We start from the raw sequence: 144179 nt of genomic DNA, 5'->3' as shown, positions 1-144179 counted from the left end.
CTCTAAGTTATCCATTTGCCAGCAGCACATCTACAGGCAAAATTGTGCATTACACTGTGCCCATTTCTATTATTAGACTGCCTTTCTACTTCATAACTACAGCTGAACATATTTACCGTAATCCTTCGTTTGTAGATTTGGTAGGAATCGCCCATTTATTAGACAGCAAATTGAATCTAAATCTTATCTGAATCACTTTGGATGATTCTCTTATGTGGTGGTTACTTAATACTGTAATTCATCCCAGAGCTTATAGAGAGAGGGGGGCAGGCAGGGGGAAAATAATAAAAATTCATAAAGAGTTAATTAATATTCTCTGTTTCAGAGGACTAGAGGGGGTTATATACCAATTTCCAGGACAAAGGGAGCAATATAGGTTCAGACTGAATAGATTTGGACCAAATCAAATCTTTTGGAAAATTTGTTGAAGCTTTAGCAGGGAAACCCACCTTTCTGTATGACCTAAAATATAGCTAAAGGTAATTTGTTCTTTCTGTAAATGCTCAAGTATTTCTATTTTATTGCCACCTGTCAAGAATTAGAAGGTAATACAACAGCTCAGGATATGTCAGTATATTTTTGACATGAGGGTTGACAGCTACTGAGCTGCAAACTACAGTATAACACCAAGTTATAAAGAAATGAAACTTTCAAGACTTTGTTATGGTCTGTGATTATGGGCTGATCACACTGTGTGAGAAGGCGTTGGATTTTTTCTAAGTAGTCCATTAGCTCTCTTACTCTAGGGCTTTTCAAGGGAAATGATGCAAATTAAAGTGTCCTAAATAACCTGCTTGTTTCTTCAGGGGAATTCATGTTTTACATATTTTTTATCGCCAAAATGATAACTTTGGAAAAGTGCCACAGGCACTCAGGCTGACGGAGCCCAAACGTCTCTCGGTTTCCCAGGACTTTAAAGGGAACCTGTCACCGCTGTTTAAAAAAATTCAATTGCGGGCAGGTGCCCATAGAGCCCTTATAGCATAAAGGAAACCTTTCTTCACCTAATAAAATCTCTGCTCAGAAAAGGAAAAAATGAACATTGATCCTCTGCCTACGGCTGCCATGTGTGATAGCAAAGCTAAGCAGTAACGCTGTGCATGGACGCTCAGGACGCATGGCAGCCGTAGCCATTTGAGTGATAATTCAGCCGACAGCCAGATGACTTAGGGAAGGGAGGGGTGAGCAAGTCGCCAGACTCGCACATTTATACATGACAACCTCGCCCAAAGGTTGCCATTATGCTATAAGGGCTCTATGGGAACCTGCCCGTAACGTATTTTTTTTTTTTAAACAGCGGTGACAGATTCCCTTTAATTTATGGTTGCCCCCCACACTGCAAGCCTCCTCCTGCCGGGGAACTAGGAGAGAGTACAGCCCCGCTCTCTCCATACCCTCTGACGTCAGTGGTTGGATCTTAGTTCCCTGGCCGGGAGCAGAAGGGGGCTTGCAGCAGGGGACGTGCCTCCGGTACTTTTATAAAGTCATTTTTTTTGGCAATAAAAAAGACAAATTTTTTGTAAAACACACACCCCCTTCCCCCAGAAATAACAAGCAACCAGATTACTGGTGGTAGATGTCCTTTAAGTGAACACTTGCATTCTCCTACCATCCTTGTTTTTGTACATAATTATAGATATGTTTTATAGAATCCATTCCACCCGTTGTTTTATTTGCATCTTTGCATTTGTTCAGCTAACATTCATACTGTATACCCCAGAGCACCTAATGTACAGCCCAGACTTGAACCGTAGATAGTGAACGTCGATTCTGTGATCTGCTCCTTCAAGTAGTAATTATGTAAGTCATACAATTCTCAAGATATTTTAAGGAAATTATGTAAACAGCTGTTGAAAGAATGACACACCACATGTAAAATAATGGTAAAATAAATTATCTATTTACATACAGCAATACAACATAACATTTCCGGTCATTAGCGACATTCCCTTCAATGATAAAACATACACAGTGCTCAACTTTAAATCTGTCAACATAACAGTTATTTACTTAGTAATTCCACATCTAAAAAAAATACCCTTGCCTTGTGTCTCTTTAGCTTATATTATTTTGCAGCACACCATACAGCATACTCGGGTAGCATGGTGCTGGGGGCCTATTCTCATTACAAGGATAGGGATATGATGATATGATACCTCCCGCCTTAGCGACTGTTCCATCCAGATTTTTAGTGGTGACATCACTGTTCTTAATTGCTTGGGGCACCAGAGATGGTTGGGACACTGACATCCTCAAAACTCAGTTCAGTTCAGTGTAAAGCAATAGATGTGTTGATTTGGCCTTCACAGAGGAACTATCCATTAGGGTACCCCAGGAGTACCAAATGAGGGTTTATTATTTCACCTCTACCCTGGCATCTATAGGATTAGAGTAAGTTGTAAAGTTGACTTCAAAATGCAAATATTATTAGCATTAGGGGGATAAAAAGAGATTCTAAATACAACCCAACACAGTGAAAATTAAGAAACATTGGGGCACATTTATTAAACTGACTGTGCCAGTTTTCTTTCGTACTTTGCACATAAATACTTGTGCTTACTGCCTGCACCTAATGGAGCGTGCTGGTGCCAATTCACACTGTGCGCCCGATTTATGTCGAAAGTCCAACAGAAATGTGGCACATGCCCCTTAAACTGAACGCACCAAAAAAACTGGGGCACCAAGTTCAAGTACAACTGGTTCAGAGTGTGTCAAATTATTAAAGACCATGCGCCGGTCTACAATAATCTGGCGCATTCTGTACATTAGTGAGACAAACTGCAGGTAGTGTAGTTTGCCCCAATAATAATAAATCTGGGTGATTTTATTAAATTACTGAATATATGGAATTACTGAAGCTGAGTTATTTGATTCATACCTGTAGATATTTATTATCTAGAGCAGAATTTCTCTACAAAATAAAGAGTATATCCTGACAGGACTCCTAGAAGATATAGTAGAGGTCCTGTACACAATCTAATGTGTCAATTAGACTGGTTGGGTGGGTTGTCGAGGCTCCCATTGGACTCTTATGAAGATTTTCCCTGAATTCATTCTACAACTCTTACTAACCTATACTCACATGGCTCAGCTTCTTCCCCGCTATCATGCCGTTAGACAAGGAAGCAAAGATCACCTTGCACATTCATTTTACAAATCTTAAACTTCTGTATATGGCACATTTCAGTGTCTATGAGCACAGTCCATAGCCCAGCATAGTTAAATATAACTGATATCCATTAAAACATGGAAACTGTGAAGAAATCTCTAGGATATAATAACTTTTAGATATTATTATTGCACATCTTCCATCTGAAGGTGTAATGAAGATTGAAACAAAAAATAACTGGAACATAGTTACTAACAGTGTCTAAATGTCAGACAGTGTATAGTTAGACAGCCTTAAACTGTGACAATGTTAAGTGTCAGAGGATGAATACCGAGCAAATTTTACTTGATGAAGTAACTGCCCCTTTCCATTTTGTTTTACAAGTTGTAAAAGTATCTAGAAACTGTCTAAAACACTTGCTACAGGGCACTTTAGACTTTATCTGAAATAAATTACTACCAATTAGTAGATATTTTGTATTGTGTTGTGATACCAGTAGTTTCCCCCTATACAAGGGTATGCAATAGGTATAGGCTTTCTTCATTCTTCATTGTAAAATTATCAATTAACCTAAAGTTTTTGGGAATTGTTAATTTTGTATCATAACTTGTAAAGGCCAAAGAATGTTTTTGTTTCCTCAAAGCCTACTAGACTGGCATTGGAAACATTAACATACACTACATCGTAACTAGTAAGGTTAAATACAGCTCCAAGGTAACTGTGTCTTCCCCATCTCTTTGTGATACAATTGTGGTCCTCTTTATTTTCCATGAGTTTGATGTCTCCAGGATACCTTGCAGACTTCTTGTAGACAGTATGCGTCAATTCTACAGTCTTAAAACAGTTGTCCCCCCTGAAGTGGATGGAGGAATACAGAAAGTGCAGGCCTGTTTTATTCACTACTAGGCCTCTGTTTTTGTACTGAATTCCTGCTGTAAATGCAGGCCCGAGTTCATCTTCCCAAGTAAGTGGCAAACCTATACTTTTTTTCCCTGTAAAATGAAAATATTAAGGTGAATTAGAAAAGTTTGAATGACACATTGGCATGCAGATTTTTACTCATACATTTAAAGGGTTGGCCATTACTTATCTGTAATAACATGCCAGATATGACCTCATTAATGTCAATTATTGTTCAGTGATGTTGTGACCATACGTAATTCCATTCAAAGAAGTATAACACTGATGGTCAACCACTCTCCACCCAACACAAGGTACCAACCATTAAACTTTTTCACTCCATGTTAATGCAGTCAATAATAAGAAAGTTCTGCATTTTAAATACGACTAGAGTACTAGAATAGGATTTTTTTTTACATGTTTTCTTAAGCCAGATACTTAGCACATTGTAGTAACTTAAAGGGAACCTGTCATCAGCAATTGACCCAATAAACAGTTACGTGTATGTTGTCAAGCTCATTAACAACTTTCAGATTGTATTCCTTTCATGCCCCAGTGTAGTGGTATCATCCAGAAAATCTTGAAAACATTTTCAAGTGACATGTAAAGTGGTTGTATAAATTGCAATATGAAGGTTCAATTTTTTTTTCATTCTTATGTTCCATGTAATGTTTTGGGAAACTATAAAACAATAGTTTGTGGAATAGGGTAAAAGAATTGTAGGATGATTTGGTAACCGGCATATTTACTAAATGTTACCATAATGGCCCTAACAATCTGCACCCGGCAGTCTTGTAGTTGGGGGCCATTTCTTATGAGGAGTTAAATGTTAACTCTGCTTTCTATCTGTGGAAGTCAACTGTGTTAGTTCAGCTCACACCATATATCCCACATTCCTGATACATGCAGAGCAGATGTTAAATTCTAAATTCTCTATTGTGGAGATGTTACTCCCCTACAATGCTCCCATCCTACCCCTCTAGTTCAAGGGAGAAAATGGATCTTACCTGTGACATGTGCTGCTAACATGCTTCCTTTCTTCTCTGAGAGGTTTTCCATCCCTGCAAAATACAATGAAAAAAAATGAACCCACCTAAATTCTCAGCCCATGTCTAGCGCAGGTTCTCATAGACTGATATGCAAATATGTAGTCAATACTGTTATTTACCCATTAGCTTTGCTGATGAAGGAGACTTTAATGCATCACTGGAATACTGCAAGGAAAGCGACATCAAATAAATCCAAAGGAATATATACAAACGTTTATCAGCATACAGATTTTTTATTATTTTCATTTTTTTTTCATTATTATAGTTATTATGCCTTCTTCTGGTGGAGACGGCACATAAATCTCTCTCTCCCCATCAGTTTCTTGCTTTCTCCAACCCACATGCCACTTTGGGATTGCCAGGACGGGGCAAGGGTGTGAATGTCCGGCCCACCAGATTTACTATAGTATCTGCAGGAAAACCTCTGGCGTCTATAGTGGAAAACTCCACCAGATCAGAACTGGTCCAAAGGTCTGAACTGGTGGAGTTTACAGCTTACTAAATTTTAATACTGGCGTTATAATCACCAGTCTTAATAATTTCCCCTCAATATATCTGTCATAAGCCAGAATGACCCAACGCACGTGCTATCACCCTGCTCGAAAAAGCTGTCTAATGTGGGATAATTGATGTAAAGTAAGACTGTCTTAAATTTAGCTACATTTATCATTCAGCATTAGACATTTTGATAATGTTGTACAGTATAACAATAGCAACATATTTCCAGTAGACGGTCCAGCTCACATGGTGATCCTAGCACTGGCTTGCCGATAGCACGTGCAAACAGAGCAAAACTTACACAAATGTGGTGGACTTAATGTTTCAGTTTTGCACTGTGTAACACTGTCTAGTCTAATAATAAGTCACTTAAATAGGTTGCCTCCATTATTGTAAGAAAGTAAAAATAAGTTCCTTTCAGAAATCTAGTTCCCCTAGATGATTTCCAGGAATTATCAGCAGAATGAAGACACTATTAGCAGCCTGGATAATGCACATGGGGCATTGGATTCTATTGCCAGTATCGCAGTGGCACTCTGCTTTCACCAACACAACATGATGGGGGGCATTTATGAAATTGGGGGCGCAGTTGGATTTAATTTTGTGGTGCAAAGGATTAATGATTTGGCGCACAAGGAAAAAGGTTAAGAACTGTATCCACATTCATGAAGGTGAAATATAACTCTGTAGATTGTAAGTGTGCGCCACAAAACGAGTCGAAAATTAGAAGCGCCGAGAAAGTGTCGGATTCATACTTATTCCGATTTATGAATTGCTGACACTTCATAAATAAGGTGCAACAAGGGGAAAAATTTTCAGCCAGTTTTCCATTTGAAATTACCCCCCCCCCCCAAAAAAAAGCCTGCTTTTCCCATGACACTGAATATATGAATAACCAGAGTTTCCTGCAGATGCATAAAACTTCTCATTATGAAAATGAAAGTTTACTTGCACATACTAAATGTTTGCAAGTAAACTTTGATGTTTCTTGACAGAAAGCAAGATTAAATTAAGTTGATTCATTACGAAATGGTGAGAGAAATATTGCTTAAGTCTCCAGTCTTTGCATATTTAGGGCACTAATTCACTCAATCCATGAGGATCTGCTGGGGGTTTAGTGTCCCTCTGGGCCTTGAGATATGAACAATGTAAACAGGCAGTTCTAATGGCCATATGTAATCTTGACTAAGATGAAACATGACAAAGACTACTAGTTTTAATGTTGTTATTACAATATAATTTTTATGGTATCTTTATCTGAGCTTTATGGGTTTTAAAGCCCAGTTCACAACTTCAGACTTCCGCTATTACCTCCTGTCACAAAAATGATGATAACTAAGGACTAAAGGATATTAATATGTCTATGGATGTCAATGGACTTTTAATGGTTTCCATTTGCACCACTTCCTTTACACTTATGTTATTTCAGACAGAAAATAATAGTTTCCCCCTAATGTAATGGAAGCTAAACAGAAGTGGTGCAAACAGAACAGGTAGTCCCCGACTTACGACGTTGATCTGTTCTTACGCGGCGTCGTAAACCGAATTTCGACGTATGTTGGATCATGCGTTCATACAGTACTGTACCATAATAACATGTACATGTACCATAATTATCCTTGATAATCGTAGCAACAGTTGAACGACTAAGTCCTAATGACCTGCCAATTTCTGTTGCTGTTTCCCCCTTCTCTGATTGCCTTATGATACCTACTTTCACCTCCATGGTGATGGCCTTCCTTTTCTTTGATGCACTGGTATCAGATGAGTCTACCTTTCATTTGGGAGCCATAATGAAGGGTGTTATGGCGTGCAGGAGACTCGTTTTTCTCATGTACAGTAACCGGGTACAGTGTGCAGTACTATATGAATTCCGGCGCACGTACAGTTTGACTTACGAAACTACGTAACCCGAGACCGTCGTAAACCGAGGACTACCTGAAATGGAAACCATTAAAAGCCCATTGAAATCAATGGACATTTTTTCTGATCTGTTATTCTTCCATTATTGTCATTTTTGTGATGGAAGTTATTAAATTATGTCTGAACTGCACCTAAAACACAACCTTTAAAGGGGTCTTCTGGTCTCCATGGCCACCTTTTATACTGATGAAGTCATAGTTGTCAGACTAGTGGGGTCCGACACCCAGACTCCTCATCAACCGGAAATGATTATTGGAGGTGGAACAAGTGAACCGAAGCAGAGTACCGGGCACCACTGCCATACAGTAGATGGAGCATCCTGCTTCTGTGTCCATACTCCAGGTAGGTTGCATTATAGGATGCAGCTTCTTCATGCAGTATCTGGTTGTCCCACCTCCAATAATCTGATACTGAAGACCACTAATGATTAGGTCATCAGTCTTCAGATGACAAGATATTTAGAGATGTCTATTCTATATGTGTGGATGGCCAGTGTCTACAATGTTAGAATTTGTATTGATTTGGTTTTATTAAGGATGGACACATTCATAGATATTCACTTTCATGACAATTTTGTAATAAAATATTAATACTGGATTTTCAAAGTTAGAGAACACTTAACTAGCATTTCAGTTCCATGTAATTGCCTAAGATCAAGATTTAGGACTTAGTATATCTTTACAGTGATCTGTGCTCTCCTTTTCTGTAACAGAGCTTCTTGAATTAAATAAGAACATCTGGATCTAGTGTCCGTGCCAAGTATGTGTCACATGCTACCCTTTTGTGTCCGGGTATTCTTCACGTCACACAAATTTCCGGTGCTCAGTCAGACCGTGCACCACATTTAACATGCAAAGTCTGACAGAAGTGTGTCACATGCCCCATGTTAGAGGTGCACCAAAAAATATTTGGTGCACTCTGTTGGGGCAGTGCAGGGGTCGCCAGATTCATGCAGAACCTGCGCCACAAATCCTGACAACTCTGCACACTACACAGCCAAAGTACTTGCTTCTGCTCCCAATATACCAGCGAATTGGGGGAAGTGCGGGGAGATAAAATCCTACCAATCTTTGTATTCCATAAATAGAGAAATGTTATTGTTCTAAGGGATGTAGTTGAATATACACTTTTTCTATTCTTTGTCTCATATGCATTATTCTAACAAATCTACAAGGTAATGTAAAAAAAACCTGAACTCTGTAATTAGAATTAGCATTTAAAGGCCAACTCTCCGGGCGTATGGAGGCATTAAGGCCATGCATGCTCCATTGGGGATTCTAACTCTCCGGGCGTATGGAGGCATAACGGCCATGCATGCTCCATTGGGGATTCTAACTCTCCGGGCGTATGGGGGCATAACGGCCATGCATGCTCCATTGGGGATTCTGGGAAGTGAATTAATTTTAAAGGGTGGTATAAGGAAAACTTTTCCTCCAAGCTACCTTGCAAGGCAGGTGTCTTTACATTATGAATGACCCAATGACATGATGTGGGATAATAGCCAAACCAGTATAGATTGGAGGAAAGGGTTTTCTTATCCTACCTTGGGAATTATTTGCTTCCCAGATTTGCAGGGAGCCAGAAAGTGATCTGCTATTTCCTATAGTCTTGTATATATACAAGAATCCCTCTGGTAGCTGTACAAAATTTGCACCAATTTTTGAGACAAATGAGATAACTATGTTACCGATATAACTCCTCACCTTCATTAAACACAGAAATGACAATAAAATGTACATTTTTTTTACCTCTTTGATTCCACCCAGTTCTTTCTGTAGTTCTAGTATCTTATAAGTACCCATTCCAACTCCTGCCAGTGCCAAAATAACCAGAAGAAAAATAATCACAAGGAATGTACACGTTCCATCTTTGCGTCGCTTTTTCCTGAAATCTGGGAAATTGAGTGGTGGTGGTGCATGTTGCATTGGTGGATGCGTCAGAATTATTGGTCTTTCATGCTGGTTCATCCAAAACACCGGCTGCTGGGCAAATCTCATGTTCTCCCGCTGCATGTTGGGCATAAATATGTTCCTGTCCTTAAATAGACTGATAGTCGGCTGATTGTGTCTTCTTATGCTATGAGAGTTAGCTGGAGGAAGAAGTGGTTTTATTCTCACTTCAACACTTGACAACCTTTATAGGACTTATATAGAAACTCACGCCTTCTCACACCTTCTTTTTGTTCCATTCCCCCTCCTTTATTTGTTTGCAACCAAGAGAATTACTACATCCACCGCAAGCAAGTTCAACGTGACCTACTTTAACCTTTTAAATGCTGTATTAAATAATCAAATTTCTAAATGGAGAATAGGAAGTTGTTAAAATTATTAATGATATCTACAGTATTTTTCCAGCGTATTTGCAGCAGATGCGAATTTAAGCCTCACCTAAACAGTTACATTGATGTAGGTTTAAAGCCCATATCAACACACCTTACAAATGTTGATGCTAATGAAATGAACATACTGCAAATGAACCTGTCACTACATTTTCACAAATACAGCTAGTGACAGGTTCCCATAGAGTTCCCACACGAACAGCCGGAGGAGCAGGAGCAGGAACCGGGATAGGTAAGGGGAGCGGACACTTGTGGGCAGCGAGGGGCACGGATCAGCCCGCAACCCGAGATATGGGTCACGGGAACACTTGTGACAATTGTTCCCCTTACATTCCCATAAATCAACTTTATTTTCTATTACCTTGCATCAGAGTATGCGTGTCCTGCTTGTCCGACATCTCCCATTTACTCATGTCCCATGCCTTTTCTCAGCATGTCGTGTGGCCAGGGGGATGTCATCTAAGGTCCTTTATACAGTTACATTTGCAACATTTATTACATAGATGTATCTGATCACATGAAATCACAGCACGCCTCCATGGACTTCTACTCCTCCCCATCCTCCATGGAGGCTGCTGTGATTTCATGAGGTCAGATGCATACATGAGGTCAACGTTGCAAATGTAACTGGGTAAAGGACCTTAGACAACATCACCCTGGCCACACGACATGGCCTGCTCAATGATGTAACAGAACTCTCTATCAATGTTCCACACCGCAGCATGTCCGAGCAGTGAGGCCTGTCAGTCAGTATTTATTTTTTATAAATGCTTGAAGATGCATAAACATTGCAATTGCAATGTGGTTTTCACTGATCCTTTGCCATAGGAAAGATAGACCACAGTAATCAATCTTTTTTGACGTGTATTCTATGTCCATTTTATATTTTCATAAAACTGCTTAAATCTTCCAGTTATCTGGAAATTTTTCTGCGTCAAAAACCATTCAGGACAGTTTCCAGAAAGCTACGTAATTGTTATAGTGACCTATTTTGTATAATGAGAGAGGGAAATGTTTGCTCATACTACTGGTCTACTTATCTCAAAGTCTACTGCCACTCTGTGTTTTTGCTATAGCTTGTTGTACCTAATATTTCCTTTGTGTAAAACTGTACATTGAGGGTTCAAGCAAAAAGACCCACAATCTAGAACTGATGCATTTTCGAAAGTTATACAAGGTATTTGTGGCCAATAAGCGGGAAGGTCTTCTATTAACCCAAATAAGCAAACCTTAAAGGAGTTATCTTCTTATTCACCATTTACAGAGGCTGGCAGTGCTGCCTTGACCACTGCCATGGACCTGCTACAGTTTAAGATTTAAAGAGCACTTTATGTTACTGGATGTTATTCTGGCTTCATTGAAGCTGGTATTCAAGATGGAGCTGCTCAAAGGCAAACTGAAGAGACAGGAAATGTGTATGAGAATAGAGATGTCTCCTTCAAGTCACTACATTGTTATATTGTGATTATTAAGGAGGGCTGAAGAGAACCAGTATCTACCACAATATGGTCACTGTAGTGGGTTGGGGCCCACTTGGGTGAGGGTTGCCCCCCTATGCCTAACCCCTAGCTACCTCTAATTCCAGGAATATCTCTCCAACTAGTGTGCATTCTCCTTGGAACAATGGGGCACATTTACATTTACAACGGTCCAGTCGCGATCCAGCGGCGGGTTCTCCGACGCTGATTCGGGTTTTGCCGGGATTCACTAAGGTCCGTGCGCCGATATCCACCAGGTGTTGCTGCTGCGCCGAGGTCCGCCGAAGTTCACCTGCTTTTTTCTGGTATATGTGAGTGCTTGATCTTGCGACACAAATGGCTTTTTAAATTCTGCGGTTTTTCCGAATCCTTCGGGTTGTCCGGTGGCCACGCCCCCCCCATTTCTGTCGCGCGAAAGTTGGCGTGATTGCACCAAAAATCGATCGCGTGCGCCACAATCCCATGAAATACAGCGCAAAGCAGAAATATTCGGGAAAAGCCCGACGGATTCACGGCTGCGGACCCTTAGTAAATGTGCCCCAATATGTCTCACAAATTAAGCAAATGCTCCTAAGACAATTCGTACCATTGTACACCTCTGGTCCTTCATTCACTATGTAGATGTGGTAATTGTGTATTCCTATGTATATATATCCTAAAATTAGTAAAATAGCAGTACTTCAATATTATTTCATAAATTGTATATCTTCTGTAGCACAGAAAAAAAATCTAAATGAGATACATGTGAAAGGCTGTGTATACGTGTGGCATGTAACGCCCATGGGGGTTTGCCTTTAGTTTCTAAGTGCAAGGAAAATCCCCATGGTTAGTGTCCAGCCCGATCACATTTGGGTTTCTAGAGAAATGCATACAATTGGTAACCAGCACCCGGAGCTTGTTAAAGAGCGCATATTCCTACTGACTTTGACTGATGGGCCATTCCAAAGTAACTTTGGTTGTCCAGATGAAAGTCAGAGAAGTGACACTATCAGCCATAGCAAGAGAAGTTGGTTGTTCCAAGTCTGTGATTTCTAGAATGTTGCATCTTTACAACATCAGAAACGTATTTAAATCCCCCAAGAAGGCAGGTCCTCTTGAATGAGAACTGCAAGAGAGGACAGGATAATCCTGAGAATGTCTATGAGTAATCGTTTTAACACTGCAGATGGATTTGCTCCCCACTTCAGGAATGAACAGGGTAAGGATCTGTCAATGTTTAAGAGCAATTGAACTGAAAGCCCACTCTGCAGTGACCAAAGCTCTAATTAGCAGAAAGAATCAAAAGGCTAAACTCACTTTTGCTGAGTAGCATGTTGTGTGGACAAAGTGGTCCACAGTTTACTTTAGTGAAGAAAGCAAGTTTAATTTATTTGGATCTCATGGGAAACATGTTCATCAAGAAACTGGGGAAACACTGAACACAAAGGGGGTCATTTACTAAGGGCCCGATTCACGTTTTCCCGACGTGTTACCCGAATATTTCTGATTTGCGCCGATTTTCCCTGTATTGCCCCGGGATTTTGGCGCACGCGATCGGATTGTGTCGCATCGGCGCTGGCATGCACGCGACGGAAATCGGGGGCGTGGCCAAACGAAAACCTGAGGGATTCGGAAAAACCGCCGCATTTAAAACAATAAAAGTGTCGCTTGGGACGCGCTTACCTTTACTTGGTCCAGCTCGGTGAAGTTGAGTGCGTTCAGATGCTTTTCAGCGGAGGAACTACCTTGATGAATCCCGGTCGGACCCGAATCCACCGCAGAGAACGCGCCGCTGGATCGCGAACGGACCGGGTAAGTAAATCTGCCCCATTATGTGTAAAGAAATTGGTGAAAGGTGGCCGAGGAAGTGTCATGGTTTGGGAAATGTTTTCTGCAGCAGGAGTTGGACCTTATATTCAGCTGTATGTCAGAGTGTGAATGTAGAACTTTCTTCAACATCACGTTGTTTCATGCCTTGTGTTCTTCACTCAAACGGACCAGCAAATTTCAAGCAGGAAAATTTTCAGACAGCAAAACGGGTAAGCAGATCCTTGAAATGGAAAATTTTTTGCAGAGTCCTGAGGGGTGGCTATACCACATTAATTTTATTAACCTTTATTAACTTTATTTTTTGTCGGGAATGCAAAAATGTATATATTCTGATACCATGATATTTATGTTATAAGGGTCAGTACAATTACGGCGATATCCCATTTATATAGCTTTTTTATGACTAATTTTGCTGAATAAAACTTATTTGGAGAGAAAAATCACATCTTCTAAGTGGCGACGGGAAATACCCCCCAATCTGGACGTGCGTTTACAGCCAGGGTCATTAAGGGGTTAAAACACTGTTATAGTGGCATGATGTAACCCTTACAAAAAAAAATCCATCAAATCTTGATCAATGGGTTGTTTCTGATAAAATCAAGTGATCATACATTGTTCTCTAATTCTGATCTCCAGTGCAGTCATACAGCAGCAAGGAAGTGGTTAACATCTGCCTGAGCGGACATCTGACTTTGAGCTCATTCTGGGACTGTGATAGATTTATGGCTCACGACTATACGGGATATACATTTGTCACAGCTACCTGGACTTGTAATGTGTGCTTTGTCTAACGTGTGACTTGTGAGATGATGCGCTGCCTCGTGTTTTTTTGCTGTGTTTTTGACGCATTCCAAAGGATTCAGCCCTGATCACATACTAAGGATACATTGCTTTTCCACTGACATTCCACTAAAACGCAATGTCACCACTGCATGGGATCACGATTCAAGCCTTTGGAATGGCAGCAAAAACCATGACGCAGCGCATGGTGTGAATGTGGCCTGAACTTCATCACTGTGGTGCAGCATCTAATCAGCCTGATGTACTGGACATCTGCCTCTACATCTGACAGTTCTCTCTGTGACTGTGAACTAACAATCTTGAGGATCCAAAACTAACTGCTCCTTTCTGCTGCCCTGCGAGTTGCAATTCAATCTTACCTAAAATTCATTGTCTATTGTGTGGGAAGTGATGTGTATTACACTAACATATGGTTCAGGATTTAAAGGGATTTCTTATTTCCGCAAATAAATGTTATTTTTGTATAATGAGTTTACTCATGGTTTTCTAGATCTCTGCTTGCTGTCATTTGTAGAAAGCTTAAGGCTGGCGTCACACGTGGCGTTTTTGGACCGTTTTTAAGCAGTCTGTTAAAAAAACGCGTGCGTTTTTTGAAAACACATCCATTTTTGACCAGTTTTACCAATTATCTTAATTAACCCCTAGGGGACTCAGCCTATTTTGGCCTAAAGGACGCGGCCCCATTTTTCAAATCTGGCCTGTGTCACTATAAGTGGTTATAGCGTGGGAACGCTATGAGATATCCAGGGGATTTTGAGATTGTTTTCTCGTGACACATTGTACTTCAAATTAGTTTAAAAATTTGGATGAAATCTTTTGCGTTTAGTTATGAAAAAAAACAAAATTTGGCAAAAATTTTGAAAAATTCTTTATTTTCAACGTTCTAAATTCTCTACTTTTGATGAAGATAGTCAAAGCACCCAAATAAATTCATAACTTACATTTCCCAAATGTCTGCTTTATGTTGGCATGGTTTTTTTAAGATTCCACATATTTTACTAGAATGTTATGAGGCTCAGAATTTGGGTGCCATTTTTCACATTTTTTGTAAAATCGCCAAAACCCGTACTTAGATGGACCTGCTCAACTTCTAATTGACACTGAGAGGCCTAAATAATAGCTAGACTCATAAATTACCCCATTGTGGAAACTATACCCCTCAACTACTTTTAATAAGTTTGTTAACCCTTTACGTGTTTTATAGGGGTTAAAACAAAACGGAGGTGGAGTCTGCAAATTGTAATATTTTTTCACAATACACTCATTTTGGGTGGAAAATTAAACATTTAAAATGGATTAAATGAAAAAAGGCTCCACAAAGTTTGATACCCAATTTCTCCCGAGTACACGGATACCCCATATGTGCTGGTAACCATATAAGGGAAGGAGGCGCCATCCAGATCAGATTTGCTATGTCACATTGTACAGGCTATAATTTTTTTCTTTTTTTTAATGGGTACCTATAGGGGCTTATTTCTTTTGCCACATGAGATGCACTTTTCTAATACATAATTTTGGAGCCTCTATAGCTAATTGGTGAGATTTAATTAACTCTTTGTTGGTGGAGGAAATGAAAATCATCAATTTTTAGGAAAATTTTTATGTGTTTTTTTTTTTGGCCGTTAACCATACCATGAAAATAGTATATTATTTTTATTCTATGGGTCGCCACGATTATGAAAATACTTCATTTATATATTTTTAATTTTTTACCATTTGTACTGAATAAAAAGTAATTTGGCAAAATTGTTGTTAATTTTAGCATCACCGTCTTTCATATGTATAACTTTTTTATTTTTCACCTCACAAATCTGTTTAAGGGCTTATTTTATGCGAGAATGATTGCTCTTTTTAGTGGTCTTATTTCAGCTTGCGTAACTTTTTTAAATCACTTTTTTAGAGCATTTTTAAAGGGCATTAATAAAAAATCATCTTTTTCAGAGAGAGTTTTTTTAGGTTGTTTTTTACGGGGTTCACTTTGCGGATCTAATAACGATTCTGTTTTATTATACAGATTGTTACGGACGCAGGGATACCAAATATGTGGGGGTTTTGCGTATTTTATTCAATTGTACTGAATAAAAACTAATTTGGAGAAAATCTTATTCATTTTAGCATCACCATCTTTTTATATGCATAACTTTTTTATTTTTTGGCTGACAAATCTTGTTAGGGGCTTATTTTTTGCGAGAACAGTTGTTCTTTTTAGTGGGCTTATTTTAGAGTGCATAAAATTTTTTAAATCACTTTTTAGAGCATTTTTTATAGGGTATTAATTAAAAATTATCTTTTTTCGGAACGTTTTTTGCGTTTTTTTCCTCCGGCGTTTACCATGCGGGTCCAGTAACAATTCTGTTTTATTATGCAGATTGTTACGGACGCGGCAATACCAAATATGCAGGGTTTTTTTGTGTTTTTATGTTTTTTATACTTTATTAAGTTTTTTTATGGGAAAGTGACATTTTAGGGGCTTATATTTTATGTATTTATTTTTTATTTATTATAATGTGTAGTGTTAAGTGTTTTTGCATTTTTTTACTTATACATACTTGAACTTAAACCAGTGATGCTCTGATCACTGGTTTAAGTTCAATACACTGCTCTACAATACTATTTTATTGTAGAGCAGTGTAAACTGTCTGAGCAAGCTTGCGCATGCTCAGACAGTTTGCAGTCAGACCCGGAAGGGATCTGGCTGCCATGGAGACCGGGCAGCTCCGGGGCACATGCCAGTCCTCGGAGCTGCCCGGAAGAGGATCGGATCCCCCGGTAAGCGGCACGGGGGATCCGATCCACAGCAGGAACACCCTTACACGCCGCGGTCATGCTTGACCGCGGCGTGTAAGGGGTTAACACCCGTGATCGGAGCCGGCTCCGATCGCGGGTGTTAGCGCAGGCTGTCAGCTGTACTAGACAGCTGACAGCCGCTGCTTCTGGTACCGGCTCCGTTCGTGAGCCGGTCCCAGAAGCTGGACGTTATACTACGTCCCGGTGCGCTAAGTATCTAGCCCTGGGGACGTAGTATAACGTCGTGGTGCGCCTAGGGGTTAAAACCGGTCAAAAACACATGTGTTTTTTAACGGACTTCTTAGTTTTTAGTTGTGCGTTTTCAGATCGGAAATAAAAGCATGCGTTGTTCACCAGTTTGAATTAAGATAATTGGTCATACCTGTCAAAAACGCATGCATTTTCAAAAAACGCATGTGTTTTTTAAAAACGCATGCATTTTTCAACACATGCGTCTTTTACGATGCCACACTTGGCGTTTTGAAACCGTTTTTGTCCGTTTTTAATTGCGCAAATTTGGAAAACCTGTCAAAAAGGGATGCATTTTCAAAAAACGCATGCGTTTTTTAACGCATGCGCTTTTTAACGGATTGCTTAAAAACTGACCAAAAAGGGTTTAAAAACGCCATGTGTGGCATCACCCTTATTGTTTAGTTCCAGCGGACAGAAATCTGACCATGGTCACACAGATGCAAGGCACGCTATATCACACAGCTCTGATTACTTACAAGCCGTGCACCTGTGTGACCATGGTCAGATTCTGTCCACTGGAAGTAAACATAGAAGCTTCCTATAGAATGACAGCAAGCAGTGCTATTTAGGGATTTAACATTCATTGCTGTTATGAATGAATTGCTGATTTAATGCTCTGTAAACCTTTGAAGGTGAATGGAGTTTATCTCCTTGCTGGACTGTGTTATTCATCTATTGAGTGTGTATTCATGCTAATCACTGTGAGAACTAAAGGGGAACTATTATTCTACAAAGTTGCATAGACCTATTGGCTCGTGCGCCAGCGTATGATCGCCCCGCCGCTGCAAATTCGCAACCGGAATGTATCGGGCTGCCTGCAGCGCAGCGTTTATCCTACGCCAGGCAGGCCCTGGCGTAGAAAAAAACCCAGCCGGCGAATTTTCACGTATGAAAAGTCGCCGGCAGCAGCGAGTGTGCAGGCGCGGGGATAGTAACGCCCCGCGCCGGCCCACTCCCATCTGGCCACGCCCCCCCCCTTCACGCCCCTTCACGCCCCTTCACGCCCCTTCACGCCCCACTGGCGTGAAGGTGGCGGATTGGGGAAAATAATGGCAAAAGCTAGCAATAAGCTAGCATTTGCGATTATTTCAGGGCCTCTGCGCCACTGGCGGTGCGCAGAGGTCCTGATAAATATGCCCCATTGACTTACTAAGTTTGTTAACACACTACATGCTCTGTGGATGAAAGATACACTGGGGCACATTTACTGAAGGTCAGCGGACCGCATTTCCATTGGGTTTCCCAACAATTTCTGATGCATTTAACAGGGGATTTTGGCGCAATCACATAGCGCTTTCATGCGACACAAATCGAGGCCGTGGCCGCCAGACGATCCGACTGATTCGGACAAACCGCGGGATTTAACATTTAAATTATGTCACCAGCCCAAGCACTTACATGCACCAAGAAGAAGAAGGTGAACTCCGGCGGACCTGATTGGGGAAGCGACACATACAGTATATGGGGCGCACGCTGTAAGTGAATCGTGGCAGCTGTTCATCCTCATCGGACAACGCACGTCGGGGATCGCGCAGGGACGGGTAAGCAAATGTGCCCCACTGGGTTAACTACTTGCACTCTCTGTGTGTTTAACTATTTCAATCCCTTATCTTGCGTATATTTCATACCTCCCAAACTTTGAAGAGGTGAAAGAGGTACAAAACTTGTGGCGCTTGTAGTGTGCTGCTGAAATTTTTTCCCTATGGCACATCTTTTGCTCTGCCCCTTACTTCCCCCCACACAGTATAGTTCTCGTTTGTGGCCCCCAATCTTCCCCTCACAATATGTTCCCCCAACTCCCTGTGATGTTGTGGCTCCCTCATATTCAGGCCCCCTCATGTTCCCCCCAGAAGGTGTCCTTCATATATTGTGTCCCACCTAGCAGCTCCCCTCCATACTGTGCCCCCCTGCAGCCCTCCAACAGCCTCCCCAGCAGCTCCTTCCATACTATGCCCCCCCTTAGCACATTTCTCTAATACTATGCCCCTCAACAGCATCCCAGCGACCTCCCCTCTATACTATGCCCCCTGCAGCTGCCCTGTCAACGTAGCCACCGGAGAACACAGCTATTCGTAGAGGAGGGGCTTACATGTGAATGGGGGAGGTGCTGGATCACCCCATCTCCTGGTTTCACTGAGCAGGACTCGGGGCAGGACAATTCCGGTTAGTGCAGGACACCAAGGTCATATATGGAACAATCTTCCAACCACCCAGGATGACGGGATGGAGATGTAAAAACCAGGATCCATCTGGGGCAGTTGGGTGCTATATATTATTCTTGGCAAAGCAGTTTCTAGCTAATTTATACAGCAGGCATATAGACAACTGCCCCAATTAATTTTAACATTAAACTGTGGACCCAAATTGGTTAGATCATGCATTGTACTCCCAATTGAGTCATAGACAATTGAGCATCACCTAAGTTAGTATAAACAGAGCTTTAAATAATTTTAGTATATACAGTGACAGCTCCTTTCTTTTAAGAACGTCCAGTGCCCACCAAACTAAACCGAACGGGTTTGTGAACCTGTAGGATGAACGCCGTAAAAAAAACCTGTACAAACCCGCTAAAAATTATGATTTTTACCTATTTAATCCCACAAAAAAATGCAATAAAAAGTGATCAACAAAACATATGTACTCCTGAATGATACTGGTGCAAAGAAAAACATGTTCCGCAAAAAACAAGCCATCACCCAGCTCCATAGCCAAAAAAGTAAAAATGTTATGCCACTTGGAAGACGTCGATGCAAAAATGATGATTTCCCCCCACATTTTATTTGGGTTTTATTTTGCAAATTTAATAAAACACAAGAAAAAATATTCATGTGTGGTATCCCCGTAATTGTATCGACCCATAGAATAAAGATACGGTGAACGGTGAACTACGGTGAAGATATGGGCTATACGGTGAACACGAAAAAAAAATAAGTAAAAAATCCAGTACAGAATTGATGCTTTTCTACTTGTGACCTCAAAAAAATGTTCCTAAACTTTCAACAATAGGGGATACCAACCCCAAAATGGTAACAATGGGAAAAGCATCTCGGCCCACAAAAAAAATACCGTCACATGGCCCCAGTAACGAAAAAGCAAAAATGTTATAACCTACAAAAGGGGCCAATGAGGAAACTAAAATCCTGACAGATGCAGGGCGCTCCTTCCTTTCTGCGCCTCGCCACGCGCCCATAAAACAAGTAACGGCCACATGTGCAGAGTCTCTGTACTTGGGAGAAATTTCATAACAAATTGTATGGTGGGTTTTCTCTTTTTATCTTTTGGAAATGTGTAAATTTTAGGGCTAAATGAACGTATAACTGACACAATTTGACCATTCTAAATTTAACCATTTTGATATAATTACTATGAAGATCTGAAGGGGTTAACAATCTTCCTAAAAGCTGTTTCTGATAGCTTGAGGGGTGCAGAATTAAAATGGGTTGGTTATATAGGGGGGTTTTAATGCTAAATAAGTAAAATTTCATTTAAAACTGTATTTATCCCCAAAATAGTAAATTCTGAAAATACGGAAAATCGCTAATCTATTTGTTAGCCGCGTGACATCAAAATAAATTATCCAGACATTTCAAAAGTTATGAAAATGTTAAATAGACATATAGGTGGAAAATCTATCTGCCTGAAAATTCGCAAATTTTTCAAAAAATTCATCATTTTTTCTTTTTTTTTGTAAATAAACGCAAAACTTATCAGCCAAAATTTACCACTAAAATGAAGTACAACATGTGGGGAAAAAACTATCTCAGAGTCGTGTAGATAAGTAACAGTGTTCAAAAGTTATAACCATATAAAGCGACGCAGGTCAGAATCCAAAAAATGGGACTGAGCCTTAAGCTGTAAAATGGCTGCGTTCTTAACCCCTTATCACCGACACTAGTTTTCAGCTCAATTATCAGACTCGATTTTTCAAATCTGACATGTCTCACGATAATTGGTTATAACTTCGGAACGCTGTAATATATCCAGGTGATTTTGAGAATGTTTTCTTGTGACACATTGTACTTCATGTTAGTTATAAAATTTAAGTGATAAGTTTTGCGTTTTGTTCTGAAAAAAAGTGAAAATTTGGCAAAAGTTTGTAAAAATTCTTCATTTTTCAAGTTTGAAATGTTCTGGTTTCCAGACAAGATGTAAAACTACCCAAAAAGTTTGATAATTAACATTTACAGAATATCTGCTTTATGTTGGGATGATATTTTATGCTTCCGATCATTTTTCTAGGATGTTATGAGGTGTAGAACTTTAGGTGCGATTTTTCTTATTTTCATGAAAATTGCCAAAACTCACATTTTGAGGGACAACTCAGCTTTCAAGTGACTTTGAGAGGCCTAAATAATAGTAAAACCCCATAAATTACCCCACTATAGAAAGTTCACCCCTCAACATATGTAAAACAACTTCTATTAAGTCTATTAACCCTTTAAGTGTTTCACATGGGTTAAAAAATATGGACTTGCGATTTAGAAACTATAGAATTTTTTTGGAAAATACATTCATTTAGGCCAAAACTGACATTTTCAGAATAAATTAAATGATGAAACGCACTGCAACGCTTGATGCCCAATTCCTCCCGAGTTTACTGATACCCCATATGTGGTGGTAACCTGCTGTATGGGCGCACGGCCGAGTATAGAATGAACGGAGGCTCCATTCACAGCAGATTTGTGATGTCACATTGTACAACCTATATATTTTTATTTTTTTGGTAATGCGAACATATGAGGGCTTATTTTTTATGGGATGAGATACAATGTATAGATAATTCATTTTGGGAGTCTAAAGCTTATTCATGAGATTTTATTAACTATTTCAAGGGGGACACAAACAAAATCATCAATTTTTATTTTGGATTGTTAGCATTTTTTTCCCCCCGCTCACCGTAATGTAAAAATAATATTTTATCTTTATTCTCTGGTTCACTACGATTGCGGTGTTACCTCATTTATATAGTTTTTCTTATCTTTGCTCAATTTTCCTGAGCAAAACCAATATTGGAAAAAATCGCATTGTTTTTACTATTGACAACTTTTCAGGGCCATAACTTCTGTATTTTTCTGTTGTCAGATCTGGTTGAGGGCTTATTTTTTGCGAAAACAGTTGTTCTTTTCAGTCGTATCATATTAGGGAACGTAACTTTTTTTGATCACTTTTTAGAACATTTTTTGTTATGGTGTTTGATGAAAAATTGTATATTATGGGAAGTTTTTCGAGTTTTTTTTTTTCCGTAGTTCACCGAGCGGGTTCAATATTGATTTAGATTTATTGTACAGATTAATACGGACGCGGTGATACCAAATATGTACGTGTTTTTGTGTTTTATTTACTGTATTTGCATTTTATGTGTTACTGGGGAGATTATGGGACTTTTCTTTTATTTATTTATTTAATTATATTATAAAAAGATTTAATTATTTTTTTTTACTTTTTTACATTTTATACTTCTTGGCTTGAATAAGCGATCATCCGATCGCTTATTCAAGCCTTTACACTGCAATACATTTGTATTGCAGTGTATAGTGTAAGGCAGAACCTGGCGGGGAGAGAAGCCGGCAGCCTCGGGTCACTCGTCGGGACCCGGGGCAGCGGCAGGAGGGATTGGATCCCCCGGTAAGCAAACCGGGGTGTTCGATCCACGCGGGACACACTTGCACGCCGCGGTCATGCTTGACTGCGGCGTGTAAAGGGGGTTAAACACCCGGGATCGGAGTTTTTCCGATCCCGGTTGTTAGTGCCGGGTCTGGGCTGTGATATCATAGCCCGAGACCGGCACTAGCGAGACCCGGTGTCCCGAAATCTTCTTCTGACGTGCCGCCGTAGAAAGGTGTACGCGTCAGAAGAAGTACCCTTAACCGGTTAAGGACCGGGCCCTTTCCTGTTTTTTCATGTCCATTTTTCACTCCCCACCTTCAAAAATCTATAACTTTTTTATTTTTACACGTAAAGAGCTGTGTGACGGCTTGTTTTCTGCGTAACAAATTGCACTTCATAATGATGGTATTAAATATTTCATGCCATGTACTCGGAAGCGGGAAAAAAATTCCAAATGCAATGAAAATGGTGAAAAAACGCATTTGCGACATTTTCTTGTGGGCTTGGATATTACGTCTTTCACTGAGAGCCCCAAATGAGATGTCTACTTTATTCTTTGGGTCGGTACGATTAAGGGGATACCAAATTTGTATAGGTTTTATAATGTTTTCATACATTTACAAAAATTAAAACCTCCTGTACAAAAATTTTTTTTTTGATTTTGCCAACTTCTGGCGCTAATAACTTTTTTATACTTTGGTGTACGGAGCTGTGCATGGTGTCATTTTTTGCGAAATTTGATAATATTTTCAATGATATCATTTTTAGGACTGTACGACCTTTTGATCACTTTTTATAGATTTTTTTAGATTTTTCAAAATGGCAAAAAAGTGCCATTTTCGACTTTGGGCGCTATTTTCCGTTACGGGGTTAAACGCATTGAAAAACCGTCATCATATTTTGATAGATCGGGCGTTTTCGGACGCGTCGATACCTGATGTGTTTATGATTTTTACTGTTTATTTATATTTATGTCAGTTCTAGGGAAAGGGGGGTGATTTGAAATTTTAGGTTTTTTTATTATAATTTTTTTTTTTTAAACTTTTTTTTTTTTTTATTTATACTATTTTTCAGACTCCCTAGGGTACTTTAACCCTAGGTTGTCAGATCGATCCTATCATATACTGCCATACTACAGTATGGCAGTATATGGGGATTTTCTTCCTCATTCATTACAATGTGCTATCAGCACATTGTAATGAAGGGGTTAAAACGAAATAGCCTCGGGTCTTCGGAAGACCCGAGGCTACCATGGAGACGGATCGCCGCCCCCCGATGACGTCACGGGGAGCGGCGATCCCAGGTAAGATGGCGGCGCCCATGCGCCGCTATCTGTTTGAGGCTGCCGGCAGCTTTGCCGGCAGCCCACGCTGTAAAAACACCCGCGATCGGTGCTAGCACCGATCGCGGATGTTACCGGTAAGCCTTTGCTGCAATATGCAGCAAAGACTTACCGGCTATGGAGAGGGCTCAGCCCGTGAGCCCTCTCCATGCAGCGCGACGCGACCGCCGCCGTGAATACACGGCGGGCGGTCGCGAACCGGTTAATGACCGCCGTAAAAAGACGATACGGCGGTCATTAAGGGGTTAAGGGCTTAATACCAAAGAATGTGTGATTGCAATCATTTTCTAGAAGAAAACGAGTATTATCTGACAGAATTGCAGGGGTGCTAATACTTTTGAAGATTGGGGCACGGTCTTCATAAATTTGGTGCAGCCAAGGATGTGTCACTTTGAAATAGCACTGAGCATGGCATGTTCTTTACCACCTCAGACTGCAGAAGGAGGCCTCAAGTCCTGCCTGGTGAACTCTGTGACAGCCCGGGTGCCAACAGAAAGGACTCAGAGTGCCACCTCTGCCACTGGTGCCATAGGTTCCCCACCACTGCTCTGTACCTTTTATATTCTCACTCTTGTGCTCCGTTTAATGCTCCTAACCAAACCCATGGTGGGTGGATGTATATACACTCGTAATCATACTGAAATTCTCAACAGGTAATGTGGTTATAGATCAAGATGAACCTCTGAGACCTACAATGAAGCTGAAATGCTCGGGTCATGATACAGAATAGCACTTGTATGATAATTGGTTGGAATATATTATACAAGAGGTTGTTGGTTGAGGTTACACGTCAAGTGCAAAGCAGGTCACAGCAATGTATACTCGAGAGCTCCTCAACAGGCTGCTGTCTGCGGTGGTCTTAGCAGAAGATGTACTTCTATATTTAAAGGGCAGCAGCATTTCTCAGAATCGCCCACTGTTTCCTAAAGAAGCACCGAAGCAAAACTAATGACAACCTGTACAGCTAATGACAACCTGCACAACTAATGACAACCTGCACAACTAATGACAACCTGTACAAGCAATGACTGCCTGCACAACTAATGACAACCTGCACAACTAATGACAACCTGCACAACTAATGACAACCTGCACAACTAATGACAACCTGTACAAGCAATGACAACCTGCACAACTAATGACAACCTGCACAACTAATGACAACCTGAACAACTAATGACAACCTGTACAACTAATGACAACCTGCACAACTAATGACAACCTGCACAACTAATGACAACCTGTACAACTAATGACAACCTGTACAAGCAATGACAACCTGCACAACTAATGACAACCTGCACAACTAATGACAACCTGTACAACTAATGACAACCTGCACAACTAATGACAACCTGAACAACTAATGACAACCTGCACAACTAATGACAACCTGTACAACTAATGACAACCTGCACAACTAATGACAACCTGTACAACTAATGACAACCTGCACAACTAGTGACAACCTGCACAAGCAATGACAACCTGTACAACTAATGACAACCTGCACAACTAGTGACAACCTGCACAAGCAATGACAACCTGTACAACTAATGACAACCTGCACAACTAATGACAACCTGTACAACTAATGACAACCTGCACAACTAGTGACAACCTGCACAAGCAATGACAACCTGTACAACTAATGACAACCTGCACAACTAGTGACAACCTGCACAACTAATGACAACCTGCACAACTAATGACAACCTGCACAAGCAATGACAACCTGCACAACTAATGACAACCTGCACAAGCAATGACAACCTGCACAACTAATGACAACCTGTACAACTAATGACAACCTGCACAACTAATGACAACCTGTACAACTAATGACAACCTGCACAACTAATGACAACCTGCACAACTAGTGACAACCTGCACAAGCAATGACAACCTGTACAAGCAATGACAACCTGTACAACTAATGACAACCTGCACAACTAATGACAACCTGCACAACTAGTGACAACCTGCACAAGCAATGACAACCTGTACAACTAATGACAACCTGCACAACTAATGACAACCTGTACAACTAATGACAACCTGCACAACTAATGACAACCTGCACAACTAGTGACAACCTGCACAAGCAATGACAACCTGTACAAGCAATGACAACCTGTACAACTAATGACAACCTGCACAACTAATGACAACCTGCACAACTAGTGACAACCTGCACAAGCAATGACAACCTGTACAACTAATGACAACCTGCACAACTAGTGACAACCTGCACAAGCAATGACAACCTGCACAACTAATGACAACCTGCACAACTAATGACAACCTGCACAAGCAATGACAACCTGTACAACTAATGACAACCTGCACAACTAGTGACAACCTGCACAAGCAATGACAACCTGTACAAGCAATGACAACCTGCACAACTAATGACAACCTGCACAACTAATGACAACCTGCACAAGCAATGACAACCTGTACAAGCAATGACAACCTGTACAACTAATGACAACCTGCACAACTAATGACAACCTGCACAACTAGTGACAACCTGCACAAGCAATGACAACCTGTACAACTAATGACAACCTGCACAACTAATGACAACCTGCACAACTAATGACAACCTGCACAAGCAATGACAACCTGTACGACTAATGACAACCTGCACAACTAGTGACAACCTGCACAAGCAATGACAACCTGTACAAGCAATGACAACCTGCACAACTAGTGACAACCTGTACAACTAATGACAACCTGTACAACTAATGACAACCTGTACAAGCAATGACAACCTGCACAACTAATGACAACCTGCACAAGCAATGACAACCTGTACAACTAATGACAACCTGCACAACTAATGACAACCTGCACAAGCAATGACAACCTGTACAACTAATGACAACCTGTACAACTAATGACAACCTGCACAACTAGTGACAACCTGTACAAGCAATGACAACCTGTACAACTAATGACAACCTGCACAACTAGTGACAACCTGCACAAGCAATGACAACCTGCACAACTAATGACAACCTGCACAACTAATGACAACCTGCACAAGCAATGACAACCTGTACAACTAGTGACAACCTGCACAAGCAATGGCAACCTGTACAAGCAATGACAACCTGCACAACTAATGACAACCTGCACAACTAATGACAACCTGCACAAGCAATGACAACCTGCACAACTAATGACAACCTGTACAACTAATGACAACCTGCACAACTAATGACAACCTGTACAAGCAATGACTGCCTGCACAACTAATGACAACCTGTACAAGCAATGACTGCCTGCACAACTAATGACAACCTGTGCAAGCAATGACTGCCTGCAGGCTTATACCGGCACCATGTGAAGTTTTAGGAGTATATGAGGGGAAAATGATAGGTTGCACACAATGAGCGGGGAAATAAGAGGGGGCCACAATAAGAGGGGGTCCCACAAGATGAAGAGGAGATGAGAAGGGACCACAATATGAGTGAGAAATGATTGAGGCAAAATATAAGGGGGTCCTACAAGATGAAAGGGAGATGAGAAGGGACCACAACATGAGGGGTTCCATCACATCATCAGGGACATACTTCTATCCACTGGAAGTAAACAATAAAGCTTCCCATAGAAGGACAGCAAGCAGAGATGTAGAAAACTAAGGAATTGACACAGAAAGTATATTAGAAAATTCAATAACTTTCCATTATTCAAACCATATCAACTGTTTGTTGAAAGTGGACAACCCCTTTAAGGCCCCTTCCACACTAGCGTTTTTCACGCGCGAGTTCTGTGCGTGCTTTTGACGCACAGAACTTGCATTGCACTCTGTCCCATTGTTTCCAACGGGCCTTTCCTCATTTGCGTTGTTTTTCATGCGCGTGCTTGCGTTTGTTTTGATGGCGTCAAAATCGCAGCATGCTCTACTTTTGCGTTTCACGCGCGTTTTTCCCACCCCATTCAAGTCTGTGGAGACGCATCAAAAATGCATTGCACTCGCAAGCATTGCAAGTGCAATGCGTTTTAAATGGATGGGTTGCTAGGTGACATGAATAATTCCCCTGCTCGAGATCGAGCATTTAATTAAAAAAACACAGTGAAGAACAGAATAAAAACAGTGAAAAACATTTTATTCCCGAACCATGGTCCCTTTAAAAAAGTCCCATTGACTTAAAAAACGCGTGTGAAAAACGCACCGAAAACGCAAAAAAAACGCGAATAACGCACGCGTGAAAAACGCAAAAACGCTAATGACTCCAAGGAAAAATGGAACAAAAAAACGCAGCCAAAAACGTCAGTTTTCACACATTGCACCCTGACGTGAAATGCAACGCTAGTGTGGAAGGGGCCTAAGGCTCAGCCTCTTTTCTTGTAATCTGCCATGCATTGCTTTATATGGTTACAACTTTTGAACACTGTAACTTGCCAAAGTGGTTTTTCATGATAGGTTGTACTTGTCTGTGGTAGATTTTGGTTGATGCGTTTCGCTTTTTTTTTTTTAATGAAAAAATGAAAATTTGGAAATTTTTTTTTGAAACCATCATTTTCAAAATTCTACAGGATCACCTTTTCAGACAGATGGTTAGCAACTAATTTGGGTGGTAAAACTAACATTTCCAAATATCTGCTTTATGTTTTCATAATTTATATTTATAATATTTTTTTTTCACAACTTCAGACGCTTACAACCTGAACGTTGGTTGCTCGTATTTTCAAGATTTCAGATATGACTGAACATTTTTGTTTTAAATGATTTTTGAGATATATATTAGAAATCCCCTATACATATGGTCTCCTACTTAAAGGGGTATTCTCGTCTGGGCATTCACATTCAGTTTGATAAATCTGCCATGTATAAACATTTCTTCAATTAGATGTTATTAAAAAAAATGTTCCTGTGTGAAGATAATTTCTCATAAATGTACTGATAAGGTCCCTTAGAAACGAGATAGCTTCATCGGATTCGGCCACCTCTGCTGTAGTGGTTGCCCAAAGAAACAAAAGGTTTTTGTATATGAAATGTCCGGGATTTACTGTATGTCCCACAGCCGTCCTGTGGTAGTGATTGCTGAATCCAGGAGGTCAGACAGGACTCAATAGCTCATGTCTGGCCACCGCTGCCAGATTGTGACGTGGTCGTAACCGAGGAAGCTATCTCGTTTCAAAGGGACAGAATGACTACATTTATGAGAAATTATCTTCACACAGGAACATTTTTTTAAATAACATCCAATTGAAGAAATGTTTATAAATGGAAGATTAATGAAACTGAATATGACTACCCAGACGAGAATACCCCTTTAAGAACACGCAACTTACAGACAGTCCTTAGTTACAAAAGGACCACTGGATAATGTTAAATTACTGTATTTTAGCTCTGGGTACAATAACCAGCTATAAAAGTTATCAGAGGTGTCTACAGTTAAGTTTTATTGTTAATTCTGGTTCTCATGATAATCCAAAATTTTTAAAATCCAATTGTCACAGACACCAAAAAAATTTTTGGCTGGGGTTACAGTAATAAAATATACAGTTCCGAATTACATACAAATTCAACTTAAGAACAAACCTACAGAACCTATCTTGTACGTAACCCGGGGACTGCCTGTTTATCACTCCATTTTCAATATGCGCCTTTCAAACTATTAGAAACAGCTTCTACACTGCTTGTTTGAGAGCTTTATAGCAACTAAAATAAAATGGAGGTGAAATTTAGAATGGTCTAATTTTGTCAGTAATATGTTCACTAAGCCCTAAAATGTACAGATTCAAAAGAAAAATAAATAAAACACCCGATTTTAAAATATGTTGTTCAATTTCTCCCGAGTATGGAGATACCCCGCATATGGACGTTGGGTGCACAGCAAGGCGCAGAAGGGAAGGCCACTTTTGCCCTTTTTCGATGGAATGGCCTTTAATAATTTTTGTGGGATGAGATGTATTTTCCACTAATTTTCTTAACTTTTTGTGAGGGTGGTAGGAAAAACATCAATTTTATAATTGATTTTTGTCTTTCTTTTTTGGGGTTTACCTTTATAGGTCAGTACAATTATGGTCATATTTCTACATTGTTTCTTATGTTTTATACATTTTGCAGACTAAAATATGTTGGTAAAAATCTAGCATCACTGTCTGCCAAGAGGTACAACACTTTTTTTTTTGCCTGTTAAAGCAAGTATTATTCTGGTGTATGTACTTGTAAAAAAAAAATAGGTAAAAATCAACAATTTGATTTGATGTGTTTTTTTGTGTCCATTGTACGGTTTTAATAATTAAACAGCTTCATTGTACAAGACCGATACGTTATGTGTAATGTTTGTGTGGTGATTTTCACATTTAAACATAATCATCCGATTCCTTGTTCATTATAATATCCTGAAATACGGATGTATTAGTAGGGTATTATCACTGGCAGACTAGAAGACGCTGTGCCTGACAGATCCTGTCTGTTTGACAGGATCTCACAGGCTCTTACTATGGGCAGATCTGGGGTCCTCATCGGCTTACCACAAAAGTGGTGCTGGGGGAGGGGGTTGGGGGGAGTAATCCCCCAGGATGCACACCAAGGTTGTTACACTGGGGTGTCAGCTGTTAGGTTGATAACGAATCAGCATCAATGGATATATCCATCAATGTGAGTAATGGATTATAATCATCGCTGTGCATCAAGATGTCTCACCGAACACTAGATCCTAAGGCCACGTTTACAAGATGCGCTTGAATTGTGTTTTTAAATGAATTTCAAGGCCATCCAAATTAATTCTTCCCTGAACACAGATGTATTTAGACATAAATGTTTGCATCCAGTAAGTAGAAACAAGTGTTTTTTGTTTTTTTTTTGCCACTTACTAAATCCATGTGTGTTCAGTAAGTCAAGATGCAGATCACATCTTATGACCATGGCCTTAGATTCCATTCACACAGTGTATATTCATTGCACAAAATGCAAATCAAAAACACATCTACATTTTACCATTATTAATAATGATGTATTTCAAAACACAATGCAAATGCATCATATGAAAAACGCATAAAAATGTATATGTAATATTTGTACATAGCAGTAGGTGGGCCCCCAGAATCAGTTTCATTTCCAACAATGCCTTTGTGTATGTTGTTTGGAAAAGCAGAACTGTGAAAAATGGAATTTAATGGGATATACTGTAAATATATTTTCACAGTCCTTCTGCAACTAGCAGCATACATGATGGTGCGCTTCTACAGATCCACTGCTGGTCTCTTTAAATAACAGACAGCAAAGAGACAGAAAAGATAGGAGGCTCTGTAAACCCTATTTTTGGATGCAATTAATTAAAATTGATCATATTTTTTTTTCCAAAAACAAGAATCCATTAAGTCTTGTACATCAGAATTATTAAAGGGGTTTTCCCAGGAATCAAGTTACGCCCTTATTTGCTGATTGATGGGGATCTCAGTGACGAAAATCCCACAGATCACAAAAACATGTATAAAGCCGCGCATGACCGTTCTGCTCCATTCATCTCCATAGAGCTGACTGAAATTACCGAGCGCTGCGCTCACCGATCTCCTTCTGCTCCATTAATCACCGGGTGAGGTCCAATGAGAGGTCCAACTGCGGTACCTGGGACCCCATTGGACCCCTCGTTTTTGTGATCTGTGGAGGTCTTATCACCGAGACCACCTATCGATAAGCAAGTTCGACCCTATCCTATGGATAAGGCCCAACTTTGATTTAAACACAATATGATTTTGTGACTTGATTGACTCATTAACAGACAAATTGTAACATTCTGAAGTCTCTCATACCGTTCTCCAAGTGTATCAAATGCAAAAAAGTTACAAAAATTGTTGCAAAGAGAATTGGGTAATATTTTTCTACAAAACAAAAAAAAAAAAAAAAAAAGATTTGAAGACATCCTGAAGCTTTCTAAATGTGGTGCGAATGCAAAACAGACTTTAAAAAGTTTCCTTCACAATACCTTTTTTTTGGGATACAAGTAAATTACTTGTATATACTCAATTTTATGTGGGGTTCCATTTGTAGAAGGCTGTGTACATGTTTTCCAGTGTTCGCCATTCTTTATAACAACTGATGTGATGTCGTTTGGTTTCATTTGTGGTTTGAAGTCATTGATGTTCAGTTTCCAGACATGAAAGACTCGAGCATAGGCTTCACCACAGACATCAGATGAGAGCAGCAAGTGTTCCGAAATGGAACAAGCTCACAACTAACCTGTCCCTGGAACTAAGAGCTAAGCAAAACCATATACATGAATATGAGGCAGAGATTGGAGCATCTGTTTTACATGAGTCTTCACAGCTACGAGACATATAGCTGCGGGCTCCAAGATTATATAGAAACCTTCCGTTCTTTTACTTGGCGCTTGCCAATATCCATTAATGACACAATGGGAAACATCAAGTTTCGAGAACTCAGAATACGGTTAGACTAGTTCAGTCTAGTGGACACCGGTAGCAAGTCAATAACATTAGTTTGGAGGACATTGTCTGACTCCAACCATCAGGATGTAGAGGAGGTCTAGACCTCAGTCTCCGCTTGTGAACTTAATATAGTTGGTTGAAAAATTACATGTCCCATGAAGTGCATCTCAGGGTAAAGAAATTGCTGAAAAATGAACAAATGGCACAATATGAAATTTACATATTTATACATATGGTGGTCATAGAGCTGAATACTGATGGGTTCTCTTTACTTTGGTAAATTATACAATTGTGTGCCGACAGCCGTGTGTTACACGTAGATTGAGCCATAGGAAAGCATTTGTCTGTTACTCACACGGGACTGTGGTTTCCACTGCTACATTTATGAGCCGACTGCCCGAGCCACAAATTTTTAGAGCAGGTCCTATTCCTCTCCTGTTTTGGGCTTGGGAATTTTTTGACACCAGAGCGGACCTCACACAAAGACACATGGGCCACAAAGACTGGACTATGAAAAAGTGGTAATTTTGGAGCAAATAATTGTGGTTAAAAACTTGCAAATAAACTTCAGTCCCGATCATGCATAAGAAAAACTTAAGTTGCAGGAGAGTTTACAACTTTTGTTAATAAAGTCAAAAGCCCCCAAAGACTCCATGATCTATCAACCTCCAAGATAAACAAGTAGAAAAAACCTAAATAACCAAAGGGTAAATGGCCCCCACGCTGCCTGGTTCTGAGTAAGTGTTCCTGGGTTACTAGGCTCGATTTTGATTAAATCAAGTATTTAAAAAAAAAAAAAACAACAACACCCCTGACACCACATGAAAGGGATCCGCTGGGTGCACATGATGCCTCCACATCAAACGATCCAGGAGTGACGACTCATTTCAGCTGCAGTTACCGTAGCTCCCAAACAAAAATGTATCATTTGAATAAACAAACTGGTTTATGTATGCTAATTTTTTGAAGTACAGGCAGTCCCCGGGTTACATACAAGATAGGGTCTGTAGGTTTGTTCTCAAGTTGAATTTGTATGCAAGTCGGAACTGTATAATTTTATCATTGTAATCCCAGCCAGAACTTTTTTGGTCTCTGTGACTATTGGATTTTAAAAACGTTGGGTTGTCATAAGAATCAATATTAACACTAAAGCTTCATTACAGACGCCTGTGATAACTGTTACAGCTGATCATTGTAGCCTAGGACTAAAGTACAGGCAGTCCCCAGGTTACATGCAAACTCAACTTAAGAACAAACCTACAGACCCTATCTTGTATGTAAGTCGGAACCGTATGCTTTATTATTGTAACCCCAGTCAAAATATTGCAGATAACTGCAAAATGTGGTGCAAGAGGAAAAACCCCAACCTTCTGGTGGGTGGTACCAAGCCCAGTACTACACGAAAGGTTGATGCCAGAATATTCTTCCCAATTGAACTTGTACGTTGAATATTCATTTTATGAAACACGCAAAAAGACAAAGTGAAAGACAAGTGTTCATATTTATTTGGAAATTCACAGTTTCTAAATCGCGCTAAGGCTCTGGAGTTACTTTTGTTCACCATATATTTCTAAGCAAAAAATAAAATAGATATTTTATTCCTTTTTCCTGCTTCTTTCATAAAGACCAGATTAAAATTAGCTTTTACAATTTGCTTACAATTTTTTAGCTCCTGAACTTCATGGTGTTGCATTTTAACTTGTTTTCAGGAAATAAGAAAAACAGCAGCAGATATAATCGGGAGCACAGATCCCAAAACAGTTCTGCACAATGACCATATAATAGGGTGCCAGGGTTGTACAAGGGAAAAAATAAGGACACACACACGTTTTATGGAACAGCAAGGCATCGATTCATCAGTGGACCCTTTAAAAGTGTTATAAGGACACACAAAACACACAGTAAAACCTAGTCCGTACCTAGTCGTACAAGTTCAACTAAAATAGATCTACGTAACCTGCACTCATCCATGTTCTATGTGACAGGTCAGTAAACCCTCTTTGGTCTCGATATATCACATAAGAACACGTTCCAGGTACATCTGCTAAGATATTAGGAGCATAATTTATGGAAGCAAAAGCAGAAAAACTGCAGGATATTAAGCCTGGTTGTAGCCTGCACCTACCTGGCAAGAGACTGGATATCAATACTGTATACAATGTGGGCAGATGATGGGGGTAGATTGCAACCGCTAGAAGGTTCGAGACCAGTGGTATATAGAGATCCGCAGGCTACATGGACAACACAAGGAACATCCCATAGAAAATAAGTGCTACCGTGGGGGTCTCCAAACCAATGGAATTGGGCAAAATGAATCTATTCTCAAGGTCCAGAATAAATATATAAAACAATAAATTGGCAATAGACAATAAAAAGTACCAAACAAAGTGCAAAGACAGCGCTGAAAAGCAAGAATCTCCCTAGTTGTAGCAATAAGGGTGACATGGAGATCCCCCTGTCATACTATAGCCTAGAGGTCCTGTGACCAGTGGTGATGACAATGATGTGTCATAGAGAGTTTCCATACATCTCAACGTCGTCCTAATAAGGAGAGCGGTTTCTTTATTCCTCCATTCCTCCCAGAAATAAACATTTAAAATATTTTCCTTAAAGCTAAAGATGCATGTGGTTCCAGCCACAAATATCTCTAGAGAACTCATTTCTGCTTTTTAAGAAGTGAAAATACAACAGGGTGTTATATACATAGAGCAAAAATGAATTTCCAGATGCTACTACTATAAACCTGGATTATAGAGACTTTACTTATACAAGACATCAGAAGCCTAGGAGAAAACTGTGTATAGATGAAGCAACCGGTGTATAATTTCTTTGAGCGTCCAGAGGAAAAAGATCCACCTTTCTGCCTCCCAATATGCTGCAGGCACAAGGGTCGTCCCATAAAATATTTCAAAGGCTAAACATTCTTTTGTATTAAAAAAATCAGACTTGCATCTCCAGATTTTTCAGGAATAAGGATAGACTAGGGTCCAATTCAATTTTAATAGACAGTCTATTCTGTACCGCTTTCAGTACATGGCCTGAGGTGGACGCACATGCCCAGTCTTGCTTCTCCATATGCTTCTGGAGCTATAGTCTTGTCTGCTTGACAGAGGAGAAGCTGAGCAAATGCAGTAACGCTACGTCACGCTCTTGTCACTTGCTCACGTCTCCTCTGAAACACAGAGAAGATATAGCAGCTTGTGAGGCAGCCAGGTGAACCATGCAAGGGAACCCTCGTGATTTTTGTAGAATAAAAAAAAAAAAAAAAAAAAAAAAAAAAAAAAAAACTAATAATGTGCCAAGGTGACCACAGTCATGGTGGACAGGTGGCTGGAATAGCACCACTATTCCTAAAAGATCTTGGCTTTTATTTTTTTCGGAACAGGGTAAAAAAGTGAGTTAAACCATTGAATTGAAACCATTGAAAACATGAAAATATTGTCAAGTTATCTATGAGAAGTTAGAATAATCAAATTAAAATGAAATTAAAGGAGTGATTTAATATCCAGTTTGGGACAAACCCTTTCAGTTAACCCGATTTAGCCTAACCCACTGAATAAAAGTACTTCCAGGATTGAGTGGTACCTAGTCACCTGAAACTTCGTGCCAACAAGTGCGGTCACGCCATGAACCCACCGCACCGAGAGGTTACGAGAAGAAGCTACAGATTCAGAAATGTGAAGTGATACTATAGATACACTATGAGTTCACACAACTGATTTCCTCCCCTAAACTAGGTCATGGGAGTTCCATCATCAAGACACATCAGTAACTTCTACACCAAAAAAAGAAAGCTCTATACAACTCACTGACTAGAGGCAGAGGATGAGAAGTCCAGAAGTCACCCCACAACTCTGTGCTTAAAGGGAACATGCCAGATGATCTGCCCTGTCTGACAGCTCTGTGATATGTACAGGAGACTTGCATCAAGATTCCCTGACAGGACTAACATTCCCACAACCACTCACTGCATTGTGATGGACATCCTTCCCCGTATTAGTTCATGTAGACTAAACAGATACATGTGGGAGGAGCATCCAGGACTCTCACCATCTCTTCTAGGAGTCCGGGTCAAAAATCCTATAAGCCTGAAATTTCACAGAGCGCCACTGCTCTCCCTCTATAAAAATATAGCTCCTTACAGCAAGGGAAATCTATGACATCTCCAGTCCCCCACTAGTCTCTGGCTATCCTACACTTTACTACATTGAGTATACGCCAAAACAGTGAGCACCACAGGTGTAAATCCTTTATATAACCTTCTCTCAAAAACGAGAAATTGAATACAATATCCACCGAACAGAACCCTATATGGGCCAACAGCAGGCGTGCTACTACTCCAAGGCTCAGTTCACATCTGTACTAGAGGCAATACAGAATTATCGGTCAAATTTGCTGGAAAACATAGCAGCAATAAAATAAAGTTTTTAGCAATCTGACAGAAACCATGAGAAGAGAATAGAGCCGGTGAGGTGCCACTGCAGTCATGTGAATTCAGTCAGATGCAGCATATTAAAAAGACAATAAGCAGCTTTAACAAAAGAGATAAAAACACCCTAACATATAGTCTATACAAGTGGAACTTTGCAAACATGTTAAACCTATCCACTGAACATTCAGAAACTAACCTTGCTACAAAAACATATAGGGAAATACATGTGAGAAGTGCAGAACAAAGGGTTGTCCCGTTAAATTGTAAAGAGTAACCATCATTAAAGATTATTTCCTTTAGGTTGTGTGGGGGAGTGTCGTGAACAGTTTTCTTATACCGTATATTGTACCAAATAGTTCTGCTTAGTTTGTAAAGAAACAGTAACAGATTTACTTCTCCATTGTCAAGGCCTTTCTGTCTATCAGATTGAAGACTGAACTATTTCCATTTGTTTACACAGCTCTGATTAGTGAGAGTTAACCCTTTTAGCTCTCACTTGCTGCAGTATGGTATGAGCATTAATTTCCAAACATCAAGCTGAGAGCGAAGGGGTTAATCCTTCCTGCTCCCGGCTGTGTAAACAAAGGGGGTAAGCTCATAGCTCCACAGACACAGTACAAAGACTGCAATACACATCTGTACAGTATGGAGCTTTGCAACCCATTTCTTAAAAAAAAAAAATAAATAAATAAAGCTGAACTTCTTCATAAAGTATATAAAAAAAAATGCTCACAACCCCCCCCCCCCCCCCCAATATAAAAAAAATTAAAATTCTCTCAAATGATGCTTACGCTCTAATTTACTCGGAAATTATTTCCATTGGGGAATAGTAACAAAGAAAGCTCCTGTGTCCTGCTTACATACTAGTCATGGCTCCCCCTTCAGTCCTTTTAAACACATATCAGAGCACCCATCCAACATTGTTCTTTTTACAATTAAAAGAAGAAAAACCTCCACTGTACAGATACCTAATGGCTGAGCTGCACAATACTCTGGCGGTGTAGAGATGGGAGGTGACGACCACCAGCTTGTGCACATTAGGGGAACATTCTGAAATATGATGAAAATAACAGCAGGTGGCGCCAAAACGAGTAACAGCAATATTAAGGCACAGGAGCATTTTTAAAGAAGAAATTTAATTAAAAAGAGGGTAGTATTTTGGGTTAGAAGAAAGGGGTCTAACGTTTTATATGGAATTTGTTGTGTTGTTTGTTAATGCAACACAGACTGTAGTCAGCAGTCCACATAGGTGGGGTGGCTAGACCAGAACGTTGAGGTAACATCACAGTCTTGGTTTTTAATAATTGCAGAAACTAGTTAAAAAAAAAAAAAAAAAAAAAAAAAAGCACTGTTACTACAACATGTGAACTCTGCATACCCAATGCAGCTAATATCCTAATAATAATTTAAGTGCTAAAACAATAAATATAGAGAGATATCTATCGCTATCTCCTGATCCTCATCTAGTCTGTGGCCCCTTATCTAGAGTTCGGTCCAATGAACCTCAGACCAATCTCGGCTACTCATATTCAGCACATGTGGTTAGGCGGCCCTCGCCAAGAGTACCAGGAACTGTTAAAGGGATTGTACCAACCATTTAAGTTCTAACAAGCTGATCAGTGAGTCCAACAGCTCGGATCCCCCAGCATTCTGGAGAACGGTGGTCCCATTATCACTAAGGGATGGTCTAGCATGCATCCCATTTAATTTTAAAGGATTGTCGGAAATTAGTCAACTATTCACTGTATGTGGGTGGCGACACTACATTACTGTTGGATGGAGCAGCATAACGTGTGCTCAACCTCCGGATTGCTGCGGGTCCGGTTCTCATGATCAATGGGGGGGTTCCAGCAAATGGACCTCAATCAATTAGCATAGTATTCCTATACTGTGGTCAGGGGATAACTTAAGTAGATGGTACAATTGCATTAAGTATAAAAGAATTTTGGGGCTCAGACAAAAGGTTCATATAGAGCCAATGGGGACACTGAACTACTATTGCATATGCATCTGTGGGTGGTTTACCATCTAACATACCCCTAACAATGTTCCTTTTAAAGCTATCTGGTAGTGTGCAGCACAATGTACTTTCTTAAAGGAGATGTAGAGGATTGTAAAAACAAAAGGTCAATGGTGCAGAGCTGAAATACTAAATGCAGTTTGCTGCTGGTAAAGAAAAAAAAAAAAACACAAAAAACAACCCCCCCCCCATGGCAATTTCACAAACCCCTTTCAGAACTTACAGCATCTAACCATGATGGTATTCATATATCCTTGGCATCACTCCTTAAAGCAAGACATGGTCAGTAGTCTGTGTACCCTTGTTGAATTTAGTAATAGTTTTATGCTGAATATTTAATTTCATGTTCATCCCGTTTCCCCAACTAAATCATAAACAACACTTGTTTAAAACCTAAAGCAACGTCCTAAGTGTGCATGGTGGACAGATGGCACAACATTTACGTTTAACACTGGTCAAAAGCATAAAACTGGCTACAACACCATCATAAACAGATTCAATTTGGAGGTACCCGAGGCAGCGCAAGGCTTACCCATAACTACAACGTAACCGGGTAGTGATTACTGGGTCAGCATCGTAGACTTCGCTTATGGAATGGTTTGGCTGTAGGAAATCTGGTATTTGTTAGCGTTAGACTCCAAGAAGCGGCAAAAAGGAACAAAACAACTTGAAAATGTTTTCTCTAAAAACCTAAGTCACACATTCACACTTGGTGCTTTTTCCTCCAGTGGCATTATAAATAGACAGAAGGCACATAAATATGGAAAGGTGCAAGTACAGGAACAACATCGGGTTAGGACACAACAACTTGAGCTCAAGTTAAACCCAACAATCTGGGTATCAATGTTCTTTCCCGCAGTAATAAAACTGTGAAAAATCAAAACATTTCAAGAAAGAAGATGCTGCTCAATTTGCTCAGACATGTCCACGTATAGATGATCCAACATCTTCTAGACCAGGCCAATTCATGTTGTGCAAGTAACCATTGGATGGTCGGCTGAAGCTTTCTTTACCTAGTACCGGAGTCAGTAAGAAAATGATATAGATCAGGTATCCCCTGGTGATTAGAGACGACCCGAAATTGTAGTAACCCCAAATGTACCAACAGTCAAATCTTTATTAGTTTTGATGATGTCGTGCAGACTGGGCATGGACCCGGATTTAGTCTGTATTAATGTTTTGATGAACTTTCCTTGGTCCTGAAGTTTGGAGCGCCTGCGCTTGATGGCTCTTTTTTCGGTTTTAGTCTTTTGGGGTTGACCATTACAAAGGGCTGAACAGGCAGTGATGCCACAGAAGTAGGACTCCTCTGACTGAGAAGAAGTCTCTGAGCTGCCCTCGGAGGGTGGCCCCTTGTAGGAAGAGTGGTACACTTCCCCCATATTTGAGAAGTCTCTCTGGTTTGTGAATTCTTTCTTTGTTTTGATGTCCCCGTTTGGGAGGGCTTTTAATGGGTCCATCGGTTTTATAGTCTCAATCTTCTCTGTTTTGTACTTGCAGCGCTTTTTCTGGAGAAAGAAGAATAGGAACAATAGCAGTTTATAAGTACAATTCCACTACTTTGAGGGTGCGTTTACATGTGGCGTTAATCTGTGCATTTTAAAACGCATCACAACAGCTGAGGAGATTTGCCCAATTACATTGGTGTCAAAATCGTGTCGACGTGATGAAACACTCCAGGGGAGGTGTCACCATAGTAACCATAATAAAAATTTGGTCAGCGTTCTCCATAACATTCAGAAAAGTGCAAACATTGTGATTTAAAAGGACGTAATGTACTTACAACACATTAATAACAAAAAATACAGACACTTGGTACAGCCAGTAAGGACATAAAATTCCATCAGAATTAACTCGCAGTATACTGCGTAAGCCGTGTTATTCACTACATTCACAAAGTAAAGTGGGATAGAAGATACAAGATGGAACAAAATTACAAAAATACAGATTGATTATTTTGCTCATTCAAGCCCATATTCCCCAAGCATTGTACCTAATAATATATTTAGTTTCCCTACACAGCAAGGTAAGTGATCCCCTCCGGCTGGATCAAAAATCCACTTTTTCCAAACCTTCAAAATTGTAGCACATCAGGGTTACCATCATGGTATTCCCTGACATGAGCTACTGGGCAGCCTTCCCAGTGGGGAGAGAGTGAAAATGCTCTCCGATTCTAGTGAATAGACATCTGATCGTTTTGCCAATATGATATTTTCCACAGGGCAGATCACCACAGACCACGAAAGACTACAAAAGCAAAAGATTTAAAGATGTGACTCGGAATGTGGCTATTCTGCTGGCATTCTTGATAGAACCCTGAAAAAAAAGCAATGGAATATAGAACTGGAGCTGGGGAAGGAAGGTCCAAAAAGAGCACATCAGAGAGAGAAGGTTTTCCTACACTTTTGCATTTAGTCCACACGAAGGGGCTATTAGGACGGCAAAAACATACAAATTTGGAAGCTCTTAGGGGAGGAATCTCTGCTGGGGGACGCAGTAGAAACTTGGTACCTGGTGATAACTGGCAAAAAAAAAAAAAAAAAAAAAGAAGTGTCCGAGGGCAACTATAAATGTCATTTCGATTTTCAAGTTAAAACTTCAGAAATTGCAGAGTATTTGGATTAGGAGTTTTTTTTTTCACGGGGTCAGATCATTACCTGCAGGACCACTTCCGTGGTCTATGTGGTGATCTGCCCTGTGGAAAATATTACAGTATTTTTTTCGGACTATAAGGCGCACCATCAATAAATGCCTGCTAAAACGTCTAGGTTCATATATAAAGTGCACCTGATTGTAAGGATGAATGACCAGCAGGTGGCAGACCTGTGCACAGTTCAAGGCAGCTGTTGTCTGCAAGCACGGTTCAAAATATTGGAAAAATAATCAGATGTCCATTCACTAGAATCAGAGCATTTTCACTCTCCCCCCACTGGGAAGGCTGCCCCAGATTAATAGCTTATTTGAAGGTTTGGAAAAAGGAGTTTGATCCAGCTGGAGGGGACCCATCATTTACCCTGCTGCGTCAGGAGGCTAAACATTATCAGGTACGATGCTCTAGGGAGCATTTTGTATCCTCTAACCACCTTTATTTTGTTAAAGTATTGAACAACAAGGCTTACGCAGTATACTGCGAGTTAATTCCGATGGTGAAATTTTATGTCCTTACTGGCTGCAACTATGTGTCTGTATTTTTTGTTTTTCATTAATGTGTTGCAAGCATATTAAGTCCTTTTAAATCACATTGTTCACACTTTTCTGAAGGTTATGGAGGATGCAGACACATTTGTCTTATGGTTACTATGGCAACTCTTATCTGGAGGAACTTTTATCTGGCCCTCCAGGGTTGGTGACGTCGAGGCTTGAGAAAACGCATACCAAAGCGAAACGGCCCGTTGCCGGTCGGGTTATGGGAGTACTCCCCACACTACCGCATGGACTTTAAGAACATAGATTTTATCCTCATCGTGAGTGTCACCTCCTTTTCTTCTTCTTTGCATATAGAATGTAAGCTTTTGCGAGCAGAGCCCTCACTCCTAGTGTTCCATCTGTCTGTACTACGTATAATTATTATATTTTTATAATATCCCCTATGAATTTTATGGAATTTATTGGCGCTATATATTATTATTATCTCTTGTTATAATTCTGTCTGATGTAAATGCTTTGACCACAGATAGAAAACCCCTACAGAAAGCGCAAGTGTCAGTCTATTAGGTCTAGTGGATGGAGCGAAAATGGCAGGATATAGCACTCTACAAAGTGAGAAAAACTAATATTTTCTAGATATTTTTTATTTATTTATTTATTTATTTAACAGACTTAAAAGAGGCCATCTACTGGTGACACCTTCTCTTAAACACAGGATGAAATGATAAAGACAAAAATGAGACTAGATTAGTATAGTATTACTGCCATCTGTGGGGCAAACACTGAAAGATGCACCAGAAGCTAAAAACAAACGAGTGAGGTATATCTGCCATCTGGAGGATGGAACTGGAATGGTCAGGCTACAAATAATAATCAATAAACTAAAATGCATTACTTGACCAAAAAAAAAATAAAAGGAGAAGAAAAAAAAAAAAAAAAAATCACACATGAGACAAATGAAACTTACCTTTTTCTCTGGTGAGAATTTCAATGGCTCCACAATGTACAAATCATCTGGATCCACTAGAAGAAAAAAATAAATAAAAGCTATTAACAGGACAATATACAATGGGTATAGGAAGTATTGAGACCCCTTTAAATTTTTCGGTTTTGAGCTTTCAAATTGATGTTAGCAAAAGTGCTCATTAATGTACTCTTCTATTTTTTCTGTCAAGATGGGGAGCAAAGATAATGTAGTAATCAGACCCTTTGCCGTGACAGTCAAATTTAACGTTTCCTTCTAGCCCTCCTTGAGATGGTCCTACTCCTTCATTGGAGTGCAGTTGTTTAATTAAACTGATATGACTTTATTAGGAAAGGCACACACATTCCTATATAAGGCCTCACAGCTCACTGTGCATATCAGAGCACATGAGAATCATGAGGTCTAAGGAACTGCTGAAGGTGCTCAGACAGTGGCAAGGCACAGATTAGGCCAAGTGTACAAAAGAATTTCTGCAGCCCCAAGGTACCTAAGAGCACAGTGGCATCCTTAAACAGAAGTAGTTTGGGATAACTACAACTCATCCTCGGAAATCCAAAGAGTGAATATGGAGCAGCACCACGTATAAGAATAGCCCAGGTGCAGGTCTTCTTTAGGGGTCTGACACCGACCCCAAAGTCTGATAGCAATCAAATGATGAAGCAGCAATCCATATGGATCAGATGAAAAATCTTATTCCACCATAATGCGACGTTTCGCCAATTCAATCAAGACATTATCAAGCATCATGCTTTATAATGGAGGATGGATTTCCTTTAGCTCTACCAACTGATTTCACTGATGGTTTCTTGACTTGCGTATAAGCCACTTTTTTTGTGCTGAAAAACTCCGCTTATACTCAAGTATTCTCTCTCTCTCATATATATATATATATATATATATATATATATATATATATATATATATATATATATATATATATATATATATATATATATATATATATATATATATATATATATATATATATATATATAAAAATATATATATATATATATATATATATATATATATATATATATATATATCGACATATTCATACATCTATGTATATCCATACATACATTAAATGTTGTGTTGTATGTTCCATATGCAAGATGATTGAGGAATGCACATACCTTCTTTACTTGATAGGTGAAATGACTGAGAACGGATAAGAGGAAATGTGGTTCTTCGTTTAAGACTCATATCATCGTAAGAAGAAAAACACCTACAGAAAATAAATGTGGTTATACTACAGAGAAGATACAGAAAAGATATGGCACTAGAAATACAACACAAAATCCACATTCATCTACAAGTAGCATCATACGGGTAAACAAACCAAATACAGTTCCTAAACCAAAACTGGGTAAGGACAACTATACAGGCGGTCCCCTACTTAAGGACACCCGACTTACAGACAACCCATAGTTACAGACGGACCCCTCTGCCCCCTATGACCTCTGGTGAAGCTCTCTGGATGTTACTATAGTCCCAGACTGCAATGATCAGCTGTAAGGAGTCTGTAATGAAGCTTTATTGATAATCCTTGGTCCAATTACACCAAAAATTTTGAAACTCCAATTGTCACTGGGGCAAAAAAAAAAAAAAATGTCTAGAACTTCAATTATAAAATATACAGTTTCGACTTACATACAAATTCAACTTAAGAACAAACCCCCAGTCCCTATCTTGTACGTAACCCGGGGACTGCCTGTACTACACATAATGCCCAGAAGATGGATCTTTAGATTGGCAGGACTGGAAGTAAAAGTAGAATTCAGCCCCAAAACCACTAATGACCTAGACACATAACAGCACAATCCACTTTATATAGCAAGTCCATATGTAACCCCCATATACAAGCTGCCCCCCCCCCCATCTGACATTGAAGACTTGTATAGCAGCAAACTAAATGCTAAAGATCGATAAGACACCAACACAAAATTAATATAGTTACACAGATTTTTGACCAGTCAGACTGATATCTTGTAAGGACATAGCAATTTTGAATGTTCCAATATGCCCCATCCCTTTAAAAGGGAAATCACCACAAGGAGACACATTTTTAGCACTCCCCCAGTACCCACAGAGCATAGTGCCGAAGAGTTTTTGCATAAAAAAAAGTTTTACAGAGAAAAAAAAAAAAAAAAAAAGATATCTTATATAGTACCTTTCAAATGCCATGTGCTCTGTGAATAGGCATTTGTCACCTGGGAGTGGCTATAGAGGAGCCCTCCCCCACCCCCTCCACTCCTGGGAACTCTCTCCTCCTTGTGTCCTTTGCAAATATATGAAACCGCCCATCGCTCAGGGTGATGGCAATTATTTGTATATTTGAAAAGGGCACATGAAGGAGCGGTTTCCCAGGAGTGGAGGGGGGTGGAGGACTGCTCCTCTATAGCCACTCCCAGGTGACAAATGCCTAGTCACAGAGCACATGGCATTGAAAGGTACTATATAACAACATCTTTTTCTGCTAAATCTATTTATTATACAAAAACTCTTTAGCAGTGTGTGCATATGCTCTGTGGGAACTGCGGAGTGCTAAAATGGGTCTCCTGGGGACAGGTTCCCTTTAATGACTTAACTTCCGATTACAATCAATTATATTGGCAGACACATTTTGCAGCTCAAAAGGCCACTCACACATCAAAGCATCTTGCCATCAGTCTGAAATTGGTCAGATATCTGCACATGTTAAAACACCCTAGCACTTCATTTACTTACAGTGTTAGTGGGTGTAAGCTCCAAGTAATTAAAAATAAATAAATATAAGGCTCACAGCATTGTGTAACTACAGGGATGATAGTATGAAGATCATTACTCCAAGGCTAAATTCACACTGCCGTGAGCCCGCCGCACCGTAGTACGGCGGGCACATGGCAGCGTGGGGAGAGGAGGAGGAGGTGAGCGCAGCTCACCCCCGCCCCTCTCCATAGAAACTAATGGCGCACGGCGCCGTAATACGGGGAAAGATAGGACATGTCCTATCTTTCCCCGGGCTATGGAGCGGTACGGTGCCGCACGTGTGCTGCACCGTACCACTCCCGTACAGGGCCGTGAGCCCATAGGAGTGTATGGGGGACGTATATCGGCCGTATATACGTCGGCCGTATATACGTCCCCCATACTGTAGTGTGAATGTAGCCTAAGGCCCAATTCTTCGCACAGGCTGTGTGGAGACATGTATATGCCCCCCATGGACGCCTATTTATGCAATAGATCTCCCCCTCAAATGCATTGTTAGTGTGGTTGGTCCATGAATCACTAGGCATGTGGTTTCCTGGTTTTACAGCCCGACCACAGTGGTGGGAATGGATGCCGGACATCTAGTGATATGATACAGGGAGTCTTAACTTCCCAACAAAACTGCAGCACAGAATTTAAATTAGAAATACAATTGGGTGTGGCCAAGGGACTCCAGGCATAGATGATTATGTTACAAGGAGTTCCACCATCTGCACTGTGGTTGGTGCGTGAAAGAGGACACAGAGCAAACAATAGTCTGCAACTGCCCTCAGCCCCCCAAAATTAAATGTTCTGCATACAGACGAACCACTCACCTTTTAGGACTTGGGTAATTATTGCTTTTAGGGATTTTAGACAAGTCATCGTCATCACTGAACTGAGAGCAGTTTCTGCTGCGAAAGCAAATAAATAACGCCAGCCCGAGGCAGAAGATCAGAGAGATGACAAGGTAACTGTGCTGATCGGACACCTAAAATACAAAGACTTATTTTATTTTAATTAAAAATATACATCTTTAATGCAACTAAAGCAAAGAATGAAGCAAGTATTCTGAGCCCGTCTCCAGGGGTTATAGTCAGTAAAGCGCAGAGACATGTGTATGATGTACAGCACTACAGGTATTATAAAATTCTCAGTGTGCCATTCTAAGGAGGAATAGAATTAGATGAGCCCATATAACCTTCAGGCCCTCAGTGATGATGACAGTCATAATCTAAAGTTAAAGGACCCAAATAAAGAAACACATCTAATAGGTGTATCACCACCTCTGGAAAGACACCTTTCAACCCTGTCCCCCATTTTGTATTCCTTAGAGACCAGGTCTTGCTATACTTTGATCCTAATAGAGGTGGCCTTGGCCTGTGTTTCAAGCTGTTTATCTGCTACAAGTGTGTATTGTTCATGTATAGGTGCCTAGACTTGTTTGGCTTGATGTGTACGCCAGGTTTGCAAGAATAAACAACTAGATACACTGCCATTACACATTATTTATGAAGGATTACTACATAACCTCTGTCTATACTTTTGACTCATTGATGACCTCACTACTGCACTGTCACTTGGAGTGACCACATTTCTGAACAGTGAAACAAGATATGCCGTGGCAGAAGGTGTGGAATAAATGCTGGCAAACTCCTGTTAGGACAAGCTTAGGGTGAGGAGTTAAAGTGGTGTCCCCATTACTGCAAATGAATGTTATTGCTCGTATAATAAAAAGTTATACAATTTTCCAATATACTTTCTGTAACAATTCCTCATGGTTTTCTAGATCTCAGCTTGCTGTCATTCTATTGAAAGCATCTATTACTTTGAGTGGACAGGAATCTGACCGTGGTCACACAGGGGCACAGCTTGTTAGAGTAATCAGAGTTGTGTGTTATGACTAATGAGCTGTGCACCTGTGTGACAATTGTCAAATGATTCATGCCCACTATAAATAAGCAGAGAAGCTTTCTATAGAATGACAGGAAGCAGAGATGTTGAAAACCATGAGGACTTAAAGTATATTGAAAAATTTTATAACTTCGTATCATAAAAACAATAACAATTTGCTGAAATGGGAATACCCCTTTAACATTCTTTGTCTCACCTCTAATACAAGAGCTTCAGATAAAACAATTCACACAATATATACATTTACTTAGTGAATGGAGACTTCATTCTTACCTCCCGTCTTAGATCAGTGACAGTGGAGGACAGATTGGAGACAAGGTGGGTCATATTGATGAGCTGAGCCTGAAGCAGTTGAATGGATTCTGTCTGACGCTGATCCTGATAAAAATAAGCATTTCAGGTCATATACAGAATTTCTACTATATTCAGGAGACATTGTCATGTGTGTCATGAAGACCAACACTATAAATGGACATATATACACATATACATATATCCTTGAAAATGGAAGCAATGGAAGAAATTTTTTTTATTAAGTTACATGTTCCCCCAAATGGTTCCCATAAAATCTACACCAGAGAATGACAGTAATGCTGCTTCATCAATGGCATTAGAACAGGACTTCCACTAGTCAAATCATTTTAAAAATGTACAGCGGTGGCCAATAGTATTGGCACTCTTGTAATTCAGATAATACTCAATCAGTACTCAACACTACAAGCAGAAATTCTTTGGTATTATTATCTTCATTTAATTTGTCTTCAATGGAAAGCCACAAAAAGAATAGTCAGAAAACCAATTTGGATATAATTCCACACCAAACATAAAGGGGGTGGACAAAAGTATTGGCACCGTCTGAAAAAACATGTGATGCTTATCTAATTTGTGTAATTAATGGGACCTGTAACTTACTTGTGGCCGCTAACAGGTGGTGGCAATAACTAAATCACACTTGCAGCCAGTTGAAATTGATTAAAGTTGACTCAACCTCTGTGCTCAATGTGGTGCACACAAGGACACAGGACAGAGAAAAGAAAGACCAAAGAACTGTCTGAGGACTTGAGAATCACAACTGTGAGGAAACATGAGCATTCTCCAAAGACCTGAAGGTTCCAGTGTCTACCGTGCGCAATGTCATCAAGAAGTGTAAAGCCCCTGGCACTGTGGCACCTTCCTAGATGTGGACGGAAAATAAAAATTTCCGAGAGATTTCAACACAAGATTGTGCAGATGGTGGATAAAGAATCTCGAGTTACATCCAAACAAGATCAAGCTGCCCCGCAGTCCGAGCGTACAACAGTGTCAACCCGTACTATACGTCGGCGTCTGAATGAAAACGGACTGTAGCCACTTCTTACACAAACAAAAAAGCGAGGCTGGAGTTTGCCAAAACTTTCCTGAGAAAGCCTAAAACGTTTTGGGAGAATGTCCTCTGGTCAGATGAGACAAAAGTAGAGCTTTGTGGGAAAAGGCAACAGAGCTTCCAGAAAGAAGGAAAAAAAAAAAAAAAGGAAGAGGCTTTCAAAGTAAAGAACAGGGTCCCTACAGTCATACATGGCGGAGGTTCCCTGATGTTTTGGGGTTGCTTTGCTGCCTCTGGCACTGGACTGCTTGACCGTGTACCCATGTATCATGAAGCCTGAAGACTACCAACAAATTTTGCAGAATAAGGTAGGGCCCAGTGTGAGAAAGAAGGGTCTCCCTCAAAGGTCATGGTCTTCCAGCAGGACAGTGATCCAAAATACGATTCAAAAAGCACTAGAGAAAGCACTGGAGACTTGTATAGTGGCAGCAATGAGTGCAGACCCGAATCACATAGAACACCTGTGGACAGATCTCACAATGGCAGTTTGGAGAAGGCGCCTTCACATCTCGGAGACCTGGAGCAGTTTGCCAAAGAAGAATGGCCTAAAATTCCAGCAGGGGCATTGTAAGAAACTCATTGATGGTTACCGGAAGCCGTTGTTCGCATTTATTTTGTCTAAAGGCTGTGCTACCAAGTATTAGGCTGCGGGTGCCAATACTTTTGTTCGTCCCATTTTTGGAGTTTTTTGTGAAATGATCAATGATTTGACTTTTTTTTCCCATTCTCTTTTGTGTTTTTTCATTGCAAGCAAAATAAGATATTACCGTATTTTTCGGCCTATAAGGCGCACCAAAAATCCTTTAATTTTCTCAGAAATCAAAGGTACGCCTTATAGGCCGGTGCGCCTTATAATGAACTTAACATACAGAAATGTACTACAGACAAGATGTACTGTACATTTACCAGTGTTTAATAGCTCCATCCCCAGAAATTTCCTGCACCTTCCCACACAGTATACAGGGTCCCTGGCTCCTGAAGTGCCCTGGCACCACAACTAACATTGTGCCCATCCTGCCCTCCCCTAGCACGGAGAGACCGGAGCTGCCATAGTGCCGACCACGAGGCAATCATCATCATCAGTAAGAAATCCCCCATACCCAACAGCCCTGTAACAGGGGAAAGAGAAGGAGCCACAGGGAACCCCACAGGAATAACACCCTGGCTGAGGAGGGAATGAGAAAGGGCAGAGGGAGACCGCTTAACCCCTGCATTAACCCCCAGCAGCCCATACGTCTGAGATCGGAGCTCTGACACGCTGAAGACAAGTTTCCCAGGAAGTGTAGCTGGCTTGAACTGTGCACAGGTCTGCCACCTGCTGGTCATTTTTAGGTACTGCATTTGATCCTGCGCCTTATACATGAACCTAGATGTCTTAGCAGGCATTTGTTAGAGGTGCGCCTTATACTCCGGTGCGCCTTATAGGCCGAAAAATACGGTAATACCAAAGAATTTGTGATTACAATAATTTTCTGGAAGCAAACGATTATTATCTGACAGTATTACAGGGGTGCCAATACTTTTGGCCACCACTGTATCACAGCCATTTCAGCAGTAGGAACCCAACAACCCAAAAATAAAAAATTTCATACCACAAAGAAAAACCTAAAAATGTAAATTGTCTACAGACCATTATGTAGGATTTGCATACACCATTTATTACCTGCTCTTCTGCTATGCGGGAGGTATTCTGAAGTTTTAGTATGGTCTTGTTGAAAGCTCTTTGCATTTCTTCCATTTGTTTCCGATACCTTTTAAAATAATAAAACTTTTTTTTTAAAAAAAGCAGCTCTACACAATTAGGCCTCAGGCATACAACAATTTTTTTCCATGTATAAACGTCCACTGCAACTTTTTTTTTTACCTCCTAAAACATGCCCATTGACTTTAATAGGAAATACTGCAACATATATGATCATCATGTTTCTCATCGTACATGAAACAGCAACATAAATTACAGAACATGTACTATTTTTGGATGTTTTTACGACACGTTGTCTCCATAGAGGTCTATGTGACCTTAAAAAAAATATGGGATGTAAACTGTGGCATTCGGTTGTTGATTGTATACATGCTCTGCCCAGGAGACTCGCACTTGTGGGAGGAATTTTCTGGCAGAGGTTTTCAGAAGTTTCTGCACAGGTTAGTAGAAGGATGTAGATAAGCTCATTGCACTGGTAAAGCAAAAGCAAGTCAAAGCCAAAATCTACAGCAAGAAACATCAATGGAGTCTAACACACAAAAGGAAAATTTCTGGGCTAGTCAAGGGACAGAAATTTGGGTGGGTTAAGTTAGTGACATCATTTGCTAGCCCACTGGACATGAATGTATTCTCTGGTCACAAACAATAGACTGCTGATCTGTTTGCAGCCTGTGTACCGCTAGAAAAAAAGACTGCTTGCTCTATAATCTGTGGCCTACAGTTGGCTCACACAGAGGGACATGGAAACTACATGGGGACGTATGGATGAGAGAACTGAGCTTTATGTATTCAGTCATGAGAGAACTTATCACAAGATTGTCTGTTTAATCCAGGATGTCTTTGCATCTAACTACAGATGAATAGTGTGAGTGTTATACCAAATCCATCCGAGCAGGAGGTCTCATCTCTATTCTGTATAGTGTCCATTAGTAATAGCCGTGTCATTTTACTTACCGCTGACTGAGCTCTTCCAGATAGCGACTGCTTAGAGACATATTAACCTCAAGAGCTTTAATCCTGTTGTTGAGGCGCATGAAGACAGACTCCTTCTGGTTGGAGCCATGGACTTGATTTCCATTGGCATAACCCAGATCAGTAGCATTTTGTAGTTCAGCATAGAAATCAGTAGTACTCCTGTGCAAGCTCCCACCGATGCCAACATCTTCAGTAACGGGGTCTTCTTCCCTTCTCTCAGCGGCAGGTGGGCTGTCAACTATCTGCGTCATTACAGGCTTAGATGCTTCTTTAGTTTCCACTTCAGTCACCACAGTAGATGTACTTGTTTCCTGAATCTGAAGAGTCTCCGTAGGTTTAATAACTTTGGTGTAGTCTACCTGCTCTTCGTTGGGGCTCTCCCTTACACCAGTCAGGGTATTGTCCTCCAAGTTCACAGTTGGTTTCTCGGCATAAATGAGGGTTTCGCTAGTTTTTATCTCCTTTGTTTGCTCCTGTACAGAATCTGAAGAGCTTAGGACAGGAGTAGGTGTTGTCACTATTTTGTTGGCCTCGGAAGGAGACACATTTGAGGACACGCTCTCCTCATCTGCCACTGACTGGGAAATTGTCTGTGTGTGACTGGGCTCCAGTTGGATGGATTCTATGACCTTATTCACAGACCCGGTTTGAGAATGGTCTCCGGGATTTATCAAAATGAAGTCCGTTGAGGACTTATCTGCCATTACACTCTCAGAAGCTACAACCAGGGTCTCAACAGTAGTTGGAGCAGCTAAAGGCTGTTGAGTGGATTGAGAGTCACTTTTCTCCTTCCGTTTGTACTCTGGTATTTTGCTCCGTTGCCTATGAATGGCGACAAAGGCTGAGCACCACTTATAGATGTACTCCGAGAAGCTGGAGATGCAGCAGATGGTGGATAATTCCCCACAGTAAAACTGCGTCTCAAACTCAAACCAGGACACCTTCTCCTCCTCTTGTTCATCACTGCCCAAGAGAGTCACAGTTGAAGTGCTTGGCTGTTCTTCCTCTTCCTCCTGAACCAGCTGAACGATAGGAGTATTGTTAGGAGTATCTGGTTCCGGTACAGACACAGTTGGAGGGGCCACAGATTCTTCCTCTAACCTGGAGACATACAAACAAATATGATACTTTTCATTAAACACAAGATTCAACATGCTTTATAAATCAAAGTACTTAAAGGGGAGTTTCACACACTTATGTATATATGATACATCCTCATAATATGTTATAAATATCTGATAGGTGTGAGCACCATACTGAACTCGAAAACAGGGTCTCCTAACCCACAAAGGCAATGCAAGGAGAGATCTAACCAGCCAATAATGGGGGGAGCGGTGATTGGCATTAAAAGGGATTGTCCACCTACTTCAAAAATTTATATTGTTTCTATAATTAAAAATGAAACAATTTTCCAGAAGAAGAAGTCCCCGACTTACACACAACCCCTAGTTACAGACAGACCTCTCTGCCCACTGTGAAGCCAGGGACTAAAGTAAAGCATCCAGAAAGCTTCACCAGAGGTCAAAGATCAGTGGTTAGGTGTCTAATGTGGCTTTATTGATAATCCTTGTTTCCATGGCAGCACAAAAATTGAAATTCCAGTTGTCACAGGGATACAGAAAAAAAAAAAAATTGTTCCAACTTGCATACAAATTTAACTTAGGTTCTTTAGGTTTTTAATTATCTGGTTGGTAACCTGTGGACTGCCAATATACTTTCTGTATCAATTCCTTGAGCTCTACTTTCCGTCATTCTATAGGGAGCTGCATTGTGTACTTCCTGCAGATGAAAACCAATCCATGCTCATGTGATGTCACATAAGTGCATCGTTGATATCACAGAGTAATCAGCGCTGTGTGATATAACAAGATTTTCACCTCCGAGACCGTGGTTTGGTTTTCATCCACAGGAAGTAAAGAATGACGCTTTATATTGAATGACAGCATGCGGAGATCTAGTGAGGAATTGATACAGAAAGTATATTTTCTAAAATTGTACAACTTTTCATTATTCAAACATTTATTTGCTGAAAATGGACAGCACATTTATCAGTGACTGGTTGTGTGACCTCTGCTAGTGATCAGGAAGGTGCAGTGGAGACCATAGTCCTCTTGCCCTTGAGCTTGGCAAGTGAAAATCTCTCCGTGCACTGAAGAGATCGCCTGACCCAAACCCTTGAACCTCTGATCACTGGAATGAACTGAGAGCAATAGTGCACAGAGCAATTTTCACTGGCTGCACTCATGGGCAAGACGCCTAATAGTTAGTAAAATACTGGCGAGGCAGCATTGAGGTGTTCACCTCAAAACCACCATCTGATGTATACTCACGTTGCGGTAGGAGATGGTGTCTGCTCGGGTGTCATTGCTGTACTGGTGGCTGAAGATTCTGCAGTAATATTTTTTGGCTTACTCCCATTTAACACTATGAAGAAAAAAAAAAGAAACATTAAAAAAAAAATAATTCTATATTTATATCCATAAATTAAAAAACCCAACATAAATAGACATCAATTCAACCCGCTATGTTGTCATATAGGCAAGACTCCGTGCACATAAATGTGAGCTTTTTCTGCCACAAACAGAGAATCCGTGGCCTGTTTGCAGTCCATGTGCCATCTGTCTGTGAAGTCCACCATAATTATTGCCTGCAGTCAGCTCTCACACACTTTTATAGAACCCATACAAATTAATTTCTGTGCTATCCGTTATTACATAAACAGCTGTCCTGCAACATGAAGAGAATTGCTGCAACTTTCAGTGAGGTAGGTTTCACCTGAAATAAGTGAAACCGTATATTAAAAAAAAAATTGCATTTTTTACATTGAATTTTATTGCACCTTAAACCACCATTGTGTAAAGGCGCACTTAAGTGGAAAAGGGCAAGTAAATGATGCCAAGTGGTCAATGGTAGAATGGACCCGTAACCACTGCTCTGCACCCACTCCTTAGGTTTATAGACGCCCCTTTGTGCCAAAGGTCACTTTGAAGAATGTGTAAAGTCTACTGAAGCCAATGTGCACCGGCAGGAGACTGTATATGCGTCATCCCTAGGCTGTGCACTACATGCAGAACACTACACCTCAAAGTAAAAAGGTTATCAAATATTCACAAAGATTAAAGTTAATTTGTCACAAACTAATCCATACTAATTAAAGGGGTTATCCGGGTGTTAAAAATTACTTAGGGCTGGGATAGTTAAACATAAAACATCTACTTACCTCGTCCGGCGCTGCCAACGTCCCACGCCGCGGTCCTTCTTCTCTGTGCGCCGTTTGAATACAAGGGTGCATAGCGAGCTTCCTGTTGGCCGGAAGCTCCCATCCGACACCATCTCCCAGCACTTACAACGCTGAGAAATAGGGACGGATGGGATGCATATTCATGTACTTACTCTGTTTCATTCCCCATTTGTTTAACTGACAGGCTGCCTTTAATGCTTTGTGACACTACAGAATGGTGCATGCCTGAGGGCACAAAGTTTGGTGACATATTAAATGGGCGATACATTCACTGCACAATGCACCTCCCTGAATTTTAAATGCTGCACAAAGTGACTGCAGAAGGCGTAGGGCCATCCATGAAGACAAAGGATGGGGTGTGAAGCAGATATGGAGGAGAGCCTGGGCACTCACTATGATCAAGACCAAACACTTGGAACTTGCTGCCTCATTTGCATGTTTGATAAAACACAGTTTTTGGCTTTGAGTTTGCACCACACATCAATATGGGTGCTAGAAGCATTTGCTTTAACCATAGCCTTTGAGGCGGATATGGTTTTCAGGTTACAACTTGAAGAAGCTCGGCTATTTATTGCTTGATCTAATTTCACCAGAACACCCACAGTTAAAGCAATTCATATAGAACGTATACAATTATAGATTGCATATGATCAGGACAGAGTTGGTGGATTCCAGGAGCCGCATTGCTCAGTAGTTAGACTGCATTGGATCTCATGTGAGGTGGTTGTACATATAATGCAGACATCAACAAGGCTGCAGTGCAGGGCACATGCTTTTAGAAGCCCCGATATCTTCTACACTTATTTGCGGTGAGAAAAAAAAAAAAAAAAAAAAAAAAAAAAAAAAAAAAAATCGCCCATCACTTACCCGACATGGGCTAGACGCCAATGGTAATGATACATGAAGTACCTTCTAGTATGGAGAATTTCCCTTCATACTAAAGATATGGCAACACTGAAATACAAATATAAAGCAGCTACCTTTCCCTTCAGTGATTTCTTCCTCAGTATTCGCCCCCAGCATGTTAGCTGCAAGATTATTCACCATGCTAATAATGGCATCTGAAGAGAACGCAGGAACACAAGCAAACATTACTTCACAGCACTCATGAACATGCAGGCTGTATGGAGGCTATGCTCCAGGATATAAAACATAGGACAGGTCCAGCTGAACAATGTAGAGAACAGATATACCCATATGGTTATAATTAAGTTAATTAAGCTTGGATAATATTGTAGTTTTAGGTCTTCTGTCCTGGACTAGAAGAAAATAATTTATGATGAAAACTATTGTAAGAATAACTTATGTAACAATAGCTAAGGCTAGTCAACACACAGCTGGTCAAATATGATTCATGGAAAGATTTAGAGTTCTTAAAGGGGTTTGTAAACCAAATCAAGTTCTCTAGCCACAGGAGATATAACTTGCTGATCAGTGGTGGGATCCCCACAGATCACAAGAACGGGGGTCCATTGCACCATAAATGAACAAAGCAGTTTGTTGCACATGTGTGAGCACAGTATCTGCTACTTATGTCTGTGCCATATATAGTGAATGGAGCTGCACTGAGGATGTCCTAATCTGCCACTCATTTTGGGGGTTCAGTGGATCCCCAGTCTCTCGCAATGAAACCCTACCGTTCAAGCAAGTTAACCCTATTCTGTGTATAGGTAAATATTTGACAGGACCTACTGGTTCTTCTGACAGATCAGTTGTATTAAATACTCCTAATTTCAATGCAAGAATGAATAAAGCAGGTGACATCTGGGCAGTACTATTGCCCTCGTCTGTGGAGATAGCAGAAGGGCTTAGGCAGGGTTAGGTTTTGTGTAGGGCCACACTTCATGTGGAAATATCCCAGATACTAGTTATAGAAAGTTTTTTTTTTGTAAAGTTGTATTAACTCTTGATTATGCTCCATTAAACACAAAAAACTAGACCCCCCCATTTATATAAGCTTTATAAGGCACAGCCTGTGCACTAGTTGATAAAGGACACCGTACATGTATACAGATTTCAGTCATAGTGTAGAACAGCTCATAAGATGACAATCAGCAGCTAAGCTCAGAGCAACACTGAAACTGCTCAACAAGGAAGCACTTTGCTTTCTCACACATTATTATCCTGTAATGTAGACGCTGCTTTCCAGATGAGTTTTACATGCTGAACACTAATACACATCCCCAACACCGTATTCATGAAGCAGCTGGTGTGTACAGCAGCGTCAGGTCACATGCCGGGGCTGCTTGGCTCTTGAAGAGCAAAAAACAAACATTTTCCTATCCAATAATAATTTACTAATCACTAAAGAGCCAGTGAGTCCAGACAACGAGCAGCAGCCAAGGCAGGTGCCCGGAAGCCAATTTGGGATTGATGGTTTAGATGGTACATGGGGAGTTTTATCACAAGGGCCGAGCAACCTGGAGCAATTCATATACAAGAATACCTTTCATTTGCCAACGGCAAAATGAAAAGAGATGTATTCTAATTGCTTTTAATTAGCATCTTTACCAGATTCTTTTGTTCTCTTGATAAAGGTTAGTGCCAGAAGTATTTGCTATAATTTATTACCCATCAAGAACACATGGATGTGTTTGCCAACGGTGTATGGGTCAGAGTAAATAAATGTCACCACCAAAGCAAAATCCCCAATGTCCGGGCAGGAAGCACACAGCAAATAAATACCCCTTCTATTACATGGTGTGCAGATACAGCCATAATCCTGATCAGTAAGCAGCACTTACTGGTAGCGGAGCCAAGGAGATTTTTTGATGATTTTTCATCTCTTGTGTTGTAATCCATTGGATAATCTGGAAGTCAAAGTGAGATTTACACATAAATTATATTTAACTGCTTACTGCTCCACGGTAGCATACATCACTGTAATGAAAGTATCAGAAAATTTGCCCAAACCAAGCTGTAGACTGTTAGTTAACCACCTTGGGGATCCGCGTAACTGCCTGTGTGTTAGAAGAAGCAGGACTGTGAAAATGTATTTATAATCTAGGATTTAGCTTTGATTACTCTCTTCTGTTCTGGGTTACTGATCTTTAAGGCTTCTATTGGATAATAAAGAAGAGGGAAAGGCCTGTGGAACAGTTTGAATGTCAGATCTAGGAACAAAGCAATATGAGGGAACTCCCTCGATGCTCCAAGTCCAATGTATTTTTCACAGTCCTGCTGCTACTTACAAAAAAAAAAAAAAAAAAAAAAAAGGTATGGTTACAGAGATCTCCAGGATCAATGCCCAACACCGTGTGCAGCCTCAGGCTCCTTTCACATTACGTGCATGTGGCAGCACGGTGGAAAGGACTCCATAGTGATGTATGGCCGTAAGCATGTGCCATCTGTTCCCCTTTATATCTGGCCGCAAGATATAAGCCCCTACGCGTGCTGCCTGAAATCAGTCTTACATGATGGAAACATCTGGTAGACTGCCGCAAGTAAAATTATAATCAGCAATTTAAAATGCATCCCAAAATATTTTGTCCAAAATGCTCCTTTTACACCATTTCACATAAAAGTGGTTGCAGTCCTCAAAACGTTCAAAGTTAAAAAGGAAAAAGTCAGCTCATTTTGCAAACAATAACACCTCACACAGCTACGTACACCCAAGTATGTAGCCAGCCCTGCCCCCAGTAGTATACAGCCCTGCCCAGCATATATAAAACAAAAAAAACCCACCACCATATACTCACCCTCCGGTGGCCCGACGTGCAGCGCTGCTCCCCAGATGTCCGCGCAGGTCCTCTCGTGGCTTCCGCACCCGTCTTCTGTCTCCTCCAACTTCGTGCTGGGCGCCGCCATTGTTCTCTAACTTCGTGCTGGGCGCGTCATACTAAGCGCCGTCAGGGGGAGAACAATGGCGGCGCCCAGCACGAAGTTAGAGAAGACAAAAGACGGGCGCGGAAGCCACGAGAGGACCCGCGCGCACATCGGGGGAGCAGCGCTGCACGTCGGGGCCACCGGAGGGCGAGTATATAAGTTTATTATTTTTTAAATATTTTTTTTTATGACTGTATGACTCGTGTACAAGCCGAGGGGACGGTTTTCAGCACATTTTTTGAGCTGAAAAACTCTGCTTATACACGAGTATATACGGTATTTCTTTTTTTTCTACACATTGGTTTGTTTTAATTTTTGAAAATGTATAAAAACAAAAAACCCCTGTATAAAGTTTGGTACTATTTAGAGCTCACGGTGAAAGTTGTGAAAAAACTAAGCCCACAAGAAAGTGACGCAAATATGTATTTTTTTTTGCCAATTTTACCACATTTGGAATATTTTCCAAAGCTTCCCACTATAATAAATAACATCACTGAGAAGCAAAATGTGTTATGCAAAAAATAAGCCCTCACACAGCTCTATACAAGGAAAGTGAAAAAATTTTTGATTTTTGAAATTGGGAGCGAAAATGAACGAAAAATGCTGAGTCTTTAAGGGGTTAATCTATTTTCATTCATTTACATCACTTCATTCAAAAAATATGTCAAGTGGGCGGTCCTAAGAGTAATGGACAGCCTTTACAGTAGGGGTGTACACTGGGAAATAGCCATCAGTTAACAAATCTTAGGTTATACTAGAGGTAACCAAGTTATGTACTACTAAAGGAGGCCTATACTGTTCAGCATATGAGAACGGTTGGTATAAATTATTCTGTTATGTGAATGATCATGGCCTCAGGGATTTCCAGGCCAATAAAATAATGCATTTAATTTTTTATGGCAAGTCAAACTACCTTCATCTTCATCATAAATATCTGGGCGCTCTGAGTGATACTGGGAGTCCACCTCTTCATATTCCTCTACCATGCTGGTGCCAAAAACCCTGGGAGACAAAAGGGACCAAAATAAACCAAGCTGCAGGGGATAGAATCAAGGGACATAAAGGGGTTGTCAAGTGACATCAAGTTTTTTTTCTTTTTACTATTCATAGGACAGGGGATAACCTAATGAACAGTGGGGGTCTCAGTGGTAGGGCCCACATGGATCATGGGAACAGGGGTCTTTGTGCCCCAAATGAATGGAGTGACGGGTGAAGCATGCTTGCTTGCTGATCTGTTCACTTTCTATGGCACTGAGTAAAGTGGCCAAGTGTACTGCGCTCCGCTACCTGTCAGTGCCTTGAATCAAGATGGCAATGAATGGTGGTTCCAACACCAATCAGCAAGTTTGTTACTTTATGTGGCTGGACAACCCCTTTAATAAGAAAACGGTAAAATAAAAGTACATACATGTTTATGGGCCTCCCTAATCACCTCCTCTTCGCTAATGCAATTTAACGACATCTACCACCATTTACTCGGTGGAAGACTGTCCCATATGCCACCCTTGGTACCTTATGCGATGAAGCCTCTTTGCAGTTCCTCTGGGGTCCTCTTGGTATGGAGAAAATAACCTTTTATATGTATTCAAATGAGCTCAGAGTCTCCTCCGACTAGCGCCTCCTGGCTCCTCCGATTGTTAATTTATGCATGCCCCCCCCCATTAATAGGCACTGCTCCCAGCTACCCGCAGGGTCAGGCAGCCGGGGACGTTATCTGGCACTCTTGATTTCTTGCGCAGCCGCACAGACAGAAGATCTTGCGCCTCCAGGTCATTTGAATAAATATAAAAATTTATTTTCTCCATACCACGGGGGCCCTGGAGGAAGTGCAAAGAGGCTCCATCATGTAACGAGGGTGGCATATGGGACAGTCTACCACCGAGAAAATGGTGGTAAATGTCCTTTAACACTACTTCAGAACACAAACGCCACAAGTGTTACACATTACCTTATGAGACTTAATGGGCAAAAATGTTCTGATCCAAAATGTGATATAAGCTCCACCTAAACGATACAAAAAGTCAGTTCAAACCATGGGCTTATGAGAAACCACGACAAATTAGTGCAATTAATGAATGGTGCCTGGAAGCAAATGTGGGTAGGCTCTAGTGATGGGATATAGCACATCTAGCCATGCAGAAAACATTCAGAGGAGTTCGCTAACCTTTATGTACTTGATGAACATCTGAAGCAACAAGGAACGAGGAAAGAGAAAGAAAAACAAGTGTCAGTACAGAAACACAGTACATGCGACAAGCCATAACATCTAAGGAATCAGCTTATAAAATGGAGATCATTAAAGGAACCATAGAAAGAAAAGACAGACAAGTTGTTGTAGTATTATGAAGATCTGGCTCTACATACAATAACTTGGTTCAGAAATCAATATTGGTTCTTAAAAAGCTAAATAGAAGAAATTGTCTACTAATCAGGGCATGCACCACCTCCACATGTAAAGAGCTCTGATAAATAAATGCGGTCAGTCAAAAAAAGGGACTTCGTGGCTTGACATCATACAAGAGCCTACAGCTAAAAAGTGTAACTATTCCGTGTTAGGTGTTTAGTTGTGCATTTTCAGACATGGGGCTGTATTCATCCAGGGAGAGTTAATCATTCACTTATTAAATGTACACAAGGAACCGCACCTTTTTAACAGGATATGCATCCTATTCATTTTAAGGTCTAATTTCACTAATATATTTGCCTAATAACACTAGGTCCAGGAAGTGTTCACATGAGGAACAATGGGGCTCAGGATAAACTCTGGACAAAAACAACATGTCAAAGGTGTGTAATAGTCTATTCTGATAATCAACCTCATTTATCACTTTTCACCCAGCATAGAGCATTTTCTTTTGTTGTTATAATTGTTACATACACAACAGCATAAGAAAAAAAAATATAAAAAAATTATATTATACACACATATACACACACACACACACACATACACACACATACACACACACACACACACATACACACACACATACACACACACATACACACACATACACACACACATACATACACACAAGTTTACTACTATCTGCATTCATTTCTAAAATTTAGTTACACCATTAATGGGCGCTGAGCATTACTACATCTACTGGGTGGAAAACGAGAACACAAAGAGGTTACACTGTATCACAGGCATGTGTTTAAGTGTTCAGTTACAAATAAAATCTCTTCAATAAGGTGATAGAAGTATACTATTGCTAGTGTCAACATTACAATCTGTAGAAGTAGAACATTTCAGATATACTTTGAGAATTGCGATAAGTAGTATGTAATCAGATGCATGAAAAGCCAGAAGCAACACAAATACTACAACACAGCCTGGTAGACAGAAAAAAAAAACAATTTTTCACACATGCTTATGGAAAAGTTGATTTCTATCAGGCAGAGAATGATTCACTTTAATCTATGTGGAACTTTACATAGATCAAGGTGAAGTAGACAGAAAGCAAAAACAGGACGGTCACATATCTGCAGCCTCAATATGTGCATAAATAACACGTGACGGATTGTTGGCCTGTCTATGAGCTGGAAGAGAACTGTATGCAGCTGTACTCCGCCTCTGGGTAAACAGTGAAGGTATGCAACTCAATAGAGGTACAGAAGAATGTATTTACTCTGCAAGAAACTGGATTCTATTGTTGTGGAATGCAAACATTCACAAACTACAGAGTGCACAAACTTAAAGGGGTTGTCCACCTTATGCACATCACAGCAGATAATTAATATTGTTTGTGTAATGAAAAGTTATTATATTTTCCAATACACTTTCTGTATCAATTCCTCACGGCTTTACAGATCTTCAATTGCCGTCATGGAACAGGAAGCTTCTGTGTGTACTTACTGTACATAAAAACCCACATGACCGTTTTTTTTTTTTTAAGGAATTAAACTCTAAATCTTCCTGCTGCATGACTGCAAGCAGAGATCTTGGAAACCATAATGAATGGATACAGAAATTGTTTTGGAAAAAAAGTCCAACTTTTAATTACACAAAACAATATCAATTATTTGATGGAATGTGCTTGAAGTGGACAACCCTTTTAAAGGTAATAAATGTATGGAACTTGGAGGTCTGACTACTCAGATCATCATTGATGCAGAGTACTGACCTCCTTAATCTCATGATCTGATTGAGAGTAACACAACTCTTGCCATAGAACAGTAAAGGCATTGATCAGCTGTGTGCCAAAAGTTTCTGCCTAGAGAGCCAAGGGTTTTGGGGGAGTGATATTAGGGCTGAAAGAATATAAGTGAGGCTGCAGAGATGTAGGCCAGGTTTCAGAGGCAACAAGGGAGGAACAGAAGTAGCTTCAGCAGCTCCTCAGAGATACAGAAGACAGTTAACCAGAATACAGATCCCAAGAGACTGCGCTTAATAGTAGTAATCTTCAGGTTCTGTTCTAATCATGTCATGGTTTCAGTACAAGTTCATCTTTCTTTTTAATGATCAACACAACTGCACTCAGCGACTGAAGATTGTGAGACCTTTCTGACCTACATATTTCAACCTTCTTTATTGTGAGATGTATGTGACCAAGTATGAATCAGACATCACAATCTTTTTTTTTTTACAATGGAGACAGGAATTATTTTGATAGAAGAATATGTAAAGTTGCTTCATGGTTTATATATGCAATGAACTGGAGTGATAAAACACTAAAATTAGGAGTGTTAAAGATGAAGCCAACTAATAAGTTACAAAATAAGGCACATTACTTTTCCAATCAAACTGAAAACAAAAACAGAAGACTTAAAGGAAAAAAAATTACAGGGATTCTTACTTATTTCCAGCTTCCTTGTGGTCAGTAAGGGGTGAGCAGTCCATCACCAGCCTCCACTGAGCCCGGGGCACCAGAAGTGACAGTAGCTTATTTAATGTACAACAGACCCAGCCTCAGAGGTGCTTCAGTTTGCCTATATTACCCCTTTAAGTTGAATAAAAGGCCTTCCCTATAACAGCACGTTATGCATTGCAAGCAGAGGTGCTGTGAAGCATTTCTGCAGTGTAAGGGCACATGCCTACAAACGTATGCAGCCCGTGGCCCGATCTCACATGCTGCACACAGAGCAAGGGACAGGAGTCTCTGCCTTATATAGAAATATTATACAAGGGATTCCAGTCTGCCAGACGAACATGTGTTCCAGAAAGGTAGTAGTTGATACGGTTCCAATATGGCTGTTGGTTAGCACAAGGGACATACTTGCTGGTGCCACCACACGGTCTGGGGTTCCACGGCCTGCACACGTTTATGTGATTGAGCCCAAACACAGTATGTACACATATGGCGTATGTACACATTTTTGATCTGCTGCATACCAGTGGCATGTCACATACCATGGTGCGGAAATATACCTTTGCTGCACCCCCCTTCTGAAGCAAAGTATTGCAGCATTATAAGTACATTGCAGCTAGTTTCTGATTTTTGTAGAATGCTTGTGAGATTATAGCTAAAGTTAAATCCCACAGTCATTTGGCAACATGTGTAGTCACCCTTAAAGGGAACCTATCAGTTAAATTAACCCACACTAACTAAACATATCTTTGAAAACTTCTATTATACAACTTTAATTATGTTATTCTCTGTTCTTGAAAAGTTCCACAGTCCATTTGTAAAGTGGACTGACCAACTATGTATACATCCATGTTCTTGTAGTTCAGCTGTGCAACAGCAGATTGAAAGGTGCCTGCTGCTTTCTCCTTAGCCCAGTGAATTCTGCTCCGCTACATAATTCACATTCTGGCTGTGTGACAGCTCAAGAGAATTCCTGAGGGAAAAGTGAATGAGGGGGTTGAGAGAGACACTGGTCGTCTGGCTGAATAGAAATCAGCTCACTGCTTCCGCAAGAATTCTCTTCAGCAAAGGGATAGAAATGGCACAACCAAGCAGGAAGGACATAAATATGGCAGACACAGCTCAGAGGCAAGCTAATGATTAGCTTACATAATGACATATAGTCATTTGCATAGATGGGGAGTCAAATGCAAACAGACTATGGAACAAATGTTGGGATAGATCTAATGCTGTGTAGTAGCAGTTTTCAAAAGTTATGTTTAGTAAGTACGGCTTAGTTTAACTAACAAGTTCCTTTTAAGAGCCATTATAGTGTATTGGCAAGTCAGCCCCATTATATTTCTGTAGAAGGTTTATAGTGTTATATAGTGTCATTGAATAGCGCACCATACATTAGGACTAGCATTACCTTCACATATTTAGCGTACATCTGTTCATCTAAAGGAAAACTCTGGACAGTTCTTTCATCTCTTGCATGGAAAGTTCCCAATTTTACCCACTTATTTGTAGGATACCTAGGAGGAGCAAAAAAAAAAAAAAAAATTTAATAACCAACCACAGCAAAGCAAAACAAAATAAGGTAATAAAAGGCCAAAAGTGGTTTAACCCCTTAAGGACGCAGCCATTTTGTAGCTTAAGGCTCTGCCCCATTTTTTGGATTCTGACTTGCGTCTCTTTATATGGTTATAACTTTTGAACACTGTTACTTGTCAAAGCGATTCCGAGATTGTTTTTTCCCCACATGTTGTACTTCATTTTAGTGGTAAATTTTGGTTGATAAGTTTTGAGTTTATTTACAAAAAAAATAAAAAGTCAATTTTTTTTGAAAAAGTTGCCATTTTTGAAATTCGAAATCATTACATTTTCAGGCAGATAGATTTACCGCCTAAATAAGTTGCTGAATAACATTTCCCATATGTCTACTTTACATTTTCATAATTTTTGAAATGTCTGGATAATTTATTTTGAAGTCAGGCAGCTTACAAATCGATTTGGGGATAAATACCGTTTTGAATGAAATTTTACATATTTAGCATCAAAACCCCCTACATAAACAACTCATTTTCAAATCTTTGTAAAAAGGAGAGGAAAAAAAAAAAAAATTCGGGGGCACTATTGAGGAAATTCCTGTATCTTCGTGGCAATATGGGCTCTAATTCAGAGTCAGTAGAGAGTTCAAACCGTAAGACTTTGTTGAGGTTTTGGCGTGGTGCTCTAACTATAACAAATAGTCATATACAAGAATTTCATAGAAGGAAAGAAAAAGTTGGCACTCACCGCCTTTTGTAAAACTCTTTCTTTATTTGATCCATATTAAAACATGGCATACACAGCAGGGGAGGGTTGTGCAAAGGATGCGTTATTTCGTTCTGGGACGATTCGTTTCACGCACAGGTTAGCGCTTCATCTTGCAAGATGAAGCGCTAACCTGAACGAAATAACGCATCCTTTGCACAACCCTCCCCTGCTGTGTACGCCATGTTTTAATATGGATCAAATAAAGAAAGAGTTTTACAAAAGGCGGTGAGTGCCAACTTTTTCTTTCCTTCTATGAAATTCATTTTCAAATCTGCACCCCTCAAACTATCAGAAACAGCTTTTAGAAAGATTGTTAAGCCCTTGAGATCTTCATAGTAATTACAACAAAATGGAGGTGAAATTTAGAAAGGTCAAATTGTGCCAGTTATACCTTCATTTAGCCCTAAAATTTACACATTTCCAAAAGATAAGAGAAAACCCACCATACAATTTGTTCTACAATTTCTCCCGAGTGCAGAGACCTCCCACATGTGGTCGTTTCTTGTTTTATGGGTGCACAGCGGGGCGCAGAAAGGAAGGTGCGCCCTACAGCTGCCAGGATTTTAGTTTCCTCATTGGCCCCTTTTGCAGGCTATAAAATTTTAGCTTGTTCGTTATTGGGGCCATGTGATGGCATTTTTTAGCGGGATGAGATGCTTTTTCCAGTGATACCATTTTGGGGTTGTTATCCCTATTGTTGAAAATTTAGGAACTGTTTTTTGAGGGCAGGAGTAGAAAGGCACCAATTCTGTACTGGATTTTTTGCTCTCTTTTTTTGTGTTGTTCACTATATAGCCTAATAATCATGTTATCTTTATTCTATGGGTCGATACGATTACGGGAATACCATACATGAATATTTTTTCTTACGTTTTACTAAGTTTGCCATATAAAACCCTAATGTGGGGAAAAATATCATTTTTGCATCGCATTTTTTGTGGAATTAAGTAGGTAAAAATCATAATTTTGGCAGATTTTTTTTTTTTTACAGTGTTCAATAGTTATTTACTTTTATGCTACGGGTGGTTATGGATGCGGTGATACTATATATTTGTGGTTTGTGTTAGGATTTAGACTTTTTGTGCATTATAAGTCTATTCGTTTTGGGGCATTTTTATTATTAGTTAATTTTTTTTTTTTGTGTTTTTATTACTTCCACCATGGGAAATGAACAAGCAATCATCGTAGGGGAAAGACCCCAGGAAGGCGGGTTGATCACCCGCGAGCATTGTTCACTCCGACCGTGGGTGCTACAGCCGGCACCCAGTGCATCCCGATGCCGGTTCGGCTCAGATACAGAGCTAAGCCGGCATCAGAACCGGAGTGAAAATGGGAAGGGGTTAAAGACTGGGCCATAACAAAGTCTAAAAGTCAAACCCATCATGTAGCTATTTTCTAACTTCCTATGTGAAACTGGGTGTTGTGGTTAGCCAGTCTTTGCAGCTACGTATGACTGCTTCCGCATGACCTTTTAGTACTAAGAATTCTGCATTTTTCGTAAACCGTCCATGCTTAGAATATTGAAGAGTACAAAGGAATATATAGATGTGAGAGGTACCGGTCACTGATGGAAACCAGAAAATCCCTGGGAGTAGAAGAGAAGAGCTCATAGTTGGCGATGTCCAGCTGCTTTACTTGGATCGGCTCACACAGCTCGATAACAAACCTGGAAGGAATTATTCCAGAACACACGTGTCATGGCATTTTATCTCAATAACGTCACAATTATTTCATCAGAATTACACAATAGTACAAAGTTCAATATAAGCTGGGAGCAAGTTACTAGTGGGCAGAGTTACTACATGGATCCATTTTGCACACATATTACATACATGACACATGGATTGCATTTTACTTACCAGATTTTTGTGCTGCAGGGATTTAACATATACAGATCCATGTTTTCAACCAATATGGCTGATGTGCTCTAAAATAAAAGCAAAGTGTTATTAATACAGACAAAACACTGTCTCTACTGCTCTGTAACATTATATTTCTTATTATGGTCAAAGTCTGGATAGAGAACCCTCCAATATCTGCCATCTATGGACCAGTATGTTATTGGGTTCCTAAACTAAATTGTGCAATAGTGATTACACTGTCCCCCGGTAGTCAGATGGTACAGTCTCTAGAGGATCATGCTATTCTCTCAATGCATCATGGGCATTATAGAGAAAAATATCAGTCATGAAGGTGTCCATTGAGAGAAGACAGGAGGCTGCACTGCAGGGAAAAAGTCTCTTGCACCATGCACTTCTTATAGGTACAAAACAATAACTTTAAGCTCAATGTAGGATGACAAGAATATAGTATGGAAGATTAGAAATTAAACCAAATAGGGTAAGAGGAACCAGCCTAATATATTTTTAAATAAATGGAAAAGACATAGGAACTTTTGTATTGGCAGAAGAGTCCATGCTGTAAATGTTAACACAGTGCATCTCCTACACATTGATGTCTGACCCAAACATAAACCCCCCTTCAAATTGAGTAAGAACTTTTGTGAAATCTACCATCAACTCAAGCATGATAAAACCGGGACACCTACTCATAGATCCAGGCTCCGTGACTGTGGTAATCTACTTAGATTTGTTACTCATGTGCTAAAAACAAACTTTTTTAAATTATGCTAATGAGCCTAAGGGGCTCATAATTATAAAAGTTGATTTTAGAAAGAAGGAGGGCCGTGGATAACAAACATAAGAAGATTACCAAAGTCACTGTGCCCGTGTCCCTGTTTTATCATTTTGATGGTAGATTTCCTTTAAAGAATTGTGCAAGTGACACCTACTTTGGCCTCAGGATTAGCAGAAAGGATCTTTGCCCCACATTCTACAGATGCATAATTGTTCCTATTTTTTTGGACCTTTACAGTATGTTGCACCCCATTGACGGTGGGATGCATGGACTGGCCTGAAAAGTAGGGAAACAAATACAAAAGTTATACATATACTTAAATAGATAAATATGTTATCTGATCAACACACAATCTGATTTAGGTGAGGCCTCATGCACACAACGGTTTATGGGGCCATGAGCTATCTGCGCAAATTGCGGCCAACAGCGGCCCCCACAGAGGTCTATTGTGAACGGGAACAGTGAACACAATGTCTCACTGCACTGCGACTGAGCTGGTCCCATTCCTGCCCACGGCCAAAACCTACTAGTTTACTATAAAGTGACAACACAACAATTTAAGTCACAACTTATCTGCGTGCGTGTGTGTGCGTTTTCCAGGGTCTCTTGACAGGCAATAGAGAAGGTAGTACTGCAGGAAGAGACCTCAAGTCCTGTCAGCGATAGCAGCCAGTCTGCCGCCTTGGTCACCTGTGTTCACTACCAATGTCCTAGGTTCTCCAAACAGGGCATAACACAGAATGTGCAAACAAAGAGTGGCTTCCCCTGTTATATACAGGAACATCATGCACACAAACTAAATCATCTTATGATCTGCAGATTGCAGCAACAGATATAACACATACAACATTACTTATTTAATGTTTGCATGGCATAAATTGTAATGTAGTCCCAAAACAGAAACTCTACAAAACTGTCCAGGCACTATCCAGTGAGAACTCCATTAACGTCAATACTAAAAAAAAAACAAACAAAAAAAAAAAAAGGTCATTTGGGTCTTGAGTTTCAGCTAAAGAGGCTTAGCCACAGTCCTACACAAGACTATGGCTTTCCGTTTTACATTTAAAGTTTCCCAGAAAACAATGCAGTTAGTAGTTTCCTATAAGATACAGGTGCATTTGTGGAAATGTGCCAAGCACAGCGTAAACTTTGTAGAATCACAGGTCACATTTAGGAATGGGACACAGTTTGACGACCAGCAGAAGTGTGAGTGCTGCTCTGAACTAGAAGATGAGATATATATATATATATATATCTTGATTATGTATTTATGTCTAAGGGGTCTAGTAAAAAATTTCAGCAAAAAAACTTGCAATGGCAGACGAGTCTGCATATTACAGTAACATGTTTTTGCATCTTTTGACAAACTTTAATCTTGCCTGAATGATAGTCCCTTCCACATCGCAGTAGAAAACCAGGTGCACAGAAGAGACGTTGACAAGGCCCATCCACACGCTAAAACCCATAGCATCTCAATTACCACCACTGATTTTACCTATGGCATTCATACTTTACAATGGAAAGATCTGCAAAAACCACTTGATTTTCCAGAGCCAATGTTACGTGACAACCTATTCGTGGCGACACAAGAGTTTACTGCAGGACAGATTCCCGCTTCAGGAGCGATGCATACAGCTCATATGACTGTCACCCAACTCCACAAATGTCTTTTGTTATTAATATCTGACCTAAAGATGTGGAGTAACAGTTGCTTGTATAGGACACGGAGAGCGGCTTTCACCAATGCCCAATTTACTGTAACATGCAACAAGTGACATGGAAAGAAAAGGAAGACTATATACCAGGTTATACTGACCCTCCAGCCTCACCAATAGCCTGCCAAGGTTGGTTACATCAGTCAATGCTGGGTTTTAGGAAGAGGTAATAGAAAATATATATGATTGACAATAACCAGAAAGACACCTCCCCTTACAGACAATCATGTGACAGTCTTCTGGTCTGTAGCAAGCGAATACTTGGTCTCCTCTGCACCGACTTAAGAATAACTAAGAAACACTGCAAAACGGGAGGAAGGAAAATAAAATTTGGATTGCAAAGTTAAAAAAAAAAAAAAAAAAAAAAAAAAAAACCCTTCAAAACAGTTATGGTATAGAGCACAGGTAAACCTAAAGCTATTTTTTTTTTCGTATTTCTGCAATGAATAGAGAAGGGGATAATTGTAAACTTGGTAATATACTGCAAAGCAGCTTTCAGTCCTGTATCCACAACAGCTAAAATGTAAAGGAATCTGATGACAGAGCAGCTTCTCTGTACAGTCATTGGACACTTTACTTAATAGTAAACTTTGTAATATACTGCATTTAACAAATTGCTTTCTGCTCCTTCTTTCTCTGAAGCCCCACAAACTGCATAGAGATAAAGAAGCTCTGCACAGAGTTTTCAGTCATCAAACATTTTATCAGGCAGCTTTATCTTTCAGATGTCAGCGGATACGGGACAGAATTGCCACAACCTGCTTAAATAAGGAAAGAAGGCAGAGGATTTTCCTATAATAAATTATACCATCATTTGCACTATTCATTTATAACAATTTGTTAAAAGTTTAGTTATACTAACATTCTCCCTTTCCAAAGTGGTGTAGAATTCTCTATTTTATTAGTTGCACATTACAAGGGACCGGTGAGGTTACAGGTCCTCTTTAATGAAAGATAAAATTTGGGTAAACAATCTAGTAACAGGAAGTGCCTATGGCTGAGATGCTGTCACACGCCTCATTGTGTAAATAGAGTAAAAACTGCAGTCTGAGCAGGGGCAGACTTATTTTTGTTGTTCACATTAATCAAGAAAAACATAGGCAAAACCTGAACTTTTCATGGAGATTTAAACTGTAAATTGTGTCAGACATCCCCATATACTACAGTGTTAAAAATCATTCTATCCCTCCAAGCTAAAATGAAAGAAGAAGAAAAAAAAAAAAAGTCTTTATATTCATGGGACACGTTCCTCATCTGCTCTCCACATGGCAACGTCAGAGATTAAAGTACAAAAGGAGACTATAGCAAACGCTGATCCCAGGCCCCCGGCCTTTCCATTCTCACATAGATAAACTTTGTATATTTCATGTTTGCATTTCTTAGTAATAGTCTGGTTTTGGGAACTGACTTCAAAATCTATGTATTGGAAAAGTGAAATTTAGGCATTACATACCTAGTAAATGAAATCTATTTTTTTTGTACCATTTACCTAAGTACCCTATATAGTTTCAAGGGGGAACTCGTGTATAAGGCAGGTGTCCGCAAATGAAGATACAGTAACCAAGGGAACATCTCAAGATCAGATGAAGTTCTGCAGGTTTAAAGAGGTTGGCCGCGAATTAGAAGTTCACCAGGATATGCAGGTTGTTATAGAGGATACTTTGTACATTGCCTTTAAGAGCAAAAACATCATATACCATAATACTATGATACTATTATGAAGTACAGAACCCTTGTAAGGATGGAAAAGATCCCAATAGCATCACCCATATTGTACTTGGCCTGGTATTATTCCTCTTTTGTCCGCGGGAGCTGCAGGTCACGTCACATTTGAGTAGCAGTTAGAGGATGTATTCCAATGGTTTTTAATTTTTTTAGATATTTTTGGCCTATCCATTATACAGGTCATCAATATATTCCGAAAATAAGCCAGAAGACCAGCCAGCCACGACACGAAGTGCGAATGTTGGACCCCCACGGATTGAAGCCAACAGACCTATGCTATACTGAGTATACGTATAATCAGAACCCAAGACAGAAAATCTCTATGGGCGATCCTATCCATTTCAATCTTAAAGGGAACCTGTTACCAGCCAAAAGGCTGTTGTTCCCATGTGTTCCCTTTGAAGGAAAGTTGCGCAAAAATAGTTAAAGGTAGTCTGTTCTCAAAGTTTGACATGGGCAAGTTTTCTGCAGTTTCACCAAGTTATCATCCAATAGCAGATGTGTAAGCTGCAACTATTTTAAAAAGTTTCAATTTTGGCGCAATCTCATACCTGCTTTTGGCAGACATAAGGAGACCATTTTTTAAATTGAATTTGCTCTTTTTTTTTTTTAATAAAAATCAGTTTGTAACCTTATATGCAGCTCACCTGATGCGAATCATTCACACCAATTGAGTCATGCATATTAAAATTTACATGCACTCTCCTGCCGCCTTGTCCTTAATTGACAGGTCTAAGTGTTATGGTATTTTGTTGTGTGGAACATTAACCCCCTCACGCTCTGCACCGTATGTATGCGGTGCAGAGGTGTGTGTGGGGGGAGCGTATGAAGAGTGCTCAGAGGCTGATCCCTCTTCATACACAGGTGGGGTTTGTTGCATATTGCAGCAAACCCCCACCGCTAATACCCACCATCTGCGATCGTGCACATTAACTCTAACGATGCCCCCAGCGGCATTTAAAAGACAGCAGTGCGTGGGTGCTGCCATCATGGACCCGATCATCACTCCCCAAACATCATTGGGAGGAACGATAGAATCTGTCAATAGCTGCATTTCTGAAAATATGGCGACAGGATCCCTTTAAGATATACATACCCTAAAGTCAACTTAGACCAGATCTTATTTGATACGACAATCACATAGTATATACCGTAAATGTGGAGAGCTTTTGGTTACAGCTCTCCAGTCATCTTAGCAGAGATCAATAAAAATAAGGGAGCCCGAGACCAGCTTGAGACAAGTGTGTGCAATAGGTGTTGCAGATCCCACACCACTTGTGACAAATCGAAATCACACAAACATTTGGAAAGCTTCAACACATAAGCAATTAGCAGACAATTACTATATATTCTACTGACATAACTACATTTCTATTTATTCCCCACGTTTTACATAGAATTCATAAGTTGCATAATAGTTCTTGAAACATCCTTGAATTAATTTCTACCATGACGAGCCCTCACAGTGCTGCACTGTTCAGGTCATACTAGGACATCAACATCAGAGAGAATACCGCAGAATGATCATCCCTATGCAAGACAGTAGGTGTTGTTCTGAGGCATGCTTACACAGTAACATACTTTTTTCTTTCTCCACTTCCATGACCTGCTTCTTCCACTCATCGAAGGTTGGAATGTCATCCTTTGTGTTCCCAGGAACCACTGGTTCACCTCCAACCACTTCTTTGGTGTTGATCATCTAGAATGGACATCAACATTAATGTTTACAAACAATTAAACATTGCTCACTCTGACCAATTTCTCACTTATGTATGAGCTATAAGTGACAACCTTCCCAGCTACTGAATCAAGGTGCCTTAGCTCACTGCGATAGACTACAAAGGCCAAGACATGATGGCTACGTGTATGTAGTGATACAAGTCTGGTCTGTCTGAATTCTAACAAGTACAGGTCCTTGATTAAAACAAAAACCATCAGTGCCAGGGACAGGACCCTGATTCATAGTGATACAAAATAAACAATTATCAATTCTAACCACCACACTAAAGTAGAACACAACGGTGCAAGAGGAAAAAACGAAGCAGAAGTCCACAAACACTTCCCACAGTCCAGAATTGAGTAAAGATATACATTTCCTCTGCTTCAACGTTCTTTCAAAATGTGGCAAACAAAATCCGATAAGGAAAGAATTTAGGATTTTTGAGTAGAGATATCCTTCTATTGATAAAAACTCTGTTACACTAGTGCACTCTTATTTTCCTTTGGAAGAACCAAGTGACCAAGCAGCCGAAACTCTGATGAGAGCAGTGAGGTCGCAGAGTCGGAATAAGGTTTCTGCTGGAACCAGGATTATCCTGTGAGACGGATGAATACAGTCAATTAGCAGCGTCCTACTCTGTGGAACTGGGTGTGCAATAGATGAGATCTCTACTCGAATATCCTGAATTGGAGTCTGAAGGGTACGGTGTTCTTAGCTCCTCTGTTTTTGTTTGCTTCATAGTGATATGATGTAAGGAGTCCCTGCTTCCCTGCAAAACAGTATAATCATGAGTATAGTTTGGTGCTGTTCCACTGTGTGGAAGTCAGGATGGTCTGATTCACTGCCCAACTGCACTTGCCTGCAAGTTAATGGATTTGACGGCGAGTATAAATCATTGCATTTGGCTATTAAATAACACTCAATTTAAATTCTTTTTTAGCCCATCAGATGCTTTATCTAGCTTCATTTGCCCCCTCCCCTAAATCATCTGAACAGCTACAACTCCCAACTGCATTATATACAGGCATGAGTCAATAATCTGCACCCAATCTCCAAAAATTTTCATCATGGGGGTAAAGAATAAACAGACCCCAAAAGCAATGCTGCTTACCCCTTTTTCCAACTCTTGAGAATAATTGAGGGTTAACTTTTGAGTTTCTGCATCTTTTTCTAGCGCTGATGGCTTGGCCTCCACGTCGGATGAAGTCTCTTTTCGCTTTTTGTTGGAAACCGAGATGTTCTCAACATGCTCAGTGACAAAACTAAAAAAAGGGATTGTTGAAAGGAGGGAGAGAAAAGAAAGACAATATATACACAGAATATGTTTGCCAATTGTAAACCATGCGTAACACACGAGGCAAGCACCGACACATGTATCCTCCATACAGGAGCATTGATGGCTTACTATACAGAGAACAGCTAGCCGTCCACATCACACATGCTCCTCTGCTGAATTAATAGGACGTCATTTCTATCGTTTATTTTATGAATAATAAAAAAAATGCAGCTGCAAAAGCGTAAAAGGAAAATGCATGACAAGGAGCTTGTGACACGGAGTACGCTTCCTTGTAAGAACAAGGAAAACTGAAAGCTTCTTTGTAGATGGTGGTGTGGACTGAACCACTAAAGCACTAAGATGACGTTGACTGCTTAAAGCAAACCTGTCACCAATGTTTGACCCCCTAATCAGTCTTAAAAGTCCCTTTAACTCTACAACCTGCAGCCAAACTTCAGCCACAAGCATGCCCATCAGGAAAGAAGAGTCCACTGGGCGGTCTTCTGTACAGAGGAGTCAGGTATGCTGCATCCCAATGCACAGATGAAGCTGAGGCCTATACACTTCTCTGAGTATGCGCCACCCCCATGCCGCTTCACAACCACTAAGTACAGCGCAGCATCTTAAAGACCTTCCATGGATTGTTCCAGTAAGAACCATTTCTCCACAATTTATGCATATGTCGAAGGATTAGGGGTGCCATTTATCTAGTGACAGGCTGCATTCAAGAGGTGATCTAAAGATTAGGAGCTGTAATCCACGTCTCGCCTTTCAGTTGCACTTGTGCTTGGACGTATATACCATGCATGGACATTATGCAAATTGACATACGCAAAAAAAAAAAAAAAAAAATGCAAGCAAAGCACGTGAGCCATTGGATGCTGCCGTGGCCTTAGTAGCGCATGAAATGTTACCTTCTCCAGGATTTGATTTGAAATGTATTAAGGAGAGCAACCTACTTCAATACTCACCTGGAAGGACTGATAAAGGATGGCTCACTCTGAGGAGGACCCTCTACAGCCCCCCCAATGTCACAGTCAGGTTCTGACTGCTCAGTGTCACTAGAGCTGACTACAGGGAGAGGAGCGCTGGACGCTTCTATTGCACTGAAGGGAGAGAAATAACATCCTTTTTACCCTAAGGCAATCAGAGAACTTACCATGCAACAAACCAACATGGACAAGAGCAGATCAATCCCCTGACGGACATATTGTAGATATTTGTAACCCATCAGATCTTCAGGAGACCATGTAATGCGACTGCCATCAGTCTGCATTATGACTACAGCTGCCCATAGATATTAGAGTCAAGCCTGTAGTAAAGGGGGGGGGGTGGAGGTTATTAATTTTATAGGTTAAACTTCTAGTTAAGGCTGCGCACCTATGAATCAAATCATGTAGACAGCTCAAAACGGGCAACTATAGGGTATTGTGAGGTCACTGGGAGCGGTACCAGTGGTCACCAGGCTTTCCTCTAATATTCATAGTCAACTTAGTCATTTAAAAGGAAATATATTATCAAAATCCGGTGTCATACCACGTGACTGTGGTGATCTGCTTATGTGTGTTATGCAGGGCCAACTTCCTTCCAAAATCAACTTTTAAAAATATTCTAATGAGCCTGACTGGTTGTCTGGGGGTGTTACCAGAGCTCCTCTGTGCGGTAGCTTCATATGTTCCAATACCCCCTACCACTGTTTGCTAAAGGGGGAGGGAGATACAGTGTAACAGTCTAGTAACACCCCCAGAGCCCTTCTGGCACATTTGCATAATTTTAAAAGGTAGATTTTAGAAGAAATGAGTCCATGGATAAATATAAGACGATTACCAGTCACAGTGCCTTGATCTAGGAGTAAGTATCCTTGATTCATCGTGCTTGAATTTGATGGTAGATTTCCTTTAAGGCCAAGCAAAGCCAAAGCCTTTCTATAAAGGGCGCAGCAAATTGCATTTGCAAATGCCGACATATGGTACAGGGAAGGCAGAGTTTGCATTTTTGCAGAAGCATCCATCACATATTGCAATTTCGGCCAGGAAAAATGGTGCAGCATGCATCACTATTCTTCCCCTTAAACTGATGGATATTAATGTTAATTCAATGAAGCAGAAGCCATCATCATATCATGTATCAACATAAAGATGGCAACAAAGCCAAACAGGTCATTGAGTGGCCACAGGAAGGAGAAGAGTGAGGCAAATGTTTACCCTATGACTATTAAGGCCACCTGTTGGCCCCGGTGGTCACTTGAGCAGTGGTCAGAGGGGTCAAAACAGGTCTGGAGGGTCACAGGAGTGAGGGTAGGCATCCTCTTCAGACACTCAGGGGACTTTATGTCAAACCACAAAATCTGTTAAAGGGGAACCCATCATCGGGAAGGTCATTTTTACATATCTGTTCCCTTTAAGAACAGATATTGGAAGCAGACAGTGAACAGGTAAACCAAGACAATTACATTAACATGAACAAGCAATTGTCTATGGACAGGACAATGCTATCAGTACCTCTATCTCCCAGTCCCATACCACAGAGATTTACAGATATAGTATAGACATCAAAGAGGGAAAGCAAGAGGTAGATATAGTTTGGAACAACAGGAAACGCAACATTTAAGAAACATCAAAAACTCTACTGAAGACTGGGGTGGCTAGCATACACAGAACCCCCCCCCCCCCACTCCCCCCTCCGCTCTGGTACCCCTCTACTTTGTCATGCGCCGGCTGCAGGTGAGCACTAACCAGCTACAATTACCTCCTCAATCTAGTGACTAACCACTGGGGTTGCAGAGGCCTCAATATTTCTGCTCCAGCTGGGAGGGGAAGCCGAGGAAGCCAGGAATCTTTCTAAATGGAGGTTTTGATCAAAGTCTAAAGAGGGGAGGACTGAGCAAAGGACTTGATATTTGGCTGCAACAAAGACTGTACAGTATCTTCCATTTGCAGAGCTCCACTGGTTTCTAGCCCTGTGTGTTCATAGGACCAGGACTGTGAAAAATCAGTTGTAATTAGGAGGGAACTTTCCACTAAACAGCTCCGCAGTAACCTGTAGCCAAACAAGACGCCTGCTGCAGCAGCAAATAACTCGGGAAGGGGGGGGGGGGGATTCCACAGTGATCAAAGTCTAGCAACAATCCTGGAATATAAAACTTAACTCAGTCCTGCAACTACTAACAAAAATGGGTAGGTAGAAGTCCTGGATTGCCATCAAATGACAACTCGGTCTGTAGTTTTGAATGGTCAAAACTGCTGATGGGCTCTCTTTAAAAGTTGCAAGGAAGAAACTTCATGGAGCCAAGTAAAACAGTTTAACCAGCCAGTGAACACCACAATCCTTCCTGCTGAACAAAGGTTTTAAGCTTTTCTAGGCCAATGTTGCCAGGTGAGGTACAAGCTCCCATTGTTCTTAGTAATGCCAGCTGTCAGGACAACTGAAAAAGATGACAGGAGGGGACTTGGCGTCCCTCTAGGTATGAGGAAGAAAACCACTATGCTTCCGGCAGATAATTACTACATGGCAAGTAGAAAACAAAATTCTACAGATCACTATAACCATTATAAGAAAGCAGAATTCTATTAAGAATGGTCACCAACAAGAACTTCAAAAGGAAATCTGTCATCAAACCCATCATAAACCAGGGGTACTTGCGCATAGATCCAGGCACCGTGACTGCGGTAATCATCTTATACTTATTATCAATGGCCTCCTTCCTTCTAAAACTTTTCAAATCATGTTGATGAGCCTAAAGAGCTCTTGAGATAGTTATCAAAGCCCCTCTGCGTCACAATGTGCAGCAGCACTTCCCCCTTCCCATAGGTTGAGAAAGTATAAAAGCCAGTGAAGCTACATAATGGAGGGGCTCTGGTAATGCCAGAAAGAAGGAGACAATGGATAACACATAAGAAGATCAGCACTCACAGTGCCTGGATCTATGAGCAAGGGCCTTTGGGTTATCATGCTGGATTTTGATGGTAGATTTCCTTCAAATAAAATCAATAGAAGCAGGTTTTAAACCTCATTTAAATGTATTATATAGGTTGTATACAAATTTTGAGCTCTTTGTAACCAAAGCAGCAATGCTCCACTTTAAGTCCAGTATCAACAAGATATTGGCACTGTGCCAGCCTTTTCATCTGTCTGTGCCCTCAGCAGTCACCGTACTGGCAATTATCACAGGTCACAAAGCTAGATCACCACATGGGAAATAAGTCATGATACCGGACTGGCTAGCAGAGCATTGCACCTGTATCTGTCATAGTGCTCAAACATTCATTCAATTGTAATCTGTAGCCTTTTATGTATGAAGATCCCAGAACCCCAGTAAGGAAGCCTCCCAGCCACACATCACATGCTGGGGAAGGGTAACTTCTACAGTACAAGGTTAGACTGCAAGCAACCAAAATAAATAGCATTCACCAATTGCAACAAACTGGAGAAAATAAATTGTTCATATTTGGGCGTTTTTGTACAGTGTACACTGCAGGCAGAAGTATCCTTGGTTGTAACACTGCAGAGCTGTATACACCATTCTGCTGGCTTCATAGCTAGAACCTCACCTGACATCTGCTCTGATAATGCTGACATCTAATGTAAAACAAACAGTCTCCACTTCCATATCTGGACTACAATACAATTAGTGTAAGTCAAGCAATCTATCCAGTAACTTATATTTACATAGATATATCCTGCACTAAAAGTGCCATTCGGTTTCCATTTCTAGTTTTGCTTAGTTCTCATTATATTGACTTTTGGCCAATGTACCCATTGCCTTGTCAATTTTATTAGTTGTTAACGGCAACATCCTGTTTACCAGCTACGTAAGCAGCTGGGGCTCATGTTTATTTAGCTGGAGATATTAATTCTGGGTGGCGTCTACGGATATATATGCATCTCAATAACTGGGAATACAGTGAATATGAATACATTGTGTCATGTCAGTTATCCTGAACCGCCCAGCATTCATAATACTAGTTAAAGGGGTTATCCGGGTTTAAAAAATTTCTTATGGTCGGGCTGGGGAGGGCTAGTTAAACATAATAAACATACTTACCTCGTCCGGCGCCGCTGATGTCCCGTGCCGCGGTCCCTTCGATCCGTGCCCCTGTTTGTTTACAGGGGCACGGAAGCTGTGCACAGGGGCTCCTCCCATCCGTCCCTATCTCTCAGCGTTGTAAGCGCTGGGAGATGGTGCGCATGGGAGCTTCCGGCCGGCCGGAAGCTCCCTGTGCGCACTTGTAATGAAACCGGCGCACAGAGAAGACCGGCCGCGGCGCGGGACGGGACATCGGCAGCACCGGAGGTTGGTAAGTACATGTTTATTGTGTTTAAATAGCCCTCCCCAGCCCGGCCATAAGAAATTTTTTAAACCCGGATAACTCCTTTAAAGATAAACTACCAGTTGATTTGATGCATTATGATCCAAACATACCTTGAGAATGCTGCAGCTACACGGAAGCAGGCACAGCTGATGCAGCTGAGAGATTTTGATGAAAAAACCATTATAAAATTATGATAATGAAGCTCTCTTGCCCTTTTCCTCTCATATATTAGTTAGGTATGCTAACGCATCAGTGTAGCTACAGCATTCTCAAGGTATGTTTGGTTCATAATGCATGAAATCAAATGGTCAACTTCCTTTGAATGATCACCTGCCCGACCTGCTTACATGACTGTAAAGCAGGACGTAGCTGCTGACAACGAATATGAAACTGAGAAGCAACGGGAGACAAAGCCAAGTCAAAATACTGAAAACTAGGCAAAATTGCTAATAGGTGTATATTACAAACATGTTCAAAATTCTATGATCTAATGGTAGCAACATAACTTCAAGGCCAGCGGCACACGACAGAGCATTGTAAGGTACACATCTGCACCAAATACAATATGGATAAGTTCCCACAGAAGTTGTTTGCACAGACTATGATCATTAAATAGTAGAACATTCTCAAGTCACAACTGGTTTTCACTGATCATTCATATACTATACCATCTACAACATAACGGATCCACAAAGAAAATGTAATAAAGTAACCTAGGCATCCATGACCTGGACATATACACCACAGCATGGTACAGCCATTCACTAGTCTCAGGAGTATACAGCTTGTAAACGTGGAGTAAATAAGCAACTCACCTCTCTGTCAATGGGACAAACTGACCTAGTGGACCGTAGAAAAGAAAACTAGTAATTGTTAATCTCCGTCTACTGAAATGAATTCCTATTGTCACAGAAATACTGGACATTCAGGAGCTGCATATTATTCCCTTCCAATGCCACACATGCAGTCCACGGGTTACTCATGAAGTTCTCAGATTATACTACAGATGTAGATGCAGACCCAGAGCTCTAAACTTTAAAGAAACAGTTGAAGAAATCACCAAATATTTGCAGCTGCCTGGAACCCTAGAGTTGTGACAGCAGGGGTAGACTTCAATGCAAGGCGACTAGGATAAAATAAGTTTAAAGGGACCCTGTCACCAGTTTTTACCCCATTAAACTACCAGCAGCCACAGCAAGGGTATGCAATGTCCTATTTAGAATTGCCTCTTTGTATAGAATACATAAATATGAAGTAATCTGCAAATGAGCATAAAATAAATCATTTGCACTAAATGAGTCCAGTTTGAGGATGCAGGAGGGGGGGGGGTCACTTCAACTACTCCCATCTCAGACTGTATAACAGCTAGAACCTTTTGTTATTTTAAAGATCATAATCTCATCTTTCTGCTCGCGTCAGGCTTGTGGTTCTGTGATCTACAGAGCCAAAAGATACAACTAGCTAGCCCCTCAGCGACATTTTATATAGTAGTGCGTCACAGGCGGCAGGTACTCCACTACATTCCGCTTCTGAACGGAGCAGTTGCCAAAAGCTGCAGGTGTCAAATGTATAATACAGCCGACACCTGCCTCTAAAACCGAGATTGGAGGTCCCTCTTACATGCATGACCGCAGCAAGTAAGGGGCTTCTACCACCCACGGTTCTTGTCAACGGGTTCATAGCTCCGATGGAAGCTGCATAATCTTCCTTGCAAGCCGGGTCCCTACCTCGTTGGACACCGAGCTTGAGCAGCCTTTTTAATAAAATTAAAGTGAAAGTCCTCTAAACACCCGTAAAAACAATTATAGGGCTAAACTTCATTAAAGTTGTTTTACCTACGCTGAGGGGTGTAGTTTCAATAATCGGGTAATTTACGGTGTATTATTTAGGCCTCTCAAAGTGACCTGCAGTCTGAGCAGGTCCCTCAAAAACCATGCCAACAAAGCAGACATTTGGTGAAGTTTTTTTGCTGTTATGACTGTTGAATTTAAAAAAAATTATATTTGGTGAAAATTTGGAAAAATTCTCCTTTTTTTCTATGATAAAAAAAGCAAAAACATACCACCAACATTTTTCAACTACCATAAAGTGCAAAGTTTCACGACAAAAAAAAATTCAAAATCACTTTGATATGTTAAAGCGTTCCAAAGTTATAACCACTTAGTGACACAGGGCAGATTTGAGGAAAAAAAAAAAAAAAAAAAAAAAAAGGGCCGTGTCAGGAAGGTTAAAAAGTTAAAAGGTAAAAGGGGTTAAAGGTAACCTAACATAAGGCATCTACCATGAGAAGTATATCTGATGGTAGATTCCTCCTGCCTGCCTCTGCCCTAATCTGTAATGTAATGGAACCTAACCTAACTTGTTAAAAATAATTTATATTATATGTAAATTAACAGCAGAGGCTACCGGGGCATGGAGTAGCCTTAGCTCCCAGTGCCAGGCAAGTTTTTAACAAGTTAGGTTAGGTTCCAGAATTCTTAAATTACAAATTAGGGCACAGGCAGGCAGGAGGGATTTTCGATCAGATACACTTGTAATGGTAGGTTTCCTTTAAAAGACATGGGCGGAAAATGAGTTTAGATTTCTACATGTGGTTCTGTAGCTCACAGGAGTCCAAAGCCTGATGCGGTCCGAACAAAGAGTCTAGGTCCTACAAATTGAAGCTGGAAGGACTTTGACTTCAGACACCCCCAATAGTGCCTTTTTTTCAGGAAAATGTATGACTCTTCAGCTCATTTACATTTTGAAAAATAAATTGGCAAGATTGTGCATAAGAGACTAAAAAATATATTTTATACCCTACCTGAGAGGGGTAGTAGTTGAATGTGGTAAAATATGGTAAGAGTCCCTTTAAAGAAATATCACGCAATATGATGTAAAGAAGTATTTTTTAGAAAAGAAAACCCCTACATTACCATGATATTTTACAGTATCAGAGCTGGTTTCCAGGTTTAACATTCAAATTTGGTAAAGAATGGAGAAACAACCAAAGCAATGTGAAAAACAAGTCCTTAAAAGCTGGACTTACTCAGGCAGGGAGTCTGGAGGGATCTCTGAGGTAGACGAACTGGAAATGTTTTCAACACTTGTAGCCAAGTTCATTGCCACTTTCTCCACACTGTTAGTATCAATGTCACCGAAAGGTACATCTGGCACCTGCTCCGGTTTTTTGCCCTGCACAAAATCAGATGTCAAGGTTAAGTGAAATAAAAATTATACACAACTTTGGGACAATGGATGTCATTTACCCCCACATTTCCTAATAGCAGAAGATGCCTGTATACTGTAGCTCTCCCAGCAAGAACAAAAGCTTTCTAAGGGGCAATCTTTTAATCAAACCAAAGAATGAAACATTTAAGGCTTTATTTTCTGAAAATTTAGCAGATCAGGACTTGCCGCACAAGGATGCGCCACTGGGTATGGATAAAGAAGACAACCTGCCAGTAAGCATATCAAGGGACTGTCCCACTAACAGCAAGTCCTACACAAGTGGTGGTCACACAGGAATACATCTGCTCCATTCATGCAGATAATTGATATTTTATCTGTGATTTAATAGTAATCCACAGCAGATTTTCGATATGGACGATCCAGTATAGACTGAGCCCGTGCAGGTGCCGTTAGGGATGGAGATAAACGTTGGATATGTACACCTTTGTTTTACACAATTTTAAACACATGATCCATGAAGGCAAAAAAAAACAAAAATCTCACACATAGATTTACCTTCTCATCTTGGGCGCAGTCTAATGTGGCATCTTCTGCTGCTTGACCTGGTGGTACCAATTCTACTTCTTCCAGACTCTTAGTGGGCTCCTTTTCTTCCTTTATCATTAAAAACATCAAAGTACAAATCATCAGGTATTTTAAGTTGAAGAATATTTAGAAATTATTTAACATTTACAAATCAATTTCAACAAGTCAGACTGAAATATTCCATGTGTGAATACATCTTGGGGGAGTGCAGTCAAAACCTAAAGCAACTTTCACATGGTCAGTATTATGCATAAGTGTTTGAAAACCTGCATTAAACCTGTCCCTTGTTATTATGTCATTTCCTCTAAGCAGCATATGTTTGCAACCAAACGCAAGTCATAGTCAAATCATCAGAGTCACTTTTGGAGGGGGAACATTACTTCAGATGCCCCTACCGCTGACAATCAAGAGAGCGGACTCTCCAGTTCACAAGAACAAGGGTCCCATTCTCACTCACTAAATGTAGCAGCCACCTGCCGATCCATTCAACACCATGGAGCATCGGATACAGTCAGTCATCTCTGGGGATTCTAAGATAATGGTTCTACTAATCCTTCATGGTCCCAACTGTTGAATCCCAACTTTTTTATATAGAATATTATTCAATGGATTTCTCAGTTGATAAAGTAGAATCCCATCATAGCACCTGGATAACCGAAGCAACATAAACCTGATGCTCTGATTAAATACTTTCCATGCACATCTGACACTAATTAGCAAGATTATGGAGTCACAATAACTTATTTGAAAAAGTAAATTTAATTATTTGTTTACTTCTTTTAAGATAAGTCAATGAAAACCTACAATCATACTTACAGCAAAAGATCATGGGAACTCCCCCAGGCAATCTGCCCTATTCTGCAGACTCACATAGAAATGGCACAATCCTGTATTACTACATTGTTAGATCAGGACAGCTTTGTGTTTGCATGCAGGTCAGTCATCGCCATCAGCCCTCCAAATAGGGGTCAGGGTGACATTCACAATCTGTTTACAGTTCAATGCCATTTCCTGAGCGTCATGTTCGACCTGGCGCCTGACCTAGGACCACGAATGAGCTGTGGCTGCCTCCACCAGCATAATGACAAGACAGGAGTGCTCCTATGACCTGCCAAGTCAGAATATTATAAGCCACTGTACTATCTCATCACTTTCATAAGACAAAGCACTTGGCTTGCGAGCAGAATGAATTCGGAGGTCATTTCCACATACCTCTTTCTTTGCAGGTTCATTATGAATTATAGGACCTTCACTGTTCTCCGTGACTGGTTCTGCAGGAAGAATATGGTCCTCTGTGCAAAACACATGACGGGATGGAAGCCTAAAAGAAAAAGTACACACAAAAACATTATTCATTGTGGATACGTCAGGCTTTCCAACTTTGAATAAGACACACATCCAGACAGATCTACATGTGACCCCTAGTTACATATGGCAATGGTTAACTAATGAAGCTTTATTGATAATCCTTGTACCCACTGAGAACCCAAAATATTGTCACAAGGACACACAAAAAAAAAAATATATATATTATATACACACACACAAAGGCAACTTAAAGTATTCTCATCTGTCCATTCACATTTAGGGTACAGTCACACAGCGGTATGCCCGCCGTGCGAGCATACCGCCGTGTGCTGCAGAGGAGGGGAGGCGGGCCCTCCTCCCTCTATAGAGAATAGCGGCGCACGGCCGCACACACGCCAAAAGATAGAGCATGCTCTATCTTTTTGCGGTGTGCGGCCCGGATCGGTATCTGCGCCGTGCCGCTATTGCTGTCTATGGGGACGTACATGCGGCCGCAAATTTGCGGCCACATGTACGTCCCCGCAGACGGCCATGTGAATGTGCCCTTAGTTCATCTGACAAAGATAAAACATTTCTTGAATTGGACGTTATTATTTCCCATAAATGTAGCTATGTTGTCCCATAGAAACTTGATCGTTTACGTGCATACGACCACCTCTGCTGGAGTGAAGGTAAAAAAATTTAAATAAATTTGTGTTAACGAACGCTGAATACAGGTGGTCGTGCATGCAAGGTCACTGCTGGAAGTGGGGGTGGTCGTAGCCATCACTTGCCATATTACTGACTCCACTCCAAGCTTAACACCCGTGAATAAAAGGAACCAGGCAGAAAAACTTGCTACAGAAATTTTGCCGACATGTGTGCATAAACACACCTAAACATGATCTTATAGGTAAACTTCACACCTCATCAGTTTTTCTGCATCAATTATCGTGAGGTATGGTCAAACATGCAGAACGGGTGCAGGTCTCTTCATTCTTAGTAGTAAGCAGGAGGGACGATCGGGGGCACTATTGAGGAGACTAATATGCCGTCATTATAATAAAGACCCAGATTCTGAGTCAATATAGAGTTCAAACCATAAAACTTTTTGAGACTTCGGTGTGGTGCTCTAACTGTAGCAGATAATCATATGCAAAAACTTAATGAAGGAGAAAGGAAAGTTGGCACTCACCACCTTTTGTAAAACTCTTTTTCTTTATTAATCCGTGTTAAAACATGGCATACACGACAGGGGAGGGTTGAGAAAATGGATGCGTTTCTTCGTTCAGGGACGACTCGTTTCGCGCACAGTTTAGCGCTTCATCTTGCCGCAACCCTCCCCTGTCGTGTATGCCATGTTTTAACACGGATTAATAAAGAAAAAGAGTTTTACAAAAGGCGGTGAGTGCCAACTTTCCTTTCTCCTTCATGAAGTCTCTTTATTCTTAGGTCCTGGTTTCAGCTCAAAATAACTGATTGAAAAATAAATTCTTTTGAAGGTAGACTGTGAACTGGTCTTAGGATGTTCGGTTCCCTGAGGTTTCAGCCCAGGTTGCACTGGGCTAAGTAGTCTAATCTTCCATCCTCTGTGTCCCTTCTAAAATTCAGTTCTGCAGGACATGAGATCATCCAACAAACATTCATCACCAATTCAAAGATAACGGCATAATCTGTACCAGGGGTGGAGCACAGTAATCTTTATCTGATCCAGTAATTTTCACCACTGCTAAACCAATCCTACGGCAAACCCCTTTGAACTCACCACTGAGCCACAGTTCTAATGTGTTGCTGAATTAACACAGGCTTCAGAGCAGAAAGCTCCAGGGACCCCTGTGTATTTACCACAATCAAGCATATAAAGCGTGCCTAAATGTATTCCAACTATAAAAGGCTGAGAAACCCAGATGGCACAACAGATGTAAGCAGAGTATGAAAATATGAAAAGCCAAGTGCTACACACAGCAAAACACTACGGTATAGTTGATTCATAATCTAAAATTAGCTACTGGATACAGTATGCAAAGGAAGGGGAAAACATTTTCATGTTCTGACATCCTGATAATTTCTACTAAACTGTACGAGAACCGGGGCCCTAGTACGCCAAAACACCCCAAAATACATGCAGCAAATGGCACAACACAGCAAAGTCAAAAAGAATGAATGGAGTGGCTGAGCAACCCGCCACTACTCAGGGTATCCCACTTTCTGGACTAGTTTAGCCAAGAAGATAGAGGATTACAAGCTTGCTACTACCCAGGGTGGAAGTAGACTGGCCTGATCCCACCAGAATCTAACAGTTAAAATCCACTTTCAGAAAATAATGGATATTGTTTGTCTAATGAAAAGTTCGAAAAATTGTACATCGACTTCCCACCTATACAGTTCTCATCAGACAGTGTACAATAGATTTTCTTAAAAAAAGCAGATTCTACCCAAAACATATACCATCGAATCCAGTATAATAAACCAGCGAGTGACCTTACTCACTGATCCAGGCACTGTGACTGAGGTAATCTATACATGTTATCCATGGCCTCGTTCCTTCTAAAATACATTTCTGAAGTTAGACTAATGAGCCTGAAGAGCACTGGTAATTTAGCAACCAGTTTTTAGCATGCATTGCAATAGTAAAGGACAACAAGAAGCGCTCCACCGACGTTGGCCGGCTGCAAGGTTACAAAAATCAATTTGTCAACTTCTATGCAGCTCACCTGATGAGTCATTCCCAGCAAGCGGCTCCTGCATAGTAAAATTTTCTTGCACTTCCCTGCCTCCTTGTTCTTGATTGAAAAAAATTCTAAATGGTATGATATTTTGCTGAATGGAACATTGAAAGAGGGCTTATTGGGCACTTAAAGCCATGTGACCAGGATGACATCATCTAAAGTCCTGTTACATCTGCAAAGTCTACCCCATGTATACACATCTGATCACATGAGATCACAGCAGCCTCCATGGGTGAAGTCCACGGATGCAGTTGTGGTTTTATGTCATCAGATATATACACGGTGTACAGTTTGCCATTGTTGGGAGGCTAAAGGATCTGTGAGGATGTCACCCTGGTCACCTGAGAAGAGGCATGGCATATGGTGAGAAGTAGCTGAACAGGACACGCCCCCTCTGATGCCAGGGAATTTATTTATGTGGAAACAATTTTTAGCAAAAAGAAGGGTGTCAGTTAACAGGGCTCTATAGGAGTCTGTCACTAGCTGTATATATGTGTAAATGTTGTGACCGGTTCCCTTTAAAGGAAACCTACCATTTAGAATGGTAGGGGTAAGCTGTAAGTACCGAGCACCAGCTCAGGGTGAGCTGGTGCCGGTACTTACTTTCGTTAGTGTTATAAACCGCGATATCGCGGTTTTAACACTTTTTAAACTTTAGAGCAGGAGAGGCTTCGGCGCTGCGCGCGACCGTGCGCGCGCAACATCTCCGCTATTTCCCATGGGTGCGCACGCAGCGCCGAAGCGTCTTCTGCTCTAAAGTTTAAAAAGTGTTAAAACCGCGATACCGTGGTTTATAACACTAACGAAAGTACCGGGTGAGCTCAGGGTGAGCTGGTGCTCGGTACTTACAACTTACCCCTGCCATTCTAAATGGTAGGTTTCCTTTAAGAAACATTGTTCCCGGGGGCATAAAATGCCAACAACAAGTTAGGGCAACATACCATGAGAAATTCTGATGGTAGATGTCCTTTAAAAGCCTAAAGAAATATCAGGGCACCAAACCTCTTAATATAATGGAGAACATTTTTGGGATCTTTTTTGAATGGTTTTAGCCAGTGTACATAACACAAAGGCCAAGTTTCCACCGCTGTTATCATCTTCCATCACTCATTCAATAAATAACAGAAGTCTAACGGTTCCATTAAAATGTCCATTGATGGACATTTTAACTTATCCATTAGACTTTTGTCATTTTAGTCCAAAGGCGTGTGTGAACTGGGCCCAAGGCGTAAAGGGGCCAAAACAGATGTAGCAAGCAACTGGGAAAATGACCACAGTGACATGGCAGAGGGACAAAAACGATACTTTAAGATCACAGAACACACACACACACACACATAACAGAACCCTGCACTGTGAGACACCGAAATCGAAAACAGATTCAGCACACAATAAATAAAATAATAAACAGTGATAAAACAGGGCACACAATAAGTCCCTTCTTCCACAATAATCAGCCCAACCTGCAACTCATCTCTAATTTGTTGGGCCCAGGAATTCTGCTTTTCACATCTCCTCCATAGCTCCATTCAGCCCATAGGGAGCAGAACCTCTTATGTGCATGGAGAGATGTAACCAGCCCTGCAGACACTGAGCAGTGAAGAGGAAATCTCAGACATATCAGGGGCAGAGCCGCATGGAAAGAGCCTAACAATACATAAATCATTCATCAACTGGGACAACTCTGTAAATATGTCACTAACTAGGCTTTTATATTTCTTAAGGAAGAGTCTGCTACACACTTACCATTAACCCTTCCACGTGCCAGACATACTGAAGCAGGGGCCATGACATGTAATATGGCCTTGTAAACAACAAAACCAAAACTCAGTGTAACACGGTGGATCACAATGCAAATACTGAGCATATATTTGGATGAATGAGGATGATCGAGTGTTAATCCTGCTCTGCAGCAATCACTAGTGTCTCCATTACACAATATGACGCGCATGTGGGAGCACAGATGTGGGCACAGAACTGTCCAGCTGGCAGATACTGTACAATAGGGGCAGCTCAACCCCGCGCCGGACTGTATGTCACCCCACACTGCAGACACACAAGACATGCAATCTGCTCATAACAATACGCCACTTTTATAAAATGTTCCTCTCCTTGTAAGAAGCAGCCTGTAAGCGATATTTCTGAATTATACTACTAAGGCCCAATTCACACATGGATGCGCCCTACTGCTATTAACTTCAGTCAATAAAACGCAGAGCTAGCGGCTGTGCAGTCTCGGCTCCAAACCCAAAGTTTCTGTTATTGTCCGTATGCCCGTTACTACTTCAGTAATTTGGTAATGAAATTGAACAGAAGCTCCAGTGTCATTTGGGTTTTCTCAAATGATATAAGCAGTGCAAACAGACACTAAAGGAAGCTATTAAAAGGCCAGTGATGGTATTGCCCATTTAACAGATCCATTAGACTTCTATTATCATTTTAAAAGCTGAAGTTAATAGCAGAGGTCCAAGTGCAGGTGTGAACTGGTCCTAAGGACTAGTAATCGCCAATATTATTTTTCTTAAAAAAAAATTTTTTTTAAACGCAAGAATACTCTGGGGAGAAGTCACTACACGAGGGTCCTGCATGGAAGGAAATTACAGGATTTCCTTGCTTAATCAATAAACTACATTGGCTAAAAAGCAGAAGCAGCACATGACTCTTTTACGACCCAGCAGAAAATTGTGACTTCTTTGCTCCTTATTAAGCACAATGAGTGTGCCTGGTATTGCAGCTCCGGCACGACTCTCACACAGCTTATCGGTGGAAGTGTCAGAGGTTGGACAGATGCTGAACTGATATTTATCACCTATTCCACGAAATAGCTAATCAATACAAAATCCTGGAATTCCCCTTTAACCCCCATTCAGGTGAATTCCAGCTAAAGTTGCCGCTAAACAAAGAAGGAAGCCGGCCCGAGGTATGGGGTGCCGTGTGTCATGAATTTGAGGACTTCCATAAACCCTGGTAACGACATTTATCAATTTGCTGCGATTTCTTGGTTTCAGGAAGTGAAGGTAGTTAAAGTAAAAAGCAGAAATGAATATTGAAGTTGTGTCCTCAGAACAGAATCGATAATATAGAGAAAATGATTATAACTGTGTGGTAGAACCGGTTTCCCTACACAGGTAAAACGCTGCTTCAGGCACAGATGGAAGGAGCAGCAATTCCAGGAAGAATATTGGGGCAGATCTATAAAAAGTGTCCGAAGGTTAGACAGTGCAGAGTTAGACCAGAGAGTCCTATTCTGCACCAGATTCATATCATGTTCTTTAGTGAGAACTAAGACAGTTCTGTTGTAGACAGATTAATAAATCTCCCCAATTGTGTATGTCTGACAAGTGACCCACAGCTCAGAGGTATGACCTGGGGTATGGGAGATTTTACCATTGTATTGTAAAGTGGCAGATGTATAATCAATGTACATCCAGGGTTGGGGTTCCCAGCATCATCCACATCCAGAGCTTTTCTCATCCTGGCAGCGTTCCACAGACTAATGCCCAGTAACCGCATTAATTGGCGAATCCGATGAGCTCAGCACAAATATACTTCACTGAGGTCTATGCAAACAAAATTAATCCCAAAATCAGTTTAGCAACATAGTGCTCCCACTGCCTTCCTTTGTATTGGGACTTTTATCTGTTGTGTGTGTGTGTGTATGCTCTCTTCACAGTAATGCTCTGTGACAGGCCGCCCCTGCATGACTGTGCTTTGTTAAGCAGAAGTACAATCACCCTCTTATCACAGGATTGTGAGGGATCTACAAAGCCATCAATGGGACTTCCCATGAAATCTGTGCATGCCATATCTGATGACCTCTGCCAAATCCAAATAGAAGTCTTGAATCTGCTTAGTCAACAGAGCATCCAAATCTATTCCAGGCCCTGACGGACAAGTCCAGCACATACCCACATCAAATTAGAAAGCCAATGCCAGGCTGAGAACTAAAATGACCATTAACAATGGATAAATTATTGTGTTACCGATAAACATAACTTTGTTGCCCTAACAGCACAAAATTTTGAAAATCCAATTGTAACTGGGACAAAAATAATAATAATAATAATAATAATAATAATAATAATAATAATAATTTGTACATTACAATTATAAAATATAGCTGTACAACTAGCACAAATTAAACTTTTGTACAAACCTGAAATTTGGTAAAATTTCCTCCACTTCTCTAACAAATATATATACACAAAGGAATTTAGCTACATATTAAAAAGGGTTTAAGTCATGTAATACTAAATAATTTGACAGCATTCACATGTGGGGACATTCAACACCCCCTGCAAAGGAATATAATGGAAACAATTCCAGTCCTTTGCAATGTGGGCTTGAAATAGCACATACCAGAAAATCCTAATGTTCCCCGACTACTTATGTACCAATATCCATACACTGAAGAATAAAGACGCTTCAGTTTAGTTAATGTAATATTAACTTACAGTTACACATAACATTTGCATTTACAAAACACAATGTTAATGCTAAAAGTGACGTCAGACATATCCCCTCTTATCAGCTAATGTATTGCAATTCAAAACACCAATGTAAAAGCCTCTGTAGGAGGCTCTGAATTGACAACTAGGTGTCACCAGTTCGGGAAATGTTACTACATGCCGTCACAACATCCTAATGGATGTGTCCCAAACACAAGGCTTAGACAAAAGGATAGTAACACCCTGGGGTCAACTCTATACTAAAAGTTCAACCTGAAATAAGGTCGGGAAGTAACAGTTCTCCTTACGGAGACTTCCGGTTAAGGCCACCGTGTAGGTGTGTGAAGTTTTATAGCCATCAATGCTGCACTAGGGGGATTCTGGGAAAATATGCAAAGTTTTCCAGGATGGAATAAGGAAAGCCGCACTTTTAGCTACCTTGCAAGACAGCTCTTTAGACATCAAGCATGACCTACAAGAGGCCTTATGACATGATGCGGGATTAACTCCTAACCAGTATATCTATTCTAGAAGGAAGAGACAGATTTAGAAACAGTGCCCTCTAAATAGTGTAAGTATGCCAACACACAAACCATGAATCATTACTAGACAAAAAAAAAAATGAAATGTGCGTCTTGTAGGCAAAAAAAAAAAAAAAATACATATAGAATTTTATTGAACAATATCAAAAATAAATCTGACTAGAAAAAATGGACAGATTTAAAACCAATTTAAAAATGTACATGTGTACAAATAACAGACAGATAGTTGGACTAACCAGGTATGGTTAACCAACACCACACCTCCCCTCCTAATGATGATCTCTTAGGCTCCCCCCATTGGTAAGGGAGTAAAAAAGATACCACATGAATAAATATCTTTGGCGTTACCCGATTGAGCCCATCAAACCTGTGGGCGAGTGCGGTGGGGGCATTTATGGGAGCTTGGCATCAAAGGGGGCACTTCTACCCCTGCGGAAGTCTCCAGCAGGAGACGGAAGGCATGGGGAGCGCTCCACCCCCTCTACCCGCTAACTACCCTAGTGACTTGACACTGACTCGGACTTGTATACTTTCCACCATATTTATTCAAACCTGTCATGTATGATAGTGACTTTTCTTAATCACGCTATTTGGTACTTTTTGACTACACATGACCTGCATATATACTTTACATTGGAAAATTTCTTTGTATAGATTCATGTGCTTGTTATAGCCATTTTTATAGTTGCTGGTATTTAATTACGCAGTATCTTTTTGTACTCCCTTACCAATGGGGAAGCCCAGCAGATCATCATTAGGAGAGGAGGTGGTTAACCATACCTGGTTAGTCCAACCATCTGTTTGTTATTTGCTTGCATGTACATTTTTTAATTGGTCTTCAATGTGTCCACTTTTTCTGGTCAGATTTATTTCTGATATTGTTCAATAAAATTCCATATGTATTTTTTTGCCTCCATGACATCTTTTTTCTTTGTGTAGCTCTGAATTCACCGAACCATCAATTATTTAGGCGGTTTTGCTAAACCAGAGGGTCCCTAGCAGAGAATTCCCCAATACATATCCTTTATATAAATGAAGTATAGAGGTTGTGACTTTCCTAAGGCACCTTAGTGGTGATGCAAGGAGTCCTTCACCCCAAAACAGCACCAACATACTAGAAGCATAACTATTATCAGTTGGAGAGCCCATTCTTCCCCTGTTTTATACCATCCAATCAGCACTTATAAATAGAAGACTCTGCAGGGACACACCTAAGCTGGTTAAATGCTTAGTTGGCAATTTAAAGACCTTTCACCACCTTATATGTGCAGGGGCTGCGTCACAGATTCTGGGGCAGACAGTTGCTGAGATATCAGTCCCAGTATCTGACCATTGTAATTCGCTCCAATGTAAGAGGAGGTGCTGGAAGAGGAGGCGTGTATTATGCTGATCTTCTCTTACACGGATTAGAACACTTTTCACACCGCCCCCTCCCAGCTCCTTCAAGTGCCCCTGAATCGGCCTAGCAGCCCTTACATCACCACATGTTTAAAGGTGGTAAAATGTCCTCTTTAAATGTACAGTAGAAATAACAGAGGAACAGCACAAGCTTTATGAAGAGACCACCAAGAATTGTAATTTCACAGCATATTTTTGCAGGTCAGGAGTGGTGCGAGCTCCTCTATAAGCTCCCAATCAGGATCTAGACAACCTGTTTTCTTGAGCGATTTTGATAAATATTACCAGAAATTCCAGTTACACAGACTCACTGAAAAAGTGAGAAATTATGGGGCCGCTGCCAAGTAGATCTCAAGTCATAATTACAAGAGGAAGTTACAATGAAGTGTTATAATGGTACAGCTTGAATGTTTACAGGATCATACACCCCATGATAGCCAGCAGATCACAATGTGGGCACTAGGAGCCTCATAACCTCTATTTGGCATTTCAGTATTTACCTGTGTAGGTCTGCTTTAGACATGACTGTGGCCAGTGAGTGCACAATGCCATATTCATAAGTCATAACAAGACAAGAGGCTTCTAAACTTACTTAAGGAACTCACATATTTAGTAAAGCTGTCAGGTCAGAAGAGATGACGGGCAACTCCTCCTAAATATAAGACATAGTACAAGCATCATGAGTGAGTCTTCACCCCATGTCTCCCCGCCATTTAGGAATAGAGCACTTTATTCATCTACTGACCTATATATTAAAGATGTTCATGCATAAATGTATCATGTGATGGAACTTCTCATATCTAATAATATGCGACGTGAACATGATCCAGCTCCTTACTTTCCTGTAATCCATCTCTGCCGAGGACAGGACCTCTATTCTAGGGGTATGCTCCCGTCTCCACAATACAACAGACAAATTCAGTTCATGATATTTACTGTACATTGTACAATGTGACTTGATGAGAATGTGTAAAATGATTCGCATTTGTATTAACACACCTAATCCAATGGGGGTCATGCCGATTACACCAGGGCATTCCATGATCCACAGTAGTATACAACAGAAGCTGCTCCATTCAAGGTCTTTAATTCAAGGTATTCAATTTCCTCTTATGTTAAAGCTCACAAGTAGAAACAAATCTCCACTGTCATGGAGCGGAAAATAGTCACTTTTTGTCTGAGATGAGTCAGGCTGAGAGACTGCGGGGGGGGGGGGGATGTCTCTTCGGACACCTTTATTTTGGGCTCTAAAGTACCTACAACCATGCTCATGGCATTGTTCTGAAGAATCTCATCATTCAGAACACATAAGGTTTGTGGTTCTGTGATCTACAGAAACGGAGATACAGGTGAGAACTGGATCTGTAGCTCACACTGCTCTTTCATTGCTCTTTCCAGGTAATTAAGGCACTAAATTTACATAGTATACTAGACATGTCTTTAGGCCAAAAATTTGCAACAGGACAGCAACATCTCCACAATTCCCATTGTGTGCAGAATTTACAGACCCTTCCCCATTATTTCAATAAGAATCAAATGCAGATTCCCACGGATCACACAGAGATTGCCTTTTCCATGCAATTGTCAAATAACATGCGGTCATGTTCACGTTCAGCACCTACTGACCATGTGAACAGTGTCATAATGAGACTGCCGACTGCCGTCCTGTTTAGTACATGAAAACAGAAGTCATTTCCCCCTGAAGTCTGCTCTTTAGCTGGAGTCTTCTGACCTGATGGACTGAACGCATTAGTTTGAGGTTTCCGATCATCTTTTACCACTTCCAGGCAGAGCAGTCAATATCAATGTCCAATATAGGATTATCCTGGTCAATTGTGTCCGAGAAGTAGGAGGCACTTTACACCTAATAACGTGCAGTGTAAAAGCGACCTGCCATCGACCTGTCACACAAAACAGTCAACCAATTTTTCCCTTGTAGACTATTCCTGGGAAAATAAAAGATTGAATCTAATTGGTTGCTAAGAAAAAAACTAAAATGAATTAGAAAATTCAACATCAAAAGAGTGAACCAAAAAAAAAAAAAAAAAAAAAAAAAGACGCTCCCTCCGATGTGCACAGCACACAACACTTCTCCACCCATCAGACCAGAGAGGTGTGAAAACAATCATCGAAGTGGAATGAGAGGCATTTGTGGAAGCGCTGACAAGGTAATAACCAGTGACTAGAGCATTACTCAGCCTCACATTACCTATGACACCTTACCTACACACACCGCGATCAGACCTAGCAGAGTCTACATGTCCGGCCAAAGTCTCACACTGGTTAAACAAAACATCATATAATGTATGCAATAAATAACCTCCTGCATGTACAGGCAGTCCCTGGGTTATGTACAAGATAGGGTCTGGAGGTTTGTTCTCAAGTTGAATTTGTATGCAAGTCGGAACTGTGTGTTGTAGATCCAGACAAAAAAAAAAAAAAAACAGTTGGCCCCAGTGACAAATGGAGTTTAAACATTTTTTTGCTGTAATGGGACCAAGTATTATCAATAAAGCTTCATTACAGACACCTTACAGCTGATTATTGCAGCCTAGGACTATAGTAAAGCATTCAGAAAGCTTCACCAGAGGTCAGAGGGGTCTGTCTGTAACTATGGGTTGTCTGTAAGTCGGGTGTCCTTAAGTAGGGGACCGCCTGTACATACTAGTTATATCCTTATAGATGACTGCCTCCCACTAAACTGATTGTTGCAGGATCCGCCAACACAAACATCTAGTGTTCACTGCAAAAACACACAGAAGCGCAATGATCATCACCCACAATCAGCATATCCTAGAACAAGACAATCACTTACATGCCCGAGAGCAGAAATCCATAGGTCCATGCACAAGGCTGGATTACGGTGTTTGAGGTTCTTATCCATGATAACCCCAGGAATAAAAAGGTTTCTCATAGATTCATGTTGTTTTTCAGGTAAATACAAGAGTTCCAGATTCCTCCCACTACCAGATAAGAGAGGTGTTCTTTACTGGTACTACATGGCAGCACATTGTGTTATCCATGGCCTTCCTTATAAAATCACCTTTTAAAATTATGCTAATGAGCCTGTGATTTGGCTTTAGGGGCTGTTACACTGACTAACCCTCCCTTCTTGCTATATTCTAAGTGCTGAGGGAGAAGTGAGGGGAGGGTAAGACCGTAACAGCCTGTTAAACCAGATCACAGCGGAGCTAGAATAAACTCTCAGGCTCATTAGCAGAATTCTAAAAGTTGATATCAGAAGGAGTGAGGGCATTAATGCCACAGTCACAGTGCCTGGATCAATGCGCAAGTATCATTTCTTCTTCTACTAGAAGGCTAATTATGGGGAGCAGGACCAGTGCTCACGATGTCAGAGACAGTTGTAAACAACTTATACCTTCTCCTTTCTGCTCTGAAGTAGTGCTATGCAGTGAATAGAAGGAGCACAGCCACCGACTCTATAGACCTGCGTGTAACGTGATCGCTGGGTAAGCAGAGGTTAATCAGCGATGCTGGATCTCATCAGCACCTATACATTTTGATCCAAAATTTTTTGTCTTTTATGACCTCATGTGGGACATATAAAGTTTAAAAAAAAAAAAAAAAAACACAAAATATTAATATTTACAAATAAAAATTTATTTTTTCAGATAAAATAAAAATAGAAAACTGACAGAGAACCTGTGGCACTCTGAGCCCTCTGTGGGCACCCAGGCCTTCATCCCAGCACAGAGTTTGCCAGACAGGACTCAAGCTTTCCTCCTGCCGTCCAAGAAAGCCCAAGATGAGCCACGTTCAGCGCCATTTTAAATCGACATCCTTGGCTGCCAGCACAACAGGAGGAGTAAAAAGGTGCGGACAGAGCTGGATTATTGTTGGGAGCTCCTGATTCTTCCTCTTCAGGGGGCCCTGAGCATAAGCTAAAATCTAAATTTCTTCATCTTCCTTCTATTGTATTGGTGTCCTCAGGAAGCCAATACGATTGAAACCTGTGATACAGCAGGGATCAATAAGTTACTACCGTATATACTCGGGTATAAGCCAAATTTGTCAGCACAAAAAATGTGCTGAAAAACCTCACCTCTGCGTATACTAGAGTCAAGAAAAAAATAAAATAAACAGTGTACTCAACTACCGATGCCCAGGCAGGTCCTCTTCTATGCAGTGATATTCCGGCATCGTCTATGTGTCCCCGTGGCGTCCGGGGAGGGTGGGTGATCCGCGGAAGGAGAGTACACGTTTTTTTTCTTACAGGCATTATATTGGGGGCAGGGGCTGGCAGGCTTTACACTACAGGGGGCTGGCAGGGAGGCTGTGACCAATGCATTTCCCACCCCCTGCTTATACTCGAGTAAATAGGTTTTTACTACCGTATTTTCCGGACTATAAGGCACACTTAAAAGCATTGGATTTCCGTGGAAATCCAAAGTGCGCCTTATAGTCCGGTGCGCCCTATGTATGGCGCTGGGCAGCGGACCATACTTACATAGGTCCCCGCTACCGGAGACAGCAGATCTCCAGCGGGAACTGCAGACCATGCGGCACGAACAACTTCTGCCGCGTGGTCTGCAGTTCCCGCTGGAGATCTGCTGTCTCCGGTAGTGGGGACCTATGTAAGTATGGTCCGCTGCCCTCCTCCACCTCCCCCTCACCTTCCCCGCGTTCCCCGTCGCGTCTCGGCGTCGCGTCGCGTCTCCGCTCCGCCCCCGGACCTCCGCGCCTTCTAGTCCGATGCGCCTTATATATGTAATTATTACATATATAAGGCGCATCGGACTAATGCGCCTTATAGTCCGGTACGGAACTTAAATTGGCATGTCGGCACTTTGCGACATACGTCGGTATTGGTTGTAGTTTGGGCACTCTGTCTCTAAAAGGTTCGCCATCACTGCTCTAGGGAATGCATTTATAATGGCTACTGAGTTAACAAATGTAAAAAAATAAATCTCTATCCAGTTTTTGTTATTTACACATACAGGCAGTCCCCAGGTTACATACAAGATAGGGACTGGAGGTTTGTTCTTAAGTTGAATTTGTATGTAAGTCGAAACTGTATATGTTATAATTGAAGTTCTGGACATTTTTTTTTCTTTTGTCCCAGTGACAATTGGAGTTTCAAAATTTTTGCTGTAATAGGACCAAGGATTATCAATAAAGCTTCATTACAGACACCTTACAGCTGATCATTGCAGTCTGGGGCTATAGTAAAGCATCCAGAAAGCTTCACCAGAGGTCATATTGGGCAGAGGGGTCCGTCTAACTATGGGTTGTCTGTAAGTCGGGTGTCCTTAAGTAGGGGACCGCCTGTATACATAAATATATATACACACACTCTACACAGGAAAGTCAGGGGGTAAAAAATTTAAGGTCTTTTAGAAGAAAAAATTTTTGAAAATTTGCCCCGCATTCATTAAGGCCTTTTAATGCCTGGTCACAAAGGGGTTGAGAGAAAATGAATTCTTCCGGCATCAGAAAGATCAGCAAATACACAGAAACAAGTAGAGCGCCCTGACCTGTATCATTTTATCTTCCAAATCCTATTGTCCTGAGATGGAAAAAAATACTTGAAGTAACCTGAACAGCTCTTATAATACATCAGCACCAACTTTATCTATGGGGTGTTTACTTATGGAATCAATAGATTTAAAGTAATAGTGTGAACAAATCCAACTACACCCCAGCCCCATTAGCTGTGACAAGGTGCATGAGGATCTATAGGGACAGGTCACAGCACTGGTGATTATATACATGACATACATATGAGGTACCAGTGCGTCACCCTGAGTATATACATGACATATGAGGTACCAGTGCGTCACCCTGAGTATATACATGACATATGAGGTACCAGTGCGTCACCCTGAGTATATACATGACATATGAGGTACCAGTGCGTCACCCTGAGTATATACATGACATATGAGGTACCAGTGCGTCACCCTGAGTATATACATGACATATGAGGTACCAGTGCGTCACCCTGAGTATATACATGACATATGAGGTACCAGTGCGTCACCCTGAGTATATACATGACATATATGAGGTACCAGTGCGTCACCCAGTGTACATACAGTATATATATTACATGAGGTAACAGTGCGTCACCCTGAGTATATACAGTATATACATGACATATATGAGGTAACAGTGCGTCACCCTGAGTATATACAGTATATACATGACATATATGAGGTACCAGTGCGTCACCCTGAGTATATACAGTATATACATGACATATATGAGGTACCAGTGCGTCACCCTGAGTATATACAGTATATACATCACATATATGAGGTAACAGTGCGTCACCCAGTGTACATACAGTATATATATTACATGAGGTAACAGTGCGTCACCCTGAGTATATACAGTATATACATGACATATATGAGGTACCAATGCGTCACCCAGTGTACATACAGTATATACATTACATATGAGTATATACATTACATATGAGGTACCAGTGCGTCACCCTGTGTATATACATTACATATGAGGTACCAGTGCGTCACCCTGTGTATATACATTACATATGAGGTACCAGTGCGTCACCCTGAGTATATACAGTATATACATCACATATATGAGGTAACAGTGCGTCACCCAGTGTACATACAGTATATACATCACATACATGTGGTAACAGTGCGTCACCCTGAGTATATACAGTATATAGATCACATATAGGAGGTAACAGTGCGTCACCCAGTGTACATACAGTATATACAGCGCAGCCACCATCCCCCTGACCTCATGTCACTGCACTGTCCACTCACCACAAAAAGGAGAGGAGGAGGAGGCAGCATATCATCAGCAGGCGCTTCATCATCTCTCCCGGGCGCCTCCTCGCATCCTCCCCGGCATGTCCCGTCCTCGCTCCGGCCTTGTGTAAATGTGTGTGTGATGCCGGGATCTTCTCGTAGATGAGCGGCGGCGGCGGCTCCGCCTCACACAGAGCGCACCACGTGACCACACGTCCAACGCGGCCGTTACCCAGTCGGCGCCTCCACTGTCACGGAGAGCTGAGGTGGAAGCAGCCGCGTCACTAGGGTTAGTGCAAGCAAATCAGAAAGCAGCCTTTATCTCCTCCCCCACCCTTTGGGCATGTATTGGTTTGCTCCAGAGAGAGGGGAGGAGACTTTAGACTTTCCCAACAACAGAGCTTGTCTTGTACGTGCCTCCGGCAGTGACAGGGTTACTTGTTCATCTGTCACAGGAGGTGAGAGGAGCCTCTGGCAGGTTAGGAGGGGGTGTGTCACTGTCATAGCGCCTGCTAACCGCTGAGTGGCGCTCAGGAGAAGCTACATAGGCTATAGGCTGCTACCAACCAATCAGATGCCAGCTCTAAGTTCTCAGAAGCCGTGTGACCCATGAAAGCAGCAGCCTGATTGGTAGTTTTTATAGAGCGCTTTAAAAAATGGAACAAAAATTGTTATCATAGTTATCTGCGCTCCAGGATGGCGCCAACACAAATTACAGCTCAACTTTATAGAATTAAAACAAAAAAATTTAATGTAGTGGTTTCAAATATACTGATCTGTTATTTATGCCGTGTATTTTCCTCCATCCACTATCTGAATAGGAGCGAAGCTGCAGTACCTCTGCATGGCCACTACTCGGTGAATGGAGCGTGGACATGGCCTTTAAAACTAAAATATGACATCAGTAAAAATTAGACGCATCACTTCCTGTGCGGAGCAAGTATGTCTGGGCGTCACGTGAGGCGAGCGAGGCATGCTGGGAAGTGTAGTGTAACCAGGATGTAGTGAGCCGCCGGCCGCTCACCAGAGCTGTGTCATGTGCTGTACAGACACTTCTGTGTCTTAGAGGTAAGGCTGCGGCTCTCTCTTGAAGCAGGTGTACTGTAACCCGCGGGTTATAACAGCCGTGACAGACGAGCGAACGTTGGTAACGTTTCCCGCAGGCTTCTAATAGGACAGCCCTGACGGGGGGCTTCTGTGGCCACGCCCCTCTGACGGCGTTTGGTTGCTTAGCAGTTACATAACGCGGTTCCGTGTGTGTCCGTGCGATACCTGTACAGGTAGCAGGGGCTACATGTATGATCAGTGATCAGCTCTGACAATGGAGACATAGCAGGGAGGATGGTGATAGGATTACTGCCATCTACCTGCATGCTTCCCCGTTCTGCTCTCTCAACACCAATAACATTTGTTAGACAAGTAGGTGGTCCCTAGAGCATCAGTGGCAGACCCCCTCAGAGGTGACACTAGGGACTGCCCTCTTGGCTAATTGCTGCTGTCAGTACCAAGATCTGTACAGAGGAAAAGACCGGCAGCCTTAGGGTGAAGACACACATGGCGTTTTTGGGCCGTTTTTACTAAGTGCGTTTTCAGATCGTTAAAAACGCATGCGTTAAAAAACGCGTCCGTTTTTTAAAAACGCATGCGGTTTTTGAAAACGCATGCGTTTTTGTCAGTTTTTCCGAAATTGCGCAACGAAAAACGGACAAAAACGCATGCGTTTTTAAAAAACGGATGCGTTTTTTAACGCATGCGTTTTTAACGATCTGAAAACGCACTTAGTAAAAACGGCCCAAAAACGCCATGTGTGTCTTCACCCTTAGGGCGCGTTCACACGTTGCGTTTTGGTTGCGTTTTCATTGCGTTTGGAACGCATATACAACAGCTGATGTGAGGTAATTTGCCTAATTACATTACCGTTTACGTTTGTAAACGCAATGTTAACGCATGAGTTAACAAAACGCATGCGTTAACGCTTTGTTAACGCATGCGTTAACATCGCGTTTACGATGCGTTTTGTTAACGCATGCGTTAACAGTGATGAAATTAAGCAAATCACCTCTCCTCAGCTGTTGTATATGCGTTTCAAACGCAATGAAAACGCAGGTCAAAACGCAACGTGTGAACGCGCCCTTACTGATATAAAGTAACCCTAAAAACCTATGGGCCTCATACATTGAAACATAGCCGGGAACAGCTTTTAATTCCAGTCCCGATTATTCAATCATCATGTTATTGTGTATTCTACAGCATGAGGAGCAGAAGAGATTATACATAGTATCTTATCTGCAGGCAGTGTGTTATACAGCAAGGGGAGCTGATCAGATTGTACAATGTCCTATCTGCAGCATGTTAGGGTGAAGACACACATGGCGTTTTTGGGCCGTTTTTACTAAGTGCGTTTTCAGATCGTTAAAAACGCATGCGTTAAAAAACGCATCCGTTTTTTAAAAACGCATGCGTTTTTTGAAAACGCATGCGTTTTTGTCCGTTTTTCCGAAATTGCGCAACGAAAAACGGACAAAAACGCATGCGTTTTCAAAAAACGCATGCGTTTTTTAAAAACGGATGCGTTTTTTAACGCATGCGTTTTTAACGATCTGAAAACGCACTTAGTAAAAACGGCCCAAAAACGCCATGTGTGTCTTCACCCTTAGGGTGCGGTCACACGTCGCGTTTACCGCATGCGTTAAAAAACGCATTGGAATAGCTGGAGAGTGATTTGCCTAATTAAACACCTCTTAACACTTGTGTTTACAAAACGCATGCGTTAACCGCGATGTTAACGCATGTGTTAACAACCGCATGCGTTAACCGCGATGTTAACGCATGCGTTAACAATGCGTTAACGGTTGCGTTTTGTAAACACAGGTGTTAGCAGCTGTTTAATTAGGCAAATCACTCTCCAGCTATTGCAATGCGTTTTTAAACGCATGCGGTAAACGCGACGTGTGACAGCACCCTTATAGAGCAGGAGGAGCTGAGCAGATTGTACATAGCGGGGCTCATTTACTAAGGGTCGCCGAGCGCACTTTTGTCAGACTGTTCGGCTTTTTCGGGGAGTGCATGGCTTGGACACGTATTTAACAGGTGTCTGCGCTGGGATTGTGTCGCACGCGATTGTTTTTTGGCGCAGCTGGCTTCCATGCGACAACTTAGGGGACATACAGTCGGACGATCCAACTGATTCGCACTGAGCGCTGGATCTAACTTTCAAATTGTGTCGCAAGACAATGCACTTACATGCATCAGGAAGAAGAAGGTGAACTCCGGCGGGGAAGCGAGACATGCACGATATCGGGCGCATGAGCTTACTGAATCGCGGCACATTATGTATTATACATGGACAATGCACTTTCAGTGAACCCCAGCGGACAGGTAAGTAAATGTGCCCCAGTGTCCTATCTGCAGGCAGCATGTTATAGAGCAGGGGGAGCATAAAGGTGAAATAACACTTTGCGTTTTTGGACCGTTTTGAAGCATACATTTTGAATGTTTACGATGTGTGTTGGCTGCTTTGAACCTGTTTATCTTCATTCCTAGAAGTGTAGGCAGCTGTGAAACGGATTAACCCCTTATCACCGACACTAGTTTTCAGCTCAATGACCAGACTCGATTTTTCAAATCTGACATATCTCACAATAATTTGTTATAATTTCGGAACGCTTTAACTTAACCGGGTGATTTTGAGACTGTGTTTTCATATGACACATTGTACTTCATGTTAGTTACAAAATTTAAGTGATAAGTTTTGCATTTTGTTCTGAAAAAAAGTGAAAATTTGGCAAAAGTTTGTAAAAATTCTTCATTTTCCAAGTTTCAAATGTTCTGCTTTCCAAACAGGAAGTAAAACTACCCAAAAGGCATGATAATTAACATTTACAGAATATCTGCTTTATGTTGGGATGATATTTTATGCGTCCTCTCATTTTTCTAGGATGTTATGAGGTGCAGAACTTTAGGTGCAATTTTTCTCATTATCATGAAAATTGCCAAAACTCACATTTTGAGGGAAAACTCAGCTTCCAAGTGACTTTGAAAGGCCTAAATAATAGTAAAACCCCATAAATTACCCCACTATAGAAACTTCACCCCTCAACGTATGTAAAACAATTTCTTTTAAGTATATTAACCCTTTAAGTGTTTCAAATGGGTTAAAACAATATGGACGTGCGATTTAGAAACTTTAGAATTTTTTTGGAAAATACATTCATTTAGGCCAAAACTGACAGTTTCAGAATAAATTAAATGATGAAACGCACTGCAACATTTATACCCCATCTGTAGTGGTAAACTGCTGTACGGGTGCACAGTCGAGTATAGAATGAATGGAGGCGCCATTCACAGCAGATTTGTATTGTCACATTGTACGACCTATACATTTTTTTTTTTTTTTTTTGGTAATGTGAACATATGAGGGCTTATTATTTACGGGATGAGATACAGTGTATAGATAATTCATTTTGGGGGTCTAAATCTTGCTCATGAGATTTTATTAATTATTTCAAGGGGGACACAAACAAAATCATCAATTTTTATTTGGGATTTTCAGCATTTCCCCCCCGCTCACCATAACATAAAAATAATATTTTATCTTTATTCTCTGGTTCACTACGATTGCGGTGATACCTCATTTATATAGTTTTCTTATCATTGCTCAATTTTCCTGAGCAAAACCAATATTGGGGAAAATCGCATTGATTTTACTATTGACAACTTTTCAGGGCCATAACTTCTGTATTTTTCTGTTGTCAGATGTGGTTGAGGGCTTATCTTTTGCGAAAGGAGTTGTTCTTTTCAGTCGTATAATATTAGGGAACGTAACTTTTTTGATCACTTTTTAGAACATTTTTAGTGATGGTGTTTGATGAAAAATTGTATATTACGGGAAGTTTTTCGAGTTTTTTTTTATGCTGTTCACCGAGCGGGTTCAATATTGATTTAGATTTATTGTGCAGATCAATACGGACGCGGTGATACCAAATATGTACGTGTTTTTTGTGTTTTATATACTTTGTTTGTATTTTATGTGTAACTGGGAGATTATGGGACTTTTATTTTATTTAATTGTATTATAAAATGACTTAATTTTTTTTTTTATAATTTTTTAAAATTTTCTACTTCTTGGCTCGAACAAGCGATCGTCCGATCGCTTGTTCAACCCTTACACTGCAATACACTTGGAGGCGGAACCCGGCACGGAGAGGAGCCGACAGCCTCGGGTCACTCGTCGGAACCCGGGGCTGAGGCAGGAGGGATCGGATCCCCCGGTAAGCACACTGGGGAGGTCCGATCCACGTGGGACACGCTTACACGCATGCATGACCGTGGCGTGTAAGGGGTTAAACACCCGGGATCGGAAAAACTCTGACCCCGGGTGTTTAACCGGTTTAGTGCCGGGTTTGGGCTGTGACATCACAGTCCGACACCGGCACCAGCGAGACCCAGTGTCCCGAAATCTTCTTCTGACGCGCCGCTGTAGAAAGGCGTCGCATCAGAAGAAGTACCCTTAATGACCGCCGTAAAAAGCAGATACGGCGGTCATTAAGGGGTTAAATGCAGAAAAACACATGGTAAACATTTAAAAACGCGTGCCTAAAAATTGGTCCAAAAACTCAACGTGTGGCATCACCCTAACAGATTGATATATATTTTCTCCATCTTGTCACAGTCAATCAACCATATTTTGATTCTATCAGATGCCACGCCTGTTCTATACCATCAATATCCCCATTCTTTCTTATATTATTAGGTTCTGTAATATTGGACATTATAGTAACCAGGGTGAAAAGGTTTATTCTTTTCAGATCTTTGGTTTCTTTTGTATTATTTATGTTCATGATAATACCCAGTGATGTGTATACATGTGAGCCAGGATAAACAGGATTCATAAGGGATTATATGATTATATCTTCAGAGTTTGTCCTGTTCTCCCTTGATTTCTATGGCATATCCAGTGACATACCTATTAGTCACAACAGGAAAACTAACAGGGGGTTAAAGTCCTTCATTTTGGCAATCTCTGGGGTCCCAACAACTGGACCTCAGACCTCCAGTGTATAGCAGTTCAATTTTTTATTTATTTATTTTTTTACATGTGTGTCTTTTATTTTTGTTATCTTCTGTTATGTCGTAACAAAGAATGTTTTGGCAATACTGGACCCATCAGAACCTGTTGTCAGTGGCCCCCAACAGAACCTATTGACTATTCACTTTCTGTCCTGGTATCTGTGATTTTTACCCAAAATATGTGAAACACACTCACAATATTCTCTGATGTTCTACTTATTCACATATGTAAGCCAAAAACACTGAACTTTTTCCGATCTATCCATGACACCTGTGCATTGTCTACACACACGAGTTTGAAATCCAAGCATTGCACAGTGCTATGTGAATAAAGCCTTATACTGCATGTCACTCCAAATATACGTTCAGAATCCAGCATGATAGACCCAGGCACAGTGATTGTGGTAATCTTATATTTGTTATCCTCTTTTCTTCCATCTTTTAACATCATGCTAATAAGCCAAACGGGCTTCAGGGGTGATACCAGAGCCCCTCTGTGCTATATCTTCACAGGCTGGTAGACTGACTCCCCCTCCCTCCTGCTCCCTTAGCACTTACCTCTCCCTTAGCACTTACCCCTCCCTCTGCCTGATGTAATTTAATCTCACTGCAGCACAGGAAGTTTCATCACACGGTGAGAGGGGGAAATGCTTCGTGCTCACTGTAACTGCCTGTGAATCTGCAGCGCCAAGAGTCTTTCGTTAAACACCCAGAGCCCTACAGGCTCATTAGCCCCTGGTTTATCATGCTCTTGATTTTGATGGTAGATTTCCTTTAATCAGATGGATTCCCTGCTATACAGCAATGCTGTACTATAATCTTGATTAAAGCAGTGAAGGAAGGACTCCTTCTGTCATATATCCGTATGCTGCTCATGGTCCTGTCCCCGGCACTGTGGTGGATTCTGTGGCCAGCACACTGTCTGTGATTCAGGGGCCGATCACAGTCATTTGAGAGAGCCCTGTCTAAAATAGGCATTTTACAAGAATCTCTGTGCGGTTTCCATCAGTGTATTCCTCAAATTTGTTAGTGAAGTGCTCCACATTATTTGCATAAAAAGGATAATGACCGTGATGGGGAAGTTCAAAAGTAAAATTCTAGGAAATAGGAAATCAAACACATTCCCTTTAAAAAAGATGAAGTCTCGTGAAATCCTTACAACTTTTTCAGACTACAAGTATATATAATGACAGTATTTCATGGCATTGATGTTATCATGGGAGGACCGGGCGACTGTGATCTGCAAATAGCATCTTTCCACATCACTATATCCCTTGATATCCCCTTCCCCACCACAGAGAAGTCTTATGGTAATTCAATCACAAGCAGCTTTCTGCTCATAGGATATTTATGGCTTTGCATTATTTCCAGTGAACGTTAATTTGTAATTTCAGTTTTCCATTTAAAACCTTCTCCGCAACCACAAAATATCTGCCAAATCAGAAATGACAGCTGATTATGAGGATCTCTGGTAGTGCCATGACGGCATTAATGCAGCGTCTGTTCATCTATAAAACCCCCACAACAGAGCAGGGGATGGTTCTATCTCTTATAGCGGTCACCTGGCCTTCTAGGATGTTCTGTTAGTGATCTTTAGCCCTCTTTTTGTATAAATCATACATGAAGGGATGTTAGTCTGAAAGGACCCCCATGACTGGATGTTATACTAAATATTAATCTTGTTGGATCATGATTAAGACGCATGGCGTCAAAAGCGCTGATCTTGTATTACGCTGCATTGTTGTTGCATGGATTTTTATCATCCATAAAGAATAGGTTTTGGTATCCGAGTTGGGCATGACTTGAGCCGGATCGTTGTCTTTCCAAAATATTAATCTCCTCCTGCTCTAGAACATACTACCTGCAGATAGAATACTATGTACAATCTGCTTACCCTGAAATACGGCACTAGGAGCTGCTTACTAAAGTAATGTACAGCGCTGCAGTGTTAGTTAGGGTTATCAGAGGTTTCCGATAACGCTGACATTGTAACACTGCAGCGTATGCTGAAGCACTAGGAGCTGCTTACTTCAGTGCTGTATTTCAGGGTGACAGGTCCTCTCTAAATACTGCTGCGCTATAACATGCTGCCTGCAGATTGTACATTGTGTCTTATTTGCTCAGTTACTCCTGCTCTATAACATGCTACTTGCAGATAGGATACCGTGGACTATCAGATCAGTTCCTCTTGCTCTATAACAATCTGCCTCCAGATAAGACTCTATACATTTTGTTCTGCTCCTTCTGCTTTATAAATGGTAAATAAAATATAACTTTTAATGGGTATTTATTAAAATACAGGTAAACTAAGTTCTCCTTGTACTTTATAACATGCTTCCTGAAGATAGGACACTATATAATAATAGTAATTCCTTTATATAGCGCTGCACAGAGCTTGCCAAATTCGGTCCCTGTACCCAATGGGGCTCACAATCTAATCAACCTACCAGTATGTTTTGGAGTGCATTATGCTCAGTTTCTCATGCTTTATAACGTGCTCATCCTGAAAGTATGATGCTATGTACAATCTGCTCATTGTACATAGATATCATGGTAGAATCCATGCAAAAAGTTATGAATCCACTGGGTGGTGTTGCAGAAAAAAGTATAGTTGAGGACTGCTTATCAAGACCAAAAAAATGAGGAGTCATGGTCTGTAAGCAAGCGAGGTCATGCCCCTTTTCCCCAAGACCCCCTTCTTGAACCTTAACATGGTCTAAAATCCTCAATGAATGTGGCGCACAGAATTTAAGGTGCAAATTACTTCAGAATTCTGGCGTAAGCAGATTGATGCCTGTCCCCCATGTGTGTTCATTCTTAATGCATCTATTTACACATATCAATCTTTTTATTCAATGGTCAGACCTTTATGGCAAGATGACCACAAACATGGTTAATTCTCACCCATGTCATGAATCCGCCCAGAAGTGATCTGATGTTTTCAGAGACTTCTTCACTTCAATGGGTAAATTGGACTGTGAAAACAAGCATGTGTAACTTATGCGATTGTTGGCATCACATTGAATTGTTGCTATCAGTGGCAGAGCTTACAAGTCATAGAATAGCACAAAGGGCATCAGTGAAGCCACGGCTGTGAACATGTCACTTGTGTCACTTGTGTGAGGTGGTGACAGGTCAGTGTTAGTTTAGTGGTTGCAATACTGAAACGGATACATTAGTATAAGCTTTTTATTGCATGTTTGTTTGGTTTTTTTATAAATGTAACCAAACCCAAAACACATTTAAATAAGTGTCATAAACTGGGACACACTAAATGCATCATAAGTGTTAGCAACTTGATAAGATCCTTACTTCTTGCTGGCTGAGAAAACTGCCTTGTAATCTAAGGAGCTGTAAGTAGCTGGAGCCCGGGCGCAGATTTCCTGGGTATTAAATCATCTAATTATATCCCACGGTGAAGGATACATGACCCTAAGCTGTGACGGCTGCTTGTCCTTCATCCAGATATGTACCAGCAGACTTTGATCAGAAAATTGGCACCTTTAACCAACCGTCCAGTTATACTTAGTGCCACGTGGAGCCTTAGTCCAGTCCTGATAAGAAAATGCATCATGTGCTAATAAGTGTGTGAACCTCAGTAAGTGCAAGAGTAAACAGTGAGTGTGTCACCGCAGATGACTTCATCAGTAGAAATCCTGCTACTCCACACAGTCCTCTAGTGACCTTTACCATAGACCAGTGATGGTGAACCTTTTAGGGACTGAGTGCCCAAAACTTCAAACAAAACTCAATTTATTGCTCTCTGCTCTGTCGTAAATTTCAATCGTATTGGCATCCATAGGACACCAATACAGTAGAAAGAAGGAAGACAAATTCAGGGTCCCCTGAACACAAATCATAGTTAGCTTAGAGCAGGAGATACAATGATAATCCAGGTCCCTTCCCACTCTTCCTTGTCTTTGTGGGAATAAGTAAAGCAGCTTCTCCGAGCCTTTTTTTTTCCTCCTATTTTTCCTGCAGCGAGCAGTGTAACAGAAAACCCTCTGAGGTGCAGCCACTTTAGACAGATACCTAAGCTAAATATTAACTTTTCCCATAACTAGAGAATAGTTCCCTTAATGATTCAGGTCTCTCTGGAAATTAGACAATAGATTAGACTCTTTATCAGGTTCCTTTATCTCTCAGAAAGCTGAGTTGTACAACCTTCTTCAAGGAAACCTACCATGAGGAATCAACCATCAGAAGTAGATGTGATGGTAGATGCCTCCAGTCTGTCTCTGCCCTAACCTGTAATTTAATAATCCTGGAACCTAACTTTAAAGTTAAGAACTTTATTTTGGTAATAATATGTAAATTACCTGCAGAGGCTACTGGGATGTGTACTAGCCTTGGCTCCCAGTGCCCGGCCAGGCTAGTACAAGCACCAGTAGCTTCTGCAATTAATTTAAATATTACCGAAATAAAGTGTTTTTTTAACAAGTTGGGATACATTCCAGGATTATTACATTACATATTAAGGTAGAGACGGGCAGGAGGAATCTCTGATAAGTTCTACTTCTGATACTAGATTCCTCATGGTATATTTCCTTTAAGGCTGGTGGCACACGCACCACTTTGTCTGCGTTTGAAAACACAAACGCAGACAAAGCCTCGCTTACCGGGGCGGGCCGCAGCCTGATCGCATCGGCGTTTCTATGGTGTTTTGCATTAAATTAACACAAAACACCGGCAGCTCGTTCCCGATCGCAGGACACCATAGAAACGCCGATGTGATCGGGGCGCGGCTTTGTCTACATTTGCGTTTTCAAACGCAGACAAAGCGGTGCGTGTGCCACCAGCCTTAAGGACATCTACCACCAGTATCAGGGATTGGAAAAAGGACACAAGGACAGTTTCTTTAAAGGAAACCTACCATTTCAAATGGTAGGTTTAAGCTGTAAACACCGAGCACCAGCTCAGGGTGAGCTGGTGCCGGTGCTTAGTTTCGTTAGTGTTAAAACCACGGTATCGCGGTTTTAACACTTTTTAAACTTTATAGCAGAAGCCTCTTCGGCGCTGCACGCGACCGTGCGCGCGCAACGCCTGCGGCATTTCCTATGTAGGCGCGCGCACGATCGTGCGCACGCAGCGCCGAAGCAGTTTATGCTATAAAGTTTAAAAAGTGTTAAAACCGCGATACCGCGGTTTTAACACTAGCGAAACTAAGCACCGGCACCAGCTCACCCTGAGCTGGTGCACGGTGTTTACAGCTTAAACCTACCATTTGAAATGGTAGGTTTCCTTTAATAAAGTATATTAAAAAAAAGTTTACCGTTTTCTTCCACACCACTGTACATCCTGGGTTTGCTTCTGACAAGTATTTCATGTAATAGATATTTTGTTCAGATTTGATATTTAGGCAAAAGCCAGGAGCAGATGACCCCTGTCATACATATACTCCAAGACAAGCCCTTTAAGGACACTGGAAAACTTGTGTGACAAGACTTTTGGGATTTCTTAAAGTCTTACTATGCCTTATTTATAATCACCTAACTTTACCAAAAATAGAAAATGTTAAAATTGACGTTTTAAGCATCAGTATTGTATGTGGCTGTAATATAACGCCCACAGACGACTCAGCATTATATCCTCATGTGCTTCAGATTTTATATTGTTATACACAAAACATTAGTCTTGGCATGTTCCTTTTAATGTCTCAATAGAGCGTACGGAGTCACATGGAGGGACCATACAGTGACATAGGCCTAATGCTTCCATTCACTTGGTCCTTGGCCCTGCTAAAGAAGTGAGGGATGTGTAATGAATAGTGTTAAAGGGCTCTGGAAACTCCATTGGTGGATTCCCGGTTATTTCATGCTGTAGGTGTGCCAGGCGCTCCAGGGCCGGGGTGTACTGCATCCTCTCTGCAAATGGTACAGATAGACAATGTAAATGGATGGCACAAAACTGCTAGTTATGTAGAGCAATAGTCTTTAATGCTAAAATATTTACTTATTTACTTAGTTAATGTAGACTAACAAATACAGCTTAAAGGGGTTGGCCACAATGTTTGTGTAGGACAAGATATTAGGTAAGTTACCAATATACATCTATTACATTTATCTGTATATCTGGGGGCAGCACGGTGGCTTAGTGGTTGGCATTACAGCCTTGCAGCGCTGGGGACCTGGGTTCAAGTCCCAGGGTCAACATCTGCAAAGAGTTTGCATGTTCTCTCTGTGTTTATGTGGGTTTCCTCCTACACTCCATAAAAAACATACTGGTATGTTGATTAGATTGTGAGCCCCATTGGGACAGGGACCGATTCGGCAAGCTCTGTGTAGCACTGCGTAATCTGTAGGTGCTATATAACTGAAGATTATTATTAATGGTTCTGCACTGCTGTGAAGTCTCCTGCCTTTTACCTCATCAGCCAGACATTCCTGTACATAAAATAGCCGCAGATGGAGGGTCATGTAATCTCTGTACATGCACCCTGCCAGGACCTTGATCTTCTATTCGTATATACTATCATAAGGCCCTGGCAGGGCGTTTGTTCATGTACAGAGAGTACATGACCCTCCATCTGCGACTATTTTATCGTCAGGAATCTCTGTATGATGAGGCTTTACTCGATGCTATTAGACCCCTGTGTAGCAGGCTACTGTTTGATACAGGAGTTGCTCATTGAAGAGCGGTTTGCTGTAATATCTCACAGTCCTGGTAGATTCCATTTAAAGGAAACCTACCACTTCAAAATGGTAATTTTGACCTAAACATACCTTTACCTTGCGGTATGTAAGCTTATGCTGGAGGTGGTCTTGTTAAGGCAGATAAATGCGCACTTTCGCCAAAAAATCTATTTTTCCACTATTCACTGCTCCCCCCACCGTTGCTCCCAAGAGCTGGAGACCTCACCGAGCTCTCGGAAAGCACTGTATCTTAATTTCGCACGTCTGCTTTGTATTGTGGCCATGCAAAGTTAAGATACAGTGCGCATGCGGCATTGCTTTCTCAGAGCTCAATGATGTCACCGGATCTCAGGAGCGACAGTGGGTGGAGCAGTTTCACACACGTAAGGCACATGCATTATCCTGATCGTGACCAAGCGCTGAATGGGGCCATTTGATTAGTGGAAAAATAGATCTTTTGGCGAAAGTGTGCATTCATCTGCCTTAACAAGACTACCTTGGGGTATGTAAGCTGATGCTGGAGGTGAAGGTATGTTTAGGTCAAAATGACCATTTTGAAGTGGTAGGTTTTCTTTAAGGGGGCTGTCTGTCTTCATATACTTGGTTGATAGTGATGATCTGTCCTCGGAATACGTCACCAGTATGAGACTCTCCCTTTGCTTCTGGATTCTTCTGGTGTTCAGATTTCTACATCACGAGGGAACTGGAACAGTGGATCACAGGGCATGGGTTTCACACTGAGGATATGTCATTAGAACTAAAGATGCATAAGGAACCAGGAAACCCATTTAAGAAATAACTAAATCCATGTCATGTTCTGTTTAGCCTGCTTAAGGTGAGTCTGGCCTGTAAATAATGCCCCATACTTGCACTTACCAGGCAGCAGGCCCTGACAGGCATCTACGCTTGGCCCATTGGTGTGCACTGGCCATAGAGGCTTCAGACTTGGAAACAACAAAAAAGAATCATGTAGGATAATGGCTATAACCAACAACTCTGAGATCCTGGCTGTAAAACCATACATAGCTACTCATTACATATAGATTATACTATGTATTAAAGGGTGTGACGCCAAGTATTATCCACAGGATGGGGTATAAATATCTGAGTGGTTGGGGTCGGACTGCTGGGTTACCCTCAGTTCAAAAGAACAGGACAAGCTTTCTCGCTAGTCAAACGTGTCCTGCCATTCCATCCATTAGTAAGGGAATACCGTAATTTGCTGAGCGCAGTAGTAGGCTATCTCCAGCACTCTAATAGAGAGTGAATAGGACAGTGATGTTCCCGAAACCCACTTTTGTGTCGCAAAGTGCCCCAAAAGGGTCTCCTGAAGAGGAAGAATTGGGGGACCCAGAAAAGGAGCTCCAATGATAATCCATCTCTGCCCACACCTTCTCCTACTGTAGTCCTGGCAGTCAAGGACGTGTCATTTTAAAATAGCGCTGAGCATGGCATGTCCTAGGCTGTCTTGGACTGTAGGAGGAAACCTTTAGTCCTGTCTGGCAAATTTTGTTCTACAGTGAAGGCCTGGAGGCCCATGAAAAGGGCTCCGAGTGGCACCTCTGGCACCCATGCAATAGGTTTGCCACCACTGGAATAGGAGATGATTTCCGATTCTCCCGCATTGGATGGAGCAGCAGGAAGCCCGCTCATCCTTGCTTCATTAAATAATGGGAACTGGACCCCTGTTCTCATGAACTGCAGGGAGTCTGTTCTTGTGATTGTATGGATCCCAGAAGAGAGACCCCCCCCCCCCAATCAGATTCTTATCCCCTATCTTTGTATCAGAAATGGAAAATAACAAACAAATATGGCCTATAAGGGGCTTTCTAAGAATAAAATATTGAGGACCATCTGCTTGGGGTCTGCACTGCTTACACTTCCTGACTCTTTGATGTCACATCTCTTCATGCATTAGAAGGGAAATGGGGCTGAGGTGCAGTACTAAGAGCAGCCCCTAAACAATGTATGGCGCTGTCCATGGTAAGAAGCAGAGACCGCACGGCTTGTGTCAGCATTGCAGTCTCTGTGGCTGGACCTCCTCACATGAGACATTGAACCATCTATATCTACATCTTGTCAAATCCCATTAACCCTGCAGACAAGTGTTTATACAATGTAACTGCCTTGTGTAAAGCAGTGTAGTTATTGTAGCATTTAGGTGAAGTGGATCTTGGTGTCAGAGTGCTCCTGTGTACAGGCCAGCCCTGTATCTGCTTGCTTTACAATGTAAACTTTGAAGACCTAATGTAAACTGAATGGGGTTAATAGTCAGCACTTGCTATATTTCTGGATAAGCCTTCAGGTAGTGACTGTGTACTTTTCCATTAAGTGCATTTTATTTTCCTTTGTCAGGCAGGAAAGTACTTAGCGCCGAGCCTGGTAATGGAAATAGTGTATTTCTGTCAGTCAGCGTACATATCCTTGTTAGGGCTTATGGCTGTGCAAACATGACACATGTCATTGTATTTTAAAAGCTTTGGGAAAAAAAGGAAAGTCTTAATTTCGCTAGTTGACCCAGTCACATTTAATAACTTGTGACACTAGGAAATAGTCCCGTGCAGCTGCTGTCAGAGAGGCCCAGAAGATGCGATTCTACAGGAGGACGCTATTCACAATGTTCCCAGACTTTGTGGTATCCAGGACTCATGGACCCATGCAAAAACCGGACCACACACAGACTGATTCTCTCAGTCCTGTGAATAAGCCCTAAGTGGGAGTTTTATCAGAAATGTCTTGGAGAAGAACTGTTCTACTTGGCCATGGCAACCAATCGGAGCTCAGATTTACCCACAGCAGTTTATAAAATTAAAGCTGAGTTCTCAGACAGTTCTGATATATCTTCCCCTTAAAGGGGTATTCCCATGAAGACTTAATGGACATCTACCAGCGGGATCAGGGATTGTAAACCCTGAGATACCCACTGACATACTGGTATGTGCCCCCTCTGGCAGGATCTGCTCTTCTTTTACATTCTTATGCTCTGGTTTTAAAGAAAAAAGGCTTTAAGTATATGCAAATGATCCTGAGGGGCTCCAGGCTCTATTAGCACCTATGGAGCCTGGAGCCCCTCAGGCTCAGTTGCTTAATTATAAAAGATTTTTTTTTTAAACCAGGGCATAAAAAAACTGTAGAATAGTAGATTCTGCCAGAGGGGGCACATACCAGTATGTCAGATCTTCTGACTATGGTCGACTATGGACAATTTTCTCTAGCTTATTTTGCTTTGCAGCAGAAGGGGGGCAGTAGAAGGCAGACAGCACTACAGACACAGGCACTTCCTCGTTCAGTTGTACTTATACGATGTACTCGTATAAGAAGAGAGACATAAGCAGATCTACAAAGCAGATAAGCGCTGTAACCAAGGGAGAGGGTGACTCTGTCTTATTGAATAGATAAGGCAGCAGATCTGTGTTATTGTGATTTATATTCATGTCCGATCTGTCTCACCTCTCTTTTTCTATGTGTCAGATACTAGTAGACTGATCAGAAGCTAAATAAAAGTGTAGATAAACCTGTACCCTGATTAATCTAAGGACATTTTCAGCACACTGTATTTCACAGAACTAGAGGAATCATGAAGTGTCTGCTTAGAGAGTCCCCGCTCACACTCTAGTGTTATTGCTGGTTTATCTCCTAAAGTGTCAAATCCTAAAGTAAAATTGTAAAGTAATGATCTTTATTTTGTTAACATCACTGGGGCATTAAAATATGAGAATGTTCTTTCATGGGCAAACCCCTTTAAGACTTTATAAAGCCAAGTTCACAATGGTCATAAACCGCACCAAAAAGAAAATGCCAGGCAGCTGTTGGACAGACTTACATGTTCACACTAGGCCATGTTGGTGTTGTATATTGTGAAAAACCCCTCTACCCCCGTCATCATTACCCTGTCTTCCTTTGCTACAGTAATATAGCCATGTGACTGCCCTGTGATCTTCTCCCTCTGTATTACACATTTCATATTATGCACGTTGTAGTAAGCTACGGTTTAGTTTAGCTACTGCTCCTGGTTTCGGCATCAAAAACTGCATCTGTAAAACTGAAAGTATGAACCCCCCCTCTCGTTGTTCTCTAGAGACTTATGCAAAAGAGTTGCAAAAATTAATCCCCTAAATCTTCTGATCCCACAGTCACTACAACCAGGGATTACAAGGACACAACAGAGTTTCAAGCTTTCCAAAGTTATTTGAGCTTTGCTGTATCCTGAAGTCCACAATTGGCGCTCTATAAGGGGTTAAACAGTACAAAATTGCCCCAAAGTGTTCAATATTTTATTCACTGTGTAAGAGCTCACATCTACAAAATCTCTAGGCACAGCCACAGCCATTTTGTTTTGGAAAGCAACGGGTGTCCTAGCTTACAGACGCCCACTGATCTCATCTTGTGACGGTCCCTGCACACTGCTTTGTGATGCTGCTGCTATATATCAGGTGTTGTATAGAACTTGATATTGACCCTTTTATACAGGGGTGGTGCCAGCACTAGACCTACCCAGGAAAGTGTTGGGGGCCCAGAGCTGCTAGGGAGGCCCACACGGCCAAATCTCAGTCCCCAGCACCCGGGCAGCATCTGGTGAAGCTGGGGGCTGTATATAATAGAACAATAAGGAGGCTGTATATAAAATAATAGTTTATGAATTTTTAAAGCCAGCGCGTTTACTGAAAAGGGGCCCACTGTTGCCCAGGGGACTACTGAAACCTGGAGCCGGCCCTGTATATACATTGTAATGACAGTATGTAAAAGTTTGTTCCTAATAAGGGTAAACTCAATAAACAATGGGCTTCTACAAACCTCAATAACACTTTGCTATTTTTGTACTGAAATTTCTAGGAACTTCTTCAAGACCAACATTGACGTGGAAAAGAAGCCGCAGGACTTGTGAGTACACATCAGCCTTTCAGCAAACATTGACGCTCCCATGTTCAGCATCACATATAATACCTTCTCCTGCAGCTTAGACAATGATTTGTACACATACTATTGTATTATATATAACAATAGGCAATGGCCCATTTTTATTAAAGTTTTGGCACCAGTTTTTTTTCTGACTTTACACTGAAGAGAACGTGTAAACTGCTTGCACATGTATATATGAAGTGTTTGCACCAGTTTTGTGTCAAGTACCAAATTTTTCACCTTGAGGGTTGCATAACATAACGCTCTATGTTAGAGGTGCACCAAAAAGAGCTGAACTGTAAAAGTGGTTTTCCTGCAAAACAAGTTAGGCCCTATCCACAGGATACATCAGTACATCGAGCTGCCCCTCCCATTCCCCCCCCTCATTTTAATGATCTGTGCGATTCTTATTGCTAAGACCCCCAACAGAACAGCAAGCTAGGCCTTACCCTGTTTCTTATGTACTCAGGATAACAAAATAACACATTCTCTAATTCACTGTAATTAACAAAATGCAGCATTTCACAGATATAAGTCCAACCTGTTTCTATCAGTCCTGGTGTACACAATTTCGGTTTCCCCTAAACACGACCCTGTAACTTCTCTTGGGGTCGGGTTGTGATCATCTTGAATGAGATGGTGGAGCAGAGTTTTTCTGTCTCTGCTGTGTTGCTGTAGCCCCGCCCCCTCACAGACACTCACTGATTCACAGCCTGTCAGCACATTGTGAGCAAAGACAGAGGCTGCAAACTACAAGCTACAAGGAGATAAGTGATCTGGGGAAAGGGAAATGCAGGCACATAGCTGTGAGATGTAGCAGAGCTCACTCTGTAACAATATAAAAGACTGTCAGCCTCTGTGTAATCATCTCTCTGATCTGCCTCATCTCTCTGTGTCAGTGTGTTAGTACAATGTCAGAAGCCAGATGAAAGTGCATATAAACCCTGTACCCTGATAATGTAACCACACTGTCACCCCACAGAACTAGATGGATAATACAGTAATGTGCCTGTTAGAGGGGCCCTGCCCACTCCCTGGGAATTTGCACTGAGCAGCATAGAGAGTGATAAGAGCTAAAACGGCAATAAAACTGAGTAAAATTGTAGGGGTTAAAGTGATCTTTGTGTTAACATCACAAAGAGAATTTTCTTTTGTGGGAAACCCCCTTTAAGGGTAGAGCTAGCATCTGGAACTTGGCAGGGATAGTTTTGATAAAAATTCTAAATGATCTATCAAGAAGAGCAGAGGAGCTTGTCTCCGCAGTTCATAGTAGCGCGTTCAGTCTATCTTTCTTACAATCTTCAGAAACTTCAGAGCCTATTTTTCATTAAAAAAAAAATTAATCAAAATTCATTTATAAAAAAAAAATGGTTATAACCCCCTTCTTCCAACTTATTAAATATTGAAAGGGGTTGTCCAGGAATAAAATAAATTGAACACAAAATGAATGTTCTGGCTTTTTAACCCCTTACCGACGTGTGACATAATAGCGTCGGTTGCCAGTGCATGGAGAGTGCTCATGGGCTGAGCCCTCTTTGTAGCTAATAAGTCTTTCCTGCATGTTGCAGCAAACACTTACCGGTACCACCAGCGATCGGTGCTAGCACCAATCGCAGGTGTTAACTCGTCCATCACCACTGGTAAAGCTCCGGCCGCTTCAAAAAGATGGCGGTGCCCTTAGTGTAGATTGTTGCTCCCCGTGATGTCATTGGGGGGCAACGATCAGTCGCTGTGACAGCCCCGAGTCTTCCGAAGACCCGAGGCTGATTCGTTTTAGCCCATTCACTACAATGTGCGATTTGCACATTGTAATGAATGAGGAGGAAAATCCCCATCTACTGCCATACTGCACATGGTAGGATCAATCGGACCACCTAGGGTCCGATCTATCAAAATATAATAACGTTTTTTCAATGCGTTTAACTCCCTAACGGAAAATAGTGCCCGAAGTCGATAATGGCTCATTTTTGCCAATTTGAAAAGTATAAAAAAAAATTCAATAAAAAGTGATCAAAAGGCTGTACAGTCCTAAAAATGGTAGCATTGAAAAGACATCAAAAGTTGCAAAAAATGACCCCACCCACAGCTTTTATACAGGTTGAAAAAGTTATTGGCGCCAGAAGATGACAAAATAAAAAATTGTACAGGAGGTTTTAATTCTTATAAATGTATGAAAAAATTATAAAACCTATACAAGTTTTGTATCCCTGTAATCGTACCAACCCAAACAATAAAGCAGACATGTCATTTGGGACGCACAGTGAAAGACGTAAAATCCAAGCCCACAAGAAAACGGTACAAGTGCGTTTTTTCCACCAATTCCACTTTATTTGGAATTTTTTTCCAGCTTTCCAGTTCACGGCATGGGATATTAAATACCATCACTATGAAGTGCAATTTCTTACACAGAAAACAAGCCCCCACACAGCTCTTTACATGGAAAAATAAAAAGGTTACCGTATATACTCGTGTATAAGCCAAGTTTTTCAACACAAAAAATGTGCTGAAAAACGTCCCCTCGGCTTATACACAAGTTAATACAGCAGTCAGTCAATAAAAATTACTTAAAAAAAAATAATAAACTTATATACTCACCCTCCGGTGGCCCCGATGCGCAGCGCTGCTCCCCCATTGTCCGCGCGGCTCGTCTTCAGGCTTCTGTGCCCGTCTTCTTTCTTCTGCTCGGTGCCGCCATTGTTTTTCTCCCGGGCGGTGCCTAGCATGACGTCAGCAGCGGGCCTGCGAGAGAGCAATGGCGGCGCCCCGCAGAAGAAGGAAGACTGGCACAGAAGCCTGAAGACGAGCCGCGCGAACATCGGGGGAGCAGCGCTGCGCATCGGGGCCACCGGATGGTGAGTATATAAGGTGTTTTTTTTTTTTTTTTTTAATGCTGGGGTGGCTGTATACTACACGGGGCAGGCTGTATACTGCTGGGCTGGGCTGGGCTGTATACTACACTGGGAAGGCTGGGGTGCTGTATACTACTGGGGGCAAGCTGTATACTACTGGGGGCAAGCTGTATACTACTGGGGGAAAGCTGTATACTACTGGGGGCAAGCTGTATACTACTGGGGGCAAGCTGTATACTACTGGGGGCAAGCTGTATACTACTGGGGGCAAGCTGTATACTACTGGGGGCAAGCTGTATACTACTGGGGGCAAGCTGTATACTACTGGGGGCAAGCTGTATACTACTGGGGGCAAGCTGTATACTATTGAGGGCAGGCTGAGGTGGCTGTATACTACAGGGGGGCAGGCTGGCTGTATACTACAGGGGGGCAGGCTGGCTGTATACTACATGGGGGCAGGCTGGCTGTATACTACATGGGGGCAGGCTGGCTGTATACTACATGGGGGCAGGCTGGCTGTATACTACATGGGGGCAGGCTGGCTGTATACTACATGGGGCAGGCTGGCTGTATACTACATGGGGGCAGGCTGGCTGTATGCTACATGGGGGCAGGCTGGCTGTATACTACATGGGGGCAGGCTGGCTGTATACTACATGGGGGCAGGCTGGCTGTATACTACATGGGGGCAGGCTGGCTGTATACTACATGGGGGCAGGCTGGCTGTATACTACATGGGGGCAGGCTGGCTGTATACTACATGGGGGCAGGCTGGCTGTATACTACATGGGGGCAGGCTGGCTGTATACTACATGGGGGCAGGCTGGCTGTATGCTACATGGGGGCAGGCTGGCTGTATGCTACATGGGGGCAGGCTGGCTGTATGCTACCGGGGGCAAGCTGGGCTGGCTGTATGCTACCTGGGGCAAGCTGGGCTGGCTGTATGCTACCTGGGGCAAGCTGGGCTGGCTGTATGCTACCTGGGGCAAGCTGGGCTGGCTGTATGCTACCTGGGGCAAGCTGGGCTGGCTGTATGCTACCTGGGGCAAGCTGGGCTGGCTGTATGCTACCTGGGGCAAGCTGGGCTGGCTGTATGCTACCTGGGGCAAGCTGGGCTGGCTGTATGCTACCTGGGGCAAGCTGGGCTGGCTGTATGCTACCTGGGGCAAGCTGGGCTGGCTGTATGCTACCTGGGGCAAGCTGGGCTGGCTGTATGCTACCTGGGGCAAGCTGGGCTGGCTGTATGCTACCTGGGGCAAGCTGGGCTGGCTGTATGCTACCTGGGGCAAGCTGGGCTGGCTGTATGCTACCTGGGGCAAGCTGGGCTGGCTGTATGCTACCTGGGGCAAGCTGGGCTGGCTGTATGCTACCTGGGGCAAGCTGGGCTGGCTGTATGCTACCTGGGGCAAGCTGGGCTGGCTGTATGCTACCTGGGGCAAGCTGGGCTGGCTGTATGCTACCTGGGGCAAGCTGGGCTGGCTGTATGCTACCTGGGGCAAGCTGGGCTGGCTGTATGCTACCTGGGGCAAGCTGGGCTGGCTGTATGCTACCTGGGGCAAGCTGGGCTGGCTGTATGCTACCTGGGGCAAGCTGGGCTGGCTGTATGCTACCTGGGGCAAGCTGGGCTGGCTGTATGCTACCTGGGGCAAGCTGGGCTGGCTGTATGCTACCTGGGGCAAGCTGGGCTGGCTGTATGCTACCTGGGGCAAGCTGGGCTGGCTGTATGCTACCTGGGGCAAGCTGGGCTGGCTGTATGCTACCTGGGGCAAGCTGGGCTGGCTGTATGCTACCTGGGGCAAGCTGGGCTGGCTGTATGCTACCTGGGGCAAGCTGGGCTGGCTGTATGCTACCTGGGGCAAGCTGGGCTGGCTGTATGCTACCTGGGGCAAGCTGGGCTGGCTGTATGCTACCTGGGGCAAGCTGGGCTGGCTGTATGCTACCTGGGGCAAGCTGGGCTGGCTGTATGCTACCTGGGGCAAGCTGGGCTGGCTGTATGCTACCTGGGGCAAGCTGGGCTGGCTGTATGCTACCTGGGGCAAGCTGGGCTGGCTGTATGCTACCTGGGGCAAGCTGGGCTGGCTGTATGCTACCTGGGGCAAGCTGGGCTGGCTGTATGCTACCTGGGGCAAGCTGGGCTGGCTGTATGCTACCTGGGGCAAGCTGGGCTGGCTGTATGCTACCTGGGGCAAGCTGGGCTGGCTGTATGCTACCTGGGGCAAGCTGGGCTGGCTGTATGCTACCTGGGGCAAGCTGGGCTGGCTGTATGCTACCTGGGGCAAGCTGGGCTGGCTGTATGCTACCTGGGGCAAGCTGGGCTGGCTGTATGCTACCTGGGGCAAGCTGGGCTGGCTGTATGCTACCTGGGGCAAGCTGGGCTGGCTGTATGCTACCTGGGGCAAGCTGGGCTGGCTGTATGCTACCTGGGGCAAGCTGGGCTGGCTGTATGCTACCTGGGGCAAGCTGGGCTGGCTGTATGCTACCTGGGGCAAGCTGGGCTGGGCTGTATGCTACCTGGGGCAAGCTGGGCTGGGCTGTATGCTACCTGGGGCATGATGGGCTGGGCTGTATACTACTGGGGGCAGGCTGTATACTATAGGGGGCTGGTTGGCTATATACTGGTGGGGTCTGTGACCAATGCATTTCCCATCCTCGGCTTATACTCGAGTCAATAGGTTTTCCCAGTTTTTGGTGGTAAAACTAGGGGCCTCGGCTTATACTCGAGTATAGATTTTTGAAGATGGAGAGTCAAAAATGAAAACACAAAAACAAAAGAGGGACTCCGTGGAACGGGGTTAAAATTAAGGTTTGTGAACCTATGGGTTTTAAGGGGTTAATTATAAAAATTGTTTTAAAATATACGGCTTGGATTACTAATGGAGACTTACCGTGCTTTAAGAAGGCGGCCATGCCGAGGCTGAATGGCGTATCGAGGGCTTTCACACTCTTCACATTTTAGACCATCTATGTGCTGGTCCCATGGAGTAACTTTTTGACTCTGACGATAAAAACAAAACATTTCTTGTGTACGAAATTTTTCGTTTAAGGGATTTGCTAGTAGCCAATTAAAAAATAAAATTTGATATAAAAATAGTAATTTTATGAATTAGTAGAACTGATAATGCAATGAATAACTAAAGATTATTCATATGTGCAAATGAAGCAGTTCTAACAATATTAAGGCACCTATGAGTCGCCACCTAGTGACTAGTCATGGTACTGAGTGAAAATAACTGGCAATATTTCTCTATATCATTTGTCTATACAGGGACCGCAGTGAATACAGGCGGTCCCCTACTAAAGGACACCTGACTTACAGACAACCCCTAGTTAAAGACAGACCCCTCTTCCCCCTGTGACCTCTGGTGAAGCTCTCTGAATGCTTTACTATAGTCCCAGGCTGCAATGATCAGCTGTAATGAGTCTGTAATGAAGCTTTATTGATAATCCTTGGTCCCATTACAAAAAAAAAAAAAATTGAAACTCCAATTGTCACTGGGGCAAAAAATTGTTTGTCTGGATCTACAATGATCCAGACTTACAACCTGCATACAAATTCAACTTAAGAACAAACCTATGGACCCTATCTTGTATGTAACCCGGGGACTGCCTGTATACCGGCAGCCTGTGCATTGCTTCTATCACTGCAGGCTAAAAGGGGTAAACCTGTCTTGCGTATTATATAATAAGCTATTTTTATGGGTTTTCTGTCACAAAGTTACAACTCTTAGCCCACACATTATAGAATTCCTGTATGTAGTTAGTCTTGGTACTCAGTACATAGCATCTATGTACTTATCTTCCCTTGGGTGTGGGGTTAACTTCTGAAAATGGACGGGTCATCTCTCCTGACATGCATGGATTAGTAGATTACTAGAATTCTCCCTAATTGTAACAATTTCTTGTTATTGCTCAGAATTTGTCATACTTGGGATATGCCTTGAAAAGTGTATTTTAATTGGTAGCTCTTAAGACTATGCTTCAAGAGTAAAGGACATGGGGGAGATTTATCAGAAGTCTCTTAGAGCAGAACTGTTCTAGATGCCCATGGTAACCAATCAGAGCTCAGCTTTCATCTTACAACAGCTGTTTATAAAACTAAAGCTGAGCTATCATTGGTTTCGGTGTTTTACCTCAGAAACACATGATAAATCTCCCCCACTGATTTTTATTTTATGGTGTGTGAACATGTATTTTTCACAGCATGTATGTGCAGTGGAGTACATGCGAATAGGGTTAACGTGCAGAAATGCTGTCTGAATTCATCCTAAGCCTTGGGGTTGGGAGGGAACAGTGAATCTGAATATTTGGCATTGCCTGTCATGGCTGCTGCAGGAATCTCATGGACTCGGCTGGAGGAGGATTTCTTGGCTGCTGTAACATGGAAGAATAGTTAGCGCTGGATTGTCACTTACATGCTCCTCTTGGCTCCGCTTGAATTGACACGTCAGTAGGAATTTGAGCTGCATCTCAGGAGTGGAGCGCAGGCTTCCCGAGCACAGATCATCATGTGCCAGGCCCTGGAGCGGCCGCCGCAATCTAGGACTACTGCCAATATACAGAGCAGTCATTTCCATCACATATCTATGTCTGTTGTTATATAACACAGGACAGCTGTGCTCACAGTACGCCTAGTCTTACTCATTGGGGGACATTTATCAGGACTTGTACAACAGTTTTATGCTCTACAAGCCCGTGATATAATCGCAATTACTATGGAATCATCTGTTATTGCGATTCCTCCTTCACACCATCTCCACGGTAAGTGGGAGTGAAGGAGGAGCATGGCAGAGTGGACCGGCATGTCACAGGAAAGCACTAGCTATATCCAGTAGATATTTATGCCTGGAAGTTTTCAGGACCGGGCGTAGAATTGTCTGCCGGCACTTCCCTCCTGATGTATCTGCGCACAGAGTACTGATGTATGCAAAATGGTGTGTATTATCTCTACATAGTTGGACCATTTTGCATTTCAGTCATTTCATCAGTTTTTTGCATCAGTTATTTTGAGACCTGGTGTGATGCGTCTTCATCCACATCTGTTTTTTTTGCTCAATAAAAGTGATGCAAAAAACTGAAATGGAATCTTCCAGGGAACATTGGGTCAGATGTAGATGTAAGATGTGGCGTGTGACATCCCATAATTCTAAGGAGGTTCCAACCTCTTAGTAATTCTGGCACTGAACCCATGCACCAGAGTTCAACTCTAACCCCGTTGCGAGCTGCTGTAGATGTTTTCTATTATAGTAAATTTGTAATGTTTTGCTGCCCACTCCTTGCCCAGTTCTTTAAAATTGGTGCATTATGACCCCTCTGGCCCAACACTTTGCTTGTTAAAAGTGCTTACTACTCACCCTTTTCTGTAGTGCAAAATAGCAGGAGCTGTGTTCCTTCCACTGGATTGGTGGTGCAGCACCTCGGGTCTGGGTATCCTGTCAATATTCAGAATTGCTACCTGAAGGGAAAGTAAAAGAATAATGAGAAAAACCTAAGTTTTGGGCCCCTTTCACACTAATGTAGTGGGGACGTATAGATATACGCCTGGGCGCGGTACAGTGTGCACACATGTGCCACCATACCGTACTGTGCATGGGAAAAAGAGCATATTCTTTCTTTAACCTTATTTATGGCCAGGCGCCATGTCTGGCTTTGCTGAGGGTAGTTGTGGGCAGCGCTCATCCCTCCCCCTCCCCAGCGCTGTTGTGCGCTTGCCCAGGCTACCACAGGGCATTTTGAAAGCGGTTTTACACCGGTTGTCTCAGGGTCGTGCACCATTTCATTCTACTGTGTTTGCCAATCCTTCAGTTTTTATGGGTTTGCCAAGTCTATTACACCTTATTAGTAAATGTTCATGTTAGTATAATATGAAAGGTTACATTGCTGTGAAGAAGGAGATACATAAGTTCTATATATGCAGGAGATGGAAGGTTGTCTTAGAATCCCTGCTGGTCTAGAGGAACCCAGTTCATGAGCTCCAAACACAAGTGCACACATGAGACATCTGTACAGTTAAAGCTTCTTATTTCAGCAGTTTGTGTAAATCATCTTTCTGTCCTGTTTCCACTGACAGCTGAAAGATAAAGGAATCAGATAAAGTGTGTAATGACTTAAAGATAATCAGTCACTGAACTAAAATGATTAAATTTTTACTTTCCAGGATCTCCTTCCGTTCAAAAAGTTATAAAGCAAATATGCAAATTAGACTAAAGTGTTTCTGGGGCATTAGAGTGCTCCCGGGCCCAGGCTCCACAGCAATAGCAACATCCCCTGTTACCCTTCCAATGCCCGGCACCTTCTATAATCCTTTCCTCTTCAGATGTCACTCTGCAATATCACCTAAGACACTTCAGCCTCAGTTGCATACCGGTATTTCAAAAGTACAATTTTTTTGCATGGAAAAAAAAAATCAAAAGGTATGAATGGCAGTGTGTAACATCCCTATGCCCTATGTAACATGATTCTTAGGGTGGGTAAATCATGGTAACGGATTCCTTTTAACTAATAACTGGTTAGTCTGATCACTACATAGAGCTGGATCATCAATAGAAGTAACAATAGCTTTGTGTGTGTAATAAGTAGCAGCAGAACTGTGAAAAATGAATTTATATTCCAGCACTACGCTTCTCCAAGTTATCGTTTGCATATCCTAAGCGCTGTGCTATTAGCTGCAGCGGTCACTCAAATTGAAGTAAAAGATTGTGGAGGAGCTCAGTACAGGGAGCTTAGAGCAAAGCAATGTGAGGACACACCTATTGGAATCTGAGAAGCTGCAGGCCTGCAATATAATTCAATTTCACAGTCCAGTGGCTACTGAATATTGTTAGTTTTTTTTAAACCAATATTGATGGCCCTGCTTCAATCCTTAGCAAAATGTTCTTGAACGTTTGCCGCTGACACGAGGAAGGGTAGGTCAGTTTCTAATACCTATAAGCCCTTAGTGAAGCCCTTAGTGAAGGCATAGATTGTGCTCTGGTGAAATTACAGGGTAACTGCCCTCCTGTAGGTGGCACTAGATGCACTGGTTCCTTCCACAGAGATACCCCATAGCCTGTGCAGAGTGTCACCTACTCCGGTAGTTCCAGGACCTATTGGAACTATTTCTCTGTTCCTGAGCAATCGGTACCATTATTTTTGGAATTTAATATGCTAATTAGTCTCCCTCGTGTCAGGAAGGCGATGCCAGGGTGCTCTAGCCTAGGACAACCTACCTGACACTACAGAATCTAATTATCAGATTTGGTCTCATGATTATTAACACGGACACGTGCTGAAAGATCCGCTTTAAAGGAAACCTACCACTGCTCTATCGCCGGCAGGCTGTGTGAGACTTAGTGTTTGCGCATGCGCGATAGGTGCCGAGAGCTTGGTGACGTCACGGCTCTGAAGGAGAACGGGTAATATGAAGGAGACGGGAGTAATTAAACATCGAAAGCCATCACCAGCCCAAAGATGACGTAGGGTAGCACCGGAGGGCTCATTTACATATGTAAGAAAATCATTTATTTAGCTAAACTAAAGTTCGTCGAGCCTAACTAAACTATGTGCCGGCATCAGCATTAAGTAGCCTACAGGGTGGTCTGCTCGCATGAGTTCATCATGCGGGCAGTGGTAGGTTTCCTTTTAAGAACCTTTGGCATCTTTTGAAAACCGGATTGTGAATCAAAGACAAATCTTTGATATTAAACCTAAAATAAAAGATGACAGATGAACACCGCATATGATGTTATACATTAATATTACTTCTTGTTTTGCAGGTAACTCTTAAGAGTCTCCCTTAAGGATGAGTCCAGTTCTGCAGGCTCCGGAGTCTGGACACTACACCAGTATGAGTCTGGGCGGTTGTGCTCCAGCAGACCCTGTCAGTGACCCCCCTAGATGGAAGAAGATTTTGTATAAACGGCAGCCCTTCCCAGACAATTACGTGGATAAGAGCTTCCTGGAGGAACTGAGGAAGAACATCTATGTGCGACGTTACAGCTACTGGGCGGTGGTCTTTGAATCGGCCATGGTCATCCAGCAGCTCTGCAGCGTCTGTTCCTTCTCCGTCGTTTGGTGGTACATGGACCAGGACCTGCTCTCCCCTCAGAAGTTGTGTGGGGTGGGTTTGGCCATTACCCTCCTGGGTTACCTTCTCTTTGATGCTGTTGATAAAGGGTCAGGGCGGAAGGAATGTGGCCGGACTCGCTGGGATGACTTGAAGAGTTCCCTGGTGTTCATAGCATTTACTTATGGCTTCTCTCCGGTGCTGAAGACACTGACAGAGTCCATCAGCACGGACACCATATACGCCATGTCCGTTCTCATGCTTATAGGACACCTTGTCTTCTTTGATTATGGCGCCAACGCAGCCGTGGTTTCCAGTACAATGTCGATTAATATGGCCATATTTGCTTCCGTGTGCCTGGCTTCCCGACTCCCTCGCTCCCTCCATGCTTTTACTATGGTGACCTTTGCTATCCAGATCTTTGCTCTTTGGCCCAGTCTACAGAGAAAACTAAGGGCTTATACACCTGGGATATATATTTGTGTGACCTTTGTTTTTGCTTTGTTCTCTGTGGCTGGACTATTGAGTATATCTGGAGTCGGGGCCCTTCTCTTCTCCATTCTGCTGATATCAGTGGCATTTCTATGTCCCTACTGTTTAATCCGCTTACAACTCTTCAAGGACAACATTCATGGACCTTGGGATGAGGCAGTAATTAAGGAAGACCTTTCCCGTTTTTATGATTGATAGCTTTTAAGTATGTATATATTTAATATTTCTTTTAGGTGTATATATTTTATGGTAAATTAATGGCTGCATTCAATGTAAATGTGAGGTGTTTTCACTTTCATACCAATAAATACTGTGTCGTCTCTATCAATTTCAAGTGTCATGTTCTATTTTTACCACTAGAGGGAGACAGAACTCTATTCCTTGTCTTAAAAAGTTACCTACATTTTTTTCTATTCATGTCCATTAGGAGGTTAAATGTTATTGGATCATAAAATAAGAAGGTATTATAGGAATGATATCTGATCGAGAAGTCTTGGTACACACAGTTTTTCTGCTTAGCTCTTGCCCTGTTTAAGCTGCAGAGACCTGCACGCCCCGACAGAACATTTAGGCCGTGTTCACACTTCACTATTATTTTGAAGCGGTCATCTTTTTAAAAAAATCTGATCCAAAAATGTCTTTTAGTAACCGCTTGAAAAAGCAGAGTCATCTTCAGCTATCAGTGTAAAATATATGATGCTTGTCGAAGGTAAGACCCTAGAATCAACACTACAAAAGCTCATGGGCCAAGTATTTGTATCTGCTGCACTGTAATAATATGTGTTCAGCGTGTATGCGGAATATTTGATCCATCCAAAGCATAAATTACATCCACATTTTTGCACATTTCTGATGTTCTGATTGTCTACACCTGCTCGGCAATAGAAGCTCCACTACAGACTAGGGCCGGCTGTACACAAACATGTGCAGCCCATGGAAACGGACCTGTATGGTGGTCCGATACCACAACCTTCACACATTGCACAGGACGCGAGTCCTTCCATCATACATAAATATTATGCAAAGATTCCCATGCTGCCCGTTTAGCTGCAGCACCAGCAGTGTAATTGTTCACACAGTAGCCGGGCTGTTTAAATACATCTGCAATGTGTTCTTCACACATATATATTGTTCTTCACATGCTATTTTGTTCGCACCGTTCCGCGCGTATCTCCCGACAAGTAAGCAGATGTGCCGAACATCTGTAATCTATTCTGCACTGTGTTCTGCACTGTGTTTTTATCTTAAATGATCCTGTGTTCACTGTGTACAATGTTTTTATTCTATTCTTCACTGTTCTTCATTGTGTTTTTTTTAATTAAATGCTCGATCGCGAGCAGGGGAAATAATGTTATTCTGGTCACCTAGCAACCCTTACGTTTAAAACGCATTGCACTCGCATTGCACTTGCAATGATTGCGAGTGCAATGCGTTCTTGATGCATCTCCATAGACTTGAATGGGGCGTGAAAAACGCGCGTGACCCGCAAAAATAGAGCATGCTGCGATTTTGACGCGCGTGCAAACGAACGCAAGCACGCGCGTTAAAAACCACGCTAATGGAGAAAGACCCATTGAATACAATGGGACAGAGTGCAATGCGAATTCTGAGCGTCAAATGCACGCGCAGAACTCGCGCGTGAAAAACGCCAGTGGAGAAGGGGCCTAATTCATATGAGCTCTCTGACTGCTAAATAAAAGCGAGAACACTACAGCCCCCGACATGTTTCACCACCTTAGTGGCGTCCTCAGGGTTGCCGGGGCTTAGCCTTTTTTGTGATAATTTGTTTAAGCTGAATGAGGACCCAGTCACACATTGACCACGTTTTTGCTGAACACTGTTACTTATCAAAGCGATTCTGAGATTGTGTTTTTTTTTCCCCATATGTTGTACTTCATTTTAGTGGTAAATTTTGGCTGATAAGTTTTGCGTTTATTTTTCAAAATAAGAAAAAACAATGAATTTTTTTAAAAAATTTACTTTTTTGAAATTTTCAGGTACATTTTCAGGTAGATAGATTTATTACCCAAATAAGTTGCTGAATAACATTTCCCATATACTTTACATTTTCATAATTTTTGAAATGTCTGGATGATATATTTTGACGTCATGCGGCTTACACATCCAATAGCGATTTTCTGTATTTTCAGAATGTACTCTTTTGCGGATTGAATGAAATTTTACATATTTCGCATCAAAACCCCCCTATATAACCAACCCATTTTCAAATCTGCACCCCTCAAGCTATCAGAAACCGCTTTTAGGAAGATGGTTAACCCCTTGAGATCTTCATAGTAATTGAATCAAAATGGAGGTGAAATTTAGAATGGTCAAATTGTGTCGGTTATACGTTCATTTAGCCCTAAAATTTACACATTTCCAAAAGATAAAAAATGAAAACCCACCATACAATTTGTTCTACAATTTCTCCCGAGTGCAGAGACCCCCCATATGTGGCCGTTACTTGTTGGGCGCACAGCGAGGCACAGAAGGGAAGGAGCATCCTGCAGCTCTTAGGATTTTAGTTCCTCATTTGCCCCTTTTGTGGGCTATAAAATTTTCGCTCTTGCATTATTGGGGCCATGTGATGGCTTTTTTTTGCGGGATGAGATGCTTTTTCCAGTGTTTCCATTTTTGGGTTGGTATCACCTATTGTTAAAAATTTAAGAACTCGTTTTTGAGGGCAGGAGTAGAAAGGCATCAATTCTGTACTGGATTTTTGTAACTAAATTCTGTATTTGTTTAGCTTTCTCCCAAACCTTGATTATTGAGGAAATAGTTGATGAGTATGGAACCTTCTACCATTGGAAATCTGCCTCTAGGCGGTGTATGAGAAGCCAAGCTTTCAGCAAAGACTGAGGGTGATGCTTTAGTTAGTGCGTCTCAGATTGTAAAAACCGCTTGCTTAAAAAAAAATCCGTTTTTTGAAAACGCCTGTTTTGGAAAATTTGGAAAACCGGAAACAAAAGTATGCGTTTTTTATGATCTGAAAAAGCACTAACTAAAAACGGCCTAAAAACACCATGTGTGACATCACCCTAAAGCTGTTGGGAGGCTAACAATAGACCAGGGGGTTAGAGCTACCACCCCTCCCCCTCTTTGGAATATTGCAGTGTTTCATATTTAATGCAGGGATTCCCCTTTCTTCCTTCCACATTGTCTGTCTGTGAACAGGGCCTAAAATGTATAGAAATAGCACAAAGGGAGCCAAATTTAGTAAGAAGAATATTCTGTCTAATGAGAGGGATAGCTACCGAGGGCAAGGGGAAGCGGTGGCTCCGCGGCCCAGGGATGCAAGGACTAGCGCTGCCCTGCTCTGCTCTATATGGTGGTACTTGTGTGCCGGCTCCCGACATGCATCTATTTACAAGCAGTGCTGACGGTAGATCAAGCATGTGTGTGTGGTAAGTGCTGTGTGTATTCTGTGTGTGTGACATCTAAGTCTTTGAAACCTTTTCTACTTCTCCTGTATGTATGGCCATAGATCACTACTACTTCCCTTATTATATATATATATATATATATATATATATATATGGGTGCAGATCACTACTACTACCCTTATCCTATATATATGGGTGCAGATCACTACTACTACCCTTATCCTATATATATGGGTGCAGATCACTACTACTTCCCTTATCCTATATATATGGGTGCAGATCACTACTACTACCCTTATCCTGTATATATGGGCACAGATCACTACTACTACCCTTATCCTGTATATATGGGCGCAGATCACTACTACTACCATTATCCTGTATATATGGGCGCAAATCACTACTACTACCCTTATCCTGTATATATGGGCACAGATCACTACTACTTCCCTTATCCTGTATATATGGGCGCAGATCACTACTACTACCCTTATCCTGTATATATGGGCACAGATCACTACTACTACCCTTATCCTGTATATATGGGCACAGATCACTACTACTACCCTTATCCTGTATATATGGGCGCAGATCACTACTACTACCCTTATCCTGTATATATGGGCGCAGATCACTACTACTTCCCTTATCCTGTATTTATGGGCGCAGATCACTACTACTACCCTAATCCTGTATATATGGGCGCAGATCACTACTACTACCCTTATCCTGTATATATGGGCGCAGATCACTACTACTACCCTTATCCTGTATATATGGGCGCAGATCACTACTACTACCCTTATCCTGTATATATGGGCGCAGATCACTACTACTACCCTTATCCTGTATATATGGGCACAGATCACTACTACTACCCTTATCCTGTATATATGGGCGCAGATCACTACTACTACCCTTATCCTGTATATATGGGCGCAGATCACTACTACTACCCTAATCCTGTATTTATGAGCGCAGAAGAATGTCCCCAGGTCAGGATCCTCTTTCGAAGACCAGGTCGGACATAAGTCTTGCTGGAAGGTAGTTGCCGGAGGTCCACCGGCGCTGCCAGCACAAGCCTCTCTGGAGGAACAATATGGAGTCCTCCCCAATAACATCAGAAGCACGGGACAAGGCGTCAGCTTTGATGTTTTTCTCAGCAGGACGAAACTGGATCTGAAAGTCAAAGTGAGAAAAGAAGAGGGACCACAGGGCTAGACGCGGGTTCAGTCACTGAGTCGTCTGTAGATATTGAAGGTTCTTATGTTCCGTGTAAATGCTGACTGGAAATCGAACTCCCTCCAGCAGATGGCGCCATTTCTCCAAGGCAAGCTTGATAGCCAGAAGCTTACAATCTCCAATCTAATAATTCCTCTCAGTGGAGAAGATTTTGACAAAGAAGCCGCAGATGAGAGTTCAGCCCTTAGGCACTTTCTGGTTAAGAACCGCTCCAGCTCCCCCGGAGGATGGATCAACTTCCACAAGAAACGTTTTTTTGGTATCAGGTCGCGTAAGAACTGATGCAGAGGAAAAAGCGGTCTTTAATTCTGTGAAAGCTTCCTCTGCCACTGAAGGCTAGACATGGGGATTTGCGCCTTTCCTCGTTAGCACCACCATCGGATCCCACAGAGAAATGTGGGATAAATTTGTAAAGCCCAGAAATCTACGAATAGCATGCAGTCCCACTGGGCGTGGCCACTGAAGAACCTCAGGTAACTTGGCAGGATCCATCTGCAAGCCTTTATCAGAAATTATGTAGCCATGGCAGCAGTCTCAGTTACCGATAAGGGGTATACCCGACCCCGTGGAGGAGAAGAGTCGGGCAGCAAGACAATGGGGCAATCGTAGGGATGATATGGAGGTAGAGTCTCAGCTTGTTTCTTGGAGAACACATCTGCAAATTCCTTGTACGGACTGGGAAGCCCCTCCAGAGGCTTGGGAGACAGGGTAGAAGTCCTGACAGGTAGCAGATGAAGGACCTACATACAGTGTGAGGAACAACCTGGGTCCCAATGGAGAATCTCCCCAGAAGACCAATCCAGAACAGGGGCACGATGCTGCAACCAGGGGAGACCCAGCAGGAGACCGGAAGTGCTTTGGGGCAGCACAAAAAAGGAAAGTCTTTCTTTATGTAAGGCACCAACTTGCAGGAGCAGGGGTTCCGTGCGAAACCAGATGGGCACCAAGGAAATGGACAATGGCTTCTCGAGACAAACCGCCGGGAAGTGATGCTGGGAGACCAGGGCAGCATCCACAAAGTTCGCTGTAGAGCCCAAATCCAGGAAAGCAGAAACCTGGATCTGGTTACCGGTGCCAACGCTGAGGAGTACGGGAGGAGTCAGCTGTGGAGAAGCTTTGTTCACACCTAGGGACGCTTCTCCCAAGAACCCTAGGTGCTGCCGTTTTTCCTGACACTGGGGATGGACAGGACAAGTACCGATGAAGTGCTCTGGGCTGGCAAAATACAGGCAGGGGTTTGGTCAACCGTCATAGGTTCCGCAGCAGATGATTCAGGCGGAGGCTGGAGCGGATTTTGGAAGGCTGGAAAACATCTAACACAGCCTTGAGGGTGCTCAGAGCGTAGTTCCTCGGCGCGCTCATTTAACCGAACATGGCCAGGGTGATGAGACCACTCAGAGTTGATGGCAGTTCCCGAGCTACCAGCGCGTCTTTGACCTGCGCAGAGAGTCCTTTCTTAAAGGTAGAGATGAGGGCTGCATCATTCCAGTCAAGTTCAGAGGCCAGGGTGCGGAACGGAACTGTATACTTTCCCACAGACAAGTTACGTTGGCGTAGGTTCAACAATGCAGTCTCAGCAGAGGAGGCCCATGCAGGTTCTTCGAAGACTGGATTCCGGCAGAAATGCCTGAGAGTACCCGCGACCGGGTCGTCTCTGTCCCAAAGAGGGGTAGCCCAGACCAGAGCATTCCCGGAGAGAAGGCTGAGGATAAATGCCACCTCCGTGACAAATTGCGACGGCATGAGTGCAGGGAGCACTGGGTTATAAAGCCCCTGCGCAGCTTGGGATCCCCGTCATACTTGCTGGGCATAGACAGCCGTATTCTGGGTTCAACGACAGGAAGACAGCCCGGGATGTCAGATGTCGCGGGAGCAGTCTCAAGAACCTGTTGCAGCATGTTGGTGATTTGCTCCAGCTGTTCACGCTGTGTGGCAATCTGCTGGGATTGCTGGACCACGATGGAGGCAAGATCGGGCGAACCGGGAAGCGGGTCCTCGGTGGGATTCTTGGCCGGATCTTCCTGTCAGGATACGGGATGCGTGGATCCACTGGACCACCGCTGGAGGTGGTACTAGCCGACACCTGGGACCGGTGTCTAAGTGGCACCTGGTCTTCACGAGATCCCATCGCAAAGCGGGATGGACTTGCTGCAGCAGGCTACCACCAGGTCGTTCCACGGGTGCGACTAGCCCGCGGTGGCAGCAGAGGTCGAGGTACCTTTGCAGGATACAGTTTCAGGGTCAGGTCCAAGCAAAGGGTCATTGATAAGTCTCAATATTTTGTTACATTGGATAATGTAATTGCTCATTGTAAGTTATGGGCAGGCAGATTAGTACAAACACTGCTCAAAAAAATAAAGGGAACACATCCTAGATCTGAATGCATGAAATATTCTCATTAAATACTTTGTTCTGTACAAAGTTAAATGTTCTGACAACAAAGAAATTATCAATGGAAATCAAATTTATTAACCAATGTAGGCTGGAAATGAAGTTACCCACAAAATTAAAGTGGAAGAACACAACAGGATGATCCGAAATGTCCTTAAAACAAAATGAGGCTCAGTATTGTGTGTGGCCTCCACATGCCTCTATGACCTCCCTACAATGCCTCGGCATGACGCTTGATGAGGTTGTGAATGGTCTCTTGAGGGTTCTCCCTCCAGACCTGGACTAAAGCATCAGCCAACTCCTGGACAGTCTATGGTGCAACGTGACGTTGGTGGATGGAGTGAGACATGAGATCCCAGATGTGCTTAATCGGATTGAGGTCTGGGGAACGAGCGGACCAGTCCATAGCTTTAATGCCTTCATCTTGCAGGAACTGCTGACACACTAAAGCCACACGAGATCTAGCATTGACCTCCATTAGGAAGAACCCAGGGACAACCTCACCAGCATATGGTCTCACAAGGGGTCTGAGGATCTTGATAACTAATGGCAGTTATGTTACCTCTGGCAAGCACATGGAGGGCTGTCGGCCCTCCAGAGAAATGCCACCCTACAACATTACTGACCCACTGCCAAACTGGTCTCCGAATTCTGTCACGTATGTCACATTTGCTGAATGTGATCCTGCTTTCATCTGTGAAGAGCACACAGCGCCAGTGGTTGATTAGCCAATCCTGGTGTTCTCTGGCAAATGCCAAGAGTCCTACACAGTGTTGAGTTCTGAGCACAACCCCCATCTGTGGCCATCGGGCCCTCATTCCATCCTCATGGAGCTGGTTTCTAACTGTTTGTGCAGACACATGCACATTTGTGGCTGCTGGAGGTCATTTTCCAGGGCTCCTCCTGCTCTTTCTTGCACAAAGGGAGGAGGTAGTGGTTGTTGCCCTCCTACAGCCCCTCCACATCTCCTAGTGTACTGGCCTGTCTCCTGGTAGCGCCTCCAGCCTCTGGACACTACGCTGAGAGACAAAGCAAACCTTGTGGCCACAGCTCGCACTGGATGAGCTGCACCACCTGAGCCACTTGTGTGGGTTACTGAGGCGTTGTAGGGCGGTCATACAGGCACGTGAAGGCCACACACAATACTGAGCCACATTTTGTCTTGTTTTACGGACATTACATCAAAGTTGGATCAGCCTGTAGTGTGTTTTTCCACTGTAATTTTGTGAGTGACGCTAAATCCAGACCTCTGTTGGTTAATAAATTTGATCTATTGATGATTTTTTTTTGTGATATTGTTGTCAGCGCATTCATCTTTGTACAGAACAAAGTATTCTATGACAAGATTTCATTCATTCACATTTAGTATGTGTTTGAGTGTTCCCTTTTATTTTATTTTTTTAAACAGTGTAGATTAAAGGGAACCCGTCATTAGCAATTGATCTGTCAAACCACTACTAGTATATTGTCAGGCAGTGTAACACCTTCTAGTTTTTGTTTCTTTCATTGTCCAGTGTGGTGGCATCATTCAGAAAATTAACTTTTAAGTGAAATGTAAATTGGTTGTATAAAGTCCGGGCTGGTGGAGATTTTAACACTGAAGTCAAGGGGGAGCTCTGAACGCCTTCTCCTCTGTGATTGGCATCAGGCATTGGACTACACGAGATCTGGTTAGTGATGTCTCTGGATGTAGGACCTTTAATTACAGTGGAGGGGGCTTTCTAAAGGAAGAGAGAGCTTGACGTCAGTGTTAAAACCGCCACCTCCTTGGTTTACATACAGCGGATTTGCATCTCACTTCCAATTTTCTGAACGATGACACCACAACAGTATCACAGACCTGCCTGGTGTGTTCCGTGGTCTTCTTGAGACTATAACAGAGCAGGTGGATTTATTCAGCGACTTGATTACACACAGGTGGATTATATTTATCATCATCATCAGTTATTTAGGACAACATTGGATCATTCAGGGCGCAATCACACATCGCGTTTAACGCAATTGCAATAGCTGAAGAGAGATTTGCCTAATTAAACAGCTTTTAACACTTGTGTTTACAAAATGCAACCGTTAACGCACTGTTAACATGTGTGTTAACACATGTGTTAATGCTATGTTAATGCATGCGTTAACACAAGTGTTAACATTAGCAGGTTTTTGTAAACGCAAGTGTTAACAGCTGTTTAATTAGGCAAATCTCTCTTCAGCTGTTGCAATGCGGTTTTTAAACGCAAGCGTGAAATCTGACGCGTGACCGCACCCCCAGAGATCCTCTCTGAACTTCTAGAGTGAGTTTGCTGCACTGAAAGTAAAGGGCCCGAATAATATTGCTATATTATTGTTTAAAATATCCAATACATGTCATTCCACTTCACAATCGTGTTCCACTTGAGTTTTGATCAAAAAAATTACAATTTTATATCGTATATATGTTTGAAGCTAAAGGTAGAAAAGTTTTGAGGGGGCTGAATACTTTCGCAAGGGACTGTATGCCCGTTATGTGATAGCACATGGCTGCCCCCTGGTAACAGTTGCTGCATTGTCAGGAGGCAGACCATGGGCAGCTCCCATAGTGGTCAGTGATTTATACCAGACATGGAGGCAAGCCTGGAGGACAGCCAGTGTATAGCTTGTTACCTTAGAAATGGACACACCTTGCTCAGGTAAAGCTGCAGCTCTCACACAATATTCTGCCTCTTACCTTCCTGGCACTCGCAGTACTACAGTCTTCTGCCATGGGAAGAGATGACGTTAAGTTACAGTTTAGGAGCGTCGGGCCCAGTTATGTAGAGGTAGGATGTGTATACTCCCCTGTAGCAGGAAGGTGACAATACAAAAGGTAGGTCCTCCCCCCTCCAGAATAGATACAGCAGAGCAACAAACTGTAACTAATGGAGCAGTAACAAAAGTGTCTGCATAGTTATTAGGGTCATAGAAAAGTGCGGAACAGAAACTAAAAGTAATCAATGATTTATTAGAACAAGAAATGTCTTAATATAAGTTTATTCATATACACAAAAAAGCTGCAAGGACAAACTTTCCTTAGCATTTTATACCATACAATAAGTTATCTGTAAATTTACTTGACAAGAAATAGCTTAAAGGGGTATTCCAGGAATCTGCATAATTCATATGCAAATGAGTCAGTAAAATATAAGCTAATATGGAATTAGTTGTTATTTAAAATGTTGCTCCCCTCAGCAGAAAATATTGTGGACATAGACTGTAATGAAGAAATAAAATTCTACTGGCTCTTTAATCAGTCCTGTGGCTTTGTCCCAGTGGAGGAGACACATGACAGAAGATGGCCTCTGGTCACATGTCCACATCATATGTCCTGCACCTGCCTGGGCAGGTCATGTGATCAGCACTACGTTTTGCTGTAGTCGGTTGGTTGCAGTGCATCCAGTATGGCCAGTGTTGGGCTGATGTGCTATGATGGCAGTTACACATCATTACTATGGTAACAGAGCAGGACACTCTATTACATCATCATTGGGAGCAGAAAATAAGACATAGGAAGAGTTACTGTGAACTAAAGGAGATTGGGACTAGTTTCTAGTGGCGGCCATCTTGGCTATAATTTTACCTACTTTAAAGAGGCCATAAAATTTGTGAATCATAAAATCCAACTTATTTAAGCTCCATTTTGTAGCTAGTGACATTGAGTTTTGTTGTATTCATTTATTTATAGCATCTTGGGTTTTTGTATCAGATATTCCTGGAATACCCCTCTAAGCACAGCTGATGGGAGCCTTTGATAACAATTCCAACAATACCTGTATCATGCTTCCGGTTTCTTCCTAACCTGAGATATAGGGCTAATAGATATGTGAGGCTATCTGTAAAACGTGCTCAGCTTTTCCTGAAGAGGGCGGGACTTCTTAGTTGTGATGCCAGCTATGGCCAGTGATGCCAATAGCACTCCCAAACCTCTCTAGAAGACCACCTCTTCAGGAGGACCCCTCCCTAAAAGACTGTTTGTTTTTATTCAGTCATTGATTTTTTAAAAAATTTTTTGCCATTATACTTTATGGGAGCTGCCTCCTATCTGCAGCCTGAGCTCTGGATTTATTTTTGCCCTCAAACTTTTATACATACACATTTCTACGGTATCCAAACTTTCAAACACAAACAGCTATGCTACATACCATTCGTATTCACATGCTTATGATATCACGGCAGGTCCTGGAGCAGCAGAGAGCTTTTACTGATAAGGAGAGTGCATGTGCTAGTGACCTCTCCCAACAACATCCACCCACCCTCCTCTCTCTCTCCCTCCCTCCCTTCCTCTCCCTCCCTTCCTCTCCTCCATCTAGCTACGGATTCAAATGGCAACCCAACCAAAGAAAGTCAAAGAGATCAGCTAACTGCTAGCTTCTAGCTGCCAAATGGCTGGAGATGGCTAATGAGTGTAAATTTTGTACTTTATAGTTGGACTTTAAAGGGTTGGCCACTTTACCTCATGCCAGGGGCGTTGCTAGGGTGGTAAAAGATCCGGGGCACGGGCCCCAATGCATGTGTATTGCACTTTCAGTAATGCCCCCTCCTGTACATAACCCCCTCACATGTGCTTGTGCCAATAACAAGGTTACTTCTGGTATATACAGCTACAGAAACACCAGAGAAATCCCCATCACCACATCTTATGTTCCTCATTGTCCCTACATCTTTGTTCCCTGGCAGTGTTATCCTGCTGCCGCCCCAAACAATCTCCCCAAATACTGAAAGGCTGCGCTCACACCTTTGTCTTGCATTTACACAAAACCAGGAGCGTGTTACCCATCACTTGTGTATTACTGGAAAATATATGTGATCAAACCGAGGCCTGTCCTAGTGCCACGTGTCAACATGCTCCAAGAAATGTCCCCCACACAGCCCCCCAGTAAGTAATGTCCTCACACAGTCCCCCCAGTAAATAATGTGCCTCACACACAGCCCCCCAGTAAGTAATGTGCCTCACACAGCCCCCCCATAAGTAATGTCCTCACACAGCCCCCCAGTAAGTAATGTGCCTCACACAGCCCCCCAGTAAGTAATGTGCCTCACACAGCCCCCCAGTAAGTAATGTGCCTCACACACAGCCCCCCACTAAGTAATGTGTCTCACACACAGCCCCCCACTAAGTAATGTGCCTCACACACAGCCCCCCAGTAAGTAATGTGCCTCACACACAGCCCCCCACTAAGTAATGTGCCTCACACACAGCCCCCCACTAAGTAATGTGCCTCACACAGCCCCCCAGAAAGTAATGTGCCTCACACAGTCCCCCCAGTAAGTAATGTGCCTCACACAGTCCCCCCAGTAAGTAATGTGCCTCACACACAGTCCCCCCAGTAAGTAATGTGCCCCACACAGCCCCCCAGTAAGTAATGTGCCTCACACACAGTCCCCCCAGTAAGTAATGTGCCCCACACAGCCCCCCAGTAAGTAATGTGCCTCACACAGCCCCCCAGTAAGTAACGTGCCTCACACAGCCCCCCAGTAAGTAATGTGCCTCACACACAGTCCCCCAGTAAGTAATGTGCCTCACACACAGTCCCCCAGTAAGTAATGTGCCTCACACACAGCCCCCCACTAAGTAATGTGCCTCACACAGCCCCCTAGTAAGTAATGTGCCTCACACAGCCCCCCAGTAATTAATGTGCCTCACACAGACCCCCAGTAAGTAATGTGCCTCACACAGACCCCCAGTAAGTAATGTGCCTCACACACAGTCCCCCAGTAAGTAATGTGCCTCACACAGCCCCCCAGTAAGTAATGTTCCTAACACACAGCCCCCCACTAAGTAATGTGCCTCACACAGCCCCCTAGTAAGTAATGTGCCTCACACAGCCCCCCAGTAATTAATGTGCCTCACACAGACCCCCAGTAAGTAATGTGCCTCACACAGACCCCCAGTAAGTAATGTACCTCACACAGACCCCCAGTAAGTAATGTACCTCACACACAGTCCCCCAGTAAGTAATGTGCCTCACACACAGCCCCCCACTAGGTAATGTGCCTCACACAGCCCCCCAGTAAGTAATGTGCCTCACACAGTCCCCCCAGTAAGTAATGTGCCTCACACACAGTCCCCCCAGTAAGTAATGTGCCTCACACACAGTCCCCCCAGTAAGTAATGTGCCCCACACAGCCCCCCAGTAAGTAATGTGCCTCACACAGCCCCCCAGTAAGTAATGTGCCTCACACAGCCCCCCAGTAAGTAATGTGCCTCACACAGCCCCCCCCAATAAGTAATGTGCCTCACACACAGTCCCCCCAGTAAGTAATGTGCCTCACACACAGCCCCCCAGTAAGTAATGTGCCTCACACACAGTCCCCCCAGTAAGTAATGTGCCCCACACAGCCCCCCAGTAATTAATGTGCCTCACACAGCCCCCAGTAAGTAATGTGCCTCACACACAGCCCCCCCCAGTAAGTAATGTGCCTCACACAGCCCCCCAGTAATTAATGTGCCTCACACAGCCCCCCAGTAAGTAATGTGCCTCACACACAGCCCCCCCAGTAAGTAATGTGCCTCACACACAGCCCCCCAGTAAGTAATGTGCCTCACACACAGCCCCCCAGTAAGTAATGTGCCTCACACACAGCCCCCCAGTAAGTAATGTGCCTCACACAGCCCCCCAGTAAATAATGTGCCTCACACAGACCCCCCCAGTAAATAATGTGCCTCACACAGCCCCCCCAGTAAGTAATGTGCCTCACACAGCCCCCCAGGAAATAATGTACCCACACAGTCCCCCCAGTAAGTAATGTGCCTCACACACAGCCCCCCAGTAAATAATGTGCCTCACACAGACCCCTAGTAAGTAATGTGCCTCACACAGCCTCCCAGTAAGTAATGTGCCCCACACAGTCCCCCCAGTAAATAATGTGCCTCACACAGTCCCCCCAGTAAATAATGTGCCTCACACAGTCCCCCAGTAAATAATGTGCCTCACACAGTCCCCCCAGTAAATAATGTGCCTCACACAGCCCCCCAGTAAATAATGTGCCTCACACAGTCCCCCCAGTAAATAATGTGCCTCACACAGTCCCCCAGTAAATAATGTGTCTCACACAGTCCCCCAGTAAATAATGTGCCTCACACAGCCCCCCAGTAAATAATGTGCCTCACACAGTCCCCCCAG

The 144179-nt window shown here is 41.9% G+C and overlaps 3 protein-coding genes across 12 annotated transcripts; 1 reads left to right on the top strand and 2 right to left on the bottom strand.

Moving 5' to 3' along the window:
• Positions 1-1878: 1878 nt before the first annotated feature.
• Positions 1879-9578, bottom strand: FASLG (Fas ligand). The gene is made up of 4 exons (XM_072126985.1): positions 9228-9578; positions 5178-5223; positions 5017-5070; positions 1879-4101 (listed from the first exon to the last, which is right to left on the bottom strand). Exons 1-4 carry the CDS (start codon positions 9498-9500, stop codon positions 3710-3712), a joined length of 765 nt encoding a protein of 254 aa, XP_071983086.1. The 5' UTR covers positions 9501-9578; the 3' UTR covers positions 1879-3709.
• A 27908-nt stretch (positions 9579-37486) lies between these two features.
• Positions 37487-101575, bottom strand: SUCO (SUN domain containing ossification factor). 6 transcript variants are annotated; one of them, XM_072126911.1, is made up of 24 exons: positions 101064-101575; positions 85108-85216; positions 83866-83955; positions 83168-83313; positions 75799-75933; positions 74663-74813; positions 73401-73530; positions 68546-68667; positions 67614-67681; positions 67313-67420; positions 64865-64970; positions 60807-60827; positions 60591-60646; positions 59556-59644; positions 57562-57627; positions 55798-55878; positions 53907-54000; positions 51556-52677; positions 50563-50650; positions 47810-47914; positions 46459-46613; positions 44029-44120; positions 42875-42930; positions 37487-40268 (listed from the first exon to the last, which is right to left on the bottom strand). In XM_072126911.1, exons 1-24 carry the CDS (start codon positions 101114-101116, stop codon positions 39825-39827), a joined length of 3687 nt encoding a protein of 1228 aa, XP_071983012.1. In that variant the 5' UTR covers positions 101117-101575; the 3' UTR covers positions 37487-39824. The 6 variants fall into 6 exon arrangements, with proteins under 6 accessions (XP_071983012.1, XP_071983011.1, XP_071983013.1 ...); XM_072126910.1 differs by having other exon boundaries at positions 83866-83964; positions 101064-101571; XM_072126912.1 differs by having other exon boundaries at positions 73413-73530; positions 83866-83964; positions 101064-101565.
• On the top strand, positions 101237-130350 carry PIGC (phosphatidylinositol glycan anchor biosynthesis class C). 5 transcript variants are annotated; one of them, XM_072126916.1, is made up of 4 exons: positions 101237-101337; positions 101870-102116; positions 118583-118630; positions 129249-130350. In XM_072126916.1, the coding sequence occupies exon 4, from the start codon at positions 129275-129277 to the stop codon at positions 130223-130225; it is 951 nt and encodes a 316-aa protein (XP_071983017.1). In that variant the 5' UTR covers positions 101237-101337; positions 101870-102116; positions 118583-118630; positions 129249-129274; the 3' UTR covers positions 130226-130350. The 5 variants fall into 5 exon arrangements, with proteins under 5 accessions (XP_071983017.1, XP_071983019.1, XP_071983020.1 ...); XM_072126917.1 differs by lacking the exon at positions 101237-101337 and adding an exon at positions 101486-101506; XM_072126918.1 differs by lacking the exon at positions 101870-102116 and having other exon boundaries at positions 101243-101337.
• The last annotated feature ends 13829 nt before the right edge of the window (positions 130351-144179 follow it).

The sequence above is a fragment of the Engystomops pustulosus genome, chromosome 10 (assembly GCF_040894005.1).
Source record: "Engystomops pustulosus chromosome 10, aEngPut4.maternal, whole genome shotgun sequence".
NCBI lineage: Eukaryota > Metazoa > Chordata > Amphibia > Anura > Leptodactylidae > Engystomops > Engystomops pustulosus.
The sequence above is the reverse complement of the archived record's forward strand: the minus strand, read 5'-3'. Positions and strand labels throughout refer to the sequence as shown.

What these genes read in the sequence shown, in the direction of transcription:
- FASLG (XM_072126985.1), bottom strand. Translation starts at nt 9,500, where the DNA reads ATGCCCAACATGCAGCGGGAGAACATGAGATTTGCCCAGCAGCCGGTG. An exon ending in AACTGGGTGGAATCAAAGAG is followed by an intron (nt 5,224 to 9,227) that starts GTAAAAAAAATG and finishes CTTTCCTTGCAG; the next exon opens with TATTCCAGTGATGCATTAAA. An exon ending in TTCATCAGCAAAGCTAATGG is followed by an intron (nt 5,071 to 5,177) that starts GTAAATAACAGT and finishes TGTATTTTGCAG; the next exon opens with GGATGGAAAACCTCTCAGAG.
- SUCO (XM_072126910.1), bottom strand. Translation starts at nt 101,116, where the DNA reads ATGATGAAGCGCCTGCTGATGATATGCTGCCTCCTCCTCCTCTCCTTT. An exon ending in TCACTGATCTAAGACGGGAG is followed by an intron (nt 46,614 to 47,809) that starts GTAAGAATGAAG and finishes TTTGTATTTTAG; the next exon opens with GTGTCCGATCAGCACAGTTA. An exon ending in TCACCTATCAAGTAAAGAAG is followed by an intron (nt 42,931 to 44,028) that starts GTATGTGCATTC and finishes TTTTTCTTCTAG; the next exon opens with TGGATCCAGATGATTTGTAC.
- PIGC (XM_072126916.1), top strand. Translation starts at nt 129,275, where the DNA reads ATGAGTCCAGTTCTGCAGGCTCCGGAGTCTGGACACTACACCAGTATG.